Raw genomic sequence first — 120690 nt, forward strand, 5'->3', positions numbered from 1 at the left:
AATCTCGTCCTATTAGTATCCGTTCTATCAAACATGATACTTGTAATCGAGAAGAAGTGTGCATTAAATGCTGGTAAAGCCTCTATCACTCAGAGCGCATCTCAGAGTGCATTGTCATATTCCCTCACTCATTCACACACATTGTTCAAATGTAAATGACCTCTGACAGATGAAAATGCACATGATTAACTTACTTAGTCCTATACAATTATCAACGAAATAGGCTAAGTAGTCTAATGCATGGTTGGTTACTACTGCCTGCATTTATTCTAGACATAGATTTAGATGAAGGTTGGCAAATTTGCGTGCCCCATATTTTGTTTCACTTTGGAGAGGAGCAAAAATTCTCTCCCGACACTTATGCCACAACATTTGTACAATCAAAATAAATGATCTATATTTGTAATTTTATTTTCGAATTATCTGTTGCTCGGTAACCATCCCTGGGCAAGAATAAATAAGAATAGCTAGCAAGCATGGGATTGGATCACGATCTAACGACAGTCTGCAAAGGAATAATTATATGGACAGACAAAGTAGGCTACTAAACAACGCCAAGTAGATATTTTAAAGTAAAAATTACAAACTTTAGAAGCTTTTCTAAACCCTCAATACATTATAAGTTTGCATTTCCTGCCGTGCAGGAACATTCTCAGCAACACAATAGTGATCAAATTAAGACCCTACATCTGTACGGATTCTGATTCAAACACAATGTTTGGAGAAGGGGAGACTAGCCAGTCATTGTTGTTCAATGTAGTTATTTCCAGTGAGTGAAACAGAGCCACGCATGTGTCTGTCTGGGGAAATGAGAGTAGAGGGAGAGTGGCTTGTTCTAATCCATAATTGTTGCAGCAGGCTCAACCGTTTCTTTACAGACAGAAGAACTAGCCAATAGTTGTTTAGAGCACACAGCGCTTCACACTGTTTGATTAAAAGAGATGCGTGCTGGCAACTGTTTTTTTTCTTCGATCATGGATAATTACAAAAAATACTTGTGGTATAATCATATTAGCCAGCAGGATACCACCCTGCATCCCACAGCTGGCTTGCTTCTGAAGCTAAGCAGAGTGGGTCCTGGATGGGAGACCAGATGCTGCTGGAAGTGGTGTTGGAGGGCCAGTAGAAGGCACCCTTTCCTCTGGTCTAAAAAAAAAATTATCCCAATGCCCCAGGGCATTGATTGGGGACTTTGCCCTGTGTAGGGTGCCGTCTTTCGGATGGGACGTTAAACGGGTGTCCTGACTCTCTGTGGTCATAAGATCCCATGTCACTTATTGTAAGAGTAGGGGTGTTAACCACAGTGTCCTGGCTAAATTCCCAATCTGGCCCTCATACCATCACGGTCACCTAATCATCCCCAGCTTACAATTGGCTCATTCATCTCCCCTGTAACTAAAAATGTAAAATTCTCTATATTGTTACGATACTCGTTTTGTCTGAGCACTCGGGACACAGTGTGGTGTATAGTATTCTACAGTACACTGCAACCTTCTGTAGTTCACACTACACGATCGAGGAACACAGTGTGTAGTATAGTATTCTACAGTATACTACAACATTCTATATTAAATACTACACATGATCGAGGGATACTACAGTGTGGAGTATAGTATTCTACAGTATACTATAATTTGCTGCAGAATAACATAGAATTCTATCATTTAAAAAATGTAGTATTTTTTGGGGGGGGGTATACAGACAATGTGGACGGATGGATGGATAGATAGATACAGTGCATTTGGGAGGTATTCCGACCCCTTGACTTTTTACACTTTTTGGTACGATACAGACTTACCTCATCAATCTACACACAATACCCCATAATGACAAAGCAAAAACATTTTTTTTTTTTAAATGTTTGCACATTTACGTAAGTAAATTCAGACCCTTTGCTATGAGACTTGAAATTGAGCTCAGGTTCATCCTATTTCCATTGATCATCCTTGAGATGTTTCTACAACTTGACTGGAGTCCACCTGTGGTGATTGGACATGATTTGGAAAGGCACATACAGTTAAAGTCGGAAGTTTACATACACCTTAGCCAAATACATTTAAACTCAGTTTTTCACAATTCCTGACTTTTAATCCTAGTAAAAATGTCCTGTCTTAGGTCAGTAAGGATCACCACTTTATTTTAAGAAAGTGAAATGTCAGAATAATAGTAGAGAGAATTATTTATTTCAGCTTTGATTTCTTTCATCACATTCCCAGTGGGTCAGAAGTTTACATACACTCAATTAGTATTTGGTAGCATTGCCTTTAAATTGTTTAACTTGGGTCAAACGTTTCAGGTAGCCTTCCACAAGCTTCCCACAATAAGTTGGGTGAATTTTGGCCCCTTCCTCCTGACAGAGCTGGTGTAACTGAGTCAGGTTTGTAGGCTTCCTTGCTCGCACACACTTTTTCAGTTTTGCCCACAACTGTTCTATAGGATTGAGATCAGGGCTTTGTGATGGCCAATCCAATACCTTGATTTTGTTGTCCTTAAGCCATTTTGCCACAACTTTGAAATCATGCTTGTGGTCATTGTTCATTTGGAAGACCCATTTGCYACCAAGCTTTAACTTCCTGACTATTGTCTTGAGATGTTGCTTCAATGTATCCACATAATTGTCCTGCCTCATGATGCCATCTATTTGCGAAGTGCACCAGTCCCTCCTGCAGCAAAGCACCCCCACAACATGTTGATGCCACCCCCGTGCTTCACGATTGAGATGGTGTTCTTCGGCTTGCAAGCCTCCCCCTTTTTCCTCCAAACATAACGATGGTCATTATTATCATTAACAGTTCTATTTTTGTTTCATCAGACCAGAGGACATTTCTCCAAAAAGTAAAATCATTGTCCCCATGTGTGGCTGCAAACTGGTGTCTGGCTTTTTTAATGGCGGTTTAGGCGCAGTGGCTTCTTTCTTGCTGAGCGGCCTTTCAGGTTTGGTCGATATGGGACTTGTTTTACTGTGGATATAGATACTTTTGTACCTGTTTCCTCCAGCATCTTCACAAGGTCCTTAGATGTTGTTCTGGGATTGATTTGCACTTTTCACACCAAAGTGCGTTCATCTCTAGGAGACAGAATGCGTCTCCTTCCTGATCGGTATGACGGCCGTGTGGTCCCATGGTGTTTACACTAGCATACTATTGTTTGTACGTGGTACGTTCAGGTGTTTGGAAATTGCTCCCAAGGATGAACCAGACTTGTGGAGGTCTACAATTTTTTTTATAAGGTCTTGGCTGATTTATTTAGATTTTCCCCATGATGTCAAGCAAAGATGCACTGAGTTTGAATGTAGGCCTTGAAATACATCCACAGGTACACCTCCATTGACTCAAATTATGTCAATTAGCCTATCAGAAGCTTCTAAAGCCATTAGATAATTTTCTGTAATTTTCCAAGCTGTTTAAAGGCAGAGTCAACTTAGTGTATGTAAACTTCTGACCCACTGGAATTGTGATACGGTGAGTTATAAGTGAAATATTGTTTGTAAACAATTGTTGGAAAAATTACTTGTGTCATGCACAAGTAGATGTCCTAACCGACTTGACAAAACTATAGTTTGTAAACAAGAAATTTGTGGAGTGGTTGAAAAACAAGTTTTAATGACTCCAACCTAAGTGTATGTAAACTTCCGACTTCAACTGTATCTGTCTATATAAGGTCCCACATTTGACAGTGCATGCCAGAGCAAAAAGCAAGCCATGAGGTCGAAGGAATTGTCTGTAGAGCTCTAAGACAGGATTGTGTCGAAGCACAGATCTGGGGGTACAATTTTTGCAGCATCAAAGGTCCCCAAAAACACAGTGGCCTCCATTATTCTTAAATGGAAGAACCACCAAGACTCTTCCTAGAGCTGGCCGCCTGGCCAAACTGAGCAATCGGGGGAGAAGGGCCTTGTTCAGGAAGATGTTACGTTCCTGACCTTATTTCCTTTGTTTAGTCTTTGGTTAGTTGGTCAGGACGTGAGCTGGGTGGGCATTTGTTGGGTTTGTTGTTTGGCCTAATATGGTTCTCAATCAGAGGCAGGTGTTTGTCATTGTCTCTGATTGGGAACCATATTAAGGTAGCCTGTTTTCACTGTTTGTTTGTGGGTGATTGTTCCTGTTCGTGCATTCATGTGTTTTATGTTCTCTCGTTCAGGACTGTAGCTTCGTTGGTTTTCGTTTGTTTATTGTTTTGTTCGTATTGAAGAAGTATTCTAATAAATATGGATACATACCACGCTGCGCTTTGGTCCTCCTCTCCTTCTACCGACGAAAGTCATTACACTTATGGTCACTCTGACAGAGCTTCAGAGTTCCTCTGTGGAGATAGGAGAACCTTCCAGAAGGACAACCATCTCTTCAGCACTCCAATAATCAGGCCTTTATGGTAGAGTGGCCAGACGGAAGCCCCTCAGTAAAAAGGAACATGACAGCCCGCTTGGAGTTTGCCAAAAGGCACCTAAAGGACTCTCAGACAAAGAGAAACAAGATTCTCTGGTCTGATGAAACCAGGATTGAACTCTTTGGCCTGAATGCCAAGCGTCACATCTAGAGGATACCTGGCACGATCCCTACGGTGAAGGATGCTGGTGGCAGAATCATGCTGTGGGGATGTTTTTCAGCTGCAGGGACTGGGAGAATAGTCACGACCGAGGGAAAGATGAACGAAGCAAAGTACAGAGAGATCATTGATAAAAATCCTGCTCCAGAGCACTCAGGACCTCAGACTGGGGCGATGGATCACCTTCCAACAGAACAACGACCCTAAGCACACAGCCAAGACAACGCAAGAGTAGCTTCGGGACAGGTCTCTGAATATCCTTGAGTGGCCCAACCAGAGCCCGGACTTGAACACGATCGAACACCTCTGGAGAGACCTGAAAATAGCTGTGCAGCGACGCTCCCCATCCAACCTGACAGGGCTTGAGAGGATCTGCAGAGAGGAATGGGAGAAACTCCCCAAATAAAGGTGTGCCAAGCTTGTAGTGTCATGCCCAACAAGACTCAAGGCTGTAATTGCTGTTAAAGGTGCTTCAACAACGTACTGAGTAATGGGTATGAATAATTATGTGGAAAAAGTCAACGAGTCTGAATACTTTCCAAATGCTCTGTAGATAGATAGATAAATAGATAGTAGTTGGGACATATCTAGCTGAAAACTAAGGTAATTCTAGAGAGACAGAGTTAAGTTACGTTAATATCGTTTCAAGATGAGTGTACCGTGATGAGTTTTACCTTTCGGTCAATTTAAAGACTGTTATTGTCTGTCATAGTCCAAATGTTTCAGTTTAATATTATTTTGTGCTATGCTCCACTCCCATTTGGCATGTGGAGTTGCATTTCCACTGGTTTTTCCAAAAGAAAGACACCGTTTCCACTGTTTTCCATTCATTTTCTAAATCAGACGAATTGTGAAATTGACCCTTTGTCTGAGCAGTAAGATGATTTAAAGCCAGATCATGTTGTCATCATTTGTAGATGTTGATGATAGCACTCAAACGAAATCATTACGAATCAGGCATGAGCTAGCTCTGGTTTCTATCTGTAAAACCAGTTCAGTTTTGCTGGCCTGCTTTCAACATTCAGGTTAGCTAGGACAACACATATTGAATATTACGAATATACTAATTCCCCATTTGTCCATGAAGTAGAATATATGACTTGTCTATTAGCTAATAGTGTACATTTCCTATTTAGATCTGTTTTTCAAGAAGGAGCAGATTATGTGTTCCCAAGAATCTTTGTTCTGAAAGTCAGTCAGAATGAAAAGTGACAATCATTTGAGTTGTGCTGTGTTCGAGACCAATCGATTTACACTATACGGCTTCCCCCCCCAAAATATGCCCAGTGACAACTAGAGATGTCATGTCTGACAAGCAGGTCAGTAGGCCTATCTAAAAAAAGCATCTCTGAAGACTGTGTTCTGTATAAGCGTGACGTTCTCTCTCCCATAGAAATACAATTACTAGAACAGACATTTCCATCCAAGTCAACATTCTGTGATTGGTGGGCCTGGGCCATAGAAATATAATTGAGTCATTCTATTTCTAAGGTTCCCCCCTCTCCCAACATGGCCCCGGCCCTCTGCCATCACACAGAGGATCCAAGCCCTGGGTTAATCATCAAACTTTCTTTGATTTACTGTTTGTGTCTCCATGTTTTCTTGTCTCAAACTAGCTCCACACAGCTCCAGTGTGTAGTGCGATAACAGTCATCAAACCTCCTCCTGCCTCTAGGAGAAATTGTGCTCTTTTGTTTTCCAAGCAGTTTGAAGCCAGATACACTCTGCATTGGCGGTAATAGGTCTGTTTGTGATGAGCGATGTCAGTTCATGTTTTGGTAATGTGGGTTGGTGTTTTGAAGTCATATTTTGAGACTAGACATCTATGAATCCAGCAAATCAGAGAAGATTACTTAGCAGAATATCTTTCAGTCAGTGTGGCTCGTATTTACAGCTTTGTCACAACATATTGCCAGTCTAGTTGTTTACACCAATGAACCATAAACATCTAGATTTTGCCATCATTTATGTAACTGGTCCCCTTTACTAGCCTAAATTTCAATGAATTCTAGTCCACAAAGTCTCACAGTTTCTGTTGGTATCAATTTCCACTGTGGATTTTGGAGAGCTTTTGTATTGAATGTGATTTTTTTTCCAATAGCCCTTGAAGGTCTCGTTATTTATGCTGGTAAGACAGACCAACATTTTTGAAAAATCTTGCTTTTATCAGTGCTGTTGTCCCTCTGGCAGACAACAGCGGTAGCTTCCATACTTCTTTCCTGGATGGTGCTGTATCGTAAATACCTGAACTTCAGAGCATTGGACAGTAGAGTGCTACTTCCCCCCACATCTGGACTGTATTTACCGCCATTTAATTCAGTCCAGTGTGAGGTCACGGAAACAGAGGGAGGAATTCACACCAGGACCAACCCTATGACGGTGCAGCCGCATTAAAGGTTGTAAAAGAACAAAGGTTTTGACAACTATTGTCTGAGCTATTTTATTTTTAAAGGATGGTGTCGTGCAACGTGTACACATGTAGTGTGTGTGTGTGTCTCAGTGCATATTTTTTTGGTTTAAGTGACCTGTGTCCCAATCAGTGTAACGTATGCCCTAAAAATTGTCAGAGACTCCAGCCACCCTAGTCATAGACTCTTCTCTCTGCTACCGCACGGCAAGCGGTACCGGAGCACCAAGTCTAGGTCCAAGAGGCTACTAAACAGATTCTACCCACAAGCCATAAGACTCCTGAACATCTAATCAAATGGCTACCCAGACTATTTGCATTGCCCCCCTCTCTCTCTTTTACGCCGCTGCTACTCTCTGTTATTATCTATGCATAGTCACTTTAATAACTCTACCTACATTTACATTTACATTTAAGTCATTTAGCAGACGCTCTTATCCAGACGTACACATTACCTCAATTACCTCGATCAACCGGTGCCCCGCACATTGACTCTGTACCGGTACCACCTATATATAGTCTCGCTATTGTTATTTTACTGTTGCTCTTTAGTTACTTGTTCCTTTTATTTTTGATTCTTGTTCATATTTTTTAAACTGCATTGTTGGTTAGGGGCTTGTAAGTAAGCATTTCACTGCAAGGTCTACATCTGTTGTATTCGGCACATGTGACTAATAAAATAGGATTTGATGTTTGTATACAGTAAGAGTGTGAATGAGTCTGTATGTATCTGAGAGTGAATGTGTGTGTGTGGGTGTGTGCGTTCGTGCATGCATGTAAAAAAGTCCACATTGATTGGTGAGGAAGCATCAAGTCCTGACTGTATATGCACTGTATGTACACCTCTCAGCTGTGCCTCAGTCAAACAGAGCCAGCCCCCTCCTACTTCCCTCAGATATAGTGAGGCTGTGGAATAGCAGTGGAGTCAATAAGAGCAGAAGCCTTGAAACGAGAGCACGGGATCAGCCCCCCAAACATACACACTCTTTCACACAAATGGAATACTACTGCAGCCTGCTGCTGTGGACCTGTGCCCTCCTGCCAGGTGAGTGTGTGAGTGTGTGAGTGAGTGTGAGTGTGAGTGACTGTGTGTGGGTGAGTGTGTGTGAGTGAGTGAAAGGTGCAAATAAGGGATCGATGGAAAGTTACAGAATGAAAGTTACAGAATGACAACAAAAGTGAGAGAGTTCGTATGTAATTTAATTGGGACTGTAAGAGTTTGAGCATGTTTGTAAGAGTGTGTGTGACCTCTGGAGTCAGGATAAGAGAGAGGACCATGTGGAAGAGGTGTGTGTGTGCAATGTGTTTTTGTATCTCAGTGAGCGAAGGTGAGATGAATGTCTCTGGACCAGTTTAAGTCAGGTCATTCCTTTTGTTAGACAGACGAGCAGAGTTGGCATGAGTTTCTCATTATTTTGTGCTATTGCTTTTAGGCCAGGTATCCATTTGGAAAGTTAACGACTGGTACAGATAGAGGCAAATAAAGAAGAGCGTGTGAGGAGGTGTGTCCACCTGTTCCTCGTCTCTAGAGGCACAGAGTGTGTGAGATGAGCCAACAGCATGATGCACGAATCTGGCATGGCCTCATACCTTGTCAGAACTATTGCTCTTCTGAGACCCTCTGTCTGTCGGCCTCCTCTTTAAGCCTCCCTCGGGGATGATGCAAGGAGGAATGATGCTATCTGCTCTCAGTGCAGCTCTCAGAGTTTCCACTCATTGTAAAGATCTGGCCATTAGCCTGATTCGGGATCAGTCGGTGCTGTAGCTCAACTGCAGCTCAACCCAGGCTACATTTCAGTCATAAATGAGCCTTTACATTTCCAAAACATTTATGTTTTTTGATTGCTTATGATTGCTTATGGGTCCCTTCATGTGTGTGTAAAATATGACTGTTCTCAGATGTTCGGATCCTGTATATTTGACTATGGTATGTGATTGTCTCACCTTGGACGCACACGCACGTCACACACAGTGACGTCATTTTGAATATTGAATATGTCCCCATGATTCGTTAAGTTTATTAGGATCCCCATTAGGTTGTAGCATCTACTCTTCTTGGTGTCCACATAAAATGTACAAATGTTAAAGACTTATCGCTTCTTCCTCAATACCCTCTTTCCACTGATATAAAGCTTGTGTTTATTCCATAACATGGGGCTTGTGAAAGCAGTGGTTTTCTGCACGAGAGGATCTGGACAAGAAAATCGTCAATATGAGACTCGTCTGGTAAAAGTGAACCAGATAGAGATGGCTAAAGTCAGAGTAGGACAGGGTGTTACGTATGCAGAGGCAGTGAGAAGGGTTGAGGGTAGAGAAGGGCCAACGGCAACAGTGAATGTTCCCATTTCAGCATGTGGACCCCAGAAACCGCGTGTTGAAAAATCCTGATTCTTGGCCTTCATCACGATGGTGGTGAATTGTGCTAGCCAAGTAGAACACAGATCACAGAAAATGTGCATTGTTGTGTAACGGCTGAACGTTTTCTGGGAAATATCTGCAGAGGATCTACAGGAAATGTTGGAAGAAGTGTTGCCCTCTCAGGCCTGTGGGCCGAAGAGTGACTAATATGGATCTTATGGGTAGTGGGATAGGGATGGGTATTGTAGTATATGCAGGTTGATATACCAACATAAAATCGTGATTGATCAAACAATCCAGTATAGTAGATGGCGGCAATTATCGGATGTAGTCTGCCAATAAACCTAGAAGTAGAAGAAAGATGAGACTCTCACGAACATGACAGTGTCTTTTTATTTTGCTCTATGACATCCACCAGTTTTACGTCAGTCATCGGAACGCTCTGTCACGGATGCCCTACTTACGAAGAGGTCTTCTCACAAAACCGACTGTCCAGACCGAACCTTTGGAGCTACAAAGGTATAATTTCGAAAGCGGATCACCAATATCGAAAGGGGAGACTCTCAGCAACACAGTGCTGGTTGTTTTGCTCAACGACGCACACAACTGTCAGGGGGGGTCATCTGAAGGTAACCCAGTACTAGGCTGTAAAAATGTCATAATGTGCATAGCGGTAAAAAGTGCTTTTACATTTTCTTATATCTTTCAGACATAGGACACTCTTCAAAACGTTATTCCTTATCTACAAATCTGTTATTTAACAGGTTTCTATGGGCTATAGCAGTAAAGGCCAAAATCCATATTTCATCAAATCAGGTTTTTAATTATATTTTTTATGCCTACAGGGGTCCTAAAACTCTAAATCATAGGCTAAATGATCCATCTTAAAGATGCACTCCAGGATCTTAAGCACAACAAATTTGTAACGAATTGGATTCGTTACATATTCAAATGGCTATTTATTTAAAAAAAATTGTAGAACCTAACATATATTATGAAATGGATGATGTAGTACACAATTGGATGACATAGTAATCCAAAAAACGGGATCACTTTTGGCTCGTGACCACAACTTTCTAAACTACAGGCTGAATTTTTGAAAAAATTTGAGAGTGCATCTTCAAAACAATTCCATATCTTAGCTTAGTAGATTTAGCAATCTAATGGCTTAGACCTACAGGGGTTAAGATTAATTCACTTACTCATGTCTCTGGATAAAAGCATTTGCTAAATGACTAAAATGTAAAATATACATGTTTACATACATCTCATATTACTGTATAGAATTATGTTAAAAAAATATATATATTGATGTAATTTTTTTTATTATTTGTAGATTTCTTTATAAAAATGCAGGTAATTGTTACATTTGACTGTAGCAATACAACTTATTTCTCTAAGAGTGAGGCAGCTATATAGCATTTAGCAAAAAAAGTACAACATCAAGTGATAGATTTGAAAGAAATACATAATGTAATTGAACAACCCCATGCCGTGATTATATAGTGAAAAAACATACCAATCTCTTTCACAATTTCTTTAAACAAGCTTTAAGCTAATTTACCAACATATAGTGCCTTCGAAAAGTATTCAGACCCTTTGACTTTTTCCACATTTTGGTACGTTACAGCCTTGTTCTAAAATTGATTACATTATTTTTTTCTCTCATCAATATACACACAATACCCCATAATAACAAAGCAAAAACAGTTTTTTTTTTTTTTTACATTTTTGAGAATTTATTACAAATAAAAACTGAAATATCACATTTACATAAGTATTCAGACCCTTTACTCAGTAATGTGTTCAAGCTAATTTGGCAGCGATTACAGCATTGAGTCTTCTTGGGTATGAGGCTTGGCACACCTTTATTTGAGGAGTTTCTCCTATTCTTTTCTACAGATCCTCTCAAGCTCTGTCAGGTTGGATGGGGAGCGTTGCTGCACAGCTATTTTCAGGTCTCTCCAGAGATGTTTGATCGGGTTCAAGTCCGGGCTCTGGCTGGGCCACTCAAGGACATTCAGAGTTTTGTCCCGAAGCCACCCCTGTCTTGGGTGTGTGCTTAGGGTCATTGTCCTGTTGAAAGCTAAATCTAAGCCACAGTCTGGGGTCCTGAGTGCTCTGTAGCAGGTTTTCATCAAGAATCTCTCTGTACTTTGCTCCGTTCATCTTTCCCTCAATCCTGACAAGTCTCCCAGTCCCTGCCTCTGAAAAACATCCCCACAGCATGATGCTGCCACCACCATGCTTCACCGTAGGGATGCCTCCAGATGTGATGCTTGGCATTCAGGCCTCCAGGGTTCAATCTTGTTTTCATCAGACCGGAGTTCCTTGTTTCTCATGGTCTAAGAGTCTTTAGGTTCCTTTTGGCAATCTCCAAGTGGGCTGTCATTTGGCTTTTACTCAGGTGTGGCTTTCTTCTAGCTACTCCATCATAAAGGCCTGATTGGTGGAGTGCTACAGAGATGGCTGTCCTTCTGGAAGGTTCTCCCATCTCCAAAAATAAACCCTAGAGCTCTGTCAGAGTGACAATCAGGTTCTTGGTCACCTCCCTGACCAAAGGCCCTTCTCCCCCGATTGCTCAGTTCGGCCGGGCGTCCAGCTCTAGGAAGAGTCTTGGTGGTTCCAAACATCTTCCATTTAAGAATGATGTCAGGCACTGTGTTTTTGGGGATCTTCAATGCTGCAGACATTTTTTTAGTACCCTTCCCCAGATCTGTGCCTTGACAAAATCCTGTCTTGGAGCACTACGGACAATTCCTTTGACCTCCTAGCTTGGTTTTTGCTCTGACATGCACTGTCAACTGTGGGACCTTATATAGACAGGTGTGCCTTTCCAAATCATGTCATATCAGTTGCATTTACCACAGGTGGACTCCAATCAAGTTGTAGAAACATCTCAAGGATGATCAATGGAAACTGAATACACCTGAGCTCAATTTCAAGTCTCATAGCAAAGGGTCTGAATACTTATCTAAATAAGGTATTTCTGTTTCTATTTTTAACTGTCTAAAAACCTGTTTTCACTTTGTCATTATGGGGTATGGTGTGTAGATTTCTGAGGATCATTTTTTTAAAAACATTTTAGAATAAGGCTGTAACGCAACAAAGGGTAATTAGTAAAAATGAATATTTTGTCATACCCGTGGTCGGATATACCAAGGCTGTCAGCCAATCAGCATTCAGGGCTCGAACCACCCAGTTTATATTTGTCAGTAATACATTGAGTCGATTTTTATTTAGTCTCATGCAGGTTCTACTGTGTTGAAGGAGGCTAAGGTTGATGCCTGACATCTGATTTACACCAAAATGGTTGAAATTACTAAATTAGTGCAAGGGTAGGCAACAACACATCTGCCACGCTGTTCCTCAACACCGGGGCCCCTCAGGGGTGCGTGCTTAATCCCCTCCTGTACTCCATGTTCACACATGACTGCGTCGCCAAGCACGACTCCAACACCATCATTACGTTTGCTGATGACACAACAGTGGTAGGTTTGATCACCGACAACGATGTGACAGCTTATAGGGAGGATGTCAGAGATCTGGCAGCGGGGTGCCAGGACAACAACCTCTCCCTCAATGTGAGCAAGACAAAAGAGATGATTGTTGATTACAGGAAAAGGAGGGCCGAACAGGCCCCCATTAACATCAACAGGGCTGTAGTGGAGCGGGTTCAGAGCTTCAAGTTTTCTTGGTGTCAACATCACCAACAAACTATCATGGTCCAAACACACCAAGACAGTCGTGAAGCGGGCACGACAACAGCTTTTCCCCCTCAGGAGACTGAAAAGATTTTGCATGGGTCCCCAGATTCTCAAAAAGTTCTACAGCAGCACTATCAAGAGCATCCTGACCGGTTGCATCACCGCCTGGTATGACTGCTCGGGATACGACCGTAAGGCGCTACAGAGTGTAGACGTGTTGTTGCCTACCCTTGCACTAATTTAGTCATTTCAACCATTTTGGTGTAAATCAGATGTCAGGCACCGCCCAATACATCACTGGGGCCAAGCTTCCTGCCATCCAGGACCTGTATACTAGACGGTGTCAGAGGAAGGCCCCAAAAAATGTCAAAGACTCACCAGGCTTCCCGAGTGGCGCAGTGGTCTAAGGCACTGCATCACAGTGCTAGATGCGCCACTACAGATTCTGGATTTGAGTCCAGGCTCTGTCACAGCCGGCCGCGACCGGGAGACCCATTGGGCGGCGCACAATTGGCCCAGCGTCGTCCGGGTTAGGGGAGGGTTTGGCCGGCAAGGATGTCCTTGTCCCATCGCGCACTAGCGACTCCTGTGGCGGGCCGGGCGCAGTGCACTCTGACACGGTCGCCAGGTGTACAGTGTTTCCTCCGACACATTGGTGTGGGTTAAGCGGACATTGTGCCAAGAAGCAGTGCGGTTTGGCTGGGTTGTGTTGTGTTTCGGAGGACGCACCGCTCTCGACATTCACCTCTCCCGAGTCCGGAGTTGCAGTGATGAGACAAGACTGTAACTACCAATTGGATACCACGAAATTGGGGAGAAAAAGGGGTAAAAAAATTACCTCCAGTCACCCAAGACATAGACTGTTCTCTCTGCTACCGGACAGCAAGCAGTACCGTAGCACCAATTCTAGGTCCAAAAGGCTCCTTAACAGCTTCTACCCCCAAGCTATAAGACTGCTGAACAGCTAATCAAATAGCAACGCAGACTATTTACATTGACCCTCCCCCCCTTTGTTTTTACACTGCTGCTCCTCGCTGTTTGTTATCTATGCATAGTCACTTTACCCGTACCTACATGTAGAAATTACCTCGACTAACCTGTACCCCCGCACATTGACTCGGGTCCCAGTACCCCATGTATATAGCCTCGTTATTTTTATGTAATTTTATTGTTGTTACTTTTTATAATATGTTTTACTTTAGTTAATTTAGTAAATATTTTCTGAACTCTGTTTCTTGAACTGCATTGTGGGTTAGGGGCTTGCAAGTAAGCATTTCACCGTAAGGTCTACAGTTGTTGTATTCGGCGCATTTGTCAAATAAAATGTGATTTTATTTGAAAGACACTCCAAAAGGTGTCAGCACTGCTTCGTCCAGAATAATGTTCCTTTCCTCCCATTCAGGATAGATTTTCCTGCATGTGTTCTCGGAGACAGGGGTGCCCTAAAACCACTCATTCCAACAACTGGTAAACCAACTCCAGTTAGGCGATGAGATATGGTCCTCACCATCCGGGCAGAAGATGGACAGACTGCACAAAGGAATTCTTTAGACGCTGGTCTCCTTTTGCAAAAGTTATCTGATCATATTTTGGCAATCGTATAGGATTGTGTTAGCATTGCGTTTTTCAAAACTGAACATTTTGATTCCTCCACTTTACATTGCTGCGGGGACTTGCTTCAATTCAGCCACAAGAGCATTAGTGAAGTCGGGCACTAATGTTGGCCGATTAGGCCTGGCTCGCAGTTGGCATTCCAATTCATCCCAAAGGTGTTCAATGTGGTTGAGGTCAGGGCTCTGAGTAGGGCAGTCAAGTTCTTCCACACCAATCTCGATAAACAATTTCTGTATGGACCTCGCTTTGTGCACGGGGGCATTTTCATGCTGAAACAGGAAGGGCCTTCCCCAACTGTTGCCACAAAGTTGGAAGCACAGAATTGTCTAGATTGTAATTGTATGCTGTAGCGTTAAGATTTTCCTTCACTGGAACTAAGAGGCCTTGCCCGAACCATGAAAAACAGCCCCAGACCATTATTCCTCCTCCACCAAACTTTACAGTTGGCACTATGCATTGGGGCAGGTAGCATTCTTCTAGCATCCTCCAAACCAAGATTCGTCCGTCGGACTGGTGAAGCGTGATTCATCACTCCAGAGAACATGTTTCCACTGCTCCGGAGTCCAAGCAGTGCAGCTTTATACCACTCCAACCGACGCTTGGCATTGCGCATGGTAATATTAGGCTGCTCAGCCATGGAAACCCATTTCATGAAGCTTCCAACGAACAGTTCTTGTGTTGACGTTGCTTCCAGAGGCAGTTTGGAACTCGGTAGTGAGTGTTGCAACCGAGGACAGACAATTTCTACTACGCACTTCAGCACTCGTCGGTCCCGTTCTGTGACCTTGTGTGGCCTACCACTTCACGGCTGAGACGTTGTTACTACTAGGCGTTTTCGCCTTACAATAACAGCACTTACAGTTGACAAGAGCAGCTCTAGCAGGGCAGAAATTTGACAGACTGACTTGTTGGAAAGGTGGCATCCTATGACTGTGCCACGTTGAAAGTCACTGAGCTCTTCAGTAAGGCCATTCTACTGCCAATGTTTACCTATGGAGATTGCGTGGCTGTGTGCTGGATTTTATACGGGTGTGGCTGAAATTGACGAATCCACTAATTTGACGGGGTGTCCACATACTTTTGTATATATAGTGTAGCTAACTTGGCTAATTAAGGCTAGCCATAATGCTACTGCGCTTCTCACCGTCCTACAGTTAGCCTACAAATAACAACTCCCTTCAGATTATAAATAGCAGCCTTCCGGTTGGCTTTTGGTCGTTGTAGCCTTTCCTTCTCATTTAACTTTCACTTTGTAATTTTAATTCCATCTTCCATTGACTAGAGTTCTCTTAACTTTTTTGCCACACAAGCACAGCTGCAATGCAATTGTCTCTTTTCTCTGGGGAAGTGCAAGGATCAGAGAGCTTGCCTTTTTTTGTATCCTGCAGCCAATATTTTTTTCTCTCCAAATCAAATCACATTTTATTGGTCACATACACATGGTTAGCAGATGTTAATGCGAGTGTAGCGAAATGCTTGTGTTTCTGGTTATGACAGTGCAGTAATATCTACCAAGTAAAATAACAATTCCCCAACAATGACCTAATACACACAAATCTAAACGGATGGAATAAGAACACGTACATATAAATATATGGAGGAACGATGACCGAGCGGCATAGGCAAGATGCAATAGATGGTTTAAAATACAGTATATACATATGAGATGAGTAATGTAAGTTATGTAAAGATTATTAAAGTGGCATTATTTAAAGTGACTAGTGATCCATTTATTAAAGTGGCCAATGATTCAAGTCTGTACGTAGGCAGCAGCCACTCAATGTTAGTGATGGCTGTTTAACAGTCTGATGGCCTTGAGATAGAAGCTGTTTTTCAGTCTTTCGGTCCCAGCTTTAATGCACATGTACTGACCTCGCCTTCTGGATGGTAGCGGGGTGAACAGGCAGTGGCTCGGATGGTTGTCCTTGATGATCTTTTTGGCCTTCCTGTGACATCGGGTGCTGTAGGTGTCCTGGAGAGCAGGTAGTTTGCCCCCGGTGATTCATTGTGCAGCCTGCACCACCATCTGGGGAGCCTTGCGTTTGAGGGCGGTGCAGTTGCCGTACACACCGACAGGATGCTCTCAATTGTGCATCTGTAAAAGTTTGTGAGGGTTTCAGGTGACAAGACACATTTATTCTGCCTCCTGAGGTTGAAGAGGCGTTGTTGCACCTTCTTCACCACACTGTCTGTGTGGGTGGACCATTTCAGTTTGTCCGTGATGTGTATACCGAGGAACTTAAACATTTCCTCCTTCTCCACTGCTGTCCCGTTGATGTGGATAGGGGGGTGCTCCCTCTGCTGTTTCGTGAAGTCCCGATCATCTCCTTTGTTTTGTTGATGTTGAGTTAGAGGTTGTTTTCCTGACACCACACTCCAAGTGCTCTCACCTCCTCCCTGTTTGCTGTCTCGTCGTTGTTGGTAATCAAGCCCACTACTGTTGTGTCGTCTGCAAACTTGATGATTGAGTTGGAGGCGTGCATGGCCACGCAGTCATGGGTGAACAGGGAGTACAGGAGGGGGCTGAGCACGAACCCTTGTGGGGCCCCAGTGTTGAGGATCAGCGAAGAGGAGATGTTGTTTCCTACCTTCACCACCTGGAGGCGGCCCATCAGAAAGTGCAGGACCCATTTGCACAGGGCGGGGTTCAGACCCAGGGCCTCAAGCTTAATGATGAGCTTGGAGGGTACTATGGTGTTGAATGCTGAGCTGTAGTCAATGAACAGCATTCTTTCATAGGTATTCCCCTTGTTCAGATGGGATAAGACAGTGTGCAGTGTGATGGCGATTGCATCGTCTGTGAACCTATTGGGGCGGTATGCAAACTGAAATGGGTCTAGGGTGGCAGGTAAGGTGGAGGTGATATGATCCTTGACCCTAGTCTCTCAAAGCACTTCATGATGACAGAAGTGAGTGCTACGGGGCGATAGTCATTTAGTTCAGTTATCTTTGCCTTCTAGGGTACAGGAACAATGGTGGCCATCTTGAAGCATGTGGGGACAGCAGACTGGAATTGGGAGTGATTGAATATGTCTGTAAACACACTAGCCAGCTGGTCTGCGCATGCTCTGAGGACGCGTGTAAGGATACCGTCTGGGCCAGCAGCCTTGCGAGGGTTAACGCGTTTAAATGTTTTATTGACGTCAGCCACAGAGAAGGAGAGGGGGGGCCCACAGACCTTGGTAGCGTGGCACGTCAGTGGCACTGTATTATCCTCAAAGTGTTCAAAGAAGGTGTTTAGTTTGTCTGGAACCAAGACGTCGGTGTTCGTGACGTGGCTGGTGTTCTTTTTGTAGTCCGTAGTTGCCTTTAGAACCTGCCACATTGTGCCTCATGTCTGATCCGTTGAATTGTGACTAAACTCTGTACCTATACCGACATCCGACAAACAGCCATATCGACGATCCTGGATCGTAAAAAAGAGGATAACAGAATCCGGATCATTCTAATGCAGATAAAAAGTTTTTAAAAATTGGGACCTGATCTCCTGAGTGGGGTTCACTACTGGGGGAGAAGGAGGCTGGTGGTCACTGACCCTGAGAATGCACATGGGTTTCAGAGCTCTATTGACAGAGACTCAGTCTGGGGGTTTGTTTCATCTGAATCATGCTATGCCCCTTCTGTGAAGTTACTTATTCTTCATATTTATTTGAGATAGACAACCCATATCTGGCATCCTTAGCACAGTAAAAGCAGGGTTTGGAATCATGGGCACTGTTGTGCTAAAGACCAAGGAAAATCAAATTCCTACCAGTAGAGGGAGTACAGTAGCTGGGCTTAAACTTCAGTTGCTTATATATTATACATAGCTGTATATAGCTTATTACTGAACTATTGGAAACGGTTTCTAAAACATGTGTATTCTTCAGTCATGTAGGTGCATTATAGCAGGAGTGAGTTCAGAGGGGGATTGATCAGCCTTTCTAAATGGATCAGACAACACTTATTGGCAGCCCATATCTTACTCTCCTCTGTATGCTCTTGGCAGGTAATAATAACCAGTCCGTGATCTACTAATCAGGGTGTGGCAGGACAGGTTAGAGAGGTACATGAGTGTATGGTCATATTAGTTTGTGTGTGCTTGTCTTTTCCTCCTGCTTGTGACGAGCCGGATTCAAACCCTGGGTTTAAACAAGACTGTGTTAGTCCGCTGAGCTAAAGCCTAGGCATTAATCCAGGGAACCGACACAATTCTTCCGGTGTCAGGCAAGGTTACTCGTCGCGCAAGTGTGGTTCACCGAACCACATCCATTACACGTGGGAAGGGGTGAGGTTATCATACGTCTGTGTTGTCAATGTTAAGCTGCAGTGAGTGATGCTGTGCCAGTAGTTGTCTGTCTGTGTCCTAGCTCCACTGTGTGCCAGGATGTGAATGAGACTGGGTTTATTTATGTGGGCAGGATTGTGGGATCACTGTCTGTCTTCCAATATTACTGAGAGGAATATTAAGAATATGCCTCATCATTCTTTCTCTCTCTCTCTGCCAACCATTTATATACTATTTGACATTAAACCCAACCCACTAGGCACAGATGTCAGTTCAACGTCTAGTTTTGATTCACATATGGTTGAGGTGTCAACTAACGTGAGTTCAACAGGTAATCCACCAAAAATGTCACCTTGTCATTGGATTTAGGCTCAATTATTTATTAATTTCCAAGTTGATTGAACGTCATCTCATAGATTTTTTTAGGGTTGAAATGACGTAGACACAACTTTGATTCAACCAGTTTTTGCCAAGTGGGAAGTGTCTTGTGAAAATACAACTGAAAGTCAATGATTTACTTCCACCTGGGGCTGTATAATATTCTATATTACAAAAGTATTATTACAAAGCAAACCTACCATTCAAATGTCTTCAAATCATTGCGTCACATTGTGGCACCCAAGCAGCATCTAAAAAAGTATGGAATTATAAGAACGAAAAATGACAGACAATCTCAAAGATGGCCTCTGAAAAATTATTTTAAAAGTATAAACACTTCTAAGAGCCAGAGAGGATCATCCAAGTGTCTGACTGTTAAAATAAGTAGAAAAACTGCCTTGTATTGAAACGTTTGCTATGTGGGAGTCGAGCCATCACTTTGAGACTTTCTCAGGTCCAATGTCTGGTCTGGTCTGGATCTTACTGAGGTTTCCCCACTGTGCCAAGTCCCTGAGACAGCTCAGATAAATGCAGTTCCTCCACAAACAGAAGCAAATTCCACTCAGCCATTAACAAAGCAATACAACCTCAGGGCACGGACTAACTACAAATCATCTTGTTTTCCCCAATGTTTATTTTCCCAGGTAGCCAAACTGATCAGAACTTGCTTTGTTGGCACCCGTGCAAGACAATCTCACAGCTCACTGTGTTTTTAAACACACTGGTCATTTGTACAGCTGGGTGGGTAGAGTAAGGAATCTCACTCTATAGTATATCGGGGGCAGATGTCTGTATCTCTTCTCCTTTTAAGGGACTCATAGCTCACATAGTTCCTAGCTAGACTCGGCTACAGCAGCTCTGCTGCCAACCATTCTTACCAGGGGCAGGAAAACTTCCGATCTGTCCCTCTGCATACTAATTTATTCTGCTTGTTATTGCATACTACTTTATTTAAATGACTTGTTATTCTTGATTGATTTTTGATTATTATTGATCTTGGTATTTGGACTGCATTATTAAGGGAGCTTTAGTTTAAGTAAGCATTTCATTGCATCGTTTACAACTGTTGTAACTGGTGTACGCAACTAATAAACTTTGATTTCTGTGCTAAAGGCTCACTTCCGAGAAATCTTCACGTTCCCATTTTAGTTGTTGAAATACTCAGCTGTCACACTGTGAAGCAAAGAGGGCCAAAAGGTGGGCCAGTTATCATGATGTGATATGTTCCTCTAAGCTTGATGAATTCAGGACAAAACCCTGAGTTCTGAATGTGTCAAATATATTTTTCTTGAGTAACAGGCTAATATTATTGTGTTGTTCCTGACAGAGGAGGAAAAGGAGCTCTGTGTCTGATTTAAGTATGATGACATTTAAAGCTATTTCTCTCTCCCTCCCTCCCTCTCTTTCTCTCCCTCCTTTAAGAGTTCCCCACAGCCCTCAATTTCTGTCATTCCCCTGAGTGATCGTTTTTTTCCTTCTATAAATTCAGACAAAAAGCTGACAACATTGCCCAGCTCAGTGCCACGTGCCTTTTCAGCAATTACTGTCGTTTGTAGATTTTATTTTGTGCTCTCGTTAAGAACCTATTCTGTTTTATATACATTTCCAAGTATCGCCAGGACAACACTCAATTACTCTGGTCCAAGTAGTCTCACTGGACCAGTCCTCAACATCGTATTCTCGTTCGAGAATGCTAGAGGACTTGAAAAATCAAGTGCAATAAGGAGATCCACGTAAGGAGTGAAGAGGGAGAGGGGGATTTAAAGGAAGTCAGATCAACCTAACCCCCTTTCTGTTTTATCCAAGAGGACGTTCTTCTCATCTGCTACATCTATTTCTACTGTTCACCATTTCCTGCAGAAGAAAATAAACTTAAAAGACCATGTGACATCATTTTAATACTCCTTTTTAGGAGTGTTTTTGCTACATCAAGAAACAGTTTCCCTCCCGTTTCTGTCTTTCAAGTAACCTTTCCTGATAAACATTTAAATTGAAACCAGAGGGAGCTGCTCCTGTCCCAATGTGTGGCGTGTGCTTGTCAAGAGCTGAGAGAGAACATAGTAAAGAGAGGAGAAGAGAGGAGAGGAGAGGAGAGGAGAGGAGAGGAGAGGAGAGGAGAGGAGAGGAGAGGAGTAGGAGAGGAGAAGGAGGAGGAAGAGGAGAGGAGAAGGAGAGGAGAGGAGAGGAGAGGAGAGGAGAGGAGAGGAGAGGCAATCTCTCCACTGAAGGGTCTGTTCTTTGATCAACTTTCACAGGAGTTTTTCTCCTCCAGTGTATTCTCTCCCACTCTCTTTAATGACTATGGGTATGCGTGCCTCTTGGCTGATCATTACCACATGTTAATCGGGAGTCCACTGATTACCAGAGGTCAGGTCTAATCCTGTCACAAATACACAAATCTAAAGTATCACATACAAGATGTTACATGTACTACAAGATGCCACTACCATCGAATCCACATGTAATACCAGGGATGATAAATAGGCTGAGACCTTGTAACAACAATTGTAACAAGGCACACCCTTGTCATTAACTACCAGTCATTTTCAATTCGTTTATTTCTATGTTATGACCTGGCTCCAAGGCTATACCGAATCAAGTGTAATGTAAGAACAATATTGTTACATAGGATATACTTGTAATAATCATGTAACTACCCAGGAGCAAGCAACTTAATGTAAAGTGAAATGTAGTTGGGTGTAAACTTTATAATTACTATGTAGTGACAATGTAGCAACCTTTGCAGGCAATAGGCTAACCAGGAGAAATTAAAAGACAGGAGACGTTTAGGTTGAACCCTTTTTAGTTGCATTGTATTTGCCATCTCAGACAAACAGTAATGAGGAAACAGTCGGTGGTTGCAGAGCCGCCGGAAAAAAAGGTGGCGAGACAGCATTTGGCCCAGTACTTTTCAATCTGGTGTGGCGCCGCCAGGACCCAGGACCGAGTTTTTTGAAATCCTGGCCTAGCTAGATAGCTATCTAACATTAGCTAGCCAGGTTTATGCAGTCATGCAGCCAACAAATAATGTTAATAATTTAGACTCACCAAATAAATGTGTTTGGCACAGGATAAAGAAGATGAAACGATCTGCTTCTGCTACCCAAAGCCAAGGGATACTAAAGTTCCTGAAAAGGTTAGTCAGCCAGTTAGTCCAGTAATGTTGGCATATTACTTTATTTCCACTGTTGTGGCACAAATTTCACTGTCTTTAAAGTTTAAAAAACTACAGATTCCACCACAGAGCAGTTTACACAGACAATATGAACACGTTTGTCCAACCATAACAATTGGATGGCTAATGCATAAAAAGCGAAATGATGGATTCTAGCATCACCATAACTATCACAAATACAGAGACAGGCAGTCATCATGGCACCAGTATTTTTGGACTAGCTAGTGTATAGTGACACCTACTGATATGAACGGGTATTGTAGGTTTGGTTAGAATAGAGTGCAATAGAATGAGTGACACTCAATCAAATCTACTTCATGAAAAGAGGGATATTATTATTAATGAAAATCTTGAAAGTAGTTGTTTTAATGATTGAATATATATGGCAATCAGTTCCTACAGTGAGCACCAGGGAACCAACCTCTGAGGAGCCAGATGGAAACCAGGACAACAACACAAGGTTAGTGGTTTTATGAATTACACATAAAAACAACTTTGTTACAAAGTCTACTGTGTATACTTTAGAGTTAAATGTAATCCTGCCTTGTTACAAATTATACTGTGTATAGTGTTAAATGTAACCCTGCATTACATAAAGGTTACAGAACAAATAATTGCAGATCACTGTAATCAGATGAACAAATAATAGGTTTTATGACATAAAATTAAAATAATTTTCTCCATTGAAACGTGTATTTTTTATTTTTCAAATTCCACTGCTTAACGTTGTGTGTGTATAGAGTGAAATTAATATTTAAAGACATTAACCATTCTTTGCGTAACACTCAGCCCTGCTATAGTAATTCACTAAACTACAGAGTATGTTTTCCATTGAAGTTGTTGTTTCTGGCTCTTTTGATATCAGATTCAGAATGAATAATAACAAGGTTTGTGGTAGTTTGAAGGGTTGGATCCACCTTAGGCCAGGAGTGTTTCCAATCCATATGACCCGACAAGAACAACCTCAGCCCTATAGTCATAGCACTATAGTCATATTTTATCACAGCCTATGAATAGGGCCCAGAGTTTTACCTGACCAGGTCATGAGATCAGGAAAAACTCCAGGCCCCAGAAAAGCCACATGAAATTTGCCCCACCACTTCTGAACCTGTGGTGCCACCTCATGGGATGTTTGCAAAGAGTGATGGGATATTAAAATCCTGTTGTCTTAAGTTGTGTTCCCCTGCTCAGACGTTGCATGCATCAACCAATGGTTGCCTGCCACATCATCGACTGTGTCATCAAATGACAGATTGCTATAACATATGATGTGGTCAGCTGGTACATAAAAAACCTATCCAGGGGTTGTAAGATCTAGCAGGCATTAACAATGTCCGAGCAGAGGAACTTTGCATGTAAAATCCATTTATTCAATCATTAGAACAACTACTTTCAACATTTTCATTGAAAATTACATTTTGGTCATTTAGCAGATGCTCTTATCCAGAGCAACTAGCATTAAGTGCCTCGACAGAATTTTCACCTAGTTGACTCAGGGATTCAAATCAGCAACTTTTCAGTTACTGGCGCAACGCTCTTAACCGCTAGGCTATCTGCCGCCCCCATCAAAATTGATAGACTTAAAACTGACAACAAGAAGCCCAAACAGATATAACATTTTACTAAAACATAATAATGTTAAACCTTTCTTACATTTTGTATACGATCACATATATCTCTTTATTATGTGTGGGAATACTTTGGAACAGATTTCCAAAGTTAAAATCACATGGAGCTGATTTGCTGTTGTTTTTTACAGTCTTTTATGTCCAAAAATGTTGGCTCAGAAAACTTGAGGGGCCAAATAAAATCGCTGGCCTGCGGGCCAGCTGGGGAACCCTGCTCTATGCTAACAAATCTGCATTACCAGTTCATATCAGTAGGTGACACTATGCACTAGCTAGTCTAAAAAGCCTGATGCCATGATGACTGCCTGTCTCTGTATTTGTGAAAGTTATGGTGGTGCTAGAATCCATCAATTCTCTCTTTATGCATTAGCCATCTATCTGTTATGGTTGGACAAATGTGTTCATATTGTCTGTGTAGACTGCTCTGTGGCGGATATTTTTATTATTTTTACTTTAAAGACAGAAGTTTGTGCCACAAATATTTGTGAATAATCAACAGCAGTGGAAATAAAATAATATGCCAACATTACTGTACTAACAAACTGGGTGACTAACCTTTTCAGGAACTTCAGTATCCCTTGGCCTTGGGTAGCAGCAGATCGTTTATTTAGTGAGTCTAAATTATTAATGTTAGCTGCATGATTACATCAGCCTAGCTAGCTAAGGTTAATTATCTAGTTTTATAGCTAGGCTACTAAAGCTAATGTTAGCAGTTTCGTTAGCTAGCTAAGATTGGATCATAGATGCTGTAAAGAGGTCAATGGAACTCATCAAAAACAATGGAAATGCCTTGGAAACACGTGGGGGAAAGGTGCCGTGGGGTAAAGATCCTGAATTGTCTCATTACCCCCCGCAAAATTTGCCTACATTTAGGCCATTTTTTATATGTGTATTTCACAATATGCGAAAACAGACAAATATATCCAAATCAGACTTTAGTAACCACATTTTGGGACTGTTACAATACATCAACCATGATGGTTTTGACGAATATCCATTTTGTCAGATCATATTTGTTGAATGTGCATCGATCCTTTAAATGATGGCGCTGGAGGGTATTGCTGCCATCTTATAGGCTCTCAACCAGTCATGCTATTTTGTTTGTTTTTTCGCATTGTTCGTAACTTGTTTTGTACATAATGTTGCTGCTACCGTCTCTTATAACCGAAAAGAGCTTCTGGACATCACAACTGGGATTATTCACCTCAAATTGGATGAGGAGTTAATCTTCAATGAGTCAGACGCGAGGGATATACTGCAGACACCCGACCAGGCCCTGATCCCCGTGATTCACCGGAGAAGGAAACTGAGATTTCGAGGCAAAAGATCAGGGTGCCTTCAGAGGATCACGTGACGAGTGGCTAATCTGCCCTTGCCCTCCGTTCTGCTAGCTAACGTTCAATCGCTGGAAAATAAATGGGACGAACTGAAAGCACGTATATCCAACCAATGGGACATTAAAAACTGTAATATCTTATGTTTCACCGAGTCGTGGCTGAACGACGACATTAACATACAGCTGGCAGGTTATACACTCTATCGGCAAGACAGAACAGCAGCCTCTGGTAAGACACAGGCGGAGGCCTATGCATTTATGTAAAGAACAGCTGGTGCACGATATCTAAGGAAGTCTCCAAGTTTTGCTCGTCTGAGGTAGAGTATCTCATGATAAGCTGTAGACCACACTATCTACCTAGAGCGTTTTCATCTGTATTTTTCGTAGCTCCCTACACACCACCACAGAGCGAGGTTGGCACTAAAACCGCACTCAATGAGCTGTATTCCGCCATAAGCAAACAGGAAAACGCTCATCCAGAGACGGCGCTCCTAGTGGCCGGAGACTTTAATGCAGGGAAATTTAAATCAGTTTTATCGAATGTTAAATGTGCAACCAGAGGGGATGTTAAATGCATGTTAAATGCATGTTAAATGTGCAACCAGAGGGGAAAAAAACTCGAGACCACCTTTACTCCACACACAGATCGCGTACACAGCTCTCCCTCGCCCTCCATTTGGCAATTCTGACCATAACTCTATCCTCCTGATTCCTGCTTACAAGCAACAATTGAAGCAGGAAGCACCAGTGACTCGGTCTATAAAACAGTGGTCAGATGAAGCAGATGCTAAACTACAGGACTGTTTTACTAGCACAGGCTGGAATATGTTCCGGGATTCTTCCGATGGCATTGAGGAGTATACCACCTCAGTCACTGGCTTTATCAATAATTGACCGTACGTACATACCCCAACCAGAAGCCATGGATTACAGGCAACATTCGCACTGAGCTAAAGGGTAGAGCTGCCGCTTTCAATGAGCGGGAAAGAAATGCCGCTTATAAGAAATCCCGCTATGCCCTCCAACGAACCATCAAACAGGCAAAGCGTCAATACAGGACTAAAATCAAATCGTACTACACCGGCTTCGACGCTCGTCAGATGTGGCAGGGCTTGCAAACTGTTACAGACTACAAAAGGAAGCACAGCCAATAGCTGCCCAGTGACACAAGCCTACCAGATAAAACTAAATAACTTCTATGCTGCATTCGAGGCAAGTAACACTGAAACATGCATGAGAGCATCAGCTGTTCCGGACGACTGTGTGATCACGCTCTCAGCAGCCTATGTGAGTAAGACCTTTAAACAGGTAAACATTCACAAGGCCGATGGGCCAGATAGATTACCAGGACGTGCACTCCGAGCATGCACTGACCAACTGGCAAGTGTCTTCACTGACATTTTCAACCTCTCTCTGTCTGTAATACCAACATGTTTCAAGCAGACCATCAAAGTCCCTGTGCCCAAGAACACGAAGGTAACCTGCATAAATGACTACCGACCCGTAGCACTCACGTCTGTAGCCATGAAAGGCTGGTCATGGCTCACATCAACACCATTATCCCAGAAACCCTAGACCCACTCCAATTTGCATACTGCACCAACAGATCCACATATGACGCAATCTCTATTGCACTCCACACTGCCCTTTCCCACCTGGACAATAGGAACAGCTATGTGAGAATGCTATTCATTGACTACAGCTCAGCGTTCAACACCATAGTGCCCTCAAAGCTCATCACTAAGCTAAGGACCCTGGGACTAAACACCTCCCTCTGCAACTGGATCCTAGACTTCCTGACGGGCCACCCCCAGGTGGTAAGGGTGGGTAACAACACATCCGCCACGCTGATCCTCAACACGGGGGCCCCTCAGGGATGTGTGCTCAGTCCCCTCCTGTACTCCCTGTTCACTCATGACTGTACGACTCCAAAACCATCATTAAGTTGCTGATGACAAAACAGTGGTAGGCCTGATCACCGACAACGACGAGACAGCCTATAGGGAGGAGGTCAGAGACCTGACCGTGTGGTGCAAGGACAACAACCTCTCCCTCAACGTGATCAAAACAAAGGAGATGATTGTGGATTACAGGAAAAGGAGGACTGAGCACAACCCCATTCTCATCGACGTGTCACCAAGACAGTCGTGAAGAGGGCACGACAAAACCTATTCCCCCTCAGGAGACTGAAAAGATTTGGCATTGGTCCTAAGATCCTGAAAAGGTTTTACAGCTGCACCATCGAGAGCATCCTGACGGGTTGCATCACTGCCTGGTCTGGCAACTGCTCTGCATCCGATACTACAGAGGGTAGTGCGTACGGCACAGTACATCACCGGGGCCAAGCTTCCTGCCATCCAAGACTTCTATACCAGGCGGTGTCAGAGGAAGGCCCTAAAAATTGTCAAAGACTCCAGCCACCCTAGTCATAGACTGTTCTCTCTGCTACCGCACAGCAAGCGGTACTGGAGCGCTAAATCTAGGTCCAAGAGGCTTCTACTCTCATCCCTTTAATAACCCCCCTGCATGTACATAATTACCTCAACTACCTCGACACCGATGCCCCCGCACATTGACACTTTGACTCTGAACTGGTACACCGGTATGTAGCCCTCTATTGTTATTTACTGCTGCTCTTTAACTATTTGTTTTTCTTCTCTCTTACTTTTTTGTTCTCTTTTTTGTTGGTATTTTCTTTACTGCATTGTTGGTTAAGGGCTTGTAAGTAAGCATTTCACTGTAAGATCTGTTGTATTCGGAGCATGTGACAAATAAAATGTGATTTGATCAGGCATCCTTCGTCTATCCCCCCAGTCAGTGTTCCATTGACCTCTTTACAGCGTTTATTAATCTACCTAGTTTTAGAGGACGACTAAACTGCTTTTATTCAATTGCTTTCTTTTACTGACACATACTTTGTTTCCATTAAAATGTGTGTTCGCTCTCTTGTGAGGCAAGCAACCAGGTAGGCAGGAGAGGAGGATGAGTGAATAAAGAAACCACGTGCAGAATCAAACAAAGATGTGCTGGTGCAACCACACGTAGTTGTTGAGAGGCGTGGTTGATGAGGGTCTGTAGACTGTAGCTGGGAGACCACTGTGACTGACAAGGGAATCCACCGTGAAATGCCACTAGACAAAACAAAGGCAAACGGGCTGAGATTGGGTGAAATACTATGTCAACTTTTCCAATAACAGAGGCCTGCTTTTTTAACGTTGCAAAACATGTTTCGAGTTTTTCTATGACAATAACTTATGAATATGTCTGGTAAACCCGTTCAGTGTGGCTGCTTTGAAAGATCGAAAAGTACGGGGGCAAATGCTGTCTCGCCTCACGTTTTTCTGCGGCTCTGCATGAATTTGTTTATTTTCAAACAGTGACGCATTGTCTTAAACTGTTGACCTCAAAAACATAATTTGTACAGAAGTAGCTAGTTATGCTAACGTTAGCTAGCTAACCAGAAGAATGTCTACAGTACCATGGCTGAATGCCTCTTGATTCAACTAACTTCCCACAACAATTTTAATCAGAACATGATTAAAATCATTGCATTTAGCCAACTACTGTTTTTGTTGTACTTCTCGGGTCAAAAGATTTAAGCAAATGATCCCAATTGTAGTAGTAGCAGCTTGTGACTAGTTAATGTTGAAGTACATGGATAAGTAGCCTAGGCTAGATCTAACAGCGATATTATATTTGACATAAACTCAGACCTGGCTGATCTGTTATTGTCTTCTGTGGAATTCAGAACATTGTTGGACAAGTTTAAAGCTCTTTGTTCTTTGTATCCATAGAGCCACTTATTTTTCCTATAGTCAACCCTCCAATCATAAATTGGGAGAACACTAATTTAGAATGCCTGAAGATTTAACAGTACTTGTGTATGTCTGTGTGTTTATGCACGCGCGTGTTCAACTTCAAGAACATAATAGCTGTATGTTAGTGACTTTTGTGTTGTTTATGGTGAAGATGCCATTAAAAACATTCCGATACAGATTATTTTGTGTTTTTCCCCCTGACAATCAAAACATAATATTGCTATAACTCAGTACACTGCTTTTTAAACCGATTTTTTTTAAAATCTAGGGCCAAATTTGAACAAATTCTTAAATCGTGATTAACTAAAGCCATTAACTCTTTAATTATTTTAATCGTTTGACAGCCCTAGTTTGAATATGAATCTTTGTCAAATCCATTAAAGAAAAGTCAAACTGAAGGATTTTATTTTGTCTCCTTATTTCTCCTGGTTAGCCTACTGTCTGCAAAGGTTGTTACATTGTAACTACAAAGTCATTAAAAATGTCACTTCACTTTACATTAAGTTGCTTCTCCTGGGCAAGTACATTGTAAATATATGTATATGTCACGATCGTCTTGCTGTGAGAGAGAGGACCAAGGCGCAGCGTGTGCAAAATACATCTTCTTTATTTTAAGAAGAGAGAAAAAACAAACGAACAACTAATCACGAACTAACAAAATAACAAAACTGWCGACCGTGAAGCTAATAATACAGATAGTGCTGACACAAACACTACACATAGACAATTACCCACAAAACAGCTAAAGCCCATGGCTGCCTTAAATATGGCTCCCAATCAGAGACAACAATAACCAGCTGTCTCTGATTGAGAACCAATTCAGGCAACCATAGACTTTCCTAGACATCTATACTAAACACTAACCCATCTACTCTACTTAACCCCCTAAACCATACAACACCCTAGACAATACAAAAACACACAAAGACAACCCACCCCAACTCACGCCCTGACCAACTAAATAAATAAAAGAAAAAGGAACAARAGGTCAGGAACGTGACAGTATATCCCTTGTACCAACATTGTAATTACAAGTAAGTTGCTTGTTAAAGATTTGCTACATTGTAAGCACAATGTAACTAAATGGGTTATACCTAATGTTTGCCTGGTTAGCCTATTGTCTGCAAAGGTTGTTACATTTAAACTACATAGTAATTATAAAGGTTATACCCAACTGGGTTTCACTTTACATTAAGTTTCCTACTACTGGGTAGGTACATGATAATTACAAGTATATCCTATGTAAGTTTATCTGGCAAGTAGCCTAGTGGTTAGAGTGTTGGACTAGGACCTGAAAGGTTGCAAGATCAAATCCCCAACATGGTAACCCCCCGACATGGTAAAAAGTCTGTCGTTCTCCCCCTGAGCGACCACTGTCCTAGGCTGCCATTGAAAATAAGAATTTCTTCTTAACTGACTTGCCTAGTTACATAAAGGTAACATTTTTAAAAACTCCATAGCTTTTGAGCCAGGTCATAATATAGAAATAAACTAATTGAAAATAAGCTCCTAGCCTATTTATCAATCCTGGTATTATATGTGGATTCGATAGTAGTGGGACCTTGTAGTTATGTGTAACAAGGTCAGATTTTGGTTGGAGTCAGTGGCGAATTTAAGTATAGGCGATATGGGCAGCCGCCCGGGGCGGCATCTTGCCGGGCGCGGCACGGAGCAACGCACCAACATTTTTTGGAATGGTGACATTGCCGCGATCAGTTTTCTATCGCTCATTTGCACGTCACATCAATGATATCATGTCACGGTGTAGGACTGTGGGTCAATTAACTATGTCGGAGTAGGCGCCCTGATTCTAGTTTGTAAGCTAGGCAGGCTACTGCCTGGGAAGGTCTCCCACTCAGAAGTACGAGATGGGGAGGGGAGCCGGGGTAGGTTGACCTCAGGTCTCCCCACTGGAAGCCCGAGGTAGGGGGAGCGGGGGAATCTATCAAATATCGCACCTCTAACTTTGTACAGTACTAATGCAATTAGTAAAATCAGCCACACTGCGAAATGCTACCAAATAAACCATAATTCTTTCATAATACTGTGAAAATATATTTTCACAGACATATTGTGGCATTTTTTTCTGGTTTGTGCGAAATAATTAAGAATAATATTAAACCAGTCTGCACACCACCAAGGTGAATTGGTTTAGTCTTGACTCTTGGTTGACAGTGTTGGGAGATGGGTAATGTATTGACGCTTGAGTACCAAATCAACACAAATTTGTTTCCATTTGTCTTTGTTACTTCTTTTTGATTTCATGCGTGTAATTACAAAACATTAGTTACGTAGTGGAACAAGAACATTTTTCATAACATCAGTAGTTACACATGTGGACTAACCTTCAGCAAGTGAATGTGTAATTACACATTTCGTGTTCCAAATGTGTAATACTTCATAGCTACACAACCTTATTACCATGTAATTACTTAGTAACATCTATGTAACTACTATTATTACTACAGTTATTACTGGGTAGTTACATATTAATAGGAGCAACTTATTGTAAAGTGTTACTGGTAAGTTTGCTCCTCTCACTGTGCAAGTGGTTGGTAAGCCCGTTGAGTGTGAGATGCAACGCAATAGTGGTGCAATTACATTCATTCAGTGTACTTCATCTTTTAAATGCTTATACAATGTTTTGTGTGTGTTCCTAGGCCTTCGGCACTGCTTCAATTTTGACACAAAGAAGTACAAGATCATTGAAGGCTCCAAAGAGGCCCAGTTCGGGTACACAGTGCAGCAGCATGAGGCAGGAGGACAGAAGTGGTAAGACACACTCTTTCTAGTTTCTCTCTCTCACATTTCCACTCAAAATCACTATCACTTCCTCCCCACTCAGTCTTCCAATCACTGTAAAATGAAAAGAAAACGTTGATTTCATCTCACCCAAAGCTTTGGACAAGGTCGGAAAGCATTTCAGAAAGGCTTTCGACAACGTTATTACTCTTCCCAGCAAGCAAAATGAAGTTGAAAGGATGTCTACAAGATGTATTTTCCAGGCGTTGAAGTTAAGTTCATTTTAGGTTCTGAATGAAAGGTGAAAATACGTGTTTTCCTGATGTTTAAAATACGCATTTTGAGGTCCGCCCAAAACAAGAAAAAATGTGGTCGGTCCGGACCAGACCAAATCTTCAGCACAGTACGGCATAGTTCAGTTCAGCACAGTGGAGTACAGTATAGTATGGTACAGGACAGAGTTTTATTCAGTAGAGTACATTTGAGTACAGTGGAGTACGGTACAATACAGTAAAGTTTAATTCAGAAGAGAAAAGTACAGTAGTTTAATTCAGTCCAGTACAGCTTCATTCAGTAGAGTAGACTACATTAGAGTAAACTATACTTTACTTTTCTTTATTGTAATGTCCTGTACTCTGCTGTCCTCCACAGTACTGTACTGTGCTGTTCAAACTTGTGAAACATAGACGTCTATGCTTGGTTCAGATTTGTTCAGGACCGGACCAAATCTGAACCTATCATAGACATCTATGTTTGCGCCAAAACAAGGCAGGAAAGGACCAAATCTGAACCAAACATAGATGTTGAAATCAAGGCCGGTCCAGACTGCACCAAAAAAAGTCTGTCCTTGCTTAGTGGGTTTGTACCTCTTCCAGAAAACATAGTGCTGTCCTCTCATTGCGTGTCAATGAATCAGAAAGTATTCATACCCCTTGACTTATTCCACATTTTGTTGTGTTACAGCCTGAAATAAAAATGGATGAAATATGTTTTTCTCTCACCAATCTACAGTACCCCATAATGACAATGTAAAAACATGCATTTATTTTTTTATGTATTTATTTTTTAATAGGAAATACAGATAATCTGATTTAGATAAGTATTCACAACCCTGAGTCAATACATGTTAGAATCACCTTTGGCAGTGATTTCTGCTGTGAGTCTGTAAGGGTAAGTCTCTAAGAGCTTTGCACACCTGGATTGTTCAATATTTGCACAAAACTGTAACTAGGCCACTCAGAAACATTCAATGTTGTCTTGGTAAGCAACTCCAGTCAATATTTGGGCTAGTGTTTTAGGTTATTGTCCTGCTGAAAGGTGAATTTGTCCCTCATTGTCTGTTGGAAAGCAGACTGAACCAGGTTTTCCTCTAGGATTTTGCCTGTGCTTAGCTCTATTCCGTTTCTTTTTATCCTAAAAAACTCCTTAGTCCTTGCCGATGACAAGTATACCCTAACATGATGTAGCCACCACTATGCTTGACAATATGAAGGGTATTACTCAGTGATGTGATGTGTTGGATTTGCCCCAAACACAACACTTTGTATTCAGGACATAACATTCCTTTCTTTGCCACATTTTTTGCAGTTTTACTTTAGTTTCTTATTGTACAGGCTTCCTGTCATATACTCGGTCATATAGGTTAGTATTGTGGAGTAACTACAATGTTGTACAATCCTCAGTTTTCTCCACATCCATTAAACTCTAACTGTTTTAAAGTCACCATTGGCCTCATGGTGAAATCCCTTAGCGGTTTACTTCCTCTCCGGCAACTGAGATAGGAAGGACGCCTGTTTCTTTGTAGTGACTGGGTGTATTGATACAAAGTGTAATTAATAACTTCACCATGATGAAATGGATATTCTATGTCTGTTTTCTTTTTTTTACTCATCTACCAATAGGTGCCCTCCTTTGCGAGGCATTGGCAAGCCTCCCTGGTGTTTGTGGTTGAATCTGTGTTTGAAATTCACTGCTCGACTGAGGGACCTTACAGATAATTGTATGTGTGGGGTAACGAGATGAGTGTCACGCCCTGACCTTAGAGAGCCTTTTTATGTCTCTATTTGGTTTGGTCAGGGTGTGATTTGGGGTGGGCATTCTATGTTTTGTTTTCTATGATTTTGTGTTTCTATGTTTTGGCCGGGTATGGTTCTCAATCAGGGACAGCTGTCTATCGTTGTCTCTGATTGGGAACCATACTTAGGTAGCCCTTTTTCCCTCCTTTCGTTGTGGGTAGTTGACTTTGTTAGTGGCACTTAGCCCTGTAAGCTTCACGGTTGTTTTTCTTCGTTTGCTGTTTTGTTGGCGTCATTTTCTATAATAAAAGGAATATGTACGCTCACAACGCTGCACTTTGGTCCACTTCCTTCAACGACGGCCGTGACAATGAGTTATTCATTCAAAAATCATGTTAAACTCTATTATTGTACACAGAGTGAGTCCATGCTACGTATTATGTGACTTGTTAAGCAAATTTGCCATAACAATAGGGGTAGAATACTTTTCATTTTTTATTTATAATTTTTTTTTCTAAAACATAATTCCACTTTGACATAATGTGGTCTTTTGTGTAGGCCAGTGAAACAAAATCTCAATTTAATCCATTTAAAATTCAGGCTGTAACACAAAATGTGGAAAAAGTCAAGGGATGTGAATACTTTCTGAAAGCACTGTATTTGGATGAAAGAAGAGTACCCCTGGATATCAGTAGGATTTTGTTCCTCCCAACAGACTCCATACAGTCACACACATCAGAACAGGAGCTGAGATGTTGCCTGGAGCTGAGATGTTTCCCACTACCCCATAAAGGTTGGCTGAAATAGGCCTGCATCAGGCGTCTTGCCTGTGGTTTGAGAATTATCTGTCAGATAAGACTCAAATAATGATTTTTGATGGCGTCAAGTCTAGTTTCCTGGATATTACCAAAGGTGTACCGCAGGGGTCGGTACTGGGACCGGTTCTCTTTACTACTTATACAAATAATATTGGTCTATCTGTTAAAGGCTATGCTAGAGTTGCAATGTGACTTTGTTGCCCTGTTTGTTTTTTTAACCTGTACTTAATGAGGGCAAGACTAAATATATGTCGTTCTCTAATTCTCGCAAAACATTTTCAGATGAACTACATATTTATTAATTGGATGTTTCTCCCATCGATCGGGTTCACGCCTATAAATATCTGGGCATTTGGATTGACAAAGACTTCATGTTTAAAAAACATATGGATGAGCTAGTTAAAAAGCTACGATTTAAAGTGGGATACTTTTTTTGAAATAGATCTTTCCTCTGCCTAAATATCAGGAAGCAGATTGTACAGTCAACTTTCCTGCCAGTTCTTGACTATGGTGACACCATATTGTAGCAGCCTCTACTCTTAAACCTTTGAATGCCTTCTACCATAGCTACCTTCTCTTTATCACAGGTGAGTTTAATACTGCATCTTGTATCAAAAGGTTGGCTGGTCCTTGTTAAAGTCCCGTAGATCACTTCATTATTGCCTTTTTGTTTACAAAGCTCTACTACACAAACTCCAACTGACCTAACTTCGTTGCTAACGTATAAAAGAATGAGCTACCGACCAATTTAGGGAAATGCTCCTTTAGTTTTAGTGCCCCCCATTGTTGGAATAACCTACAAAATCCCCTGCATCTTGATTCCCTTGTGTCGCTAGGGCAGTTTAGGACTCTGGTGTTGAATACATTTTTTGAGGATGGCAGTTGTTTCGATTGATTGTAGTGGTTAATTTGTTGAAATTGTGGTGTTGAGGTTATTTTTTTTCTTGCTGTTTTATTTGTAATGTAAATGTTTTCTCCCTGTTTGTTAGAAAATGTTTGTACTCAGGGGATCCTTGTGTATGAAACCCTGGTCTCAATTGAGCTACCCTGAATAAAAAAAGTGAATAAATAAAAATATTTAAAAAAATAAGTGTAAGATCTCCAAAGCACTGGGTGTTTTGCCAACCTGGACACAGGGATAGGTGTCACATAGCTAACGTAAATCTGTCTCCCTCTATTTAGTATTATACGTTACATTTTGTATGGTATATATTCAAGTGTGGATGTCCATCATCCATTTAGTATGATATGTTATAAATTGCAAATTCGTACAATATGTTATGAACGCCAAATTGATGTGGCTAACGTTAGCTAGGCTAGGGGTTAGAGGTTAAGGTTAGGGGTTAGAGTTAGGAGTTGGGGTTAGTGGTTGGGTATAGTGGTTAAGGTAAGGGAAAGGGGTTAGCTAACATGCTAAGTAGTTGCTTAGACATTCGAGTCACGACCAATCTCTCTCCTCTCATTTTTGGCTTAATTATATGTAAAGTCCCCTGTTTTGTGGACCTGTGTGGTTCTGGTACTTTCACTTAGAAATCGATATGTGGAAACCATAGATCGAAATGACTTGCATTGAGCGGTAGCCCTGATTCTTACGGACACAGGAGTACAGTACGTTTGGAAAGTATTCAGACCCCTTGACTTTTTCTACATTTTGTTACGTGACAGGCTTATTCTAAAAAGGATTAAATAAAACATTTTCCTCATCAATCGACACACAATACCTCATAATGACAAAGCGAAAACAAACAGGTTTTTATACATTTTTTCAAATGTATAGAAAGTAAGAAACAGAAACAGAAATGTACATAAGTATTCAGACCCTTTGCTATGAGAGCTCAGGTGCATCCTGTTTCCATCGATCATCCTCGCGACTAGCTCTGAGGAAACTTTGCGGTATTTTATTTTTGAATGTATTATTTTTTACATTATTAGCTCAGGAAATGTTTTGGGTCATTACATACGGCAGGGAAGAACTATTAGATATTAGAGTTGCGGAAACTTACCAGAACAACCAGCATTACGACCAGAAATATGACTTCCCCGAAAGCAGATCCTTTGTTCGCTCTCCCCAGGGCAATTGAACTGATTCCAGAGGCCGACCCAAAACATCGCTGGCAGAAGAGAGGCACTCGGAGCGGCCTGCTGTTTCGATTTAGGAGGCTCGCACACCACCCACTGCTTCCGAGTATATTACTCGCTAATGTTCAGTCTTTGGATGACAAAGTTGACGAGCTCAGGGCAAGGATTTCTTTCCAGAGAGACATCAGGGCCTGTAACACACTTTGTTTCACGGAAACAAGGCTCTCTGGGGATATTCTGTCGAAATTGGTCCAGCCAGAGGGATTATCAGTTCATCGTGCAGACAGGAATAAATATCTCTCCGGGAAGCAGAAGTGCGGAGGTGCGTGTTTCATGATTACCTACTAATTGTAGTAACATAGAGGAACTCAAGTCCTTTTGTTCACCCAACCTAGAATACCTCACAATCAAATGTCGACCGTATTATCTCCCAAGAGAATTCTCCTCGGTCATAGCCATGGCCGTGTATATCCCCCCTCAAGCCGATATCACGACGGCCCTCAAAGAACTGAGGGCCCTCAAAGGCCCTCAAAGGCTGCATTTATCGTAGCTGGGGATTTTAACAAAGCAAATTTGAGGACAAGGCTGCCGAAGTTCTATCAACATATTGACTGTTGTACTCGAGCGGGTAAAACACTCGACCACTGCTATTCAAACTTCCAGGATGCTTACAAGGCCCTCCCCCGCCCTCCTTTCGGGAAATCTGACCAAGACTCCATTTTGCTCCTCCCTTCATATAGGCAGAAACTCAGTACCCGTGCTAAGGACTATTCAAAAGCAGAATCCACGCTTCAGGATTGTTTTGATCACGTGGACTAGGATATGTTCCGGGTAGCTTGCAAAAATAATTTAGAGAAACACACTGAAAGGGTGACTGAGTTTATCAGGAAGTTTATAGTGTATAGACTATTAAAACCTACACAAACCAGAAACTGTGGATAGATGGCAGCAATCGCACGAAACTGATAGCGCGAACCATCGCATTTAACCCTGGCAAGGTTACTGGGAATATGGGAGAATACAAACAGTGTAGTTATTCTCTCCGCAAGGCAATCAAACAGGCAAACCGTCAGTATAGAAACAAAGGGGAGTCACAATTCAACGGCTCGTACATGAGACGTATGTGACAGGGTCTACAGACAATCACGGACTACAAAGGGAAAACCAGCCACATCGCCGACACCGACGTCTTGCTCCCGGACAAGCTAAACACCTTCTTCGCCCACTTTGAGGATAAGTGCCACCGACGCGGCCAGTTACCAAGGACTGTGGGCTCTCCCTCTCCGTGGCCGACGTGAGTAAAACATTTAAGTGTGTTAACCCTCGCAAGGCTGCCGGCTCAGACGGCATCCCTAGCCCCATCCTCAGAGCATTACCGGACCAGCTGGCTGGTGAGTTTACGAGCATATTCAATCTCTCCCTATCCCAGTCTGCTATCCCCACATGCTTCAAGATGGCCACCATTGTCCCTGTACCCAAGAAAGTTCAGGTAACTGAACTAAATGACTATCGCCCTGTAGAACTCACTTCTGCCAACAGGGAGGAGGTGGGTGCTCTGGGAGTGTTGTGCCAGGAAAATAACCTATCACTCAACGTCAATAAAACAAAGGAGATGAATGTGAACTTCAGGAAACAGCAGAGAATGCACCACCCTATCCATATCGACGGGACCACAGTGGAGAAGGGAAAAGCTTCATGTTCTTTGGTGTACACATCACTGACAAACTGAAATGGACGATCTACACAGACAGCATGGTGAAGAAGGTGCAACAGAGCCTCTTTAACCTCAGGAGGCTGAAGAAATTTGTCTTGGCACCTAAAACCTTCACAAACTTTTACACATGCACAATTGAGAGCATCCTGTCGGGCTGTATCACCGCCTGATATGGCAACTGCACCGCCCGCAACCGCAATACTCTCCAGAGGGTGATGCGGTCTGCCCAACGCATTACCGGGGGCTAACTACTCGCCCTCCAGGACACCTACAGCACCCGATGTCACAGGAAGGCCTTAAAGATCATCAAGGACATCAACCACCCGAGCCACTGCCTGTTCACCCCGCTATCATCCAGAAGGCGAGGTCGGTACAGGTGCTGGCAATGAGAGATTGAAAAACAGCTTCTATCTCAAGGCAATCAGACTGTTAAACAGCCACCACTAGCACATTACATGCTGCTGCCTATAGACATAGACTAGAAATCACTGGCCACTTTAAGTAATGGAACACTAGTCACTTTGATAATGTTTACATATCTTGCATTACTCATATCATATTTATATACTGTATTCTATAATATTCTACTGTATCTTATTCACTTTAATAATGTTTAAACATCTTGTGTTACTCATCTCATATGTATATACTGTAATCTATATTATTCTACTGTATCTTAGGTCATGCCGCTCTGACATCGCTCGTTCATATATGTATATATTCTTAATTCCATTCCTTAATTCGATTTGTGTGTATTGTGTATATGTTGTGACATTGTTAAATATTACTTGTCAGATATTACTGCACTGCCGAAGCTAGAAGCACAAGCATTTCACAACACCTATAATAACATCTGCTAAACACGTGTATGTGACTAATACAATTGGATTTGATTTGATCCATGAGAAGTTTCTACAACTTGATTGGAGTCCACCTGTGGTAAATTCAATTGATTTGACATGATTTGGAAAGGCCCACACTTGTCTATATAAGGTCCCACAGTTGACAGTGCATGTCAGAGCAAAATCAAGCCATGAGGTCGAAGGAATTGTCCATAGAGTTCCGAGACAGGATTGTGTCGAGGCACAGATCTGGGGAAGGGTACCAAAAAATGTCAGCAGCATTGAAGGTCCCCAAGAACAGTGGCCAACATCATTCTTAAATTGAAGAAGTTTGGAACCACCAAGACTCTTCCCAGAGCTGGCCACATGGCCAAACTGAGCAATCAGGGGAGAAGGGCCTTGTTCAGGGAGGTGACCAAGAACCCGAGGGTCACTCTGACAGAGCCCCAGAGTTCCTCTGTGGAGATGGGAGAGCTTTCCAGTAGGACAACCATCTCTGCAGCACTCCACCAATCAGGTCTTTACGGTAGAGTGACCGGACGAATGCCACTCCTCGGTAAAGGCACATGACAGCCCGCTTGGAGTTTGACAAAAGGTACCTAAAGGACTCTCAGACCATGAGAAACAAGATTCTCTGGTCTGATGAAACCAAGATTGAACTCTTTGGCCTGAATGCCAAGCGTCACGTCTGGAGGGAACCTGGCACCATCGCTACGGTGAAGCATAGTGGTGGCAGCATCATGCTGTGGGGATGTTGTGCAGTGGCAGGGACTGGGAGGCTAGTCAGAATTGAGGGAAAGATGAACTGTGCAACGTACAGAGAGATCCTTGATGAAAACATGATCCAAAGCGCTCAGGACCTCAGACTGGGGTGAAGGTTCACCTTCAAACTGGACAACGACTAAGCACAAAGCCAAGAAAATTCAGGAGTTGCTTCGGAACAAGTCTCTGAATGTCCTTGAGTGGCCCAGCCAGAGCCCGGGCTTGAACCCCATCGAACATCTCTGGAGAAACCTGAAAATAGCTGTGCAGCAACGCTCCCCATCCAACCTGACAGAGATTGAGAGGATCTGCAGAGAAGAATGGGAAAAGCACCTCAAATACAGGTGTGCCAAGCGTGTAGCGTCATATCCAAAAAGACTCAAGCCTGTAATCGCTGCCAAAGGTGCTTCAAGAAAGTACTGAGTAAAGGGTCTGAATACTTATGTAAATGTCATACTTCCGTTTCTAAAAACCGTTTTTTTCTTTATCATTATGGGGTATTGTGTGTAGATTGATGAGGGAAAGGCGAGTTCCTAACGAGTTCAGGAAGCCAAGCTAGAGCTCTGTGAGATGTTCACAGCAATTGGGGCAGACATTTTGATCAAGAGAGACAGAAAGGTGAGATTTTTTACTTTCTTGGAGTATGCAGTGTTACTAGTTATTGTTAATGGCCCTCCTGATAAATGGTTATTTTTTGGGATTATGGAGATTACATTTATGAGGTTTTAAGTAACCGTCTTTCCAAATGTAACATATCATACTAATTTGTGTCTCAAAGATTTATGTTAAACTGAACAAAATTATAAACGTAACACACAATAATTTCAACGATTTTACGGAGATACAGTTCATATAAGGAATCAGTCAATTTAAATACACTGCTCAAAAAAATAAAGGGAACACTTAAACAACACAATGTAACTCCAAGTCAATCACACTTCTGTGAAATCAAACTGTCCACTTAGGAAGCAACACTGATTGACAATAAATTTCACATGCTGTTGTGCAAATGGAATAGACAAAAGGTGGAAATTATAGGCAATTAGCAAGACACCCCCAATAAAGGAGTGTTCTGCAGGTGGTGACCACAGACCACTTCTCAGTTCCTATGCTTCCTGGCTGATGTTTTGGTCACTTTTGAATGCTGGCGGTGCTTTCACTCTAGTGGTAGCATGAGACGGAGTCTACAACCCACACAAGTGGCTCAGGTAGTGCAGCTCATCCAGGATGGCACATCAATGCGAGTTGTGGCAAGAAGGTTTGCTGTGTCTGTCAGCGTAGTGTCCAGAGCATGGAGGCGCTACCAGGAGACAGGCCAGTACATCAGGAGACGTGGAGGAGGCCGTAGGAGGGCAACAACCCAGCAGCAGGACCGCTACCTCCGCCTTTGTGCAAGGAGGAGCACTGCCAGAGCCCTGCAAAATGACCTCCAGCAGGCCACAAATGTGCATGTGTCAGCATATGGTCTCACAAGGGGTCTGAGGATCTCATCTCGGTACCTAATGGCTGTCAGACTACCTCTGGCGAGCACATGGAGGGCTGTGCGGCCCCACAAAGAAATGCCACCCCACACCATGACTGACCCACCGCCAAACCGGTCATGCTGCAGGATGTTGCAGGCAGCAGAACGTTCTCCACGGCGTCTCCAGACTCTGTCACGTTTGTCACATGTGCTCATGTGCTCAGTGTGAACCTGCTTTCATCTGTGAAGAGCACAGGGCGCCAGTGGCGAATTTGCCAATCTTGGTGTTCTCTGGCAAATGCCAAACGTCCTGCACGGTGTTGGGCTGTAAGCACAACCCCCACCTGTGGATGTCGGGCCCTCATACCACCCTCAAGGAATCTGTTTATTACCGTTTGAGCAGACACATGCACATTTTGACGTTGGAGGCGGCTTATGATAGAGAAATTAACATTCAATTCTCTGGCAACAGCTCTGATGGACATTTCTGCAGTCAGCATGCCAATTGCACGCTCCCTCAAAACTTGAGTCATCTGTGGCATTGTGTTGTGTGACAAAACTGCACATTTTAGTGTGGCCTTTTTTTGTCCCCAGCACAAGGTGCACCTGTATAATGATCATGCTGTTTAATCAGCTTCTCGATATGCCACACCTGTCAGGTGGATGGATGATCTTAGCAAATGAAAAATGCTCACTAACAGGGATGTAAACAATTTTGTCCTCAAAATGAGATAAATAAGCTTTTTGTGTGTATGGGACATTTCTGGGATTTTTTATTTCAGCTCATGAAATATGGGACCAACACTTTACATGTTGTGTTTCTATTTTTGTTCAGTATATGTTAACTCTTTGATGCCAGGCTGAATTTCCTTTCCTCTTAATGTCTGCTGTCAGTGAGGTATGAGTCTAGCCTGACAGAATATCACATCCCTCATCTTTATGGCTCTCAACTGCTGCTACTCTCCACAGGAATGGACTTTATGTCCTTTACCGAAGTGAGCTTGTGGAAAGGAGCATGATTTAAATCTGTCTCCAGCTGGTTGTTTTTGTTCAACTATTATTGTGATCAATTATAATTATTAAACCTCACAGTTTAAAAGCTGCTAACTTAACTTTTAGTCAGGGGTCTTGGATGAGAAGGTTTGATCGTCAAGACGGCCGAGATTGAGTAACGTTCCAGGTATTCTTACTGTTTTCAGACTGGAAGTCTTTCAGCCATGAGGAATATCTTGCGGTTCTTCCAGGATTGCAAAATATTTTGCCCTATGAAGTCACAGGTAAATAAGTGGAAACTATTTGTCTTTGTCTAGCAACCTGTTCGCAAGCATCCCAGAGGCTTTTGATGACTCTGGAAAGTATGTGTTGTGGTCGTTTATTCCCAAGCCCCCTTCTGTGCATCCCATCACTGGCCGATTAGTAGGGGGAGAAAAACAAACTACTCAGTGATACAGGAAGGGGTTGTTACTTCACAAGCAGAGCCTGGGGTGTATTCATTAGTCGGATTCCGTTGCAAAATGTTTTGTCTGTTGCAAAACGTTTTGCAACGGAAACCATTTACTCCAAAAGAAAAACTAATGAATACACCCCCGGCTCTGCTTGTGAAGTAACAACCCATTCCTTCCCGTATCACTGAGCAGTAAACAGTAAACGGTAAGCAGTAAACGGTTTGCAACAAACTAAATGTTTTGCAACTGAATCTGACTAATGAATACATCCATAGTTTTCAACTTGAGCCTGGGGACCTTCGTATAGGCGTGACATGCAAAAAGTATGTGGAGTCAACTGGCGCATATTCTTTTAGGCAGACATTACGTTACGGGGTGGCAGGTAGCCTAATGGTTAGAGCGTTGGACTAGTAACTGAAAGGTTGCAAGATCAAATCCCCGAGCTGACAAGGTAAAAAACTGTTGTTCTGCCCCTGAACAAGGCAGTTAACCCACTGTTCCTAGGCTCTCATTGAATATAGGAATTTGAACATAACTGACTTGCCTAGTTAAGTAAAGGTAAAAAAAACAATGTTTAATACTTTGAAATGTAGTTTGCCCTTAATAAACAGCCCAGAGTAACATATGCAAACTTGTTTCCTCGATATTTACCTCTGGTGAATTTACACCAAGCATGGCCTCTGGCTTTTATATATGAATAGTTGCCATTCAAATGTGAGTGTTGAATATCACAGCCAAATACCATTGGCCATTTATGCTCTCCTAGTCATCTGCTATCCAGCTGACTGACATTTGGGCTGTCATCTCCCACATTCTCTGCTACCGCAGATGAGAAGCCAAAGGCATCAGAGCGTTGCGTGATGGGGTCAGACGCCTTTGACCTTTGAGTCAAAGGGAAGATCATGCTGAGAGGTGGCAGATGTTTGCAGCGCTGCGTGAACCTGTTTGTTTAGTCTGTTTGTTCCTTTGATCTCTGTGTTTGATTTTGGTCTGTGACTTAGCGGGTGGACTGCAAACTACGGGCAGAACTTAACGCGTAGCTACGCGTTAGCAAAGGATTTCTTAAAACTGTGCCAATGGGAGATTGCCTGCACCTGCGTGTTAAGACAAACTTGCTTGCAACTAAAACCTCACAAGAATAAACCAGCAAGAGGGGTAAACTTCAAAGCAAGATCAAGGAGTTAGCCAACTAACTTGCATGAATATTCTGAAATAACTTTAACATTTAAAAAAAGATAAGCTTTTAGAAAGATTAACTTTTCCACATTTTGTTACATTACAGCCTTATTCTAAACTGGACAAAATAAATGTTTTCCCTCATTAATCTACACACAATACCCACTAATGACGAAGCGGAACTTATTTACATAATTATTCAGACCCTTTGCTATGAGACTCGAAATTGACCTCATGTTTATCTTGTTTCCATTGATCATCCTTGATGTTTCTACAACTTGATTGGAGTCCACCTGTGGTATTTCAATTGATATGGCTTGATCTGGAAAGGCACACACCTGTATATATAAGGTCCCACAGTTGACAGTGCATGACAGAGCAAAAACCAAGCCATGAGGTCAAAGGAATTGTCCGTAGAGCTCTGATACAGGATTGTGTTCGAGTCACAGATCTGGGGAAGGGTGCCAAAAAATGTCTGCAGCATTGAAGGTTCCCAAGAACACAGTGGCCAACATCATTCTTAAATGGAAGAAGTTTGGAACCACCAAGACTCTTCCTAGAGCTGGCTGCCCGGCCGAACTGAGCAGTCGGGGGAGAAGGGCCTTCATCAGGGAGGTGACCAAGAACCCGATGGTCACTCTGACAGAGCTCCAGAGTTCCTCTGTGGAGATGGGAGAACCTTCCAGAAGGACAACCATCTCTGCAGCACGCCACCAATCAGGCCTTTATGGTAGAGTGACCAGATGGAAGCCACTCCTCAATAAAGGGCAGATGGCAGCCTGCTTGGAGTTTGCCAAAAGGTACCTAAGGAGTCTCAGACCATTAGACACAAGATTCTCTAGTCTGATGAAACCAAGATTGAACTCTTTGGCCTGATTGCCAAGCGTCACGTCTGGAGGAAACCTGGCACCATCCCTACTGTGAAGCAGGACAACGACTCTAAGCACAGGGCCAAGACAATGCAGGAGTGGCTTCGGGACAAGTCTCTGAATGTCCTTGAAAGGCCCAGCCAGAGTCCAGACATGAACCCAATTGAACATGTCTGGATAGACCTGAACATAGCTGTGCAGAGACGCTCCCCATCCAACCTGACAGAGCTTGTGTGGATCTGCAGAGAAGAATGGGAGAAACACCTCGAATACAGGTGTGCCAAGCTTGTATCGTCATACCCAAGAAGACTCAAGGCTGTAATCACCCCCAAATGTGCTTCAAAAAAGTACTGAGTAAAGGGTCTGAAAACGTATGTAATTGTTACATTTCATTTTTTTTTTGCTTTGACATTATGGGGTGATGTGTGTAGATTGATGAGAATAAGGCTGTACCGTTACAAAATGTGGAAAAAGTCAAGGGGTCCTCATACTTTCCGAATGCACTGTATCTATATTTAGCTTTCTTAATGAACCAAACCAGAAAATCAACTGTTATTTCAGTTTTTTTGTAAAAGTTAGCTTGCTAACTCATTGATCCTACTTTGTAGCATACCCATCAGTTGAGCTCATGTTGTTATTGTGTCAAATGAGTCTGACACCAGACAGCTGCGTGTATGTTCTCTACTCCCGCCTCAAATGAAATATCGACTTATCAGGAACATAAAAAAAAGACTGCTAATCAATCTGAAATACTTTTTGTCACTTTAATAATGTTTACGTATCTTGCATTACTCATCTCGTATGTACAGTTGAAGTCGGAAGTTTACATACACCTTAACCAAATACATTTAAACTCAGCTTTTCACAATTCCTGACATTTAATCCTAGTAAAGATTCCCTGTCTTAGGTCAGTTAGGATCACCACTTTATTTTAAGAATATGAAATGTCAGAATAATAGTAGAGAGAATAATTTATTTCAGCTTTATTTTCTTTCATCACATTCCCAGTGGGTTAGAAGTTTACATACACTCAATTAGTATTTGGTAGCATTGCCTTTAAATTGTTAAACTTGGGTCAAACGTTTCGGGTAGCCTTCCACAAGCTTCCCACAATAAGTTGGGTACATTTTGGCCCATTCCTCCTGACAGAGCTGGTGTAATTGAGTCAGGTTTGTAGGCCTCCTTGCTCGAACACGCTTTTTCAGTTCTGCCCACACATTTTCTATAGGATTGTGGTCAGGTCTTTGTGATGGCCACTCCAATACCTTGACTTTGTTGTCCTTAAGCCATTTTGCCACAACTTTGGAAGTATGCTTGGGGTCATTGTCCATTTGGAAGACCCATTTGCGACCAAGCTTTAACTTCCTGACTGATGTCTTGAGATGTTGCTTCAATATATCCACATACTTTTCCTTCCTCATGTGTCCATTTATTTTGTGACGCGCACCTGTCCCTCCTGCAGCAAAACACCCCCACAACATGATGCTGCCACCCCCGTGCTTCACGGTTGGGATGGTGTTCTTCGGCTTGCAAGCCTCCCCCTTTTTCCTCTGAACATAACAATGGTCATTATGGCCAAACAGTTCTATTTTTGTTTCATCAGACCAGAGGACATTTCTTCAAAAAGTACAATCTTTGTCCCCATGTGCGGCTGCAAACTGTAGTCTGCCTTTTTTAATGGTGGTTTAGGCGCAGTGGCATCTTCCTTGCTGAGCGGCCTATCAGGTTTTGTTGATATAGGACTTGTTTTACTGTGGATATAGATACTTTTGTACCTGTTTCCTCCAGCATATTCACAAGGTCCTTTGCTGTTGTTCTGGGATTGATTTGCACTTTTTGCACCAAAGTACGTTCATCTCTAGGAGACAGAACGCATCTCCTTCCGGAGCGGTATGACGGCTGCGTGGTATTTGGTGTTTATACTTGCGTACTATTGTTTGTACAGATGAACGTGCTCCCAAGGATGAACTAGACTTGTGGAGGTCTACAATTTTTTTCTGAAGTCTTGGCTGATTTATTTAGATTTTACCCATGATGTCAAGCAAAGAGGCACTGAGTTTGAAGGTAGGCCTTGAAATACATCCACAGGTACACCTCCAATTGACTCAAATGATGTCAAATGATGATCAGAAGCTTCTAAAGCCATCACATCATTTTCCAAACTGTTTAAAGGCACAGTCAACTTAGTGTATGTAAACTTCTGACCCACTGGAATTGTGATACAGTGAATTATAAGTGAAATAATCTGTCTGTAAGCAATTGTTGTAAAAATGACTTGTGTCATGCACTAACCGACTTGCCAAAACTATAGTTTTTTAACAAGAAATTTGTGGAGTGGTTGAAAAACTAGTTTTAATGACTCCAACCTAAGTGTATGTAAACTTCCAACTTTAACTGTATGTAGAATTATAGTTCGTTCAAACACTTGATCTGAAATGACAACATAATTAGAATATCAGGTTTCAGGTAAGACCCAAATGCAGACTGTGTTGAAGTAACAATGTTTATTACAGCAACAGGGGCAGGCAAACGACAGGTCAAGGCAGACAGGGTTCGATAATCCAGAGTAGTGAGGCAAAGGTACAGGACTGCAGGCAGGCTCAGGGTCACGTCAGGCAGAGGTCGGTAACCAAGAGTAGGGGCAAAGGTACAGGACGGCAGGCAGGCTCAGGGTCACGTCAGGCAGAGGTCGGTAACCAAGAGTAGGGGCAAAGGTACAGGATGGCAGGCAGGCTCAGGGTCAGGCAGGTGGGCACAGAGTCAGGACAGGCAAGGGTCAAAACCAGGAGGGTGAGAAAAAGAGAGACTAGGGAGAGACTAGGGAATTTACTAGTTGTGAAGTCTTAAATACCAGTTGGATGCATTCACGTGCTTTGAACTCATCGAGAAACGCCGATTAGCTAATGGCCAACAACCTGAGTAAAACAGCAACTAAAAGTACAGCTATCATGCTTGTAAATAAATTATAGTGTTCAAAAAACATATTAATACCACAGAGCTGTGAACTACTCACACTATATGAGCGGAACGTATGGGGGGGGAATGTGGATTCATTACTGTATACAAACACACAGATCCATTATGCAGGCTGAGGATTTGGATGTAGTTTCCCATCACTCCCCGGCCCATTTGATCTGAATGTTAAATAAATGAGCAGATTGCTGGTTAGGTCTTCTTTGGTATGGCATCAAACTCCAACGTGATTCAGGCATTTCCCCAGCACCATTTTGCCCAAGGCCCCATTTAGCACTATTACCCTCTCCTTTTGACACTAATAGCTCGGTTCTAACTTTAATAACAGGCTCACCGCTGATCGTTTTAGCAGCTCCTCTGGAAATTGGCTGGAATACCAGTAGATAAGGCCTTCTTGTCTCTGGCTGTCATACTGTAGGTTTAAATACCACTGAAGTGTGGACTCCAGGAGACTCCATCTTATGTTTGTAATAACGGTAATATTTATAGTAAAAGCCTGAGGTTGACAGGGCAAATGGCCTCCACGCCTCTCACTGAATTAGTACTTCACCACACTGTCCGCTGTCTATTCTCTCTTGTTGACATAGAAAATATTTGCCTTCATCCTTTGCTGTTTTAGTCATTCCAGGCTCTATTTCAATTTATCTTTCCTTGATTCCTTGCATCCTATCTCCTTGCGTCAGTTCAAAGTCTAATAAAAAAAATGTAACTAGGAAAGCCAGTTAAGAACAAATTCTTATTTACAATGACGGCCTACCCCAGATGATGCTGGGCCAATCATGTGCCACCCTATGGGACTCCCAATCACAGCCTGATGTGATTCAGCCTGGTTTTTTACCTGGGACTGTAGTGACGCCTCTTACACTGAGATGCAATGCCTTACACCGCTGCGCCACTCAGGAGCCCTTTAAGAAGAAGGTGAGGAGAGAGGATGTGAGGAATTAAGGAAAGATTAATTGAGAAAGAGTCTCGGACACCCCCACACTCTGTCTAATCTGCTGAAGAAAAACAGCATAGACCAGCATAGGCTGGMCCAGCATAGGTGCTGGTTTTGCTGGTGACCAGCCTTCGCTGTGTTTTCGTGGTGACTTCGGTGTGTTTTCGTGGTGATTAAAATCAAATCAAAGTTCATTTGTCACGTGCGCCGAATACAACAGGTGTAGACTTTACAGTGAAATGCTTACTTACAGGCTCTAACCAATAGTGCAAAAAAGCTATTAGGTGAACAATAGGTAAGTAAAGAAATAAAACAACAGTAAAAAGACAGGCTATATACAGTAGCGAGGCTATAAACGTAGCGAGGCTACATACAGACAGTAGTATGTACATGTAGATATGGTTAAAGTGACTATGCATATATGATGAACAGAGAGTAGTAGTAGCGTAAAAGAGGGGTTGGCGGGTGTTGGGTGGTGGGACACAATGCAGATAGCGTGGTTAGCCAATGTGTGGGAGCACTGGTTGGTCGGCCCAATTGCGGTAGTATGTACATGAATGTATAGTTAAAGTGACTATGCATATATGATAAACAGAGTAGCAGCAGCGTAAAAAGAAGGGTTGGGGGGGGGGCACACAATTCAAATAGACCAGGTAGCCATTTGATTACCTGTTCAGGAGTCTTATGTCTTGGGAGTAAAAACTGTTGAGAAGCCTTTATGTCCTAGACTTGGCACTCCGGTACCGCTTGCCATGCGGTAGTAGAGAGAACAGTCTATGACTGGGGTGGCTGGGGTCTTTGACAATTCTTAGGGCCTTCCTCTGACACCGCCTGGTGTAGAGGTCCTGGATGGCAAGCAGCTTAGCCCCAGTGATGTACTGGGCCGTACGCACTGCCCTCTGTAGTGCCTTGCGGTCAGAGGCCGAGCAATTGCCGTACCAGGCAGTGATGCAACCAGTCAGGATGCTCTCGATGTTGCAGCTGTAGAACCTTTTGAGGATCTCAGGACCCATGACAAATCTTTTTAGTTTCCTGAGGGGAGATAGGCTTTGTTGTGCCCTCTTCACGACTGTCTTGGTATGTTTGGACCATTCTAGTTTTTTGTTGATGTGGACACCAAGGAACTTGAAGCTCTCAACCTGCTCCACTACAGCCCCGTCGATGAGAATGGGTGCTCGGTCCTCCTTTTCCTGTAGTCCACAATCATCTCCTCAGTCTTGGTTACGTTGAGGGATAGGTTATTATTCTGGCACCACCCAGCCAGGTCTCTGACCTCCTCCCTATAGGCTGTCTCGTCGTTGTCGGTGATCAGGCCTACCACTGTTGTGTCATCGGCAAACTTAATGATGGTGTTGGAGTCGTGCCTGGCCGTGCAGTCATGAGTGAACAGGGAGTACAGGAGGGGACTGAGCACGCATCCCTAAGGGTTGAGGATCAGCTGGGCGGATGTGTTGTTACCTACCCTTACCACCTTGGGGCGGCCCGTCAGGAAGTCCAGGATCCAGTTGCAGAGGGAGGTGTTTAGTCCCAGGGTCCTTAGCTTATTGATGAGCTTTGAGGGCACTGTGGTGTTGAACGCTGAGCTGTAGTCAATGAATAGCATTCTCACATAGCTGTTCCTTTTGTCCAGGTGGGAAAGGACAGTGTGGAGTGGAATAGAGATTGCATCATCTGTGGATCTGTTGGGGAGGTATGCAAATTGGAGTGGGTCTAGGGTTTCTGGGATAATGGTGTTTCCCATCAAGATATACAGTACACGGTGACTTATCATTAACTAACTTGACCAAATTCACACTAACTTGACCAATTTCAAAACAGCAATCCTTCTCTTTCATTATTATACATTTTATGCAAAAATATGATGATTCACCATTCAGTGTTGTCATTTAGATTCTGAGTTATTCCATTTTACTATTGAAATACTCATTGAAATGATTGGCAATATCAAAAGGTTTTGTTATAAATGACCCACCAACTTCAATGAACGATGGAGATGAATTGAGTTTTCTGTGCTCACGATATCATTTAAGGTACTCCAAAGTATTTTTCTATTGTGTTTTATGTCATTTCTCTTTGTTTGGTAGTATAATTTCTTCTTCTTTCGATAAGTTAAGTCACAACATTTCTCAACTTACAACGTGTCAACCAGTCAGCTGAGCAGCCTGACTTGTTTGCCACCTCTTTTGCATAATTTCTTTGAACTATAAAATGTTTCAATTCCTTATCAATCCAGGGGTTCCAACAGTTCTCACAGTTCGTTTATTAACGAGTGCATGCTTTTCAACAATCGGCATGAATAATTTTACAAATACTTCCAGTGCTGTATCTGGATTCACTTCCTCATACACATCAGACCTACATACATTTTTTACATCATCAACAAAATAATCCTGAGAAAAAAACATTTTGCATGATCTCTTATAAATTACTTTAGGCCCAACCTTTGGCACTTCTGCTTTCCTTGATATTGGCACAATATTATGATCACTACAGCCAATGGAAACTGATATTGCTTCGCAGCAAAGCTCTGCAGCATTAGTGAAGATATGATCAATACAAGTGGATGTCACAGATCCAACACTATTGGTTTACACTCTAGTTGGTTGAGTTATAACCTTGGAAATATAACAGGCATTAGTCACAGTTAGAAACTTCCTCATGAGAGGACAGATAGCTAAACAGTCAATATTCAGGTCACTCAGGAAATAGAGCTCTCTGTTAACATCACATACATTATAAAGCATTACACACCTATTATCCAAATACTGACTGTTAGCACTTGGTGGCCTGTAGCAGCACCCCAAGAGAAGAAGATTTAGATGAGGCAGCTGAACTTGCAACCACAACACCTCAACCACATTTGACATGAAATCCTCTCTAAGCTTTACAGGAATATGGCTCTGAACCTACTGTATACAGCAACACCTCCCCCATAGGCATTCCTGTCTTTTCTGTATATGTTAAATCCCTGTCTTGCTACTGCTGTATCATCAAAGAAATCTTGTCCTTAAACCTCAGGAACTTGACCACTATCGACCTGGGTCTGTCACCTAGGCTGGTTACATTTTCCACCTCAATCTTCGCTTGATCCATCTGCAGCTTTTCAGTAATCATTTTTCTTACTTGCGCCTCAAACTCGGCCCAGTTCTCATGTGAAGACTCTGGTATGCCATCCACAACAATGTTATTCCTCCTGGATTGTCCCTCCTAGTCTTTTTTCTCAGACATTTTTTATAATTATTCACAGACAGTGCTGATGTCATCTCAAGAGGACTTGTCATCTTGCTGCAAGTCTCTTTAAGGACATCCACTTCTTCCTGGGAGAACTAGTTGAGTCCATCAGTATTTGGACAAAGCTCTTGAAGCAATTTTGCTATTGTTGTAACAACTGCTTGTAGAACCCCTTTTGTTTGTTTAAAAGATCCTTCACCTGTGATAGAGAAACACTGTCTTTTGGCTTTAGATGCCATGGTAGCAAAGTTGGCTAACATTTGGTACTCCACGCAGTTCCAGACAGGGCAGGTCGCAGGGCAAATTTAAACAGCCACAAGCCTAGAACAATTCACGGTCTCAGCCACAAGGGCTAACCACTTTCCAGGCTGTGTTCAACCTGTCAAGGAAACCTTGCTAGCTTGGTAGCTAGTTAGCAGCTAGGCTAGCTCCTACGCCAATCAGCTCTTCAAACTGTATGGTCTGTTTTTGTACAAGCACATTCCAGTACATGGTGTCACATTACATTCTAATGAGCCATCTTAGAATTGATGATAAAGCATGACCAGCTAGACCAAAGCATGACCAGCTAGACCATGATGGACCAGCTTGGTCACCAGTATACCAGCATCACCAACATAAGCTGGTATGTATCCAAAACACAGTGAAGGGCGGTCACCAGTGTCCTAAACACAGCGAAGGCGGGTCACTAGTGTTCAAAACACTGCGAAGGCTGGTCACCAGTGCCCAAAACACAGCGAGGGCTGGTCACCAGAAAAACCAGCATAACCAGCTAGACCATGCTGGTCAGAGCAGCTCGACCAGCTTGACAATACTGATCAGACCAGCTTTATCAGCATCCATCCTGAACTGACCAGCATAGACCAGTAAGGACCAGCAAATACCAGCATGGACCATCTTAAAATTTATGATGGTCTATGCTGTTTTTTTCTGCAGGGTATTCTCTCTTTTTGACATAGAAATGAAGATCAGTCCTCATCCGTTGATGTTTTTGTCATTCCAGGCTACTAGTTGGAGCTCCCTTTGAAACCAGTGGCCAACACCAGACAGGCGATATATACAAATGCCCGATGGACACCAGTCCCAACACCAACTGCACCAGACTCAACCTAGGTATGACTGAATGAGATAGATAGATTCCATACTGAACTGTTCTCCCTCCAAATCACAGCACACCTTCGCATACTTTAGCGAATACGATTCCCTCCAGAAGCTGGCTCTCCGACCAGGTGTTCAGTTGGATTAGAAACACCTGGCAGCACTGTGTGGTGTAGATTGAGATCTCACATTGTTGACTCAAGTCCAACTCATGCAGAGGAAACTCTACACCCTGTTATGCCCAGTGGGAGATATGCATGATGGACAGTTCCAGTATGAATTACCCATATAGGCGTCTCGATGATGCATTAAACATAGTATCATAGCATCAGCTTGACTGTGATTTCATTGATGTTGTTGAATTTGTCTAATGTTGTGGTTCATTCAATGCAATTCTTTAAATGTTGTTTCTTTGTCTGCTTTCATTAATTCCTTCAAGGAAAGGTATCCCTGAACAATGTGTCAGAGCGCAAGGACAAAATGAGGCTGGGCATGACACTGACCTCTAACCCTAAGGACAACAGCTTTGTGGTGGGTGTCAATTGATGTTGACTGTTGAAAATATTACATTGAAATGTACTGTGGTCTGTGTTAAACCCAATTGAAGGTGGTTCATCAATGGCTTTGTGTTCCAGACCTGTGGTCCTCTGTGGTCGTACGAATGTGGTAGCTCCTACTACAGCACAGGCATCTGCTCCAGGGTTAACGAAAGCTTCAAGTTCTCCAAAACCATCTCGCCGGCCTTTCAGAGTAAAAAAAAATCTACTCTGACAAACATTCACTCACATACACCTCATACGACCACGGCTTCCCAGAGTTACTCACTGTTACAATTGTTTTTAATTGCTTCTTCCAGGGTGCGAGACCTATATGGACATAATGATTGTTCTGGACGGGTCCAACTCCATTTACCCCTGGTACGAGGTGCAGGACTTCCTCATCAACATTCTGCAGAAGTTCTACATTGGGCCAGGTCAGATCCAGGTGTGTTATCTGAGATTCTGATCTGATTCTGATAGACAGTATGTGTACCTGAATGTGAATTATTCTATGGTACATGCGGTGGCCAGTGAGTGTATACAGTCAGGTCCAAAATTATGCTGTACCTTCCAGCAAGACAACAACCCCAAGCACACATCAAAATCCATAAAGAAATGGTTAATTGATCACAAAATCTAAATATTTGCAATGGCCATCTTAGTCTCCGAACAGGGGCAAGTGAATCACACTCCTATCTCTACAGGTTGGAGTGGTGCAGTATGGGTCGAGGGTGGTCCATGAGTTCACCCTGAATGACTTTCGCTCTGTGGAGGAGGTGGTAGAAGCAGCCAAGACCATCAACCAACGGGGAGGGGAGGAGACACGCACGGCCCTGGGCATCAATGTGGCACGGTATGGAGAGCTGCTCAACACTGGTCATAACTCTCATCCTAATCCCAAATTTCTCAGTATCATTTTCCATAGTAGTGCCTTTCGAAGCAGGGAGCAAAATAAAGCACTTTGTTGCTGAATTGTTGCTGAATTGGTTGTGCGGTGTGTTGAGGTAAAGTTGCAAATACTGTTTATCCATAATGATTGAATGGCGAACTAACCGATAGTTACTCATAACGGTTAATGAGTTGACTGAGAAAAAAAACCTGTATTCGCTCAAAGGACGGAGGGATTTAAACGGGGAGGTCGGAAAGGGGCTAAGAAGGTGATGCTCGTGATCACGGATGGTGAATCCCACGACAGCCCTGACCTGCAGAAGGTCATGGAGGACAGTGAGGCGGACAACATCACCATGTATGCCATCGCTGTGAGTCAGTCTGTCCCTTTTTATATTCCCCTGGAACACTGTAGTCCCATTCTCTGTTCCTTCTGCCACGTCTTGGTCTATCCCTTACATGTTATACCGTTTCCATATCCTGTGCTTGAATTGATATTCTCTATATTTTTCGAGCATCTGCCTACTATTCTATCAATGTTCTATAGCATTTCCAGATCATGAGCCTAGTATTCTTTTGACGTTCTATGGTATTTCCAGATCCTCTGTATGGTATTGACATCTAATGTTATGTACCACCAGGTATTGGGCTACTACAATCGGCGTGGGATAAACCCAGAGGCCTTCTTGAAAGAGATCAAGTATATCGCCAGCGATCCTGACGACAAACACTTCTTCAACGTGACTGATGAGTCGGCGCTAAAGGACATAGTGGACGCCCTGGGAGAGAGGATCTTCAGTCTAGAGGGTATTTTCCTTTAATGACCCTTTGGTTTCACTGATCAAGTGTTCAAGGGATTGGAATCTCAGAAACACCCAGAAATACATCTAGCTAGCTACATTTACTTCTGGAGGTCTGAATTTGAACAACGTTTAACATTCTGCAACAGATCTGTCTCTAGAGATTAATGGAATTGTGAAGTTTATAATGGTGGCAATATAGAACAATTCTGTAGCAGACTGCGATGATTATTATAATGAAGTGCGTAGACTAGCTGTCACTTCACTGTTCTCCACAGGAGTGAACCCTAACGGGACGGGGTTCGGTCTGCAGATGTCTCAGGCAGGCTTCTCCTCACACATAGTGGAGGTGAGTCTCTGAAATAAGTCACCACATGAGTCTAACCTGGGATCTGGTTTTATACTCACTAACTGACTCTCCCTCTCACACTTTATTGGAATAGGCAAGGGGTTTTTACAGGTTCTTCATTCCAAAAAGGTGGAGTGTTTTTTTTCAAGGTGGGTAAAGGGCTGTTACAGTGACGGTATGAACACCACACCTGCGGTCCGCAGTCAAATTCCACGTGACTGTTGAGTCACGGTAACTAGGCTATCAATTACACAGCAAACTAGCAGCATACTGTATATTTAGCGATCTAAGTAATGCATTTTGAGTTTCCACTTACTGAGATGGTGAGTTAGCCCAAAATACATATTTTATATATTTTACCAATAAGATGTCCCTTCTGTTGGTGCGTGCAAATACGAGTGCATATGTCATTTCAACTGAACATTGTGGTTCCATTAATGAAGAATAAAATGAAATAAATCTTATTCATAATGAATTAATGATGCATGTTGGGAGCAGGTCATTTTTCCAACACATTTATAGCATTCGTATTTCATCAACACTGTCCAGTACATGCATATTAAGTCTATAATATCGTTCAGATTAATATGATAATTATTTAATGTGATGTATAATGACATAGGGTAAAAAAAACTACATCTACCATAGCACCCCTTTGAACTGATGCCTATTTTCCTGCTTTCTTTAGCACTGAGTGGACTCAGGATTTAAATGTCAATTTGTTTAGTTAGAACGCAGCTGAAATCTATTAAAACACAGATTTTTGGAGGATCTGCGATTTGAAAATGTAGAAACCTGATCTGAATGATGAGGATAAATTGTGATGGGAGTCAGAGATCCCGTTAAGAAATGGACCCAGGGCCTCCCACCCGGACCTGATATACACTTTACAGTGCATTCGGAAAGTATTCAGACCTCTTGACTTTTTCCAAATTTCGTTACGTTACAGCCTTATTCTAAAAGTGATGAAATAGTTTTTTTCCCCTCATGAAACTACACACAATACCCCATAATGACAAAGCAAAAACTGTTTTTAGAAAGTTTTGCAAAACAGAAATATCACATTTACATAAGTATTCAGACCCTTCAGTCAGTACTTTGTTGAAGAACATTTGGCAGGGGGTTCCCGAGTGGCGCAGCGGTCTAAGGCACTGCATTGCAGTGCTAGAAACATCACTACAGACCCGGGTTTGATCCCGGGGCTGTATCACAACCGGTCGTGATTGGGAGTCTAATAGGGCGGCGCACAATTGGCCCAGCGGGGTCTGGGTTAGGGGAGGGTTTGGCCAGGGGCTCTTTACTTGGCTCATCACGCTCTAGTGACTCCTTGTGGCGGGACAGGCGCCTGCAGGCTGACCTTTGTCATCAGTTGAACAGTGTTTCCTCTGACACAATGGTGCGGCTGGCTTCCAGGTTAAGTCGGCGGGTGTTAAGAAGTGCAGTTAGGCGGGTCATGTTTTGGAGGACGCATTTTTTTGCATTTAATTTTAACTTTATTAAACTAGGTAAGTCAGTAAAGAACACATTTTTATTTTCAATGACAGCCTAGGAACAGTGGATTAACTGCCTTGTTCAGGGGCAGAATGACAGATTTTGTTTTACCTTGTCAGCTCAGGGATTCGATCTTGCAATCTTTCGGTTACCTGTCCAACACTAACCACTAGGCTACCTGCCGCCCCAACTCCGAGCATGACTCGACCTTCGCCTCCCGAGCCCGTTGGGGAGTTACAGCGATGAGACAAGATTGAAATTTGGGAGAAAAGGGGGGTAAAATACACAACAACAAAGTATGGGTATGAAGCAACAAGCTTGGCAAGCTTGGCACACCTGTATTGGGGGAGTTTCTCCCATTCTTCTCTATAGATCCTCTCAAGCTTTGTCAGGTTGGATGGGGAGCGTCGCTGCACAGATATTTTCAGGTCTAACCAGAGATGTTAGATCGGGTTCAAGTCTGGGCTCTTGCTAGGCCAGGGTCATTGTCCTGTTGGAAGGTAAACCTTTGCCCAAGTCTGAAGACCTGAGCGCTCTGGATCAGGTTTTCATCAAGGATCTCTCTGTACTTTGCTCCTTTAATATTTTCCTCGATCCCGACTAGTCTCCCAGTCCCTGCCATTCAAAAACATTCTCACAGCATGATGCTGCCACCACCACACTTCACCATAGGTATAGTGCAAGGTTTCCTCTAGATGTGACGCTTGTCATTCAGGCCAAAGAGTTCAACCTTGGTTTCATCAGACCAGAGAATCTTGTTTCTCATGGTCTGAGAGTCCTTTAGGTGCCTTTTGGCAAACTCCAAACGGGCTGTCATGTGCCTTTTACTGAGGAGTGGCTTCCGTCTTGACACTCTACCATAAAAGCCTGATTGGTGGAGTGCTGCAGAGATGGTTGTCCTTCTGGAAGGTTCTCCTATCTCCACAGAGGAACTCTGGAGCTCTGTCATGACCACCCTGACCAAGGCGCTTCTCCCCCGATTGCTCAGTTTGGCCGGGCGGCCAGCTCTAGGAAAGTCTTGCTGGTTCCAAACTTGTTCCATTTAAGAATAATGGAGGCCACTGTGTTCTTGGGGACCTTCAATAATGCAGACATTTTTTGGTACCCAGATCTGTCCCTCGATACAATCCTGTCTTGGAGCTCTATGGACAATTCCTTCGACGTCATGGCTTGGTTTTTGCTCTGACACGCACTGTGAACTGTGGTACCTTATATAGAAAGGTGTGTGCCTTTCCAAATAATGTCAAATTCATTGAATTTACAACAAGTAGACTCCAATCAAGTTGTAGAAACATCTCATCATTCTTAAATATGAAGAAGTTTGCAACCATGAAGACCTAGAGCTGGCTGCCCGGCCAAACTGAGCAATCGGGGGAGAACTCGGGTGACTCTGACAGAGCTCCAGAGTTCCTCTGTGCAGATGGGAGAAACTTCCAGAAGAACAAACATCTCTGCAGCACTCCACCAATCAGTCCTTTATGGTAGAGTGGCAAGATAGACACCAATCCTCAGTAAAAGGCACATGACAGCCAGCTTGGCATTTGCCAAAAGCCACCTAAAGACTCTCAGACCATGAGAAACAAGATTCTCTGGTCTGATGAAACCAAGATTGATCCTTGATGAAAACCTGCTCCAAAGCGCTCATACTGGGGCGAAGGTTCAGAGAAGAATGGGAGAAACTCCCAAAATACAGGTGTGGAAGCTTGTAGCGTCATATCCAATAAGACTCAAGGCTGTAATCATTGACAAATGTGCTCCAACAAAGTACTGAGTAAAAGGTCTGAATACTTATGTAAATATATATTTCCTTTTTTTTATACATTTGCAAAAGAAAACTTTGTTTTTGCTTTGTCTTTATGGGGTATTATGTGTAGATTGATGAGGATTTATTTTTATTAATCCTTTTTAGAATAAGACTGTAACGTAACAAAATGTGGAAAAAGTGAAGAGGTCTGAATACTTTCCAAATGCACTGTATATACAAAAGAATGTGGACATGAAGCAATTGTGTTTCCTGAGTCTGCCAGATAAGATGCAGTAGGATGACCAGGGATGTTCTCTTGTTAAGTGTGTGAATTGGACCATTTTCATGTCCTGCTAATCATTCAAAATGTACTTTTGGGTGTCAGGGAAAATGTATGGAGTTAAAAGTACATTATTTTCTTTAGGAATGTAGTAAAGTAAAAGTTGTCCAAAATAAAAAATAGTAAAGTAAAGTACAGATACCAAAACAAACGACTTAAGTAGTACTTGATTTTTTTTTTTACTTAAGTACTTCACACCACTGACCATATGTTTCTTAGAGCTTGGTGAGAGCGTGGTTGTCCTGTGGTTATTTTGCATACAGCCTAACCACAACTTTCTGGGAATGGAGCAGCATAGTTGCTTGGCTTTGGAACATTCTCAGCACATTTAAAGAGTAACTTTCATGAGAAGAAAAATGTTTGTGGAAAACCAGGTGTTTTAGACTTAGTTATAGTGAAACACGTCAATTCTGGTCTTCATTTTGACCGTTTGTTGCAAAAGTGATATATTTAGATATTTTAGTCAATCTTGCTCGTCTTGCCTCTAGTGGTTCAACTATGTCATTGAAATCGTGATGTGTGCCTCTACATCATCTCAAGGGAGGGGTTCGGTATAAAATACACTCCTAGATGTGCTGAGTGGTACCACCAAAGACAGTACAGTATGAAGATAGGCTAAAACTGCTTCTCCAATAGAAATCCCATATCACACTTGTAGGCAATGTCATGGCGACATTCGCTAGCTAAGCTCATGTGTAGAAACAAGTCATCGGGTCTAACGATCATCTCGCGCCAAACTGCGCATGTGCAGGCCGTCACATCAAAGGCACGTGTCAGTTTGTCACTTTCACAAGGTTGCAGTAATAACATGTGGCTGGAATCAAGGTTTTGCCTTTAGATTTCGAGAAAATGAACAGCTAAGGAAGAATCTTTCATTTCCCTCATTGACTTGTCAAACCCCAAACTCCGGACTAGTCTGTTTGGTCTGTTTCGCAAGCGTTCCCGGAAGTCTCGCGATGTTGCACCTCTGGGTTTAGAAACTCTGTGGTACCACCTCAAGGCTTAGTATAAAATCAGGTGACAGCAGGCCTTATTTTACAATGGTCTTGGTAAGTGGAGTGTGCCAATATATTTTGCATGATGCTTCCGAGACAGACTACTGGCATTACACAGAATTCAAAAAGCACATTTCCACATATGACCAATCGTTTTTGCTTACCGTTTCATACACATCTACAGTGGGGCAAAAAATTATTTAGTCAGCCACCAATTGTGCAAGTTCTCCCACTTAAAAAGATGAGAGAGGCCTGTAATTTTCATCATAGGTACACTTCAACTATGACAGACGAAATGAGAAGAAAAAAAATCCAGAAAATCACATTGTAGGATTTTTTATGAATTTATTTGCAAATTATGGTGGAAAATAAGTATTTGGTCAATAACAAAAGTTTATCTCAATACTTTGTTATATACCCTTTGTTGGCAATGACAGAGGTCAAACGTTTTCTGTAAGTCTTCACCCAGGTTTTCACACACTGTTGCTGGTATTTTGGCCCATTCCTCCATGCAGATCTCCTCTAGAGCAGTGATGTTTTGGGGATGTTGCTGGGCAACACGGACTTTCAACTCCCTCCAAAGATTTTCTATGGGGTTGAGATCTGGAGACTGGCTAGGCCACTCCAGGACCTTGAAATGCTTCTTACGAAGCCACTCCTTCGTTGCCCGGGCGGTGTGTTTGGGATCATTGTCATGCTGAAAGACCCAGCCACCTTTCATCTTCAATGCCCTTGCTTATGGAAGGAGGTTTTCACTCAAAATCTCACGATACATGGCCCCATTCATTCTTTCCTTTACACGGATCAGTCGTCCTGGTCCCTTTGCAGAAAAACAGCCCCAAAGCATGATGTTTCCACCCCCATGCTTCACAGTAGGTATGGTGTTCTTTGGATGCAACTCAGCATTCTTTGTCCTACAAACACGACGAGTTGAGTTTTTACCAAAAAGTTATATTTTGGTTTCATCTGACCATATGACATTCTCCCAATCTTCTTCTGGATCATCCAAATGCTCTCTAGCAAACTTCAGACGGGCCTGGACATGTACTGGCTTAAGCAGGGGGACACGTCTGGCACTGCAGGATTTGAGTCCCTGGCGGCGTAGTGTGTTACTGATGGTAGGCTTTGTTACTTTGGGCCCAGCTCTCTGCAGGTCATTCACTAGGTCCCCCCGTGTGGTTCTGGGATTTTTGCTCACCGTTCTTGTGATCATTTTGACCCCACGGGGTGAGATCTTGCGTGGAGCCCCAGATCGAGGGAGATTATCAGTGGTCTTGTATGTCTTCCATTTCCTAATAATTGCTCCCACAGTTGATTTCTTCAAACCAAGCTGCTTACCTATTGCAGATTCAGTCTTCCCAGCCTGGTGCAGGTCTACAATTTTGTTTCTGGTGTCCTTTGACAGCTCTTTGGTCTTGGCCATAGTGGAGTTCATTTAAATTCATTTAAAATCCTACAATGTGATTTTCTGGATTTTTTTTCTTCTCATTTCGTCTGTCATAGTTGAAGTGTACCTATGATAAAAATTACAGGCCTCTCTCATCTTTTTAAGTGGGAGAACTTGCACAATTGGTGGCTGACTAAATACTTTTTTGCCCCACTCTATGTACTTTCACGATGAATAAAATCATGTAGGCTATGAGGATTATACTGTACATTCATATTCGTAGTTACAGCCATAGTTACAGCCATCGAAACACGAAATAGATGACAATCGTGTGTTTTTTCCAAGATCACTATGACCGATTGGTGGTGCAGTCATTTAAGACATTTGGCTCATAGTTCAATGGTTATGATTTCTAATCCCACATGGATCATTTTCATTTTTTAAATCCTTTATTTACAATATTCATCCCGTGCCAACACACTTCTAATTCTGAAAAGTGAAATTATACCTGTCAGAGTGTGTCACCCTGGTAGTAGTTGTAGGTTTGTATACAGTACCCTAGACCAATCGGTGAGTTAATTTGACCATTGGAACTACTGTGTAAATACTGCAATGCGTGTTTGATTGAAATGAGCCCCTAATCTTCATTTTCAAGGTGATGATTGCACTTTTCTTCCCAACACAATACCGCAATAATGTGATTCCACATTTCAATTACTTTCTTTGAGCCCCATGGAGAACCCCGGCGCCTTACCACTGTGAGCTTGTTGTCCAGGAGCCTAATTTATAAACCGTGCATACTGTACATACAATACCAGCCAGTTTGGACACACCTACTTATTCAAGGGATTTTCTTTATTTTGACTATTTTCTACATTGTAGAATATTAACCATAAAATAACACATATGGAATCATGCAGTAACCAAAAAAAGTGTTAAGCAAATCAAAATGTATTTTATATTTGAGATTCTTCAAAGCAGCCACCCTTTGGCTTGATGACAGCTTTGCACACTCTTGGCATTCTCTCAACCAGCTTCATGAGGAATGCTTTTCTTGAAGGATATCCCACATATGCTGAGCACTTGTTGGTTGCTTTTCCTTCGCTCTCCGGTCCAACTCATCCCAAACCATCTCAATTGTGACTCACCACCTGGATTCGGTCTTATTTAGCAACATTAGAATTTTTGTTTTTTACATTGGATAAAAGTAGACTCGGAGCTACAAAATGGTATATCATACACTGCGTTTGACGAAATAATGGGAAAGTAATTCTGCTTTGAAAGTTGATCAACTTGTAAACTCACTTTTGAGAAAAACGTCTTTTAATGTTTTGGTACTACTATCGGAGAGCCCTTCTTTGTCTACACCGATTCAACATTGTTCACACCCTCTTAAGCCATTGCCCCACCCAAAAATATTTTTTACATTCAAACAGCTCCCCTGTCGTGACTTGCGACATACGCCTAGTTTCCTGAATCGGGTCAAAATTGGGTTGAGGTCGGGTGATTGTGGAGGCCAGGTCATCTGATGCAGCACTCCATCACTCTCCTTCTTGGATTTGACTGATATTATGATTGTCTGTTTGTTTCATATCTGCAAAGTAGTCAAAACGCTGTCAGTTTCACTTTAAACTTTAGGTCACCTGTTACTTTGTATGCGACATGTGAAATGTTTTTTGCAATGGGAAGAAAATAGTTGTACATTTTGTTTGTGAAATGCTTAATTGTTATGTTTTTGTATTTTTATGATTGGGACCTACTGGCGTATTATGTCCGAGTTTATGAACTGCTTATCCTTTAACATCATGATGTGTGTGACTGCTGTCTTTCCTTCGGCCCTATGCAGTGGTGCCTGGAGAAGTGGGTATACTCTAACTCTCCTACAAGAGTGCGCTGTTAATACAGTTGCTGTCCTTTCAGAATCACACACCTGTCACACACTGAAGGCCTGCCTATAGGTTTGCCACTGTGCAAACATGTCTATAATAGATATAAAGGCTGTTAAGATACTGTATTAATGTTTCAAGAAAGGAGTGTATATGTTTGGCCTGGCGGTCTCTCGATGCCCTTCCGGTCTTGGTCTTGACTCGGACTCGATTTGCTCCGGTATTGGTCTTGAACACAACACTGGCCTACACACAATACCCAATAACGTCAATGTGGAATTATGTTGTTTTGTATTTTTACAAATGAATTAAAGATTAAAAGTTCAAATGTCTCGAATCAATAAGTATTCAACTCCTTTGTTATGGCAAGCCTATATAAGTTCAGGTGTAAACATTTGCTTAACAAGTCACATAATAAGTTGCATGGACTCACTCTGTGTGCAATAATAGTGTTCAACATGATTTTTGAATGACTATCATCTCATCTCACCTCATCTCTGTACTCCAATTATCTGTAAGGTCTCTCAGTTGAGCAGTGAATTTAAAACACAGATTCAACCACAAAGACCAATGATGTTTTCCAATGCCTCACAAAGAAGGGCACCTATTGGTAGATGGGTAAAAAAAAGAAGACATTGAACATGTCCTTTGAGCTTAGTTTAGCCACTGAAAAAGTCAGGAACCTTCCCGCTAGCCATGATTAGCTGAGATAATGGATGGGCTGGACTTGCCGAGAGATGAGTTCGGATTGGTCTGCCAAGTAAAACACTTCTGTCTATAACTTGAGCTGGTCAGATTGTGTAGGTAATCCTTCCTAACGCAGCTTTAAAAAAAATATATATCATGTAAAAGTGCAAAAGTGTTGCTCTCCAACTTCTGGAGGACCGAGTTTTGAAATCAGTGGAATGCCCGGTGGAATTAGAGTATGATAGCTAAGGAGATGTTCAAAAATTCTGCCATTTGATTACAAGTATGCAGAGGGAGTCTAAAATAGAACACACAAAAGGCTTTTGTATAAAACACCTGTCTCCGGATTACATATTCAAACTAAGGGCAACCATGGCATCCTTAACAGAGAGGGAGAAGCGTCCATCCATGTATACGGGTAGATAGTCTAGCTAGCTACATCTTCAGATATTACACGTTTCTAATTTTGTCAGAAAGTCGTTTTCATTTCAAGTTAAAGCTAGCTAGCTAACATTACATGTATGATCTGTGTAGTAATATTATTCCTATCTCAGAGCCATTTGCATTGCTAGTTATAGCCTAATGTTAGATAGCTAGCTAACATTGAACTTGGTTGGTTAGCTACCTACAGATTCATGCAGGGTAGTAACGTTATGAGTTGGGATTATGGTTCATTGTTTAGCTAGCTATTTAGCTACATGTCTAAACAAAAGACTCCACTATGCAAGTAACCATTTCAATAGAATGTTTATGATGTCACTGCGACAACTGTCGATAGACGTAGCTGGTAAATTCGCTCTATCTACGTACTCCGATTTCAGAGCACTCTTGTCTGAGTGTGTCAGAGCGCAGAATAAGTGACACATTTCTGAATGCTCAACACCTGTTGAATGTTGCCGGTGTCAGTGAACGTTGGCAAAAAATAGTAATTAAATTATTGCCAACAGCACAGTTATGGTCACCAATGCTCTCGATAATATAAAAACAGCATAACCAGCTCTGCTAGGGCTAGTAATATGGTCAGAGTGAGCTGTTCTTTCATTTGTGTCCGGAAGTAGCTCGTAAGCTTGCCAACGTTAGCCAGTTAGGTTGGGTGTTTGACTGCTGTTGTTAGGTCCTCGGCCAGAGAGTCCAGTATGCTCTCTGAACGCTCCGAGAGCGAAACGCTCTGAATTTACAAACTGACAATCTGAAAACGTTTTGAGTTTACAAACGCCCAGAGCACATTCTGGGCACACTGGCACTTCAGATTGAATTTACAAACACACCCCTAGTATAAACCAGCCTTTTGTCTTGAAATCTTTGGTTGTTTAGTACATGGCCTCACATGTGAATCCTTAAAGAGATTGGTGGGGCTAAGGCTTAAGAGGGTGTGAATGATGCTGAGTGGGTGTAGACAAAGAAGAGCTCTCCAGTAGGTTTACCAAATATTCAAGGACAATTTTCTCAAAAGTGAGGTTATCAACTTACAAAGCAGAATTACTTTCCCATTGTTCCTCAACTGTAGTGTACGATATACCATGTTCTAGCTCTGAGTCTATACTTTTATCCAATGTAAAAAGCACAATTTCAAAATTTGCTACATAAGACCGAATCAAGCCGGTCAGTCACATATTACTGAGTACCACTCTCCATATTTTGAAGCATAGTCGTGGCTGCATCATGTAATGGGTATGCTTGTAATTGTTTGGGACTGGGGAGTTTTTCAGGATAAAAAAGAAATGGAATGAAGCTAAGCACAGATGAAAACCTGGTTGTCTGCGTTCCACCAGACACTGGGAAATTAATTCACCTTGCAGCAGAACAATTACCTAAAACACAAGGCCAAATCTACACTGGAATTGCTTACCAAGAAGACAGTGAATGTTCCTGAGTTACGGGGTTACAGTTTTGCCTTAAATCTACTTGGAAATGTATAGAAAGACTTTAAAATGGTTGTCTAGCAATGATCAACAACCAATTTGACAAAGCTTGAAGAATTTTTAAAAGAATAATGGGCAAATGTTGCACAATCCAGATGTGGAAAGCTCTTAGAGACTAATCCAGAAAGACTCACAGCTGTAATCGCTGCCAAAGGTGCTTCTACAAAGTAATGACTTATGACTTAAATACTTATGTAAATTAAATATTTCTTTATTTAATTTTTAATAAATTAGCAAAAATGTCTAAAAACATGTTTTCACTTTGTCATTATGGGGTATTGTGTGTGGATGGGTGAGAATGTGTTTTGTATCCATTTTGAATTCAGAGTGTAACAACAATATGTGGAATAATTCAAGCGGTATGAATACTTTCTGAAGGCACTCTATGTAAAAAATATGTAAATTGTTCTGCATATGTAAGCATACCCCCTTTTTTAATGAATATATGGGTAATATATTGAAATGAATGTGACTCTTATTCAGTACATTTAGTTATTGCTTGCTTTTCTAAAGTCTACCAACCTTGCAGGCAGTCATGCCAGCTAAGATAGTTAGACAAGCTAGCTCCTCGAACTTGCTCAATAGCCTGAAATGGCTTATTGACAGCTAGTTATGAAGTTGGGAGTTTGGAAACCTATCTGGCTAGCTAAAGCCAACTTCATAAAATTGCTAGTTGGCTAGTAGTATACAGAGAAACGACAACAACAATAAAATGAATCTGTGCCCCTGTGCCCCCTATTGGCATGACACCTCTGGTTGGGAGCTGACTGTTGTAGCCTACCTGACAGATATTCATGCCATATCCATGTTGCACTGCATCATTTAAGCTACAGTATTTAAAATTATTTGAATACGCCAACAACATCCATTCTATTTTCACCTTGTATAAGCGTTCTGCTGTTCTGACATATGCAACATTGCAGTTGCATTAATGACAAGTAGCCAGGGCTCGAAATGAAGGGCTTATCTTTTTTCTTTTTTTTTCTTTTTATAAGTCTGTGACGGTTCAAAACAGACTCTGGGACAGTTCTGGGATGCTAGATCCAAAGTTCCTACATTCACTGTAAATCCCCAAATTTTGAAACACAACGAAACTGATAGAACAGATTAGAAAGTTTAGCTTAAAATGTTGGTAAACTATTATTTATTTCTTCACATTATAAGCAGCAATGTGCACACAACAATAAGCTCACATTTTCTAAAATGCAAGTAGCGGGAAAAACACTGTTGCTCATCAGACATGCCAATGGCAGAGATGGAAGTAAATATCCATAAAAAAATTTGAAAGAGGGGAGATCTAAAGATGCAAAAATATATAGGTTGCTAATATGAGTAGGATTGTGCCTTTGGCTGCTGAAAGAAAGTTGTTTTGAAAACCAAGAGAACAGAAGAGAAATGTTGGTTTCAATGGCATAAGGCTATAAGGAAGTGTTCATAAAATAATTCCATCAACGTTTCTATGGTTGGATTTTGGCTAGGCTACTTTGAAGCAGTATAAGAAATGCATCATTAGGACTATACGAAGTAAAACGTCCAGATTTCAAGCAATTTATGGTTTCAAAATGCTGTCAGATCGCGAAGTGGCGATGTGCTGTTCACAACTGGCCTTTCTCTTCGCTGTTGTGACCATTTGAGCTGAACATGTATGTTGACAGAATCAAACTTTAAAGGGCAATTCCGCCACTTTTCAACCTCAAATTCCTAATCTCAGCACCAAACCAGTGTCTACATGTATAAAAACAGCACTTTTCTATGATCTGTGGTTAAAAAGATAAGAAAGGCCCTGAAAAATGCTTCTCTGTGACATCACAGGGTAGGATTAAAAGTACAAAACAGAGATTTTCAAAACCTGCAAAGAGTTTCTAGCTAAAGGGAGGTTATTTTCTTGCTCCCAACGTCACCGCGAATATCAAGTGTTTGAAAATCACTGTTTTTACAATGTTGTAACTTTTGATGATGTCATTGGGTATAACTTTATATTTTTTTCTACTAAAACGTAGGAATGCGCCACTTTCATATATGTTAACACTAGGGATGGGCACGGATGTTCAAATATCCGAACAGACGTTAGTATTCGAATATTTGCAAGAGTATTAATTTTTGGAAAACCTTTATCATAGGCCTATTTTAACAATGAAAGGTTTTGTCTAAATTATATTAAATGATCTAAGTGACATTGCTACACATAAGGATATATATACCATGACATTTGAAATTCTTCACTAAAAAAAAAAAAAAACGTTTAAATGTAGTTTTATGACTTGCACAACATAAAAATACATTCTTTATTAGCCCACACGGGTTTCATGCATTTTTGTTGTTATTGTCGGCCAATGAAAGTGGCACTGTCTACAGTCAGTGCCTCCATGTGTAGCAAGCAATGTGGGAGATCTCTAATCAGTGCAAAATGTAATGAAAATGATGGAATTAAGTTAATTAAATGAGAAGGAGTTGGTTACAATGAAGAGCAACCATCAATTAGGCTATTCTTTAATCTGCATGGAATTGTTGTAGACAAGAATGGGAAGCTGAGCAAAATAGCCCTAGTCTAGGTAACTAGCTAGCTAGCTCGCTGGCTAGCATAGCTGGCTATCTTAGCTAGCTTCTTTACATCGATATGTTGCAGTCAGTCATGTGTACTTCCAGATGTGGAATCTACAACTTTGTCTAACTAGTGTGAGTCTATGTGGCTGGTCTCTCTCTCTCTCTCCCTCACTCACTCACCGGCCCCTGCCCATACTACTGTTGCAAGCTAGCGGCACCAAAATCACGCAGTCTGTGCAGAAATCTAGTTCCAAGTTTTTACATTTTTTACATGTATATGGACTATCCGGATATCCCAAAAATGTCATGATATTATTCTAATAGTGAAATTATTTCAAATGCCCATCCCTAGTTGACACTGGTATTGTGCTGGAGATAATGAAAATGAGGTTGAAATGTCCCTTTTTTTGCCCACTGTGGGGACCACCATTGGACTGGGGTGCCTTTAGCAGGAAGCAACATTTTGGAACGTTCAGATAGAAATATGCTATGTAGAACAAACATGTGTCTCTGACATGTAGAATAAGGAATCACGTCAGCTCTATTTTTGGTATTTCTATCTGCAACGTTCAAGAACGTTTATGGACTAAACATGGCCCAGGTATGAATTGCAAGTAGGGCCATGGGGAGGTTGCATTCCAATGAAGTTGTGTCCGGGGCTGAACGGAATCGAATCTGTTGTATTTATACACAGCTTTAAAGATCTCTTGGGAAGACTACATTACCCAGGTGGGAGCTATACGTTGGTGATGGATGACGGGTGGTAGATGATGAATGTGAGCTACATCTAAGGAGCTCACATTATTGTTCATATTAGCATGGACCACTGCACTGTGGATACTGGAGAAAGCATTAACCGTCTCTGGGAAAAAATTATATATTCATACAACGCATTGTTGGATTCTAGGCACAGGGGCAATTTGAGAATGAGATGATGATAACGTTGTGGAAAGTATTTTTTGTTGGCGGAGGGAGGGGTGGGGGGGACTTTAAGAGGAAAACAGGCAAGAGAGTACAGATGGTTTAGTTGAATGCAGAGCTTGCCAGCTAAACACATGCATGCACACGCACGCACGCACACACACACACACACACACACACACACACACACCAACACACCGACACACAACACACACACACACACACACAACACAACAACAACACAAACACCACACACACACACACACACACACAGCACACGAAACAGAACACAAACAGACACACAGACATTAACACACACATCATACACATTAACACACACACACACAGATACACACTGATCAACAAGCTCACACAACACAGACACACCAAATATTTTGAGATTGTCCTATTGTGATGGAATTTATTTGCTCATAGTTTGAAATCCTAATATCTTTAGGGGATTATTAGCTGAATTCATTTAATATAGTACAAGTCAAAATAATATGGAAAGATTTGTTCAGGTCATTGTTTATTGTGTTGGCTGACATTGCCTCACTACTGACATGAGTAATATTGGGTTTTACCTCTTGCATACCAAACCCCAGTCTTCAGGGATCTCTCCAGGTATCGGTTTTATGTATCATCTCACTTTTGTTTGTCTCCTCAATCCTCATTTGTCTCTACATTGGCCATTTGAATGCTGTTCCCTCATATCATGGCGGAGAAGCATACTGTCCATATTGCAACTTGGGGCAGTGTCTGAAAACAGTACCCTACCCGTTTCATTTTGTTTGTTGTCAGTGACTCTTTGTTAGATCCCCTTCTGTTTGAGCGTCATTTTTGGTTTTCTTGCTAGGGAACGTAACACTGTCAAATCCTTTCTTCCTCCGTCATCCTTGTTTCCTCAGTCTTTCTCAAAGCTCATTGGAAAAGGATATCTGAGGGAGGTACCTTGGATTCTCTCCTTCAATGCGCTTTGAGAAGACTTGAGGAAACAAGAACGGATTAAATAAGGATGTAACCTTTTAAAAAACAGTCGCCTGCAACCCACCTTGAACCTCATATGGCTACGTCCTCCAACCACTTTTCCACACTGGTATGGCCAACACTCAGGTTTTTTCACACTTGGTCCCTTTCAGACAATTTTTGTTAACTCAGTGCAGTTCGCTTAATATTGTGTCCAGTGTGAACACTCCAAAGGAACTCTGTTCCCTCAAAAGAGCCCCCGAAGCGAAGAGGACTGAGAGGTGGTCTGAGTTCGGTTCCCTTGAATTCCTTGGTCCGGTTCCCTTTTTTTAGGGCAACGTGAACACTAAGCTCCCAGGTTCACTTGTCATTATTCCCTCACCACACATTAGAATACTGCAACACCATTTCACCTGCCATAACCCCTCACATTGGTGCCACAAAAGAGGGAAGATGATGCGCAGGTTCGCAGACAAAAATGTGTGCTGTTCTTGGATATTGATTAGCAATTGTCAATGATGCACAGAAATGCCAAAATATGTGTGGAGTTTTTAGTTCAGATTATTTGTTTGCAATATGTGATCTATAAAGAGAGCTCCATAAGCTGTTTATTCGCTTGTGGGGTTTGAATGGTGTGAGAAGACAACAACATATTTGATGAGAATCCCAACATAGGGTACAAAATCAATTCTAGCTCTTAAAGGGGCAGTAGCCTACATTGGGTGTACAATTTTCAATTAAAGCATTATTTAATCGGCAGCTATTCTTCTGCTATTTATTCTGTTACAAATAATATTTGCATGTTAATATTATCTTCTGATTACAATGTTTATGTCTCATCTTTTAACTAAATGTAATCTATTAGCTTCCAAAATGTAAGTAGGTATAAACAGTGCCTTCGGAAAGTATTCAGACCCCTTAAATTTTGGCAAATTTATTAAAGACAGAAATACCTTATAAGTATTCAAACGCTTTCCTATGAGACTCAAAATTGAGATCAGGGTCATCCTGTTTCCATTGATCATCCTTGAGATGTTTCTACAAATTGATTGTTCACCTGTGGTAAATTCAATTGATTGGACAGATCTGGAGAAAGGTAAAAAAAGAAATAGCAATCGGGGGAGAAGGGCCTTGGTCAGGAAGGTGACCAAGAACCCGATGATCACCCTGATAGAGCTCTAGAGTTCCTCTGTGGAGATGGGAGAACTTTCCAGAAGGACAACAATCTCTACAACACCTCACCAATCAGGCCTTCATGGTAGAGTGGCCAGACAGAAGCCACTCCTCAGTAAAAGGCACATGACAGCCCGCTTGGAGTTTGCCAAAAGGCACTAAAAGACTCTCAGACCATGAGAAACAAGATTCTCTGGTCTGATGAAACCAAGATTGAACTCTTTGGCCTGAATGCCAAGCATCACGTCTGGAAGAAACCTGGCACCATCCATACGTTGAAGCATGGTGGTGGGGATTTCTTTCAGCGGAGGAACTGGGAGACTAGTCAGGATCGAGGCAAAGATGAATGGAGCAAAGTACAGAGAGATCCTTGATGAAAACCGTCTCCAAAGCGCTAAGGACCTCAGACTGGGGCAAAGGTTTACCTTCCAACAGGACAACAACCCTAAGCACACAGCCAAGACAACGGAGTGGCTTCGGACAAGTCTCTGAATGTCCTTGCATGGCCCAGCCAGAGCCCGGACCCGATCGAACATCTCTAGAGAGACCTTAAAATAGATATGCAGCAATACTCCCCATTCAACCTGACAGAGCTTGAGGGGATCTGCATTGAATAATGGGAGAAACTCCTCAAATACAGGTGTGCCGAGCTTGTAGCATCATACTCAAGAAGACTTGAGGCTGTAATCGCTGCCAAAGGTGCTTCAACAAAGTACTGAGTAAAGGTTCTGAATACTTATGTAAATGTGATATTTCTGTTAGTTCTTTTTCATAAATTAGCAAAAATTACTAAAATCCCGTTTTTACTTTGGCATTATGGGGCTTTCAATTTAATAATAAGGCTGTAATCTAACAAAATGTGGAAAAAGTTAAGGGGACTGAATACTTTCCGAAGGCACTGTATAGCTGTCCAATAACACATTCTGATGGAATGGCTTGTCCTGCACAGCCCAGAGTGCATTGAGTGAATGTTGGAACAAGATCTTGGTTCCTTTTTAAACATAACAATGTGAACGCAACGAGGACTCAGACCACAAAATATGTGAAGTGACCTGACAAAAGAGTTGAGTCCTCATTCAAAGGCAAGGGCAGTGTGAATACAAAGAGACCTGAGTTATTTAGCTTTTTTTACCCCAGAGTTCACTTTAAAGAGTACTGAGATCGGTTCTTTTAAAGAGGACTGTATGTGAAAACACCCTTAAAGGATATCACAGAAGGTCCATTAAACTTACTCTCTGTCTGTCTGTACATGCAAATAAACTATTAGCTAATACCCAAATCCTTAAAATCATAAGTCATGGATAATACTGTATCCATCCCAATGGGAGACTTACTTTACTCCGCAACAGTTGCCATGGCAGCCAGTCAAACTGTCCACGTCGACAGCCTATAACTATGAGTGAGGGAATACTTGGCCATGGCGTATCTTCACAACAGCCCCGCTGCTGTCTTGATTTAGCCATGACTATAGCGTTGGCTGAAATCTGTCCGCTGGCATGGTGTCAGTATTTGAACTTTTATTAGTAAATTCACATGGGCTGTGTATGTAGCACTATATAACCCTGTAGAACACGGTTTCTCTTGAACACCTTCTTTCTCTCTTCCAAAGTTGAAGGATTAGCTGTCGATTTGTCCCAATAGCACACACTGCTGGGGATTTGGTTGTTGACCATGATCCCTGTTTTTCTCGCTCTGAGAGATGTGTAGAGATGTGTAACTCACGGTTTAATGACTTTCACCTCTGGACATGACATACTGTACAGTGCGTTCACATCTGTGTGTGACGGTGTGTGTATAGTTCATTCAACACCACCTGTGTGTGTATGTGTGTTTGTGAAATGTTTTTATTGTGAAAGTTTAGCAATGATGGTGATGCATTCATGTTGGAAAATGTAACCAAGCCGTTTGTTTCCTTATTGCCCGGTGCTCTTGTACTAGGGTTGTAAAATCCATTAGAGAAAAACAGGATAGGGAGTGGAAAATTACCAAAGAATAAATCAACTCACTGAAAGGATTGGACTTACTGAAAAGACAAAATGTTCAACCCATTATTTCGCATAAAAAACATATCTGTCCACTATCATCACTCTCTGCTTTGGTACCTCTTTGTACAGTGGCGAAAGAGGTACATTGACCGAATGAGAGATGTGTATTTGGCGAGTGATGTGAAAATGCTTGTTCCTGTAGGATGGCATATTGGTGGGGGCCGTGGGGGCCTATGATTGGAACGGGGCTGTTCTAAAAGAGACACGTCATGGGAAGGTAGTCCCACCCAAGTCCTCCTATCTGGAAGAGTTCCCAGAAGAACTGAAGAACCATGGGGCCTACTTGGGTGAGTGAACTGGATGGGCAGGTAGAATTGTGTAGATGGATGGATGGATGGATGAATGGATGGGTGGGTGGATGGAAGGACAGATGGATAGATGAATGGATAGATGGATGAATGGATAGATGGATGGATGCATAGACTAATAAATAAAGAGATGGATGGATAGATGAATGGGTGTGTGGATAGATGAATAAATAGATGGATGGATGAATAGTCTGTCTAACATTACATGCAGTACAATACTATAGTGTGTTTTATTTTCCTTTTTTGACAATATAAAAACAATAGACAACTTAACATTTACACACATACATTTCAACAGACATTAATGACATCACATACGCTCAGACCCACAAGTTCTTTACCTATTCTGTCCGTCTCATTTTCTCTAATTTCTCATCCTTTGAATATCTCCAGTGCTTGTAATACTTTATGCCATATGGCTTCAAATTGTACTATTTTGTTTCACTCTGGAGCACAAATTTTTTCTATATTTAGATAATAATGCATTTGATTCACCCGATGGCGGGTCATCTTGATTTCCAGTTTTTAAGAAAATGTTTTCTCAAAATGATTGACAAGGAAAATACAGTTCAACCGATTGGTTATCTCACTGCACACCCATAACTGCACCCTCTCCCATAACTTTTGGACAGTGCCTTCAGAAAGTGTGTCCTTGTGTCCAATCTCCCAGGTTACACAGTAAATTCAGTGGTGTCGGCCAAAGGCAGGCAGCTCTATGTTGCTGGAGCCCCTCGCTTCAACCACACAGGCAAAGTCATCATCTTTACCCTGAGAAACAATGGCAACCTCACCATCCTACACTCACTCAAGGGCCAGCAGGTGAGACACACCAAGAGATATAAATTATTAATACAAGGGGGCCAAGGACTGAACCTTGGGGGACACCATTACAGGCAGGTGCTTGAGTTGATTTGCTTAAACAAACAAACACACACCAACACGACACACCGACACTGACAGTGACACCCACACACACACACACACACACACACACACACACACACACACACACACACACACACACACACACACTGGCTCTACGTGTCAAGCTTGTGTGTGCATACGTGTGACACATTGGAGTCTTCGTTACATTATGGTCTAGACTCGGCTGCCCGGTCCAGATGGCCTTTGTCTCATCGGCCCATGTGCTTCTCATTTGTATGTATCCAATCAAAACAGGGTTTTCTACTGAGCACAGATGCATCGCCCCGGGCAACAGGCTCCCTGTAAATAAGGGCTAACCACTGTGTCAGATCAGACTGTTGTTTGAGGGAGGGAGAGGGAGAGAGGAGTAGAGTCCTAGAGTCAGTGCTGCGCATTCCTGAGGGGACATTAGAAAAGCAGTACGCCTCTAGGATTAATTACGGCTGCTGTGGTGTTTTCTGAGGTAGCCTGAGGCCACTGGGGCAAGATTTACAGTAAGCTAGTGCGGCTGGGATGTGTTAGGTGGTGCATCCTGTCTCAGATGCCTCCCCTTCCCTCTTACACTCCTTCCTTGCTTGTGGGGTATGTGGGCTAAAAATACAATTAGGACAATTAAATGGACTTGATATGAACGGGGTTTTCCCCTCACTGGATGCTATGGGCGGTAATTGTACTGTGTTAATTTAACACTTTTCAAATTGTGATATGGTTCGGGTTGAATGTGCATAGATATAAATGAATCACTGTTCTGCACATTTTAGAAGAGTATACATGGCTTGACTCTTTGTCAAATGGTGTGTCTGTAGATTGGGTCATACTACGGGAGTGAGCTAGCTCCTCTGGACATCGATGGGGACGGTGTGACAGACTTCCTCCTGGTGGCAGCGCCCATGTTCTTCAGTAAGGGCTGGGAGAGGGGCAAGGTCTACATCTACAGGGTGACTCAGCAGGTGAGAATGAGGAGAAGTGAATCGGAGTGTACGTGAACACTATATATGCAAAAGTATGTGGACACCCCTTCAAATTAGTGGATTTAGCTATTTCAGCCACACCTGTTGCATACAGGTGTATAAAATCGAGCACACAACCATTCAATCTCTATAGACAAACATTGTCAGTAGAATGCCTGACTAAAGAGCTCAGTGACTTTCAGCATGGCACCATCATAGGATGCCGCCTTTCCAACAAGTCAGTTCGTCAAATTTATGCCCTGCTAGAGCTGCCCTGGTCAACTGCAAGTGCTTTTATTGCGAAGTGGAATGTCTAGGAGCAACAACAACTCAGTCGCGAAGTGGTAGGCCACACAAGCTCACAGAATGGGACCACTGAGTGCTGAAGAGCGTGGTGCGTAAAATTTTCCTGTACTCGGTTGCGACACTCACTACCGAGTTCCAAACTGCCTCTGGAAGCAACGTCAGCACAGTAATTGTTCATTGGGAGCTTCATGGCCGAGCAGCCGAACACAAGCCTAAGATCACCATGCGCAATGCCAAGCGTCGGCTGTAGTAATGTAAAGCTCGCTGCCATTGGACTTTGGAGCAGTGGAAATGTGTTCTCTGGAGTGATGAATCACAATTCACCATCTGGCAGTCCGACGGACGAATCTGGATTTGGCGATGCCAGGAGAACGCTACCTGCCCAATGCATAATGCCATCTGTAAAGTTTGGTGGAAGAGGAATAATGATCTGGGGCTGTTTTTCACGGTTCGGGCTAGGCCCCTTAGTTCCAGTGAAGGGAAATCTTAACGCTACAGCTTACAATGACATTCTAGACGATTCTGTGCTTCCAACTTTGTGTCAACAGTTTGGGGAAGGCCCATTCCTGTTTCAGCATGACAATGCCCCCGTGCACAAAGCAAGGTGCATACAGAAATGGTTTGTCGAGATTTCTCTCTTTCTCTATCTACAGAGCCATTTCCTTTTGGAAGGGACACTTGAGGTCTCCGACCAGTCCCAGAACTCTCGTTTTGGTGGAGCGATGGCCCCTATCCCTGATATGAATGGTGACTCGTACAGTGAGGTAGTGGTGGGAGCTCCTCTAGAGGACGACCACCAGGGGGCCATCTACCTGTTCTACGGCCAGCTCAGTGGCATACAACACAAGTACAGACAGGTGAGCTCAGTGGCACACAACCCCTAGTCATGCAGTGGATTATTCAGAACCAATACTAAAAGTATTTTTTGCTGTCTCACTAACTGGCTTTTTCTCCCTCCCTCCCTTCTCTCAGAGAATTGGAGCAGCAGGCTTCTCTGCTGGTCTGCAGTATTTTGGCCGCAGTGTTCATGGGATGATGGATGTCAATGAAGACGGGCTGGTGGACTTGGCAGTGGGCGCGTTGGGTGCAGTAGTACTGATCTGGTTAGTGACACACACTCACCCCAACACACTCCCATTCCATTGCAGTCCCACCGTTCACACACAGACACACTAATGATGGCCCTTATGCCCCTTCTCTTCCCTCAGGTCTCGCAGTGTGGTGCGCATCCAAGTCAAAGTCACTTTTGAACCGGAAAAGATCAACACATTCAACAAGGACTGCCGCAGGGGAGGCAAGGACGTCACCTGCATGTCTGCCATCGTGTGTATCAGTCTGGATGCCAGGACTCAGATGCAGAGCCATGGAGTGGGTGTGTTTGGTCTATTTGGGCATTATTACTCAATTAAAAGTGTTGGAATGAGCGTGTGCGTGGCGTGTTAGTGCGTGCATGTGGTTTCATGTAGATCTTGGTTGGGACTCCTAACTCTTGGTTCATTGAGCTTTCTGGCTAGATTCTGACTGCTTATTGCAGTAACGATTTGGGTGCACAATGAGACCAACAAAACCTCATGTACCACAGAGCAGAGCTGTTTACATAAAGATCCCCTTGTTCTCTCTCCATTACACTAGGGGATTTTTTTATGTGATTTGATTTGGATCTCTTTTAGTCCTCTTGGACTAATCTTCCAAGAGTCCTTAAACATGTGAATTTGTGAAAGAATGGGTACTAGTGAAACTTTAATCACTCAGCTGAGTAACCACAAAAACAACAATGCGATTTGCATGTATACAGTGCAGCAATTTTCACGTTTACGTTGTACGTGCAAAACTCACCCCAATGTCCCACCAATGTGTGGCTCCAAAATAGGACCTACATTCCTGCTTGCATGCGACTTCCCTATCAAGGTGTTTTGGTAGTTCCCTTTTGCACTACGCTTTCTGCGCACTTACTATATAGTCAAATCTATCCTGCCCTCTACCCATAGTGACAATAATGGTAGGTGGATCGTTTGTCCAGATCTGCAATAGGTTAACTAGCAATCATAGCACACATAAAAATCATTCAAAGCTGCACCAATTCTCTATATAAATCCACAAGAAAATAGAGGAATAGCTGATAGGCAGCGGAGAGGCCAGGTGTCTCATTGCACATGAAATAACAGTCAAGACATGAGACACGCAGCTCAAAAAGCTCCCCTATAGCCTATTGGCTCTATAAAATCTGCGATGCATATTGAAACAGTCATTTTCAATGTTTTTTCCCAAAAACCTTCCCCAATTAAATGTTGACTGCAAAATAGGCCTACCTGGCAGAATGATATCATGAGGATTGTTATCAATCGGGTGCACCTTTGTTTTTCATACTCTGTCAGGGGTGGTATGACGGAGTATGTTTTGCATACTCCGTCATTCACCACAAAAATCTGAAGGGACATAAAGTATGTGAGAATGTTTGCGGGGTGGTCTAGAGGGAATCTTTGCATTTTCAAACCCCTGAAACAGGTTTTTCCTGGAATTTAGAGTCATAATGATAGTTGATTCTATGTAAAATAAGTATATTTTTTTGCATATCCAAGCATATCTCTTGAGCTGTCTGCAATAGGTTAACTAGCAATCATACCACACATAAAAGTATTGCTTTCTTTTCTAAAGTCTACTAACCCTGCCAGCAAGCATGCCAGCTAAGATAAACAAGCTAGCTACTCTAACGTTATTGATAGCCTGCAATTGCTTCTTGGTAGCTAGTTATGAGTTATGAGATTGGGAACCTCAAATTGGCTAAGGCCAACTTCATAAAATTCCTAGGTGACTAGTAGAATTACAGAGGAGCAACAACAACAAAATGTAAAGAAATAAAGAAATAATAAAATAAAGAAATGGACAAATCTGTGCCCCCTATGGGCATGACGCCTCTGTACTCTGCCATCACAAATGTACTGTGACTAAAACTTAGCTGGGACATGCTTTCAATGGTGCTCTCCAACACCTGACACCAATATAGTGAAGTGGGGTACCCTGACTTGGATTCAAACCCTGGTCCCTGTGACTGTCATTCCAAAACCATTAAACTGTCACAATCCTCGCAATATGAGCCATGATACAATTCCTATCTAATGGGTTAACCCTATTGGCACGATGCATAGGGTGTTTGCCTTTCACGCCAGTGACCCGTTTTCACTTCCTTGTCCTGCTGTTTGTTACGCTGGTGTCAAAAGTGGGAATACCAAAAGGCTAAAATCTCTTGGTGAGGTTGTTAGGTGTTGTACAAAAGTTGTTTAGTGTTATTACAAAGGGTACAACTTTTTTTTCAATTTTTCTTATGATATGTTTTATCGCTGGCTCGCCTCACTTAAAAAAAATATCCTCCAATATACAGTTCATAAAATTTGTATGGCCTTGGGGACAATACAGTTATGCTATCTAGACTAGCCTACAACACCACAATGCAATGAATACATTTACATTTACATTTAAGTCATTTAGCAGACGCTCTTATCCAGAGCGACTTACAAATATTTGCATTATTGTTTTCAAGTGAGTACAATTGAGTACAATTCTACTCTAGGCTGTAAACTTCAGTGACGCAAACCTTGACATCAAACCTAAAGCTTCAATATAGCCAAAATGTTTGTCATTTAACTTTTTAAATGTATTACTTTTTATGTGTGGCATAAACACAACCAGTCACAATGTTTCAATCTGATTAGGCTACTTCAAAAATCTCCGTAGGATACCTGCACACATTCATCCACTCCACTCGAATATAATTCCAGCATCTGAACTGCGCACCGTTCATTTGAGGAATGGAACGAGACATCCGTTACAAAACACCAAAAAGTTTAATGACGTTCGGAGATTGTCAAGCCAAGCCTTCGATACTGAGTAGGGAGGGGTGTATTTTCTGTTTGTCGAGATTGACATATTCCACTTGATTGTGAAAACCCAAACCATGGTGAAGCACTCAGTCAGTAATCGGTATGCAGTTTTGCATTGCTTATTTGTTGTTTTTTGGTGCATTGGCACAGAATCCTGTTCCTGGAAACTTTGTTGCCAATATTGTATATAATTAAGCAATAATGCTTGAACGGGTGTGGTATATGGCCAATATACCACGGCTAAAGGCTGTTCTTTGCACGACACAATGCGGTGTGCCTGGATACAGCCCTCAGCCGTGGTATATTGGCCATATACCACAAACCCCTGATGTGCCTTATTGCTATTATAAACTGGTTACAAATGTAACTAGAACACTAAAAATACATGTTTTGTCATACCCGTGGCATACCACTGCTGTCAGCCAATCAGCATTCAGGGCTCGAACCACCTAGTTTATAGTTATAAATATAGCATAAATATTTTTAAAAATCTGATTTCCCCCAGCCGATCATTGTCTGCAGCCGGCTCTGATCTTAGTGTAATGAGACAGGCAGGGAGAGTGCGCTTGTCAGTGGAGGTCGGAAAACCATTAACCTTCTGGCCCGTAGACCTGCGTGGGATCGACTGTGCCATAAAACAATGCTGAAGTGGTCAAGTCGATATCCATGTTTATAAACACAGGGTCACTACAGTTATTTTTATTTGTGGTGGTAATCATTATTTTCGAGTTAATTTTATGAGGGGGAGGGTGTGCACATTTTTTTACAGTACAAAGGGAGGGTCATGTGACATTTTTTTTTTTACCTCCCCAGGGTTAGTGGTCGTTGTTGTGTCTGTGTGTAATTCCTGTCAGATGTGTGGCTGGGGTCAGTCCGTTTTATCATGAAAACTTTTTTCCTAATGTCCTAAGCCCAGGGGCTCGGGGGAACTCTTTAAAGTGCGTCACTCAGAGCCACGGAGAGGGGCTTAAAGTGTGTCGGTCTCTGTCTTCCCTTTCAGTCCTCCCTCCCTTTCCCCTCCTTCCCCTAGTCTGGTTTATATCAGACAGAAGTGTGGATGCACGCAGGCATACACACACACACACACACACAGACACACACTATCTCTACACGCATAGAAGTGGAGCAGCGTATCTCCTGATTCACCTCAGGGTTATAGAGTTGCCTACTTTCAAACCCACTTTAAGATGAAAGCAGAACCTGACAGACACAACATACTGTGCTTCCACTTTTCCCACTCAGCATTCTCCTGTTACCACGACCGCCCATGGCGAGAGGAGAAGCCGGAATGAAAAATATGAAAAAGTCTAGTCTGTGTCCTCATCTCGTTCATGCCCACAGTTGGACAGATGGAGAGGAAATATTTATTGCCTGCTACATACAGCTAGCCCTCACTGACATATAATTCAAGCCTAAAGTCATCTAAAAGCAGCAGGTGCCAACATTTAATGCCTGTCAACACAGTTTAGTGGACATGAACATTAGACAGTTGTCTTCTCGTGTGACTGACGGCATTTGAACCTGGGTCTTCTGTGTGCAGAACATCATATTAGCCCGCTAAGCCAAAGCATTGGCTCAGGCTGAGGAGCCAATAAAACTGTTGACGTCTCAGACAAGGTTTCTCTACACGTGAGTGTGGTCATCGAAGTGACAGAACCACCACTGTTACACCACTGTTACACTCACACACACTCTCTCTCTCTCTCTCTCTCTCTCTCTCTCTCTCTCTCTCTCTCTCTCTCTCTCTCTCTCTCTCTGCGTGTGGTTAGGTGTGTGGTACAGGGTGCTGATAGACGAGAGGAGGCACCCTCCCAGAGCATCGCTGGACGACAATGACAGACAGCAGCTGTCAAGGAATCTGACACTACAAAACGGGGATGAGTCCTGTGAACATGTCCATTTCTATGTTCAGGTGAGTGAGCACAGTCTCAGGCTAAGCACCTGCAAGTAAAAGCAGTTCATGTTTTAATTCTGCATAATCTTCATTATTACTGTATACATTTTATGGTACATACATGTTCTGTATTGAAACTAGTTGTGGCAGGGAGCAGACTTTTTCCATTCTAGAAATAGAAATTCTAGAATGGAAAAAGAACCCTCAAACTAAGGCAATGGGTAATTACATTTCTATAGTTGACTTTCCACCTTGCTCCAACAGGAAACTGCAGACTACGGCCATCCCATAGTGTTTGTGGTGAAGACAGGTCTGCAGAGTCCAGACCAAGGCCCGGTGCTGGACCACGGCTGGCCCACTACCTATAGGACTGAGGTGAGTAATTTAGTTCAGTTACCTTTGCATTCTTGGGTACAGGAACAATCATGGCCATCTTGAAGCATGCTGGGACAGCAGACTGGGATAGGGAAAGATTGAATATGTCCGTAAACACACCAGCCAGCTGGTCTGCGCATGCTCTGAAGACGCGGCTAGGTATGCCGTCTGTGCCGGCAGCCTTGCAAGGGTTAACATGTTTAAATGTCTTACTCACGTCGGCCACGGAGAAGGAGAGCCCACAGTCCTTGGTAGCGGGCCGCATCGGTGGCACTGTATTATCCTCGAAGTGGGCAAAGAAAGTGTTTAGTTTGTCTGGAAGCAAGACGTTGGTGTCCGCGACGTGGCTGGTTTTCCTTTTGTAGTCCGTGATTGTCTGTAGACCCTGCCACATACGTAGGTTTTAATAGTCACAGTGGGTACAACATCTCCTATACACTTCCTTATAAACTCACTCACCGAATCGGCGTATACGTCAATATTATTCTCTGAGGCTACCCGGAACATATCCCAGTCCATGTGATCAAGACAATCTTGAAGCGTGGATTCCGATTGGTCAGACCAGCGTTGAATAGTCCTCAGCACGGGTACTTCCTGATTGAGTTTCTGCCTATAGCAAAATGGAGTCGTGGTCAGATTTGCCGAAAGGAGGGCGGGGGAGGGCCGTGTATGCATCATGGAGGTTAGAGTAACAATGGTCCAGTGTTTTTCCAGCGCGAGTGCTACAGTCGATATGCTGATAGAATTTAGGTAGTCTTTTTCTCAAATGTGCTTTGTTAAAATCCCCAGCTACAATAAATAAAGCCTCAGGATACATGGTTTTCAGTTTACATAAAGTCCAGTGAAGTTCCTTGAGGGCCGTCGTGGTATAGGCTTGAGGGGGGATATACATGGCTGTGACAATAACCGAAGAGATTTCTCTTGGGAGACAATACGATCGGCATTTGATTGTGAAAAGAAAATACTGCAAAGTTTCCTAAGGACTAGAAGCAATGCAGCCCTCTCTGTCGGCACCGTTGTAACCTTTGTACCTGTGTACTGGTTCTGATACATACTTTTGCTGAAGAGGGGACCTGTTGTTTGGCTTTACACCAATTTATTACACTATATTTCCTACTATCTATGCAGGACCCTGAACAGCTTCTACACCCAAGCCATAAGACTGCTAAATAGTTAGTTAAATATTTAACCAAATAGCTACTCGGGCTATTGACGCTTGACCCTTTTTGCACAAACCTTTTGACTCATCACTTATGCTGCTGCTACTGTTAACCATCTGTCACTTTATTCCTAAACTCAGCAAAAAAAGAAACATCCTCTCACTGTCAACTACGTTTATTTTCAGCAAACTTAACATGTGTAAATATTTGTATGAACATAACAAGATTCAACAACTGAGACATAAACTGAACAAGTTCCACAGACATGTGAATAATGTGTCCCTGAACAAAGGGGGGATCAAAATTAAAAGTAACAGTCAGTATCTGGTGTGGCCACCAGCTGCATTAAGTACTGCAGTGCATCTCCTCCTCATGGACTGCACCAGATGGACTGCACCTTCCACCAGCCCTCACCCTCCGATCCAACAGGTCCCAGACATGCTCAATGGGATTGAGATCCGGGCTCTTCGCTGGCCATGGCAGAACACTGAAATTCCTGTCTTGCAGGAAATCACGCACAGAATGAGCAGTATGGCTGGTGGCATTGTCATGCTGGAGGGTCATGTCAGGATGAGCCTGCAGGAAGGGTAACACATAAGGGAGGAGGAATTCTTCCCTGTAACGCACAGCGTTGAGATTGTCTGCAATGACAACAAGCCGAGTCCGATGATGCTGTGACACACTGCCCCAGACCATGACGGACCTTCCACCTCCAAATCGATCCCGCTCCAGAGTACAGGCCTCAGTGTAACGCTCATTCCTTCGATGATAAACACAAATCTGACCATCACCCCTGGTGAGACAAAACCGCGACTCGTCAGTGAAGAGCACTTTTTGCCAGTCCTGTCTGGTCCAGCGACGGTGGGTTTGTGCCCATTGCAATGTTGCAGGTGATGTCTCATGAGGACCTGCCTTACAACAGGCCTACAAGCCCTCAGTTCAGCCTCTCTCAGCCTATTGTGGACAGTCTGAACACTGATGGAGGGATTGTGCGTTCCTGGTGTAACTCGGGCAGTTGTTGTTGCCATCCTGTACCTGTCCTGCAGTTGTGATGTTCGGATGTACAGATCCTGTGCAAGTGTTGTTACACGTGGTCTGCCACTGCGAGGACAATCAGCTGTCCGTCCTGTATCCCTGTAGCACTGTCTTAAGCATCTCAAAGTACGGACATTGCAATTTATTGCCCTGGTCACATCTGCAGTCCTCATGCCTCCTTGCAGCATGCCTAAGGCACGTTCACGCAGATGAGCAGGGACCCTGGGAATCTTTCTTTTGGTGTTTTTCAGAGTCAGTAGAAAGGCCTCTTTAGTGTCCTAAGTTTTCATAACTGTGACCTTAATTGCCTACCGTCTGTAAGCTGTTAGTGTCTTAACGACCGTTCCATATGTGCATGTTCATTAATTGTTTATGGTTCATTGAACAAGCATGGGAAACTTCTTAGGGATAAGCTTCCTGCTCGCGGGACACCAGCCGGCAACATCCGGTGAAATTGGAGGGCGCGCAATTCAAATAAATAATTGTAATATTAAACATTCATGAACATACAAGTATCTTATATCATTTAAAAGCTTAAATTATTGTTAATCTAACTGCGTTGTCCGATTTACAATAGGCTTTACGGGGAAAGCATACCATCCGATCTGAGGACGGCGCCCCCAATCAATATATTTTTCAACCAGCACAGGCTTCATAAAATCACAAATAGCGATTAAGTAAATCACTTACTTTTGAATATCTTCCTCTGTTTGCAATCCCAAGGGTCCCAGCTACAACATGAATGGTTGTTTTGTTAGATAAAATCCTTCTTTATATTGTCACGTTCTGACCTTAATTCTTTTGTATTTTCTTTGTTTTAGTATGGTCAGGGCGTGAGTTGGGTGGGTTATCTATGTTTTGTGTTTCTATGTTGGGTTTTTCGTTTGGCCTGATATGGTTCTCAATCAGAGGCAGGTGTTAGTCATTGTCTCTGATTGGGAACCATATTTAGGTAGCCTGTTTTCTGTTGTGTTTTGTGGGTGGTTGTCTTCTGTGTTTGTGTGTTCCACACGGAACTGTTTCGGGTTTCTTATCTATTCACTTTGTTATTTTTGTATTGTTGTCGTGTTCAGTATTATTAAATATAATGGACACTTACCACGCTGCGCATTGGTCCGACCTTTCTTACTCCTCGTCAGATGAGGAGGACGAATTCCGTTACATATATCCCAAAAAGTCTGTTTAGCTGGCGCCATTGATTTCAGTAATCCACTCGTTCAACATGCAGACTAAGGAGTCTAAAAAGTTACCGCTAAACTTCATCCAAACAAGTCAAACAACGTTTCTATTTAATCCCCAGGTACTCTAAAATGTAAATAAACTATAATATTTCATACGGAAAGTAGTATGTTCAATAGGAAAGCAAAATTTGTATGCCCGCGCCCTCTCCCTCGCTTGCCGAAAGACGGATATTGTTCCGGTGCTCTCCTTACCAAAACTCAAAATTCTTGCTTGTTTTTCAAAAAACAAGCCTTAAACCTTGAATAAAGACTGTTAACATCTAGTGGAAGCCATAGGAATTGCAATCTGGGAGACAGAATTACATAGGAACAATAGGTTTCCATTATAAGAGCCTGGGACCTCATAAAGAAACATTTTGGTTGGTTTTTCTTCGGATTTTCGCCTGCCGTATCAAAATAATGGGCACGTCAGTCAGACAGAAATTCAGGAAACTAGACTCTATCCCTAAGAAGTTTTTAAACCCTTTACAATGAAGATCTGTAAAGTGATTTGGATTTTTATGAATTATCTTTGAAAGACAGGGTCCTGAAAAAGGGATGTTTTTTTGTTGTTGCTGAGTTTAGTTATATGTACATATCTACCTCAATTACCTCGTACCCCTGCACATCGACTCAGTACTGGTACCCTTGTAATATAGCCAAGTTATTGTTACTCATTGTGTATCAATTTTTACTTTTATTATTACATGTTTTACTTTTCTATTATTTCTCTATTTTGTTTCTCTCTGCATTGTTGGGAAGGGACCATAAGTAAGCATTTCACTGTTAGTCCACACCAGTTGTTTATTAGCATGTGCCCAAAACATTTTGATTCGATTTTTTGATTTGATATCTCTCTGTAGATCCCCTTCTGGAATGGCTGCGAGGGGGATGACAGCTGTGTCCCTGACCTCATCCTGCACAGTCACACAGACCTTCTAGACCGCAGGTGACTTTTTAGCCCTCAGAAACACACACAATACACGCACACTTTTCTGAGATGGTGTCTGTATGTCCAATCCCAAGTCATCCCTTTAGCAACTCCCCTTTACAATTCACTCTAATAGACAAGGTGGAGTTTCCCCTATACTGTTTCCACCCATCTGGAAATAGAAAAAGTTCCTCTGGGAACCCACCAATCATTGAATCATTGAATTCACCTTAAAAAGGGTTGGCGTAGTGCTAGCCATGCCACTAGAGATCCTGGTTAAAGTCCAGGCTCTATTGCAGCCGGCCGCAACTGGGAGACCAATGGGGCGGCACACAATTGGCCTAGCGTCGTCTGGGTTAGGGGAGGGTTTGGCCGGCAGGGATGTTCTTGTCCCATCGCGCATTAGCGACTCCTGTGGCAGGCCGGGCGCTATGCACAATGACACGGTCGCCAGGTGTACGGTGTTTCCTCCGACACATTGGTGTGGCTGGCTTCCGGGTTAAGCGGGCATTGTGTCAAGAAGCAGTGCGGCTTGACTGGGTTGTGTTTTGGAGGACGCGCGGCTCTCGACCTTCGCCTCTCCTGAGTCCGTACGCCTCTCCAGAGACTGTAACTACCAATTTGATACCACGAAATTGGGGAGAAAAGGTGGCAAAAACGTGACGCTAATGTTCATGTCTGTCTATGGCCAAAGGCAGTTCTGTAGGCCAAGGGAGCGGGCCGCATGGGCGCTGTGTCACCACCAGGGGGCCTCGGTGGGCTTGGAGCGAGTGGTGGAGGCGTCACGCAGGAGGCTGGTGGTAGAAGCTCGTCTGGAGAACCAAGGAGAGAACGCCTATGGCACCACGCTCAACATCTCCCACTCCCACAACCTGCTCTTCTCCAGTCTCATAGTCAAGGTAGGAGAAAACGGAGGATAACCATGGTATGGTTGTGCAAACTGTCGCTGCATAGTAAGTTCACATCATATCAATGAGGGGAGATGTCATAGACTAACCCTTAAATGTTTCTCAGACATGAGTTAGATAGACCACATCATGACATCTCTTACTATGTTAAGATTACAGCATAAATAACCTATGACTGTTTGTGATCAAATTAATACATTAGGTCTTATTCAGCACTTGACTCAGTGTATCTCTGTCACCCTGCAGGACCACTCAGACATCCAGATTGAATGTCGTGCTGAGGACAGGGAGAGGAACGATAGGACCTGCAATGTCAGCTCACCCTTTATGAGGTCACTGACCCAGGTACTCTATCTGATCAGCGCTGTTGCTGGCTCCTGCCTCGTCAGATCATCACCCTCACTACATCTCCCTCACTACATCACCTTGCCAATACTACAGATTTTCAATTGGACACATTTAGTTAACATTACTAGGGCCAGCATTTTTGCTTACCAAAGCATCTGACCAGGAAAAACTGAGGGACTTACTAGATTTTTGCCTTGTCAGGCCACAAGGTTTGGAAGAACTCCTGGCCCTTAAAGGGATAGTTCACCCAAATTACAAAATTACACATTAGTTTGCTTACTCTGTAAGCAGTCTATGTACAAGGTGTAACAGCAATCCATGCTTTGGTTGAGTTTCCCTGGCAGTGACTGGCACTGTTTCCAAATGCTAACGTTTTGAGCATTTGTGGCACGAAGCCCATTCAAGTCATGGGACTGATATTAGCATTTTTCGCACATCATGTTCAAATCATCTATAAGTGCCTTTGTTGAACTTCACAATCCGTTTTAGATACTTTTGAAAGATTTGATAGGTTTGATAGATTTGATAGGTGTAAAAAGGTGTGAAAAAGGCTAATATCGGTCCCTTGACTTGAATGGGATTTGTTGCCTGGCAACCCAGACTCCATGCTCCGGCCAAACGCTATGTCACGCCCACAGACATCAGTTTCTTCTCCGCAATGAGTCTGGATCTGAGTACCTCCCCGACCCTTCATCGAATGTGAACACATTCATCTGTCTGATTGGTCCAGAAACCGATGGGTTGGGCCAGATCCAGAACACACGTGGGTAAATCGGCTGTTTGAAAATCTGTAATTGGCTTTGATGCTCTGATTGATGCTCCCTCGTCACCACAAACGATTTCAATGATGGCAGTCTCAGACTAAAGTATGCAGCGAACAACAGCAGCGGAAGAATTTAGTGTGAGTTGTCAGAATATGGGATTTGTGCCACAAATGCTAAAACGTTAGCATTTGGAAACAGTGCCAGGGAAACTAAACCAAAGCATGGATTGCTGTCATATCTTGTCCAAAAACTGCTTGCAGTGTATGGAAACCAATATGCAATTTTGTAATTTGCGTGAACTGTCCCTTTAACATGACCAAAGACATAAATTCAGTATGTACAGCTTACCAGGTGAGGGTAATAAACCGAAACCTAAACCTGCAAAAAGAAGCTGTACGAAAGCTTGCATTCTCCACTCAACACGTGGTCATATAGTTTTGTAGTCAGAGAAATGCAGTCACCCGGTGCCTTAAAGACCACCGAGCGCCATTTTGGAGATTCCTCTGTCTGTCCCTGGTTGTATTGTCCTGATATACCATGGTCAGTCAGTGAGTTACAGGTCCATTATGTGTTCTGGCTGTGAACAGAAACCACACTCCCTATGTACTGCAGGGTTTTCCTTCCCTTAATAGAAACCCTTAATGCTCTGCTCATCTCCTTGGCTCAAGACCTCAGAATGTCCTACTGCACCAGGGCTAAACGGAATATGTTGTCAGTCGTAACTGAGGTGGTCAGATGAATCAGGACGGGGAAAAAAATAGCGTGCAGAATGTTTTTGTAGAAGGACAATGAATTGACAGATGTTGTCTATCACAGGGCAGATGCTTCAGGTGATAACAGACTTAGTGTTTATGGTGTAATATTGATCGTTATAGCTCTTTTGCAAAGGAATATTTTTGATAGTAACATACCCAAAACCTTATTATACTAATAGGTGGGCAGGTCCTGCAGTGTCTTAAAGAAATCTCGTTTTTGTTCATTTTCAGTTAATTTATTTAGATTAGATTACATTGGACTAGGAAAAAACTTTTTTCTAAACTCTTAATAAGATTATATATTAAACCCCACAGTAAAGCAGTAGAGACTGTGGTGGCCCCAGTATAGGCCCTGACCTTGAGGCACCGCTTCAGAGACGGATGTCTGAAATACAATGGTGCAGATTTCTACTGGCTCTCCTTTGGAAAACCTCCGTACCATATCAGGTATAATTTGACTGGAAGTAAAAACTAAATGTAAAACACAGCTTGTTGCCAGATACCTTAACATTTCTTAGCCTATATGAGCCTCTGTAAGTCTCTCAGTTCCTAAGTTTCCAACATAAAATCTTTTGCATGCGGATGGTATGTAACTCATAGTATATGTCTTTTCTGCCCATGTCCCAGGTGTCTTTCCGGCTGGAGTTTGAGTTGAGTCACTCTGTCTTCCTGGACCATGTGAGGGTTGTCCTGCAGGCTGCCAGGTGATAGACATACAGTGCATATATGAATATATTCATAGACATACAGGTAACTGCCAAAATAAAGGAAACACCAACATAAAGAGTCTTAGTAGGGCGTTGGGCCACCACAAGCTGCCAGAACAGCATCAATGCATCTTGGCATAGACTCTACAAGTGTCTGGAACTCTATTGGAGGGATACGACACCATTCTTCCATGAGAAATTCCATAATTTGGTGTTTTGTTGATGGTGGTGGAAAACGCTGTCTCAGACGCCACTCCAGAATCTCCCATAAGTGTTCAATTGGGTTGAGATCTGGTGACACACACACACGTTAAACTCCCCTATGCTCCTTTGCTTTGAGAACACTCTTTCAAAGTCTTCTTCAAGCCATGGTAGCCAAAATAATGGCAACTGCATTTTTATATGACACTAAGCATGATGGGATGTTGATTGCTTAATTAACTCAGGAACCACACCTGTGTGGAAGCACCTGCTTTCAATATACTTTGTATCTCTCATTTACGCAAGTGTTTCCTTCATGTTGGCAGTCACCTGTATATGTTCATATTAACCATTGGTGAGGGCCTTGTATGCTCAGATACCACACTTTTCAACTTGTCCTGCCAATCACCACATACCATTTCAGCCCCTACCCACTAGGCAGAGACATCATTTCAACATCTAGTTTTGATGTACATTTGGTTGAGTTGTGAATTCAACGTGAAATCAACAAAAATTGTCACCATGTTATTTGATTTAGCTTAAAAGTTGGATGAATAAATGATGAAATTCCCTTACGTTGATGATTTTTTCAAATCCAATCAATTTCCCACGTTGATTCAATGTCATCACATAGACATTTTTTGAATGTCGTGGAAACAACGTTGATTCAGCCATTTTTTGCCCATTGGGTAGCTATTACCACCAGGTAACCATCCGTTACGGACTAATGGAACCGGATCTGCTATGTTTCCACAATCACCTCCTCCTAAACAATTCATGTATGTACAGTACCCAACAGGGTTGAGGTCAATTCCATTTCAATCCAGTCAATTCAGGAAGTAAACTGAAATAAATTAACTTGACCCTAACCCTGGTGTCAAACACAAACAGGGTGCAGGTCAATTATTTCATGTTGATTTGTGCTCTACAGCGATGGGGAGGAGATGAGCCCAGAGGACAACATCAACAACATATTTCATCCTCTGAAGTACGAGGCAGACCTCCTGTTCACAAGGTGGGTTTCTATGAGCTGCTGAATTCAGATGATTCCACACATAAGGAGTAATTTAAAGTGTGTGGGGGGGGGGCTATTTTGTATCACCCATCCCTTTTCTCTCCACCTCAGGGACTCCAAGCCACCTCGTTTTGAGATCAACTCAGACCACTACCGGAACAAACCCAGCAGCAGTGGTCCAATGTTTAACCTTACTTATCACGTGAGTTTCTCTCAATCCTACCTTAACAAGACCCGACCTGCAACCTTTTGTCCAAGTTATACATATGGCCAATCCACATTATAGTATAAATACTAAATACTGACTATAATTCTCTTCAGTATCTTTATATTTATTCTCTTCTCAATGTACAGATCCAGAATCTGGGCTTCTTCCCAGTGACAGACTTGCAGTTCGCTGTTGACATGTTTGCTGTTACAAAGAGTGGTAACCATCTCTTCCAGATTGCCAATATCGACATTGACCAGGTGAGAGGATCAGTTATTATTCAATGTTATAATGTTGCATTGTCAATATACATTAATCTACTGTATACAGTTGCAGCCAAATATATTGGCACCCTTGCACCTTTCGTAGATATTCCCTATTTCTTCTCAAATAAGTTGACATTTCAAACAAAATTGTGGTTACCACTTGGTTGCACAGCCTTTGGCCAAGATAACTGCAGACAAACGCTTCTTCTAGCCATCAATGAGTTTGCTACACCTTTCTACTGGCTATTTGGCCCACTTTTTAGCAGCAAACTGCTCGAATTCTTCAATCTTTGATGGGTGCCCTCGCGCCAACTGCTGTTTTCAGCTCTCGCCATAGGGTTTGGATGGGATTCAGATCTGGACTCTTCGCTGGCCACTCCAGAACAGTCCAGCAGCTCTTCGTGAACCATTCCGGTGTGCTTTTTGATGTGTGTTTGGGGTCGTTGACCTACTGGAAGATGCGCAACCTTCAATGGAGACCAAGTTTTTGGACACTGGGTTGAACATTGGACTCCTTCCACACTTTGAAGGCCCTCAGTACCAGAGGCAGCAAAGCAACCACACAGCATTATCAAACCTTTATCTTTGATTGTAAGGAGGGTGCTATTTTCATTGTGATCTTCATTTGGTCGTTAGTACACACAGAGCTGATTTGTATTGCCGAAGGGCTCTCATTTTGTTTCATTGGTCCACAGGACATTTTCACCAGGATGTAGGCTTATTTAAGTGGGTTCATGAGAAGTTTATTCAGGGCTTCTTGTGTTTCCTAAAATAGTGGGGTCTTCCTATGTTTACCAATGACCAAATTAAGCATTCAAGAAAATAACCACAAACACACATAAAAAAAAGCACCCTGGAATGGTTCTAGAAAAAACACTGGACTGTTTGACTACTCAAATTTAAATCAATAAATACAATTTAAAAAAACGTTTTACATCAGCAGTGGTCACACAGTGCTTTACCCAGCCTAAAACCCGAAGGAATGCAGAGGCAGAATCACAGTGGCTAGGAAAAACTCTAGTCACACTATTTGGATAATCCAAAATAGATTATCTACAGATGGTCATACTATCAACAAACTAAACGACATGACCAAAGGTATGTGGACACCTGCTCGTCGAACATCACATTCCAAAATCATGGGCATTAATATGGAGTTGGTCCCTCCTTTAGTGCTAGAACAGCATCCACTGCCAGCATCCACAGGCAGTGGCTTGGATGGTTGTTGTCCTTGATGATCTATCCTTCCTGTGACATCGGGGGCAGTAGGTGTCCTGGAGGGCAGGTAGTTTGCCCCCGGTGATGCATTGGGCAGACCGCACCACCCTCTGGAGAGCCCTATGGTTGCGGGCATGCAGTTGCCATACCAGGCAGTGATACAGCCCGACAGGGTGCTCTCAATTGTGCATCTGTTTAAAGTTTGTGAGGGTTTTAGGTGCCAAGCCAAATTCCTTCAGCCTCCTGAGGTTGAATAGACATGATTGCGCCTCCATCACCACACTATCTGTGTGGGTGGATCATTTCAGTTTGTCAGCGATGTGTATGCCGAGGAACTTTAAGCTTTCTACCTTCTCCACTGCGGTCCCATCGATGTGTATAGGGGGTGCTCCCTCTGTTGTTTCCTGAAGTCCACGATCATCTCCTTTGTTTTGTTGATGTTGAGTGAGAGGTTATTTTCCGGCACCACACTCCCAGAGCCCTCACCTACTCCCTGTAGGCTGTCTCGTCAATGTTGGTAATCAAGCCCACTACTGTTGTGTCGTCTGCAAACTTGATGATTGAGTTGGAGGCATGCTTTGCCACGCAGTCATGGGTTAACAGGGAGTACAGGAGGGGGCTGAGCACGCACCCTTGTGGGGCCCCAGTGTTGAGAATCAGCGGAGTGGAGGTGTTGTTTTCTACCTTCACCACCTGGGGGCGGCCCGTCAAGAAGTCCAGGACCCAGTTGCAGGGCCTCAAGCTTCATGATGAGCTTGGAGGGTACTATGGTGTTGAATGCTGAGCTATAGTCAATGAACAGCATTCTTACATAGGTATTCCTAATGTCCAGATGTGATAGGGAAGTGTGCAGTGGATCTGTTGGGGCGGTAAGCAAATTGAAGTGGGTCTAGGGTGACAGGTAAGGTAGAGGTGATATGATCCTTGACTATTCTCTTAAAGCACTTCATGATGACAGAAGTGAGTGCTACGGGGCGATAGTCATTTAGTTCAGTTACCTTTGGATTCTTGGGTACAGGAACAATGGTGGTCATCTTGAAGCATGTGGGGGCAGCAGACTGGGATAGGGAGAGATTGAATATGTCCGTAAACACACCAGCCAGGAGGACGCGGCTAGGGATACCGTTTGGGCAGGCAGCTTTGCGAGGGTTAACACGCTTAAATGTCTTATTCACATCGGCCATGGAGAAAGAGAGCCCACAGTCATTGGTAGTGGGCCGCGTCAGTGGCACTGTTATCCTCAAAGCGGGCAAAGAAGTTGTTTAGCTTGTCCAGAAGCAAGACGTAGGTGACTGGTTTTCCTTTTGTAGTCCGTGATTGTCTGTAGACCGTGCCACATACGTCTCGTGTCTGAGCCATTGAATTGTGACTCCACTTTGAATTGTGACTCCATTTTGTCTCTATACTGACGTTTTGCCTGTTTGATTGCCTTGCAGAGGAAAAAACTACACTCTTTGTATTCTGCCACATTCCCAGTCACCTTGCCATGGATAAATGTGGTGGTTCGCGCTTTCAGTTTGCATGGATGCTGCCATCTATCAACGGTTTCTGGTTAGGGTAGGTTTTAATAGTCACAGTAGGTACAACATCTCCTATACACTTCCTGATAAACTCACTCACCGTATCAGTATATACGTCAATGTTATTCTCTGAAGCTACCCAGAACAAATCCCAGTCCACGTGATCAAAACAATCTTGAAGCGGGGATTCCAATTGGTCAGACCAGTGTTGAATAGTCCCTAGCATGGGTACTTCCTTTTGGGGTGGCAGGTAGCCTAGTGGTCAGTGCGTTGGGCTAGTAACCGAAAGGTTGCTGGATCGAATTCCCATACACTGCAATCTGTCGTTCTGCCCCTGAACAAGACAGTTAACTCACTGTTCCCTGGTAGGCCGTCATTGTAAATAGGAAATTGAAGTGACTTGCCTAGTTAAATTAAAAATATGTATATTTAGTTTGTGCCTGTACGAAGGGAGGAGCAAAATGGAGTCGTGGTCAGATTTTTTAGAAAAGAGGGCGGACTCCAAAATTGAGTCGTGGTCAGATTTTTTTGAAAGGAGGGCGGCGGAGGGCCTTGTACGCATCCCGGAAGTTGGAGTAGCAGTGGTCGAGTGTTTTAGCAGCGCTATGTTTGGCAATTCCAATTCATCCCAAAGTTCTTCCACACCGATCTCGACAAACTATTTCTGTATGGACCTCGCTTTGTGCACAGGGCCATTGTCATGCTGAACAGGAAAGGGCCTTCCCCAAACTGTTGCCACAAAGTTGGAAGCACAGAATTATCTAGAATGTCATTGTATGCTGTAGTGTTAAGATTACCCTTCACTGGGGCTGTATTTCACCATAAAAAACAGCCCCAGACCATTATTCCTCCTCCACCAAACTTTACAGTTGTCACTATGCATTGGAGCAGGTAGCGTCCTCCTGGCATCCACCAAACCCAGATCCGTCCGTCAGACTGGCAGATGGTGAAGCTTGAGTCACCACTCCAGAGAACACGTTTCCACTGCTCCAGAGTTCAATGGCGGCAAGCTTTACACCACTCTAGCTGACGCTTGGCATTGCGCATAGTGATATTAGGCTGGTGTGCGGCTTCCAAAGGCAGTTTAGAACTCGGGAGTGAGTGTTGCAACAGAGGACAGACAACTTTTACGCGCTTTAGCACTCGGCTATCCCGTTCTGTGAGCTTGTGTGGCCTACCACTTCGCAGCTGAGCCGTTGTTGCTCCTAGATGTTTCCACTTCACAATAACAGCACTTACAATTGACCGGAGCAGCTGTAGCAGGGTAGACATTTTATGAACTGACTTGTTGAAAAGGTGGCATCCTATGACAGTGCCACATTGAAAGTCACTGAGCTTTTCAGTAAGGCCATTCTACTGCTAATGTTTGTCTATGGAGATTGCATGGATGTGGGCTCGACTTTCTACACCTTTCAGCAACGGGTGTGGCTGAAATAGCCGAATCCACTAATTTGAAGGGGTGTCCACATACTTTTGTATATATGTTGATAAGCAACCGCTTGCTAAGGTTAGGGTTAGGTTTAGAATTAGGGTAAGGGTTAAGGTTAGGGCTTGGTTTAAGTTTAGGGTTAGGATAAGAGTTCATGTCAGGGCTAAGGTTAGGGGATAGTTAGTTTAAATGTTGTTGACAGTTATTGAACATCCACAAACCATCTACTTGGGACTATCCAAATATAGTGTTGCCAAAACTCCATAGAAAGCAGGAACCTAGGAAGAACCCTAGAGGAATCCGGCTCTGAGGGGTGGCCAGTCCTCTTCTGACTATACCGGATGTATTACTCCCTGTGTCTGTGTGTAGCTACAGGATGACAGATTAAAACTCTCTCTCGCTCTCTCCTCACCAGACGATTAGCTCTAACTGTGTCCTCCCACATCACATGACTCCAAGCCATGTTTTCCCTGAAGATCTCTCACACGTCCCACAGCTGGTAAGTATTCGTTATCTGCCTATGTGTCTAGTGTGGTTGTGTATGTACTGAAGTACTACCCAGATGGCAAAACTGGTGCCGTCATTTCAACCAGAAACTGGTTGGAATAACATTACTATGATGTCATTTTGACCAGAAACTGGTTGGAATAACATTACTATGATATCATTTCGACCAGAAACTGTTTGGAATAACATTACTATGATATCATTTCGACCAGAAACTGTTTGGAATAACATTACTATGATGTCATTTCAACCAGTTTTGCAACTGGTTATGGAGTATGCAACATATGGGCTATTAGGACAGTATCATGTTGATGAGAATCCTTGTTATGTGTTGTGCAGAATCACTCCAACAGCATGACGTTGCCAATGCAGTGCAGACTCAACCTGCCTGCGTACAGGGAGGTCAGAGTGACAGTCAGGGGGCGGCTGCACCTCCAAGCTCTCTTTGCTGTGAGTTTGACATTACTTCTGCACTCCGCTGACATTCAGTACCCCTATTCCACTCATTCTCGATAACTCTTTCAAACTTTGACCATTTACAGGATGTTTGTTGGCTCAATAGCATCCAAGCTCCAAGTTTTAATGTCACGTGCACAAGTACAGTGAAATGCCTTTTTTTGCACATTCTAATGTACAATGGAATCATCAATATAGTAATAAAAATAACATGAGGCAGAACAAAAACCAGAAATAAAAATAAACACAAGAAACACACAACTAAGAAGAACACGAGAAGTAAGAATCTATTTACAGGGTCAATTCCATTAGCATATTTACATTGTGCAGAGATACTGGAGTGATAGAGGCTGTCACGTTCGTTGTAATAATGGTCGGACCAAGGAGCAGCGTGCGTAGAGTTCCACGTGTTTAATAAATGAAACTCACCAAAAACAATACAGAACAAGACAAATAAAGAAACAACGAACCGTGACTAACAATATGCTACGTGCACTAACTCCAAACACAGTAACATGAACAATATCCCATAACCCACAGGTGGAAAAAATGCTACTTCAATATGATCCTCAATTAGAGACAACGATTACCAGCTGCCTCTAATTGGGAATCATACAAATCACCAACATAGAAAATAAACCTAGAACCCCACATAGAAAATATAAACTAGAACAACCCCTAGTCACGCCCTGACCTACTCTACCATAGAAAATAAATGCTCTCTATGGTCAAGACGTGACAGAGGCAGATACAGTTGAAGTTGGATGTTTACATGCACTTAGGTTGGAGTCATTAAAACTCGTTTTTCTACCACTTCACAAATTTCTTGTTAACAAACTATAGTTTGGCAAGTCGGTTAGGACATCTACTTTGTGCATGACACAAGTAATTTTCCCAACAATTGTTTACAGTTATTTCACATATAATTAATTCTCTGTATCACAATTCCAGTGTGTCAGAAGTTTACATACACTAAGTTAACTGTGCCTTTAAACAGCTTGGAAAATTCCAGAAAATTATGTCATGGCTTTAGAAGCTTCTGATAGGGTAATTGACATCATTTGAGTCAATTGGAGGTGTACCTGTGAATGTATTTCAAGGGCTACCTTCAAACTCAGTGCCTCTTTGCTTGACATCATGGGGGAAATCAAAATAAGTCAGCCAAGACCTCAGAAAGTCTGGTTCATCCTTGGGAGCAATTTCCAAATGCCTGAAGGTACCACCTTCATCTGTACAAACAACAGTATGCAAGTATAAACACAATGGGACCACACAGTCGTCATACCGCTCAGGAAGGAGACCCGTTCTGTCTCCTAGAGATGAACGTACTTTGGTGCGAAAAGTGCAAATCAATCCCAGAACAACAGCAAAGGACCTTGTGAAGATGCTGGAGGAAACCGGTACAAAAGTTTCTATATCCAGAGTAAAACGAGTCCTATATCGACATAACCTGAAAGGCCGCTCAGCAAGGAAGAAGCCACTGCTCCATAACCGCCATAAAAAAAGCCAGACTACGGTTTGCAACTGCACATGGTGACAAAGATTGTATTTTTTGGAGAAATGTCCTCTGGTCTGATGAAACAAAAATGACCATTGTTATGTTTGGAGGAAAAAGGGGGTGGCTTGCAAGTCGAAGAACACCATCCCAACCGTGAAGCACGGGGGTGGCAGCATCATGTTGTGGGGGTGCTTTGCTGCAGGAGGGACTGGTGCACTTCACAAAATAGATGGCATCATGAGGCAGGAAAAGTATGTGGATATATTGAAGCAATATCTCAAGACATCAGTCAGGAAGTTAAAGCTTGGTCGCAAATGGGTCTTCCAAATGTACACTGACCCCAAGCATGCTTCCAAAGTCGTGGCAAAATGGCTTAAGGACAACAAAGTCAAGGTATTGGAGTGGCCATCACAAAGCCCTGACTTCAATCCTATAGAAAATTTGTTGGCAGAACTGAAAAAGCATGTGCGAGCAAGGAGGCCTACAAACCTGACTCAGGTTGGTGTCAGCTCTGTCAGGAGGAATGGGCCAAAATTCACCCAATTTATTATGGGAAGCTTGTGGAAGGCTTCCCGAAACCTTTGACTCAAGTTAAACAATTTAAAGGCAATGCTACCAAATACTAATTGAGTGTATGTAAACTTCTGACCGACTGGGAATGTGATGAAAGAAAATAAAACTGAAATCATTCTCTCTACTATTATTCTGACATTTCTCATTCTAAAAATAAAGTGGTGATCCTAACTGACCTAAGACAGGGAATTTTTACTTGGATTAAATGTCAGGAATTGTGAAAAATTTAGTTTAAATGTATTTGGCTAAGGTGTATGTAAACTTCCGACTTCAACTGTATGTATAGGGGTAAGGTGACTAGGCACCAGGATGTATGATAAACAGAGTAGCAACAGTGTAAATTAAGATTGTGTGTGTGCTTGTGTATAGTCAGTATAAATGGGCATGCATGTTATGTGTGTGTAGGAGTGTCAGTGTGCGTGAGTGTGTAGAGTCCTGTGAGTGTGCATAGACAGTACAAAAAAAATTATAAATACAAGGGTCAACTCAGATAGTCCGTGTAGCCATTTTGTTAGCTATTTAGCAGTCTTATGGCTTGGGGATAGAAGCTGTTCAGGAGCAATTTAGGTGTCAGACTTGTTGCTCCAGTACCGCTTAGCGTTCGGGTGTTTCGCCTTCTTCACAACTGTGTGTGTGTGTGTGTGGACCATTTTAAGTCCTGATCTGGTCCCGAGGAAAAAGTTTTGAATAGCCCCTTTAATGTAAAGAACTTTCAATTCCTTATTGTTCTTTAATGTCCCTTGTTGATGACTAAGTTATTTGTTCATTGCAATTATAGTTATTTTCTTGTTAAACCCTTTCCTGATAGGTGAAGTTTAAAACTCTGGAGTTGGTGACAGCAGCCTCCATAGAACTGAGTCCGTCCAGTCCCGTGTTTCTGCATGAGGAGAGGCCAACACGACACGTAAGACCCCAGCAGCGTCCAACTCACACTTCATATGCTTCATAACACTTCGTAACACTTCATAACAGCCTGAAGGAATGGGCTGGTTTGAGTGTGCTTAATGAAGTGTACTTAGTCCCGCTGTTGGCTTGCCAGTGCAGTGAGGCCTAGGAGGACCAGGAGAATGTGGTGATAGTTGCTCAGATATATGTGGTTATGGTTCCACCTTCTGGCAGAAAGTAATACTGATTACTTTGCTGTTGTAGATGCCTTTCATTTGTTATGTTACAGTTTCACTACACTTCAAACCCCAGGTTCAACTTGATAACTTGAACAGGTAGTTCACAGGCACAGTCATTTCCAAGGTTTATTTCAATCACTCGGTTTCTGGTCAATTTGTTATTTTTATTAGATGCTAAACACACCAAATAATAATACATTTATTAAACTTCTACAGCGCTTTGAATAACAGAAATAAGGCCCAGATTCGATCCGATTGCGCTTTGTCGGCTATGCGCCATTTAAAGGTAATGGCCGACAGCACAATGTGACTGGTTGAATCGTGGCCTTAACCTAAAAGTGCTTAAAAAACAAGAAACGAACAAGCAATATATCATGAGTACTGAGTAGCCTAGCTAGGCCAATTCTTTGAGTGCATCCTCCAAATGATGGCGCGACGGTCATGAGATGTTCAAAAAGTTTAGGAATTGACCCGAGGGAGCTGGTCAGGGAGATTGGTGATGGAGTGTGCTGGTATGACCTAAACACATTATATGTACATGTAAATCCACATTTTAGACCACCAGTCATAGAGAATGAAAAACATTTCAGACAGTATTAAATGTACGTTTGTTGACCGTTTACTCGCCGCAAAGTCCAGCCAAACCAGATCCCCCATACATGCCTGAGTCCAGTGTAATTTCCCCTCTAGATAATCCTGGAGATGAGAAAGGAGGAAGATTACAAAATTCCCATCTGGATTATAGTAGGGAGCACGCTGGGCGGTCTGCTGCTGCTAGCCTTGCTCATCCTGGCTCTATGGAAGGTAGGAATGAATCAATGTCATCCTGCATAAATCTTCATTATAATAAAGCAATAAGTCACGAGGGGGTGTGGTATATGACCAATAAACCGGCTAAGGGCTGTTCTTATGCACAACATAACACAGAGTGCCTGGATACAGCCCTTAACAGTGGTATAGTGGCCATATACCACAAACCCCTGGGGTGCCTTATTGCTATTATAAACTGGTAACCAACGTAGAACAGTAAAAATATTTGTGGGGTCATACCCATGGTATACGATCTGACATACCATGGCTTTCAGCCAATCAGCATCCAGGTGCCAAACTACATGGTTTATAATCAATGACCTGGTGTATAATCAATGATAACTCAGCCTTTCTACCTGTATGTTGGTCCCTGTAGACACCTGGTGAAGGGTTTTGGTTTCACTCTTTCCCCTCTCTGTATCTGCCTTCCCAGCTGGGCTTCTTCAACAGGCAGAAACAGAGGGAGGAAGAGGAGGAGCAAGTAGCCAACGGGAAGATGCCAGAGGAGCGGTAACCACGGCAACAGTGCAGACCCGCATCAGCCCCATCACTCAGGGACCCCCAGCACACCCCAGACAAGACTGTGGGCGTGACCTCGGTGTCCGTATTCCCCTTGGCTGAACAGCACCCGTCTTGCACTGCCGAGCCTTCTTACTCGCTGTCTTAGAACCCGACAGAAGCTCCCAGCCCACCTGTGTCTCTCTTATGACTGAGAAACTTCAGCAGACTGACACCATCTGGACAAGACTGACAGAGGTCCTGGTTATCAGTCAGCCTTTATGACCTATCATCATCACCACAAAGCCAAATGACAATCTTTCACCAGACCAATGACCACAGAATATTTTTCTAAGAAAGTGTCTGAATATAATAGAGTGAATGGAATAAGCCCATCATTAATACACAGCACAAGGCCAAAGAAAACCAGGCAGCCTGTTCAGAACACAAGATTACCTATAATGTCTGATGATTTTTTGGCTTTTGCTATGGCGTTTCTCAAATATGCAACAGCAACGACCTACTCATTTATTTTGGAAGAGAACATGACGCAACTTAAATATTATATTGTATATTGTATTTGCAAATGCCATATTCTATAGCTGATGCACTTTTGTCGTATAACGATAAACTTGAATTGTGTACATATCCAACTGTGCCTTCATGACTGTTAAAGTGGCATTACTATATAACTACATAATATTAACTTAAGGCTATTGTGCAACAACGTTGTCAGATGTATGTACACCAATATGAGGCTGCTTTGCACCGTGGCGTACAACCTGTGGATTTATATATGAACACAGATGACCTGGGGTGCTAGACAGGATCTCAAGGAAGATGCAATGATGGCCATGTTGAAATCATTAAAGCATGCCAAGTGGTTTATAAAGAGTTCATGAGTTTTCTATGTGTAATTAAATGTCATTATATTTCTGTCATCTACCCTCCCTGGTCAATACCAGAGCAACTAAAAAGACACAGAAAAGGGCACCTTGACATCCATTAGAAAATATTTTTACCAGTGATATCACAAAATCATTTTCACGTGAAATTTTAAAACCCTAACGATAGAGCAATATCTGTAACCACAGAGTGAATTGGTCAGCTTCCACATGCAATGAAACATGTGTGGTATATCGGTGGAATCATCTGTTTTAAGAGAAGATTTAAGCCCACAGTTGCTCTGACTCAATCCAGAGGCCATCTGGTACGCGGGTCATTGCATGTGACAAATTTTGGCACTATCCTCTTGGATTTCAGACAAAATTGCCACATTAAATTTTCCCTATGGAGACTGGAGGTCCAATGTCAATACATTTGGTTGTGTACTCACTTCTAAGCAGTTTTGGTGTCATATTAAAAGGGAGATACTACACCTTTGATAATTATACCTGAAGAAATATTCATTGCAAGTAGGAAAGTATAAGAAATATTAATATCAAGGCAAAAAACGTATCACTTTACACATTGAGTGATGTAGAAATCGTTCTATAGTCCCACAACTTCTGACAGAAATAGTTTCACTTCAACTTTGATAGCTTTCTTTGATTAAATAAATTGCATTAGCTTGAAAGGGGAATGACAAAACCAATGAGCTAATGGGAAACACTGAGCTTTAATATGACACCAGCTTTGTACATATGCAATATCTTTCGTGTCTTCCAACGCATTAGTCTTTCCAAAAAACATGTCAACTGCTGAGGGGAAAAAAAACACTGGGTTAAACTGTATTTGGGTTCATTTGCATCCATTAGTCCAATACTCACCCCAAATACAAAATATTAAAATAGAAATACCTGATATACAGTACCAGTCAAAAGTTTGGACACACCCCCACTCATTCATGGGTTTTCTTTATTTTTACTATTTTCTACACTGTAGAATAATAGTGAAGACAACAAAACTATGAAATAACATATTGAATCATGTAGTAAAGTGCTATAGAAATCAAAATCTATTTTATAAAGTAGCCACCCTTTGCCTTGATGACAGCTTTGCACTCTTGGCATTCTCTCAACCATGCTTCATGAGGTAGACATCTGGAATGCATTTCAATTAAGAGGTGTGCCTTGTTCAAAGTGAATTTATTTCCTTCTTAATGCATTTGAGCCAATCAGTTGTGTTGTGACAAGGTGGGGGGGGGGGTGTATACAGAAGATAGCCCTATCTGGTAAAAGACCAAGTCCATATTATGGCAAGAACAGCTCGAATAAGCAGAGAAATGACAGTCCATCATTACTTTAAGACATGAAGGTGAGTCAATCTGGAAAATGTCAAGAACTCTGAAAGTTTCAAGTGTAGTCGCAAAAACCATCAAGCGTTATGATTAAACTGGCTCTCATGAGGACCACCACAGGAAAGGAAAACCCAGTTACCTCTGCTGCAGAGTATAAGTTCATTAGAGTTACCCTTCTCAGAAATAGTTCAAGTAAAAGGCACATCTCAACATCAACTGTTCAGAGGAGACTATGTGAAATCAGGCCTTCATGGTCAAATTGCTGCAAAGAAACCACTAATAAAGGACACCAATAAGAAGAGACTTGCTTGGGGCAAGAACCATGAGCAATGGACATTAGACAGGTGGAAATCTGTCCTTTGGTCTAACCAGTCCAAATTTGAGATTTTTGGTTCCAACCGCCGTGTCTTTGTGAGATCCAGAGTAGGCGAACAGATGATCTCCGCATGTGTGGTTCCCACCGTGAAGCATGAAGGTGGTGATGGTGTGGGGGTGCTTTGCTAGTGACACTGTCAGTGATATATTTAGAATTCAAGGCACACTTAACCAGCATGGCTACCACAGCATTCTGCAGCGATACACCATCCCATCTGATTTGCGCTTAGTGGAACAATCAGTTATTTTTTTAACAGGACAATGACCCAACACACCTCCAGGCTGTGTACGGGCTATTTCACCAAGGAGAGTGATAGAGTGCTGCATCAGATGACCTGGCCTCCACAATCACCCGAACTCAACCAAACTGAGATGGTTTGGGATGAGTTGGACCGCAACTCAGTGAAGGGAGAAAGCAGCCAACAAGTGCTCAGCATATGTGGGAACTCCTTCAAGACTGTTGGAAAAGCATTCCAGGTGAAGCTGGTTGAGAGAATGCCAAGAGTGTGCAAAGCTGTTATCAAGTCAAAGGGTGGCTACTTTGAAGAATCTCAAATATATTTGGATTTGTTTAGGGCTCCAGAGTGGCGCAGCAGTGTATCTCAGTGCGAGAGGCATCACTACAGACCCTGGTTCAATTCCAGGCTGTATCACAACCGGCCGTGATTGGCAGTCCCATAGGGCGGCACACAATTGGCCCAGTGTCGTCCAGGTTAGGGTTTGCCCGGGGTAGGCCGTCATTGTAAATAAGAATTTGTTCTTAACTGACTTGCCTAGTTAAAGGTAAAATAAAATAGCAATACACTTTCTTGGGTTACTACATAATTCCATGTGTTATTTCATAGTTTGTTTTCACTATTATTCTACGATGTAGAAAAATGTAAAAATAAAGAAAAACCCTTGAATGAGTAGGTGTGTCCAAACTTTTGACTGGTAATGTACATACATTTTCCACTCCAGAATTTCTTTTAAACAGTGTCATACAATAAAAGCCAAATCAGATCAAATCAATAGCGAGAGCATTTAAAGTCTTAACACGCACGCCCTTTTAAAGTAAAAAGCACAATTAACGGCACGCTATGGTCACAGTATCGCTTAGATGACAATCAAAGACAAATCGGCAGAAATAACCTTTCATTCTCAGCTTTAATCTCTGACCATCCGATTAGGAAACAGAACAAGGACGGACTGTACAATCGTTGGTTATTATATGGACAAACGACATGTTGCAAGCATGAGGGAAAAGACTATAGGCCTACATTCAACCCCGCCAGGAACATTCCACAGTCCTTCCCTCGATCTCAGCATGCGCACCCACACACAAATCCAAGAGACGTAGAATGGAAGACATGCTCAAACATCAATACCAGCAGCATCCATTTAAAGGCCAGTGTGTGGTAATAAAGCCATGGAGTCTCCACAGACAGCCGCCAAGCTCGTTCCCTCACACTGTAGCAAAGCTCATCAGGATGGCCAAAAACGCACATGCGTTGGTGACTTGGTTAAAAGGGGACATCTAGGCCTACTTACTCCGATAGAGAAAATCTAAATAGAATCACAGGCACATCTTTACCAGTCAGTGTTTGTGTAAAAGAAAGCTCCTTTTACATCTACTTCCACAGAAGTTTTTTCCATAAAAATATATCTTCAAACATACCCTCTTAAATAAAACTTTTTAATTTTTTTTTTTTTAATATCAGTTATGAAATAAAAATAAAATACTCCTATTATAAGTATAAAGTGCTGTCCAGCAGTTCTCTCTCTCTCTCTACTGTGTGGGTTGGCTCGCTGTTCTTCTACAGAGAAATCTGAAACGATCTGTTATTATAATGCAATACTCAATCACCAGTCATGAGTTTGGAACTAAAAATAGGCAGACAATCCAACTAGAAATGAGAATCAGAAGGCAAAACAATGTCAAACTATAGACATCAGTGGAACTGTGACAACTTTAAAGAGCAATGGGTGACTGAAATAAAAGAAAGTCCCACAAGACTTTGCGTCACTGTCTAACACACAAGTTTGACTGGCTGCTTGGCAAATCAGTGCTTTTCCTGCTTATTCTCTATTGCCAAGACTAACTACTACCGTCTCACCTCCCAGCCTTTCTCTGACTGACACGCATTCGCTCCCTCAAACACACACTAACAAACCACTGACCTCCATAATCAATGCAACAAAGCACACAACATCCCTGCAACAGGCAACATGATAAGGCAAAAAGTATCAAGAGTGTAATGTTACTTTTCATGGTTGCGAACCCAGCTGGAAGTCTGGGACAATTGGATCCATGCAGTACAAGCTGTCAAATGGTCCTGCTGTTGTCACCATTGTGTGGATGCTTGGCTGTGCCAAGTATTCTCTTTGGAACACTCTGGGAAAGTGAAAGCACAAAAGCAGGCTGTCAATTTCCTCATTCTGCTAGTGACACCCAGTAGTCAGAATGACAGCCACAGACAGTAACACACTTCAGTAAGAGATCTGGAGAATGAGAACAGGGGCGCCGCTGCTGGTACTCGCAATTCATACTTATAACAGAAAAAAAAAGGAACCATTGTTTAAAAACCACAATGTGTCAAACTGTTCATAATCATCCCCAGACAGCACCGTTKTGATTTGTTAGAAGATTATAACAAAACAAAAAAAGAACAAGAGATTCTAATTGTTTAAAAGGTCTCCATGGCCAGGTGGATCAGTGGAACTCCACAAACTCCTCCAGAGTCTTAGGGATCTGGTTGCGGTATGTGATTTGGTGCTGGCGCACGGCCCGCGACGCCAGGCACTTGAGGCTCATCTTCATCTGGGTCTTGAGCAGGATCTCCGACACTCCCGTGGTGCTCTTGTCCAGTGGCGTCTTCTTTTGCTTGTTGGTCATGTCAGTGTGGGCGCCRGCTTCCACCAGGCTGATGATGATGGCGTGCAGCGTCAGGAAGTCGCTGATGGGCCGGTTGTACTGCACAATGATGTGCAACGGACTGTTGCCCTCGTGGTCCACCGCGTTCACTTGCGCGCCGCAGTCCAGCAGCAGCTTGGTTACCTGCGCGTTGGGAAAGGTGCACACATCGTTGGTGTGGAAGTCATCCACTGGAGTGCTGGAGCTGATGGCCAGGTGCAAGAGGGACGAGCCCTCCCGCGAGCGCGGGTCCAGCTGGATCAGGTTGTAGATCTGCTTGTTGATGCGGGCGCGCTCCTCCTCACCACACACTGTCTTGGTGCTGATGCACACCAGGTAAAGGAAGGTGAACACGTTAGACTCGTAGTTGTCCATGGCCGTGTGAAGCTCGGCCTCAGGCGCTGCTTCCACCCTGGCCATGCTCCTCTGGATCTCCAGCACGCTGCAGTGCAGCACCTGCTTCACTGGCTCCGCCCCCACCGGCTCCTTCAGGTGCACCATCTGGGAGAAAACCTGGGCAAAGCGCAGCAGGTCCTTGTGAGTGTTGCGGTTGCCCTTCTGGCGCAGGAGCAGCGCGTGCAGCCACAGCTTGATGCACTGATCGAACTCCATGTTGTCGGCATACACGGCACCCCGGTAGATGATGGGGTGTGACACGTCGATGTTGTCCGAGCCCAGGATGCGCTCGCGCACCATCAGGCCCTCCATGTGCAGCGCATTGCGATCCGCCCGGATGGCCTCCAGCTCCTGCGGGGTGCGGCACTCGCCCCTACCGCCATAGGCCTCGATGGGTGGCAGCAGCTCCTTGGCGATGAGCGCGCCGAGATCGCGGTGGCGCTCCAGCATGGCCAGGTAGAGGTAGTGGTAAGTCTTGAGGATGTCATAGTTCTCCCGGTCGTTGGCGAACGAGGCACCCAGCAGCTCCAGAGCCTCGATGCGGCTGTGTGGGTCACACTCGGCGTGCAACAGCAGCAGCTCCACCACGTCCGCCTTGCAGCTCTCCGCCGCCACTTTGAGCGGCGTCATGCCATGGCCGTTCACCACCATGGCTGCCTGGCAACGCACCAGCTCCTTCACAATGTCCAGGTGGCCTGCCTCAGCAGCAAAGTGCAGGGCGGTGGCCCCGCAGTGGGCCTTGGAATTGGGGTCAGCGCCATGCTCCAGCAGAAAGCCCACCACGTCCGTGTGGCCCTTGTAGGCGGCGATCATCAGACAGGTGTTGTCATACTTGTTGGCGATGCCGATGTTGGCCTGGTGTTCCACCAGGTATTTCACAATGTCCAGGCGACCGTCAAAGCAGGCCGCTCTCAGGGGGGTGGAGTTGGTGACAGTGGTGTGGTTGACATTCGCCTGGTGGCACACCAACTGGCGGACCACCTCAAAGTGTCCTGCGCCAGCCGAACACCACAAGGCMGTGGCCCCATCAATGACATACCTGAAGAAGCAGGGAGAAGAGGTGYGTAAAATGAATTAACCAGCAAATAATTCCAGCAAATAATGCATTTGACATAAAAGTCAATTACGGTGCTTAATTTTCCCACCATTGCCAGCAGAAATAAAGTGCAATCACACACAATTGAATGACCAATGATTACATTAATGAATACTAACCCGTCAAATCTGACTGTGCCAGTCTGTTCAGTATCCACCCTGTAGTGATCCAGCAGCAGCCTCACAACTTTGTCGTGTCCGTTTCGAGATGCAATGATGAGAGGAGTTGACCGTTGGCCAGCGAGGTGGGTCACGTAACTCAGTAAATATCGTGTCTCGGCCTCGGAGTGGTTGAGCAGCAGGGCGGCCAACGTCAGGACTCGGCCCTCAGCAGCCGCTTTGTATACGTACCCGGCAAGCGAGTCCATCCAAGCCCAGCACGTCGCCGGCACCTTCGCCTTCTTCGCAAGTGTCGCCCACTAGATGTACTACTCCAACGCAGCCCGCCTCCCATTAAAATACCGAAACAAGGTTATTCAGTGCTCACATGAAAAACTCAATCGAGCTTGGTTGATACAGTAATTCGTTTGACTGAAACCCATTATTTCAAAGCACAAAACAAGCTGCATCCAAACTAATTCGTATTGTTTGTTTGGGCTAACTTCTGGATTCGATTATCAACTTTGTTGTCCCCAATTTCGGTGGCACCGAGCTTGCTAGCTAATGCATCATCTGAAGATAGCTAGCAAGCTCACATTCAAAACCGTGCAAGTATCAGAACTTCGTGCTGTTAAATCTCGCTTCTCTTGAATTACAGTACTCCTCTTTAAACACGTTAAAGRAGGCAAGGTCAAAGAAGAATGTAGTCGGCTATATTATCCAACAAATGTAAATGTTTTGATAACAGAGCAAGGCTATCAACGTCTCGTCAGCAACACTAAAAAAAGAAGTACTTCCGGGTCACGGAATTTCGGAAACGTTCTAAATAAAAGTCCCCACGTAATAGAAGACAAGTGAAAATAACCAGTATTTATTCATGATGAATGACAAATAATTGTCTAAACTTTAACAGTGATTCATATTTGTACATATTTAAGTAACATTTCTATTTCATTCGGTTTTTAAAACATGTTACAATGTCATATAAATTCCTAATGCAAATCACACAATACATTGGCTTATAAGGAAAAATATAGTTTAAGGGCGATGTAAAGGTGGGGTGGGGAGTACTCAGTAGGGTCTGTAGAATATATAGCCTATATGGTGTCATTTCATGGGGCTCTGAATAATATGGAGTGTTGCTGGCCTTTTACTGTGGCAAAACCGCTTAAAATGGGGTGCCTGGGGCCTCATTTATAACCGTTGGGTAAATGTAACACTAAATAGATGTCTACACCATTTCTGAAAAGACTGCGCACCCACCAAAATGTTGAGATTTATAAACTTGGCACATGGCATACATACAAATGTTTCCCCTTATAAATTATAAATCAGATCTTCCGTAAAACTATGCGTGTGTGTTCGAACATTATATAACTCCACCTGAAAAACGCCCATCATTCACCTTTTATGGTGACTATAACGCCCTTATTTGCTGTATACTTTGAAAGTACTGGAATTAGACAAGACAGCATCTAAAGGAAATAACAATGCATTGCGAACTTGATCAAATGTCTTTGTGTTCTCAGAATGTTTTCTTTTGCAGTGACATTTGCTATATCTGTCCATTTCTGAAATAGAAAAACAATTGCTAATTGTTGTGYATCTTTTYAATGCAATAGTCTTGCATTCACTTTTCCCCAAACCTAAATATGCTGAAATCTGAAACATTGTCTACTAATAAAAAGAAGAAAACTACAAGTAGGCCTACTTAGAGTGGTAGCCTACACAATTCAATACAAAAGAGCAACTGTCTGTTCACCTGTTAAATTCTACTGTATGTTAGAAAACCGTGCTTCCTGTCAGATACATAGAGCAAGAACTTTAAATTATAATAGTCTATCTCATAGGCCCAATTAAATGAGAGATGCACATGGTTTTTTGTTTTGTATGGTTACTTCAGGAATATGAACTAAACTGTCTCAACATGGCTAGAAAAGGTGAAGAATTTATTCTGTTTATCACGACTCAGGATAAGACCCAGATGCAGACAGTTCGAATAACAGAAGTTTATTATAAAACAGGGGGCAGGCAAACGACAGATCAAGGGCAGGCATAGGTCGGTAGTCCAGAGCAGAGTCCGTAAGGTACCGAATGGCAGGCTCAGGGTAGGCAGAGGTCAGTAATCCAGGGCAGTGGCAAAATGTACAGAGCGGTAGGCAGGCTCAGGGTCAGGGCAGGCAGAATGATCAAAACTGGGATAACTAGAAAACAGGGGCTCAAGAAAACAGGAGTACGAAAACACGCTAGTAGACTTGACGAGACAAGACGAKCTAGCAACAGACAAACAGAGAACACAGGTATAAATGCACAGGGGATAATGGGCTACCAAGTGGTGCAGCGGTCTAAGGCACTGCATCCCAGTGCAAGAGGCGTCAGTATAGTACCTGGTTTGAATCCAGGCTGTATCACATCAGGCCGTGATTGGGAGTCCCATAGGGCGGCGCACAATTGGCCCAACGTTGTCTGGGTTTGGCCGGAGTAGGCCGTCACTGTAAATAAGAATTTGTTCTTAACTGACTTGCCTAGTTAAATAAACGTTAAATAAAATMTAAATGGGGAAGATGGGCGACATCTGGAGGGGGCTGAAGACAAGCACAAAGACAGGTGAAACAGAACAGGGTGTGATGCAGTAATGGTTATGATATATGTATTATGTTTAGAAATGAAATATTGTCTACCCGAGAAATTGGACATTACAGTATTAGGTGTAGCCTACAAACGTCAATGGAAAAGGTGAACCGTCTGTTCTACGTGAATCTGTGCTTTGGATCGGATTGGATAGAACAAAATACTTCTCATTAAATGAGAGATGGGACAAATGGTACCCTATACAAACTTGTTGTAGGCCTATAGGCTATTTCGCAACACGAGTAGCCTATGCAACCATCACAGTCTGAAAAGATTAGGAATGTTTTATTTTAGAATGCAAAGATAAGAAGAWAAAAAATGTCGGTCATCACTAATGGAAAATGTTTGCATATTGTTGTTATTTAGCTAGGCTACATGTTTTCTTTGTTATGAATAATCGTGACATACTGTATATTCACCATTTGCACAAGGCTACTACTTTTGCCTTCTTGCAATGCAARACTTCAACAACTAGAAACTGTGCATATGCATGGTCTAAAGTTTGCAGGAGGATAAGCACATTCTCATTTATAAATGGCAACTATTGCGTGAAAACTTGCACACATATGTTTTGGGGCATATTTTGTGCATATGCAACATTTATAAATGAGTTCCCTGGACATTATATTGTACAATTAGAGCACTGTACAGGAAAAACAATAATTTGTGCCGATGTACAAGTGGGGTAGGGAGTACTCAGTAGGATCTGGGTCAAGGATTTAAAAAATAAATGTCCCCCACATTATTAGAATATAAATAAATAAGTGTCTATAACCTGTATTTATTGTTAATATGAAAAATGATTGTCCAAACACTAATAATGATACAACAATTCATATGTGTTCAAATTTAGGGGCGGCAGGTAGCCTAGTGGTTAGAGCGTTGGACCAGTAACCGCAAGGTTGCTAGTTCAAATCCCTGAGCTGACAAGATAAAAATCTGTCCTTCTGCCCCTGAACAAGGCAGTCAACCCACTGTTCCTAAGCTGTCATTGTAAATAATAATTTATTCTAAACTGACTTGCCTAGTTAAATAAAGGAAAAATATTTAATAACACATTTATTTAATCAAATAAAGAATAACACATTTCTGTATACAGCACATACACATATTTCACTATACAGGATAAACTATTGAATGTGTGTCCATAAAACTTGGGTACAGTGTACTCAAGACTCCCTGGAATACAAAACAGATATGTTTGAACAAAAATCTAGGCCATAGGAAGTGTTGTTGGCTTTTTACTCCACCCCCCCATAGCCCAAATGTTTTTAGTTGTTGAAGTATTGCATTGCAAGAAGGCAAAAGTAGTAGCCTTGTGCACATGGATTACATATTGGACTGTAGAGAAAAAAACTTTACTACCCGTCTCAAATAAACTGGGGTGGAAAATACTCAGTAGGGTCTCTACTAACKAAATATAGTTTGTTTTGAAAGGGGACTGTGTCATACACAAACAATGTTTTTTTTACTCAGCTCCCTCCATAGCGCAAATGCAATTTACTGTACAGTATATGAAATAGACATTGGACTGTAGAGAAAAAACCTTACTTCCTGTCTCAGCTAAAGTGGGATGGGAAATACTTAGTTGGGTCTCTACAAATGAAATATATTTAGTTTTGGATGGGGACTATGTCATCTCACCTTAACCACGCTGCCAAACTTATGCCTAACCTAAATTAAGACCAACAAGCTCATGTGTATATTCTCTATGGGTAGACAACAGACTACTCAGGTGAATGGTCAAGTTGCTAGTTTATTAGAGTTACATAATGATCACAGTGTTCGACATAACAGAACCGAATGTAATAGCATATTTTTTCAAAATTCAACAGCGCAGGAGGTCACCAGGAAAAATACACAGAGGCTATGCTACAATTTGTTAACACAATCTTCTCAAAAAAAAGAGTTCACTGTACATCATTCAAAACAACGCTGTAGGCTACTTCGAAACAACACTGTATAACTCAAGAAAATCTAAATGCATATCCCCATGAAACGGTCGTCACTAGCGTATATACCCAGAAAGTCATAAACCCCACCAATTTCTAAAAGGTATCTTCTTCAAATTTGATTTAAAACCTAATCCTTACCTTTTTACCAACCTTAAACACACCTTTTTACAAACCTTCTTCCTGACCTACAATTAAATTGTGTAGGCAATCTTGACTTTGTGACTGTGGAATCTGACTTTGTGACTGTGGAATCTGACTTTGTMACTGTGGAATCTGACTTTGTTACTGTGGAATCTGACTTTGTGACTGTGGAATCTGACTTTGTGACTGTGGAATCTGATTTAGTGGATAAAGAAGCTAGCGGAAACCCCTTCTAACTGATTGAGATCAAATGGTTGATATGCAGATGCTGCATGGACWTTTCACCGGTAAAACTTCAAGAATTATTATTCACGATTGAATGCGGTAGTGTTTTTGTCTTACAGTAACGTTATTTWAAAAAAWATATATATATTTAACCTTTATTTAACCAGGTAGGCAAGTTGAGAACAAGTTCTCCTTTACAATTACGACRTGGCCAAGATAAAGCAAAGCAGTTCGACACATACAACAACACAGAATTACACATGGAGTAAAACAAACATACAGTCAATTATACAGTAGAAAAATAAGTCTATATACAATGTGAGCAAATGAGGTGAGATAAGGGAGGTAAAGGAAAAAAGGCCATGGTGGCGAAGTAAATACAATATAGCAAGTAAAACACTGGAATGGTAGATTTGCAGTGGAAGAATGTGCAAAGTAGAGATAGAAATAATGGGGTGCAAAGGAGCAAAATAAATAAATACAGTAGGGGGAGAGGTAGTTGTTTGGGCTAAATTATAGATGGGCTATGTACAGGTGCAGTAATCTGTGAGCTGCTCTGTCAGCTGGTGCTTAAAGCTAGTGAGGGAGATAAGTGTTTCCAGTTTCAGAGATTTTTGTAGTTCATTCCAGTCATTGGCAGCAGAGAACTGGAAGGAGAGGTGGCCAAAGGAAGAACTGATTTTGGGGGTGACTAGAGAGATATACCTGCTGGAGCGCGTGCTACAGGTGGGTGCTGCTATGGGGACCAGCGAGCTGATGTAACCGATGTGAAATGGCTAGCTAGGTAGCGGTGGTGCGCGTTAGCAGCCTTTCAGTCGGTGACGTCACTTGCTCTGAGACTTGAAGTAGTGGTTCCCCTTGGTCTGCAAGGGCCGCGGCTTTTGTGGAGCGATGGGTAACGATGCTTCGTGGGTGACTGTTGTTGATGTGTGCAGAGGGTCCCTGGTTCGCGCCCGGGTCGGGGCGAGGGGACGGTCTAAAGTTATACTGTTACACTGAGATAAGGGGGGACTTTACCTAGCAGGGTCTTGTAGATGACCTGGAGCCAGTGGGTTTGGCGACGAGTATGAAGCGAGGGCCAGCCAACGAGAGCGTACAGGTCGCAGTGGTGGGTAGTATATGGGGCTTTGGTGACAAAACGGATGGCACTGTGATAGACTGCATCCAATTTATTGAGTAGGGTATTGGAGGCTATTTTGTAAATGACATCGCGAAGTCGAGGATCGGTAGGATGGTCAGTTTTACAAGGTATGTTTGGCAGCATGAGGAAGGATGCTTTGTTGCAAATAGGAAGCCAATTCTAGATTTAATTTTGGATTGAGAGTTTGAGTGAGTCTGGAGGAAAGTTTACAGTCTAACCAGACACCTAGGTATTTTATTGTCCACATATTCTAAGTCAGAACCGTCCAGAGTAGTGATGTTGGACAGGCGGGCAGGTGCAGGCAGCGATCGGGTTGAAGAGCCTGCATTTAGTTTACCTTGAATTTAAGAGCAATTGGAGGCCACGGAAGGAGAGTTGTATGGCATTTAAGCTCGTCTGGAGGGTTGTAACAGTGTCCAAAGAAGGGCCAGAAGTATACAGAATGGTGTCGTCTGCGTAGAGGTGGATCAGAGACTTACTAGCAGCAAGAGCAACATCATTGATGTATACAGAGAAGAGAGTCAGTCCAAGAATTGAACCCTTGTGGCACCCCCATAGAGACTGCCAGAGGCCCGGACAACAGGCCCTCCGATTTGACACACTGAACTCTATCATAGAAGTAGTTGGTGAACCAGGTGATGCAATAATCAAGAACCAAGGCTATCGAGTCTGCCGATGAGGATGTGGTGATTGACAGAGTCGAAAGCCTTGGCCAGGTCAATGAATACGGCTGCGCAGTATTGCTCTTTATCGATGGCGGTTAGGATATCGTTTAAGACCTTGAGCGTGGCTGAGGTGCACCCATGACCAGCTCTGAAACCAGATTGCATAGCGGAGAAGGTATGGTGGGATTCGAAATGGTCGGTAATCTGTTTGTTGACTTGGCTTTCGAAGAACTTAGAAAGGCAGGGTAGGATAAATAAGGTCTGTAGCAGTTTGGGTCAAGAGTGTGTCTCGCTTTGAAGAGGGGATGACCGCAGCTGCTTTCCAATCTTTGAGAATCTCAGACGACACGAAAGAGAGGTTGAACAGGCTAGTAATAGGGTTGCAACAATTCTGGCAGATCATTTTAGAAAGAAAGGGTCCAGATTGTCTAGCCCGGCTGATTTGTAGGGGTCCAGATTTTGCAGCTCTTTCAGAACATCAGCTGACTGGATTTGGGAGAAGGAGAAATGGGGAAGGCTTGGGCGATTGCTGTGGGGGTGCAGTGCTGTTGACCGGGGTAAGGGTAGCCAGGTGAAAGCATGCCAGCCGTAGAAAAATGCTTATTGAAATTCTCAATTATAGTGGATTTATCGGTGGTGACCGTGTTTCCTGTCCTCAGTGCAGAGGGCAGCTGGGAGGAGGTGTTCTTTTTCTCCATGACTTTACAGTGTCCCAGAACTTTTTTGAGTTTGTGTTGCAGGAAGCAAATTTCTGCTTGAAAAAGCTAGCCTTGGTTTTTCTAACTGCCTGTGTATATTGGTTTCTAGCTTCCCTGAAAAGTTGCATATCATGGGGCTGTTCGATGCTAATGAAGAACGCCATAGGATGTTTTTGTGTTAGTTAAGGGCAGTCAGGTCTGGAGAGAACCAAGGGCTATATCTGTTCCTGGTTCTAAATTTTTGAATGGGGCATGCTTATTTAAGATGGTGAGGAAGGCATTTAAAAACAATAACCAGGTATCCTCTACTGACGGGATGAGATCAATATCCTTCCAGGATACCCCGGCCAGGTCGATTAGAAAGGCCTGCTCGTTGAAGTGTTTCAGGGAGCTTTTGACAAGTGATGAGTGGAGGTCGTTTGACCGCTGACCCATTACGGATGCAGGCAATGAGGCAGTGATCGCTGAGATCTTGGTTGAAAACAGCAGAGGTGTATTTAGAGGGCAAYTTGGTTAGGATTAAATCTATGAYGGTTCCCATGTTTACGGCTTTGGGGTGGTACCTGGTAGGTTCATTGATKATTTGTGTGAGATTGAGGGCATCAAGCTTAGATTGTAGGGTGGCTGAGGTGTTAGGCATGTTCCAGTTTAGGTCGCCTAGCAGCACGAGCTCTGAAGATAGATGGGGGGCAATCAATTCACATATGGTGTCCAGAGCACAGCTGGGGGCAGAGGGTGGTCTATAGCAGGCGGCAACGGTGAGAGACTTGTTTTTAGAGAGGTGGATTTTTAAAAGTAGAAGTTCAAATTGTTTGGGTACAGACCTGGATAGTAGGACATCTTTGCAGTAGATTGCAACACCGCCCCCTTTGGCCGTTCTATCTTGTCTSAAAATGTTGTAGTTAGGAATGGAGATTTCAGAATTTTTGGTGGTCTTCCTAAGCCAGGATTCAGACACGGCTAGAACATCCGGGTTGGCAGAGTGTGCTAAAGCAGTGAATAAAACAAACTTAGGGAGGAGGCTTCTAATGTTAACATGCATGAAACCAAGGCTATTACGGTTACAGAAGTCATCAAAAAAGAGCGCCTGGTGAATAGGAGTGGAGCTAGGAACTGCAGGGCCTGGATTCACCTCTACATCACCAGAGGAACAGAGGAGGAGTAGGATAAGGGTACGGCTAAAAGCTATGAAAATTGGTTGTCTAGAACGTGCGGAACAGAGAGTAAAAGGAGGTTTCTGGGGGCGATAAAATAGCTTCAAGGTATAATGTACAGACAAAGGTATGGTAGGATGTGAATACAGTGGAGGTAAACCTAGGTATTGAGTGATGAGAGAGATATTGTCTCTGGAAACATKATTGAAACCAGGTGATGTCATCGCATGTGTGGGTGGTGGAACTGAAAGGTTGGATAAGGTATAATGAGCAGGGCTAGAGGCTCTACAGTGAAATAAGCCAATAAACACTAACCAGAACAGCAATGGACAAGGCATATTGACATTAAGGAGAGGCATGCTTAGTCGAGTGATCATAAGGGTCCAGTGAGTAGTGAGGTTGGTTGGGGTAACGGCGATTCAGACAGCTAGCCAGGCCATCGGTAGCAAGCTAGCATAGGATGGAGGTCTGTTTTTAGCCACCTCGTGCGTTTCCGACGGTAGATTAGTGCAGTTCCATGTGGTAGAAGGGATCAATCCAATTGGCAAAATAGATGTAGTTATAGTGACCCAAGAAAAACTGTCCGATAGACCTATTCAGATAGCAGCCGATAAGACAGCTAACGATTAGCGGGCCGCAGATGGGCGTTCAGGTAACGTCGTGACGGAGGGGCCAGTTGGATAACTCCCTCGGGCAGATAACGCCGGTAGTCCAGTCGTGAAGGCCCGGTGGGGCTTCGCATCGGCAGTAAAACGGGTCCGGATAGGTGATTGTAGCCAAGGAGTGGCTGATGGAACTTTTCAGCTGGCTAGCTCCGGAATAATTGATGTTCACTCCGGGATCGACGTAAGCCAATAGTCACACTGATAGCAGCTAGCTAGCTGCGAGATCCAGGTGTAAATGTCCAGAGCTTGCAGTTGAAATCCGGGGATATGGAGAGGAAAAATAGGTCCGGTATGTTCTGGTCTGAGTCGCGTTGTACAAAACTGGCGATAGCTTTTCGAGCTAAAGGATAGCTGATGACCACAAACCGTGGTTAGCTGAATACTAACGTTAGCCAGTAAACTGGCTAGCTTCTGGTTAGCTTCTGGTTAGCTACTGGCTAGCTTCTGGTTAGCTTCTGGTTAGCTCCTATTGTGGATTTCAGATTTCAGGTAAATAATACTTTATTTTTTTTAAATTGGTGAGGCGGGTTGCAGGAGAGTGTTTTGAAGTTGAGTTTTTGGAAAATAAAATATATAAAAAGATATGCGAAGAAAGATGTAAATATATATATATACACGGGACACAACAAGACGAGGACAAAGTAGGTCTGACTGCTATGCCATCTTGGATGGGTTATACAATGCTATTATATTCGGTACTGTTATGTAGAATACTATCARTATGTGATCTTGCAGACATTGATTCAGCTTTCATCTAACTTTAACAAACGAGCACCATTTGCCTGAGTAGCCTGTCTCTACGCATAGTAGAGAATATACACGTGCTGAACGTATTCACATGCCAGGTGATATTCAGTACAGTGTAACGGATGTGAAATGGCTAGCTAGTTAGCMGGTACGCGCTASTAGCGTTTCAATCAGTTACGTCACTTGCTCTGAAACSTAMWAGTAGTGTTGCCCCTTGCTCTGCAAGGGCCGCGGCCTTTGTGGAGCGATGGGTAACGATGCTTCGTGGGCGACCGTTGTTGATGTGTGCAGAGGGTCCCTGGTTCGCGCCCGGGTCGGGGCGAGGGGACGCCATAAAGTTATACTGTTACAATGATGCTGTTGACCCGGATCACTGGTTACTGCGGAAAAGGAGGAGGTTGAAAGGGGGGTGAGTGTGACGGATGTGAAATGGCTAGCTAGTTAACGGGTACGCGCTAGTAGCGTTTCAATCAGTTACGTCACTTGCTCTGAAACCTAGAAGTAGTGTTGCCCCTTGCTCTGCAAGGGCCGCGGCCTTTGTGGAGCGATGGGTAACGATGCTTCGTGGGCGACCGTTGTTGATGTGTGCAGAGGGTCCCTGGTTCGCGCCCGGGTCGGGGCGAGGGGACGCCATAAAGTTATACTGTTACAAACTGAAGATCCCGGAAAAGTCAGATCTGCAGTGACAGACAATATTTTATTAATGTTTTTTTGTGTGTTTCAAAAATAAATAATACCTACCACATTACAAATGTAGTAATAACAGAATGCATTTGAAACTTCACGCACAGTAACACTTTTGGATGACTTATTAAATAATTGTATCGGAAAGAGTGGGTATGCTTGTGCATTAATAAGCACACCAAAGCACACCAAAGACAGCATTAACGATAAGTAATCAAATAAAGATGGCACTTCTAAAAGCCTATTTCACACCATAGCCTGCTGAATTTGATAAATGACTTACTTAAAATGAATTAATTAATTATGAATCCCAATTATCTGCTGCCAAGGAAGTAGCTACTCTTCATGGGGTCCAGCTAAATTAAGGCAGTTATACAATTTTAAAAACATTACAACACATTCACAACAGATTTCACAACAGATTTCACAACTCACCAAGTGTGTGCCCTTAGGCCCCTACTCCACTACCACATATCTACAACACAAAATCCATGTGTACGTGTGTATAGTGTGTATGTTATCATGTGTGTATGCATGTGTCTGTGCCTCTGTTTGTGTTGCTTCACAGTTTCCGCTGTACCATAAGGTGTATTTATATCTGTTTTTAAATAAAATTTTACTGCTTGCATGAGTTACTTGATGTGGAATAGAGTTCTATGTAGTCATGGCTCTATGTAGTACTGTGCGCCTGTGTTGCTGAGATGGCGATCGAGTTTCACACCCTCGCCACTGAGAGCGGCTGGAATGAGGAGGCCCTTCAGGGAGCATTTCAGCAAGCTCTCACTGAGACCATCAAGGATGAGTTGGTGTCCAGGGATGAGCTGGATGGACTCGAGGAGCTCATCTCTCTCGCCATCTGCATCGACAGCTGTCTCCATGAGCGTCGGAGGGAGAGGGCAGGTAGGGTTGCCCCATCACTACATCTGCTTCTTTGCTTGGTTCTCCTCCTCTGACTGCCTCCCTTCCCAAGTCTCTTCCAGAACCTGAACCCATGCAGCTCGGCCGGGCCCGTCTCTCACCTGAGGAGA

At 42.8% G+C, this 120690-nt stretch overlaps 2 protein-coding genes across 2 annotated transcripts; one reads left to right on the plus strand and one right to left on the minus strand.

The window, feature by feature from the left end:
• Positions 1–7898: 7898 nt before the first annotated feature.
• Positions 7899–102746, plus strand: itga11b (integrin, alpha 11b). Its single transcript, XM_023984896.2, has 30 exons — positions 7899–7997; positions 31894–32005; positions 53302–53411; positions 53836–53927; positions 54032–54146; positions 54253–54380; positions 54640–54788; positions 55050–55194; positions 55465–55630; positions 55902–55972; positions 74216–74360; positions 75052–75200; positions 76112–76255; positions 77215–77418; positions 77534–77664; positions 77770–77933; positions 82209–82351; positions 82598–82708; positions 86987–87072; positions 87749–87953; positions 88209–88307; positions 90457–90533; positions 91669–91752; positions 91864–91954; positions 92107–92220; positions 96809–96892; positions 97240–97350; positions 100236–100331; positions 101242–101355; positions 101795–102746. Exons 1-30 carry the CDS (start codon positions 7949–7951, stop codon positions 101873–101875), a joined length of 3570 nt encoding a protein of 1189 aa, XP_023840664.1. The 5' UTR covers positions 7899–7948; the 3' UTR covers positions 101876–102746.
• A 712-nt stretch (positions 102747–103458) lies between these two features.
• On the minus strand, positions 103459–109749 carry fem1b (fem-1 homolog b). Its single transcript, XM_023984897.2, has 2 exons — positions 108978–109749; positions 103459–108801 (listed from the first exon to the last, which is right to left on the minus strand). The coding sequence occupies exons 1-2, from the start codon at positions 109223–109225 to the stop codon at positions 107166–107168; spliced, it is 1884 nt and encodes a 627-aa protein (XP_023840665.1). The 5' UTR covers positions 109226–109749; the 3' UTR covers positions 103459–107165.
• Positions 109750–120690: the final 10941 nt, after the last annotated feature.

This window comes from Salvelinus sp. IW2-2015, linkage group LG4q.1:29 (assembly GCF_002910315.2).
Source record: "Salvelinus sp. IW2-2015 linkage group LG4q.1:29, ASM291031v2, whole genome shotgun sequence".
Lineage (NCBI taxonomy): Eukaryota > Metazoa > Chordata > Actinopteri > Salmoniformes > Salmonidae > Salvelinus > Salvelinus sp. IW2-2015.

Coding starts and splice junctions, on each gene's coding strand:
- itga11b (XM_023984896.2), top strand. CDS start 7,949: ATGGAATACTACTGCAGCCTGCTGCTGTGGACCTGTGCCCTCCTGCCA. Junction 32,006..53,301: donor GAGGCAGGAGGACAGAAGTG/GTAAGACACACT, acceptor TTGTCATTCCAG/GCTACTAGTTGGAGCTCCCT. Junction 77,665..77,769: donor GGTGCAGTAGTACTGATCTG/GTTAGTGACACA, acceptor CTCTTCCCTCAG/GTCTCGCAGTGTGGTGCGCA.